Source organism: Cinclus cinclus, chromosome 2 (genome assembly GCF_963662255.1).
Source record: "Cinclus cinclus chromosome 2, bCinCin1.1, whole genome shotgun sequence".
Lineage (NCBI taxonomy): Eukaryota > Metazoa > Chordata > Aves > Passeriformes > Cinclidae > Cinclus > Cinclus cinclus.
In genome coordinates, this window is record NC_085047.1 from 83,720,677 (window position 1) to 83,864,855 (window position 144,179).

Consider the following 144,179-nt stretch of genomic DNA (forward strand, 5'->3'; position numbering starts at 1 on the left):
ATTCTTTTCTTTCTTCTATCTTGTGTTGCTGCTGTGGACCTGGCAGCTCATCCTCTTGGCCAGCACAGGCACAAAATCTGTCATTCTGTGCTCCTCTTACTGGGAAATAGTTGTCTCCACACTGAAATTTTTTAAGGCTCTAGGCTTCTCCAATTTGCACTATATTTTCTGTGGCAGAGGCCAAAAGCAAAGTAGTTAGTTTAAATTCCTGACATGCTTTCTTCAGTTATTCTTGAAAGGACATTTTTTACACTATTTAAATGTTCTGGCCAAGGACGACTCTTTGGGGCTTGGATAACGATTTTTGTACCGTTAAAAGTTGCTTTGTGAATGGCCATGTCCTCCTCCTGAGTATTGCTGCATCCATGTTTGATGTAGCTGCTTTCCTTGTCCCGGGAGATAGGTATGGAGCTGCTTAAAAAATTGGTTGGTATTCTTCTGGTACTAGTTATACTGCACTCCCTCAGCAGCTGTGATGTATGTCTTTTGATAACTATGCTATGAAGACAAAGATCTTCAAATTAAGTATATGTAAAAACATTTACAGGGACATTACATATCCTACAGCCTGCGTATTTAAGTCTTATTTCATCTGAATTCTGGTGGTCTCCACAAAATGTCTCCATATGATTGTGGTACTACTCTACTTCAAATAGAAAGGAAATTCTGGGAGGTAGAAACCTAGAGACATCAAGATATTACAGGCCTTCCAAACTGGACAGATGAGGAGGAAGGAGCATTTGGACCTGAGTTGACAAATTGATAGGGATTCTTAAAAATGGCCTATGAGAACACAGAGCTAAGCAATTAGACTGCAAAAGAAATCTGGGACATCTGCTCTGAAAGCACTCCCTGAGTGTGGAAAAATCTAGAACACCCCTTCATAAACCACAAATCTAGTTGAACATGTAAAGAAATCTTAAAATAACAAGGAGATGGAGTGCTATATGAAGCAGTAATTCTGCTCAGAAGGCTGCTAGCTAAATACAAGCTGTATATAAAAAGGCAAAAATAAAACATAGGACAGGGAATGTTAAATGACACCAAGATTTTGAACAGTTACTGAAGACTAGCTGATGAAATAGAATCCATCTGCAAACAACTAAAGATCTCTTCTCCTACAGTAACAGAAACAAGAGGTATTAATGACTTCATGAATTAGGCAGACACATTAGACTATGGCAAGGATTTTGGTGGCAGAAAAAAGTTCCTTGAAAAATGTAAGTGTGAGCTCCTTGAATTGATGAGGCTATCCTAGAAAAGTCAAGCTGCCCTGTGAAAGGTGAAATGCTCATTCCCTTCACAGCAACTTTATAGCTAAGCCCCTAGGGTTCATTAATTTCCTCACAATGGAAATGCATTGTTTCCCAAACAAGATGATTCTGTGCTTGCACAGGAGGCTCAGGCATAATAATACATCTGGGTTGAAATACATACACAATACACACAAAAGAAGGCACAAGAACTTAAGGATCACAGTGCTCTTTACATGCTTGAAGGTGTTACTCTGATGGCCACCAAGTAAATGCACAGACAGAAGAGCAGAGAAATCCAGAACAAAAATATCGATGTCTCTGCAGTTCAGAGCTTTAACTGCTGTTTTGCATCTGTTCAAAATACCTTGGATATTTGAAAAAGTCAATAGTTTCATAACCAACCTTGGACAAGCTAATCTTTGACTAGCACAGTTAGCCACAACACAAACTTTTCTGATAACTGCTGGTGTCATTGATCTTCCCCTCGGTCAGCTCGCTGCAGCCTCAGAGGTGCTGTGCCTGGCTTGTGAGGCCAACATAGAGCAGTTAACAGATCTCCATCAAACCTCTCCCAACCATGGCAGCTTATGTGATGTGGTTTAGCTCTTCTCACAGGGTTCTTTAGTTTGACATTTGGACCAGTAGAAATAACATATAAAGATCGTAAATGAAATTATGTATTTCAACAGGTCTGTGGTTTTGTGTTTTAAATAAACAACATCACCATTTGCCATGTAAGTTTAACAGAATAACAAATTTAGTAGTTGCCACTCCTTAAAAATAATTGTTCAAGAGCCACATCTCATTTTATTTCAGTAAAAACATTTCTGGAGGTCTCTGATTTTGGGCATTGTCTTTACTTTCATGGCAAATATATAGAAATGCCACATATTTCCCATTTATTAGTTTAAGTTTCAAAAATTCTGTTGTGAAAAGCAGAATTCAGTTAAGGGAAACAAATCAGGCTTGTTTTTACTCTTCAGTTAATGGGATGCCACACCTAAGACAGAGGAGTTATGTTCGGTGCCTCTCTAAAGGCTCTACAGGTGCCTAGAGACAGATCTGTCCTTGTTCCTCTCTCTCAAAACAAGCTGTCAGGAACAGGTGTTCTTTCATCTCAAGTCTTTCCTTTTTTCATACACATAGATTGGGATGGAGTCAAACTATATTGGAAGATGGAAAAGAATGAGGAAAAGAAGAAAATTCAGCCTGTTGGTTTGATATGTAAACCTTTTGCATTATCATCTTAGAAGTCTGATTTTAGTTTATCATGCTTGCTTATATTCAACACAAAGCAAGGCATAGCATAGAAACATGCCTCGGGATAAATGTGTCTCAGATTCTAGGAACACTCATACAATTGCAATTTCCCTTTCTTTGGTTAGTAATGCAGTCACATTGAAGATGTGACACACACATGATTTCTGGTGTGTGCCAGGAAATATAAGCTTCTGTTACTTGATGGGATCCTTGCCCTTTTATTCCATAAAAAATTATATTGGTATCATAAGAAAGATACTATGGTTTTCATTTCTGCAATATCTTTCAGACTGTCATTTGCAAGGAACAGTGTCACACTCCACAGCCCTGAAAAAGGAACAGTGAATTTACTCTGACAAACTCTAGGACAAGCATAGACTACTCCTTTTTCACACAGGCCCTATCTTCCTTGCTGGCTCTCCAGATATCCCAGAACTATACTCAGTATCATGCATTTGCAGAGCACAGCTGTCTGCATTCACAACTTTACTTAATATAACATTTTTATTTCTGTTTTCAATTCAGCATAATTTCCCTGGATTCTATGTATTTAGTAAATCCTTGAGAAAAAATATCTTTAGATTTTCAATTCTGCTCTCAAGTCACCATCACCGCTTTAAAAAAAATAAATAAAATCAAAGTTAAAACCTTAAATCCTGATACCTAGAATGATGTACAACCTGATGACAAATGGCTGATCCCCATGCACCATGACAGGAGGATGAGATCCAAGCCTGAAGGGAGCCCTAGCAGCACCACAAGGCCAGCAGAGTTCCCTGTCCCAGTCCCTCCAGGTGCCACAGGAGCAAGTTGTGCTACTGGGGAGGTCCACATATATGATAGGTAGGTAGGGGGATGTGTGAGCATACAAAAAAGTTTTTCATCCTGATCAGCCAGCTGGGAACAAAGAGACTCCTGGTACTGTATGTCCCTGCATGAGTGCTTAGTGTCCCTGCCTGTGCTGCCCCGTGTGGTTTTCCATGTCTCCAAGCACACATGCCATATAGTGTGTACATGTCTGCCTGCTGGCAATGGAATACACGTTCAGTCCTGCTGCTGGGGGCACCTGGGGCATGGGGCTGCAGCATCCTCACCTCCACTGAGCTGTCAGATTTGGCAACACCTAACACAAACCACAGAATCACAGAATGGGAAAGGTTGGAAGGGATCATCTGGTCCAACTTCCTTGCTCAAGCAGGGCCATCTTAGAGCACACTGGAGTAGATTGTGTCCAAATGGGTTTTGAACATCTCCAGTGTGGGAGACACCACAAACTCTCTGGGCAGCCTGTCCCAGTGCATGGTCAACCGCACTTTAAACTTCTTCCTCATACTTGGGTGAAAACTCCTGAGCATCAGTTTCTGCCGGTTGCATCTTGTCTATTGTTTGGCACCACCGAGGAGAGCCTGGCTCAACCAATGAGACACATGGTCCATGAGATAAGTGTCAAAAGATCCAAATATGCAATGCAAACTGCTGTTTAATGACTGGACATATTTTAAATGCTGGAGGATACATTTTCTTCCAAGCCAACTGAGAAAGCATGCAGCATCACACTATTTGAAAATAATCTGAGTTTTCATGTTCTTTTTCTACTAGTTTTTCTACTTTCTCACTTAAAAGGCCAAATAGAGGATTTAAAGTTTGATGAAAATGCAACAGGTGATGATGACAATAGAGTCACAGAATCATAGAATGGTCATAGAAGGGACCTCAAAGATTCTTCTGAATATCTAACCTAAATTTCCCCTCTTTCAGTTTGTAACCCTTACTTTCTCGTCCTATAACTACATGCCCTTGTGAAATGTCCCTCTTTGACTTCCATTTTTGCCCTTCAGGTACTGAAAGGTTGTTATGAGGTCTCCATGAAACCTTCACTTCTCCAGACAGAGCAGCCAACTTTCCCAGCCCGTCTTCACAGCAGAGGTTCTCCAGTCCTCTGATCAACTTCACGGCCTCCTCTGGACTTGCTCCAACACTTTCATGTCCTTCTTACGTTGGGGTTCCTTCTGAGCTAAGAAAATATGATAACACCTCTTTTCCAAATACTTAATGCCAGCATTAGTGGAGCAGAAAGGATGGTATGTTAAACATGATGTGTGTCTTGTACTCAGTACTAGTGAGGCCACTCAAGTACTGTGTCCAGTTCTGTGCCCCATCATTCAGGAAGGACAGTGAGGTGTTGGGAGTGGACCCAGAGAAGGGCAATGGAGCTTGTGAAGGGTCTGGAGCACAGATCCTAAGAGGAGCAACTGAGGGAGCTATGGCTGTTAAGCCTGGGGAAAAAAAAAAGGAGGCTCAGGAGGGACCTTATCACTCTCTAGAACCATCTGATAGCAGGCTGTAGCCAGGCAGGGATCGGCTTCTTCTCCCAGGCAACCAGCAACAGGACAGAAGGAAATGGCCTCAAAGCTGTGCCAGGGGAGGGTTAGGTTGGGCATGGGGAAGAATTTCTTCACAGACGGGGTGATTGAATAGTGGAATGGAATGCCCAGGGATGTGGTGCAGTCACCAGCCCTTGAGGTGCTTAAGAAAAAGCAGTTCGTGGCACTCAGTGCCATGGTCTGCTGACATGGTGATGTTGAGTCATAAGCTGGAGTCCATCTCAGAGATCTTTTCTGTTCTGACTGATTCTGTTTCAAGCCTGCCGTCAGCTGATGCGCAGGGAATGACCGGGACATCTGCGGCCCTTCCCCTCACGGCTGGGCGGCTGCCGAGCCACTCACCCCACACACCACAGCTCCCCCTGTTATAAGTGCGTTCCAATAATTGACAGGAACAAATTCAATTAGCTGCAATACAATTTATTGAACAAGCGGCAGTAAGCAAAACAGCGCTGGGCGGCCGGGGGGGTCTCTGCTCCACCAACGGCGCACAACCACCACCCGACAGTCCCGATTTACGCACTCTCCAATTTCCCGTGCCGCGTACATCTTCCGCTGTGTTCTGCGCATGTGCGGTGTGTTGCCAGGGGGTCTTTTTCTGCCTTCTGGTGGTCGTCAGGATGAAGGCTCATCTTCTTCGATGTCCTGTGGATGAATCTTTACATACTTGTTACACAACTTTCGGTTCCTTCTATCTTTTGTTTATTCTACCAGATGTCTGCAGTTAGACCTTGGGCAATGTACTTTTCCATTCTCTGTTAACTACGGTTCAGTGAACATATACTGATTGTACTCTGTTACAATTGTCCCTTTTTCTTTTTCTCATTTTTGTTCATTGAACCATTGTAATTCTTGATGACTTAGAACCAGAGTCTCAGCTAAGACTGGTTCTTCCTCTATTGCCTCATACTTAGCTCAGATGAGCATCAAATGCGCAGCCTCCAAGTGGCTTTTTACAATAGCAATCACCTTGTTGAAAATACATGGCCCAAATGTCAAACCCAAATATGTAATATTATTGGTCCAGCAAGAGTTGACAGGAGGGTGGTAAGCCATGGGGAATGGTTAAACCAGGATTCATACCAACTCTGTTGGGCCTCTCTTTCTCACTTTCTCCTCTCTAATCCTTCCTGGAGCTTTGTCATGGTATCCCGTACAATTCCGGTATGATCTGCATACACACAGCATTCTTCCCTAAGTGCAGCGCAAAGTCCCCCTTGTTGCAAAAACATTCAATCTAACCCCCTTCTATTTTGCAATACTACCTCAGATAGTGACCTAAGGGATTTTTCTAGAGCACTAATGGATTGTTCAATCCTTGCCAAATCCTCGTCTACTGCAATCCTTAATGAGTCAAATTCCCGATTTTGTTTTATTAGAGATGCTACTCCGGTACCCACTCCCGTGACCCCAATTACTATTAGGGTGGCTACTGTTAGTGCTGTGAAGGGCTCTCATTTTAACAGATGGTGTTTCTGTGTTGTGTGAAAATCATACATAAAATTTTTAGAATTATATAGAATTTTGGGGACTATTATTACTTGTATGCAGTAGTCAGAGGACTCATTAAATAATCTTAAGGATATGCAGGGTGTTACGCTTATTTCATTACCAACCCAATTGGTGTTTTCGGCAGGTATTAGCCAGTCAGCCGGTTTTTCAATTTTATTAGCTCGGGCTATAACTCCACACAAATGTTTCTTTGATTCAGGAACCTCCCCTATATAACTGCCTTTTCCTGTTACTTGGGTTAAAGTTATTCCTTGGGCCTCTCTTCCCCAAGCACACTGGGGAGGATTGGAACCATTAATGCATTTAGGTTATTCAACTACCCCTATAGCTTCGTAAAAAGGTGGTTTCATTTCAAAACATAGCCAACAATGCTCCGTAAAGTTGGGGTTTGTAGCATTTAACACCTGATAGGTCACCTGCATCAGCTTTCAGAGGGTATTATCTCCTTGGCTGTCCCCAAACTTATGAAACTTGTCAGGTGCAGGGTCGGTTATGCTGCCCGTGATCGTTGTATTGGCTTTGAGGGTTTGGATAATTCATTTGTCAATACTAAACTGGGAACTATGGCTTGTGGGTCATTAGGTATGACCTCCTCTTTTATAAGTATTAACCCTCCTCGGTCTGTGCCAGGTTCCCAAAACCGAATTTCCCAGGTTTTCCCAATATTCCACCCTGAATCCTGTGGAGTGGTTATGTTAAGGTAAATCATCCAACAGGTATTTCGATTTCCCCCTTGCACTGTGCCATCATAGCCATGTTTGGGTATTTTACATCCAGGTGGTCCCCACCCGACTCTAAGGTATCTGTCTTGGCCTGCCCCCGGTTCCCAATCAGAGGCAATAGTTTCGCATCCCCAATATGCACAATAGTAATGTCCAGGCCAATTGCAATAACCCCGTCCTGGATTTGAGCTTGGGCACATATAAAAAGCCTTATATTGTACTTGTCTTCTGTATGTTACCAGTCCCTGCTCGAATAATTTGTGAGAAAAAGCTCAAATGTGTTTGGAAGCTTGGAGCTGCAGTCGTAATCGTTGAGTTTATAACTATCAAGTCTTCTATTTGTATCAAAGACCATTTAAATGGCTGGTGAACAAACTGGGACGTGTTAGCCTTTTCAATTAGTCCAAAAAATGCTACCAGTACTATAACTATTATAGAGTGCCGTGAAGGGTGGAAGTTATTGCTACCTTGCCAGTAAAATATTTTTGGGTTCAATTTATCCCCTGGGTGCTTGCTGGTACCCTGGTTCCGTGTAGGGTCACTTATGCCCCTTTTCAATGGGGTTTTCCATCCTTTGTTAGCACTGAGGCAGCTCTTCCAGCATCTTGGCACAGTCCCATTCATGGGACTCTGTTCTACACCCATTTTTACCCCTCTGCCTCGTTCGCCGACTCGGGTGCTTCGAGCCGCGAGGAGTACCATCTTCTCGGCAGCAGGAGTATTTTTTAGGAGAATTGGTGCTGTTCCTAATCACTTACCTCTGCTTATAGGATTCCCAGTTTTATCTTTTATCAAAGGTGACCTGCACTGCATCCCTTTTAGGGTTTTTTGGCAACACCCCTTAAAAATTTCAGCTACAAATGGAACGGGTTCGCTGGGATGGTAACAATAGTATTTTAGTGTAATCCCTGTTGCGAATATTTCCCTCCACACACTAGACCACTTTTGGATTTCCCCTTGTAGCACTTTGGTGTCAAGGAATAGTCTAGTAAGCTCCCGCTCGCTTGTCCAACACAATTCACATACCCCTCTAGGAGGTATTCCCTTGTGGCAGTGGGACTACCACCGTTCTCAGCACACTTTACAAACAAAACAAACAAACAGGTAACAATTACAATATCTGTTATCACACTTAACGTTCCGATTATACAGGTTAGGCACGGTCAATTTTCCGCATTGGCTCACAGGCACTTCTGTTATTATTATATTCATTTACATTTTCTTGATTTTTAAGTCTCCAGGGGTACTTGCAACTTGCCAGGAGGAATCTTGTATGGGTCCTTTCATGTGGCTGGCATGGGTCCACCCTCTCTTTGCCGCCCGGATGGCAGTCTCTGTAGTAAGTAAAACAACATAGGGTCCTTCCCAACGAGGGGTCAGGGAGGACTCCTTCCAAGACTTAACTAACATTTTATCTCCTGGCTTAATTTTATGTATTGTTACATCTAGAGGGGGTCTTTGAACTACCAAACCTTTAGCCCATAATTCCTCTTTTCGGGCCATTAACTGTAGTAGATATGGTTTAATTTGTGATTCCTCAAGTTGGGGATGGTCCTGTGAAACTTCTAAGTCATATGGCATTCCATATAACATTTCAAAAGGGGAAATCCCTACATCCGTTCAGGGTTGCGTTCTGATGTTCAAGAGCGCTAAGGGGAGACACTTTACCCAGGACATTTTGGTTTCCAACATCAGCTTTGTAAGCTGCTTTTTTATTTCCCCATTCATTCGTTCGACCTTTCCAGAACTCTGTGGATGCCAGGGGGTGTGATATTGCCATTGTGTGACTAATGATAAAAGAGTCTTCTTAGCTACCTTGGATACAAAGTGAGGCCCCCTATCAGAGTCTATCACTTCTATTGCTCCGTATCTGGGGATTATTTGTTCTAATAGTATTTCTACCACTGCCTGAGCTGCAGCCTGCACTGTTGGGAATGCTTCCACAAAATGAGTCAAATGGTCTATTTTCACCAGCAAGTACTTACACCTTCCCACCTTCGGTAATTCGGTGAAGTCTACTTGTATTTTGGCAAATGGCCTATGGGCTAATTTTCTTACCCCCCATGTGTCCTGGTTTGAAAGACAGGTGTTTGCTAAGGAAAGCAGAAGCTTCCCTTTGGACTGAAAAAAAATGTGATCCTTCCTTCCTTCCTTCCTTCCTTCCTTCCTTCTGATTATTATAATTTTGGAATTAAGAGAGCTCTCAGGCAAAGATATGGGGGTAGGAATAACAGTTCTTTACTAGTATATCTAACAAGACAAACAAGAACAACAACAGCTATGAAATTACCCACAAACAGAACAGTAACTCAGTCCCAGTCCCTTTCCGGCTGCAGGCGCCTTTTCCCTGAGCTGCAGTTCCCAGTGCTGGGGGTGGGCGGGTCCCGCAGAGCTGCAGGAGGGCTGGGGGTGATGGCAGCGCTGTCCCAGGGGGAGAGAGAGATGGAGAGAGAGCTCTCCGCTCACGGTGTGGGTCCTGGTGCTCAGCAGAGTGCTGGATGGTGGTAGTTCACAGCAAGAAGACAGCAGGGCAGGATCCGACAGCAGTGAGGATGGTCCCCGACGCTGTTCCCTTCTCATCCGAACTCCACGGGGAAAATGGGGCGAGACCCTGCCTTCCGCTTCCTCTTCTGGATGTTTGAATCTCACGGGGTTTCCCTCCCCTCTCTCTCCTCCCCCACCCTTGTCACCAGGGCCCAGTCAACAGGTATCTTAGCACGACAATGGGGAAAATTCCACAGAGGGAAAAGGGAGAGAACCAACCCCCAACACCGTGGCTTCTCTCTTAGTTGGTGTTTGTTAACCTTTTGGCATATAAGGCACTCTCCCACGACCCGTTTGGCTATATTGTATATTCCAATACACATATAGTTAGTTGCAAATTGATCAAGCAATGCCTGGGCTCCCCAGTGGGTCTTTCTGTGAAATTCTTGCATTATCTTTTAGGGCTAGAGGTTTCGGAAGGACCTCTCGGCCATCCGGGAGTTCCCATTTTCCATCTTTTTCCTGAATCCCCATTTGGCTTAGTTTTGCTTTTTTTTTGAACTGTAAAACTTAAGACGTAACACCGTCTCCCGTGTAGCAGGCAATGTTTAGTTTTTGGGTCATCACACATACAGTGAATTGCCTCAATTCTAAAATCTTTCCAGCATGCATTAACATGGGAATTCGCCTAAATCATTCCCACAAGTCGTACAGTTCTCTTGGGTTCTCGTGACTGTTTTCCCATGTAGGGTCATTAAGGCAGCTCACTTGGCTTCTTGATCCGCCAAGTTATTTCCCCGTATCAGCAGGGTCAATCCTTTCTGGTGTCTTCTCAAGTGTACCACTGCTATTTTGGTTGGCCCCTGAATAGCCCGTAAAATATGAGTTATTAATTCTTGGTGTATTAATCCTTTACCCTGGGAATTAATTAACCCCCCTTCTTCCCATATTTTCCCAAAGGTGTGTACTACTCTGAAAGCATATTTTGAATCTGTATATATACTCCCTATTTCTCCTTTTAAGAGTAGCAAAGCCCTTAATACTGCATATAGTTCACATGCCTGAGCTGACCAACTGGGGCTTAAGGGTCCTGACTCTATTACACTAAAAGCTTTTCCATTGATTATGGCATACCCCCATTTCCTTTTCCCTTCCACTATCTGAGAGGACCCATCCACAAATAGTTTCTCACCCTTTTCAAGCTCTTCTTCCTGTAAATCTGGCCTAACCTTTGTCTGTCCTTCTATGTTACGGAGGCAATCATAGGTCAGGTTTTCGCCTGGTTCCCCACACAGAAACTGTGCAGGGTTTTGTAAGGTTGTTGTTTCAAGGGTTAATTTGGGGGAGGATATAAGAATGCTCTCATATTTTACAAGCCTGGCATCTGATATCCATTTGTCAGCTTTTTGTTGTAGCACACCCCAAATATTGTGTGGCAACATTATTTTTAGTTGTCCCGAGAAGGAAATTTTGTGCGCTTCTTCCACCAACAGTGCAGCGGCTACTACTGCCTGCAGACATGTGGGCCACCCCAGCTTACAGGGTCCAAAAGTTTGGAAAGATAGGCTACTGTTTTTTTATTCCCTGCCCACTCCCGGGCTAAGACCCCAAATGCCGTTCCCTCGTCGGCATTTACAAATAAAAATAATGGTTTCTGCAGGTCTGGTAGGCTTAATACTGGAGCATTTACTAATTCGGCTTTTAATTTTTCCTGTTGTTCTTCATCTTCCCCAGTCCATTTCAATAACCCTTCTTTGGTCAATTTGGTGTAAATGTATTTTACCTTTTTACTGTAATCTTCAATCCATTGTCTGCAATATCCAAATAAACCCAATACCTGCCTCACTTGTCTTTTAGTCTTTGGAGCTGGTAGTGATAATATTCCATTAACCCTTTCAGGGTCCAGCTTTTTAGTTCCTTTACTCAGCCTATGCCCCATGTATTTCACTTCTTCAACAAATTGCAACTTAGACTTTGACACTTTCAATCCTTGTAGGCTTAAAAAATTTAATAGTTTAATAGTCTCTTGCCAAACAGCCTCTTCACTTTTTCCTGCCAACAGTATATCATCCACATACTGAATAAGGGTAACTCCTTCACCTAATTCGTACTCTTGTAGGATTTGTTCCAGTGCCTGGCCAAATAAATTAGGACAGTCTGTAAACCCTTGGGGCAACACTGTCCACCTTAATTGCTGCCTTCTGTGAGTATCTGTGTCTTCCCACTCAAAGACAAAATCGTCTCTGCAATCTTCCCTTAGTGGACATGCCCAAAAGGCATCCTTTAAATCTATTATACTGTACCATTGGTCTTCAGGACCCAATTGACTTAAAAGAGTATGAAGGTTTGCTACCACAGGAAACCTGGTAACTGTTCTTTTATTGATTTCCCGCAAGTCATGCACCAATCTATACTTCCCATCTGCCTTTTTTACCGGCAGAATCGGGATGTTTAATGGGGACATACATGGTTCTAATAACCCCTGTTTAATCAGTCTCTGAATTTCGGGTTTCAACCCTTGCCTCCCCTCTTCGGGCAGTGGGTATTGCTTAATCCTAATTGGTATCTCTGGATTTTTCAGGGTAACTGCAAAGGGTTCAATGTCCAGCCTTCCTACTGTGTCCGGGGTGTACCACACTTCATGGTTTATCTTTTTCTCATCTGCAATCTGCAGGGGGCACAACCTAATTTTAAGTTTATCTTCTATTACTTCTAAACTAATTCCTAGTTCAATCATCAAATCTCGACCCAATAAATTGTAGTTTGCTTCAGGCACTAGCAGCAGCGATCCCACCCCCATTTTAAAATCTGTTTCAAATATCACATCTTTAATTACAGGTACCACAAATGGTTCCCCTTTAGCTCCAATAACTTGGACCTTTTCTGAGGCTATTCTGCATCCCCGGGGTAAATTTTGAACAGTAGATCTTTCTGCTCCTGAGTCCACAAGGAACTCAATTTCTTGTTGCTGGGGGCCCACTTGCATTTTTATCAAGGGCTCTGTTTTCTCTTGGATCCCCAACAAATAAAGCCCTTGACACCCCTAATACTCTTTAAACATCTTTTAATTCATCATCCTTTTTCTACAGTCCCTTTTAATGTGTCCCTTCTTCCTGCAATAAAAACATGCCATTGTTTCTTTCTCCTTTTCTCCCAGGGACCTCCCTGCCCTGGGTCCTTGACACTGACCTTCAAATCCTTTTCTAGGATTGAGAGTCTTCTGTCCTTCCCTGATTGCGGCTACCATCATTCTAGCTTGCCTCTTATGTGTCTCATCCTTCCTTCGTACATATACCTTCTGTGCCTCTTGCAACAGTTCATCCAGCCCATGATCTTGCCAATCCTCCAGTTTCTCCAATTTCCAGGATTTGGACACAAACTGTGTCTTTAATAAGGCTTGTCCCACTGGAGTGTCAGGGTCTAACCCTGAGTATAGTTGGAGGTTCTTTCTTAACGACTCCAACCATTCAGTGGGTGTCTCATCTTTCCTCTGATGTTCACTAAAGGCCTTATTAATATTTTGTTCTTGTGGGACTGATTCTCTTATTCCCTGGACTATAATAGTCCTTAGGTCCTGCATATGGCCCCAGTCTGCTTGATCTTGGTGTTCCAATTGGGTCTCTGCAGGGGCCACTTAATATCTGCCGCAGAACCTTGCTGGTGCTGTTGATCCCAGATCCTCATTCCAGCTCTTCTAATCATTCCCCTTTCCTCAGCTATAAACAATACACCCAATATGGCCCGTATCTCATCCCAAGTATAAATATTAGGTCCTAAAAATTGGTCTGCTCTTTCCGCAACCCCCAAGGGGTCCTCCAGTAGGTTCCCCATTTCCTTCTTAAACTCTCTAACATCTCCTGAGTTCAAGGGGACTGCTACATACCCCATACCTGGCAGTGGTCCCCCCATCGCATTTCCTATAGGGGGTACAACCCACAGCCACTCTGTTTCTTCTCCCTTGTCTGGCTCATAGTAACTCGTCACCACTCTGTGGGAGAACTAGGAGCAGAATCGGAGTCACTAGGACAACTTGGTGCAGATGGAGGGGGAGGTGGAGGACGGTAAGGGTGGTGGTGGTATATATGGGGGAGGTGAGACAGGTACCTCATCTTTGTTCCGTACCTTCTTTCTCACCTCTCCCCTTTTTCTTCCAAAGGGTATAGATTTATCCTAGTGTCAGATGGGCATACTCACTTTCTTCCGAGCTAAAGGGTTCTTTGGAGTTTACATAAATGTTAAGGGCCTGACAAGTCTAGTCCTCGAAGGACCCAAATACAGGCCAATACAAGTGGTCTCCCCGAATTTGCTTTCCACCTCAAACTTCCATGCAGCAGTGTACCATTTTTACTTTACTCTTACCCCGCCTAGAGGGGTAATCACTCCAACGTGCAATCATCAAGCCTAATGGACTACCTGGCTGTATCTGGGGGAGCTTTGCTTGGGGTCCCCCACCCACGGGATCAGAAGGCTTGCTTTTCCTCTGTCCCATCTTCCGGAGTGCCTTCACTCACACACACAGATTTCGCCTCCCTTTCGTGGCCCACTCCCTCGTGGGATATGGGAACCGCACTACCGGGGAATCCGCACTCACCTCGTCCTGTACCGGATGTCTCACAACGGCACACTCCGGGATTCCCAACCCCAACCGAACGGATACCCGGCCTATACTTACGCACTCCTGTGTTTTCGTTTGGAGCTTCGTGCACAAAGATTACGGGGTTGCCGGCTTTTCTTTTGCTCGCTGCCGAATTTAGAGTTCGTCGGTAGAGGGTCTCATCCAAGCGGGATGAAATGGGATCTCACCCAAGCGGGGGCCGTTGTACAACGGGGCGCGCCCCCCCGTATGGGAGCCCACACCAGGTTGCCTCTATCCGAGTCACGGCACCAAATTTGTTATAAGTGCGTTCCAATAATTGACAGGAACAAATTCAATTAGCTGCAATACAATTTATTGAACAAGCGGCAGTAAGCAAAACAGCGCTGGGCGGCCGGGGGGGCCTCTGCTCCACCAACGGCGCACACTCACCACCCGACAGTCCCGATTTACGCACTCTCCAATTTCCCGTGCCGCGTACATCTTCCGCTGTGTTCTGCGCATGTGCGGTGTGTTGCCAGGGGGTCTTTTTCTGCCTTCTGGTGGTCGTCAGGATGAAGGCTCCTCATCTTCTTCGATGTCCTGTGGGTGAATCTTTACATACTTGTTACACAACTTTCGGTTCCTTCTATCTTTTGTTTATTCTACCAGATGTCTGCAGTTAGACCTTGGGCAATGTACTTTTCCATTCTCTGTTAACTACGGTTCAGTGAACATATACTGATTGCACTCTGTTACACCCCGAGTCGCTCTCCCCACACACAGCGGCCCCGAGCCGCTCTCCCCCCACACACACACACACGCGCGCGCACACACACACACACACACGCGCGCGCACACACACACACACACACACACACACACACACACACACACACACACAGCGGCCCCGAGCCGCTCTCCCCACACACACAGCGGCCCCGAGCCGCCAGGGGCACAGCCCCCACTTTCTCCGCTCCCTCGGCGGCCCGGCTCCGCCCCGCCGCCACATAAGGCGGCCGCCACCGCCTCCCTACCCCCGACCAGCGCGGAGCAGAGGCTGAGGGGTGGCGGCCGCCGCCATGGTGTTGAACCCGGTGCTGGGGAAGCTGGTCAGCAAGCGGGTGGTGCTGGCCAGCGCCTCGCCGCGCCGGCAGGAGATCCTCACCAACGTGGTGAGTGCGGCTGGCGGTCGCTCGCCTCGCACGGGCCGGGCGCTGCGGGCTGCGCCGGCTGCGAGCGCCGGCCGGGCCTGCGGGGCCCGACCCCGCTCCATGAGACCTTCGGGACGGGAGCGGGGGAACGAAGGATGTCTCCTTCCTGAACTGCGCTAGTGCAGAGCGGTGGGGGCCGTAACTTGCTATTCTGACCGTGCAGCCCGTGAGGAGGAGCGTGTTGGCCTCGCTGGGCGGGCTGCGGGAGGCTTTTGAATAGCGCTTGGATATTGCCTGTCCACCTTAGGTTCAATAGTATTACCGTTCTTAATAATTCAGCCAATAAATTGAACTTAAGTGGAAGAAATAGCTTCAAAATACTGATGTGTGGAGAAGCACCGAGGCTGAGTCACGCACTAAGTTATTAGAAACACAGCATGCCTGCAAGGTGTAGTAAATGTACAAGTGTAACCTAGAGGCAGAAAACTTGGAACAATAGTTGGGTATTGTTTGATGAAACCAGTCAGAAATTGTCCGGGTTTGTTTTCTGTTTATCGTGTATAAGGACATGAAAAGTGCAGTAAAACTCCTGTAAGAATATGTTCACTGCTGTTGCATGAGTATAGTACTATGGATGGGTTCAGTTTTAAAAATCCAGTAGTATAATCCTCTGTTTATGAAGTTTGTAAGCTTATACTGGTAGTTTTCGTATGAAAAGAATAATGCAATTACTAATGTGATTAGGTTTTAATAAGGGTAAAATCAAATACGCACACCATACACATTACACACATTAGACATACACCAAACATACAGTTTCAAAGTTCTGATTGTTTTGTTTTAGATGGCTTGCAAAGGATATGTATGCACTAAACCCTGATTGAAGTACCGGGGTTTCTTCTTTTTCCTGTGTGTATTTGGGAGGGAGATGTGTTAAAGTAGAAAAAGCAGATGTCAGATTTGCTACTTGCTTAATATGTCTTGGGAGCAATGTTTAATAATGAAGTCAGATTGACTGCATCACTTTCCTGTGTTACAGGGCCTGCGGTTTGAGGTGGTTCCATCCTGGTTTAAGGAGACACTTGAAAAGTCATCTTTTACAGCCCCGTATGAGTATGCTGTGGAAACAGCAAAACAGAAAGCTCTTGAAGTAGCAAACAGAATGCATGTAGTAAGTTAATAACTGCTTCAGCAATGAGCTTTTTGTCTGAAGGCGCTGCATATTACCGTGACTTAATTTGCTTGCACTGCTTAAGTGATCCCGGAGTCTTTTTACTCCACTGAAGGCTAATGGGTGTTTCCTGTTATTTGTGAAAGAAGGTGTCTTGAAATTGCCTAATCAAAAGTCTTATGCCTGCAGTTCAGGTTTTCCACAAACTGAAGTGGCCTGTATCTTTTGTCAGCATCATACCTACTCTTGTATGGGATATATATTCCATAGTTCCTTTGAACAGTCAGGTGTATGGCTGACCTCATTCCAGGTATTTGTTGACTGTGGAAACAGACTCCATGGAAATACACTGTTGTGATTCTAATGCTTTGCTGTAGCTTTCACTGAAGGAGTGACAAGAATAGTCAAAAATTATGAGTATAGAGGCACTGGAGGAAAGCAGAAAAAGAATTGCTGTTTTGCCCAGAATGTTTTAAAACAGAATTTGTGTTTAATTTTAAGAAGGAAGAAGTTGACATGATTTCAGGTTCTGTTACACCAGGCAGCTATTTTGTATCCTAAATTTGATCAAAACTGGTGATGCAGCTTACACTGTCAGTGGTGTTTGACTTATGCCCTTGGCTGTGATCATTGTTTGAACACATAAGGCTCTTTGCTACCAGAACCTATTTAGAAGTCAAGCTGATTAAATCACACAATATGGACCATAATAATTTCTTAATAATACAGCTCTGAAAGAGAGGGGTGTTTGTGGATCTTATTCTTGTGGCAGAAAAAGAATGTTGAACACTTTAAAAGAACAGTGTTGCCAGATGTCACCATTCTTCAAAGCAAATATTGCATGATCTGCAACGTAAATAGTTACCCAGGATTCCGTCAACTACTTTCCAGACAATGGTACAGCATAGGAGAGTGGATTTTAAACTCAACCTCACTAAATGACTTACTTTGGGCTTTCATTGCAGAACACTTGTGCTGGTGGTAATGCTGGTTCAGTGGATTTCAAAATGCTTCTTCATGCAAGAATTAGTAGAACTAATTCTAGATACCATTAAACATTTAGAGCACATCACGTCTTTCTTTAGAAGAATTGACTTCCTATAAATGCTTTATTATAATGGTCACACTTACAGACAGGTTTCGTGTCAATTTGTGATACTAACTGTGGTGTACCTTAGAATATGCAGGTAAATCAAAACTTAGCTATAAGGTCAGGTACAGTTTGAAGTCAAGAAAGGTTTACAAGGAATTTTTATATATGGCTACCTCTCATATTTAAAAAAATAGACTGTCCCCTTTTAAGAGAAAAACACAAAGTGTAGCTAAAAAAGGGTTTTATTTTTCAGTAAAATTTTGCTTGGAAAAATGATCCTAGAGGACTGTATTCTCTGGCTTCCAAACACTAGGCACTTCCTTTAAAGGAATTGTTTGCCACCTTGAAGACCAGATTAATTTTTGACAATGCACTTTATTTCCTGGATGCATTTATTCATCAGTAACATATTTGGGCAAATATGTGGCTTGAGAATGGTGTGCTGAAGCCTCACTTTTATGGTGTTATAAATGATTACTATTTTGCAAACAGTGCAAAAGGAGGAGAAATATTGTCTTGTTTTCAGGTCAGTGTAGAGCCCTATTACTAAGCCTGTAAACTGCTATTTTCTTAAGTGTTAAAAGTTTTTGTTCTCTTTGCATCTTCTCACAAATGCCTTTTTTCTTATGTTTTTGCAGAAGCATCAGAGAACACCTGATGTTGTCATAGGAGCAGACACTATTGTGGTAAGAAGTCTTTAGTGATTTAGCATTATTTAAATTTATGACAAGTGTAGAAAACACTCGTATCTTTACATTTAAGTTTGAAAGCTGCCTTCACTGTGAAGTTGTATCTGCATTATGATATATATTTTTGGATTTTGCAGGTGGGGCTTTTAGGCTTTTTTCCCAATAAGGTAATTTTGGACAGCTTGAGAGCTAGAAGCTGTGCTACTGGTTTTGGGGACACTAATACCGCCATAAATATTGCCTTGGATCCTCTAATTTGTAATGAAAATTCTGTTTTCAGGTGACTTGTCTGTCAAGAAGTCCAGATTTGAACTGTTCAGTGTTGTGCCTTTAGGAGGAGGTCACTATATCTGACATCTTCACAGAGACAGTGAGCTGTTAAGGACAGAAAAAGTTGAATTATCCTTTTGTTTGAGAGGTGCAGCCATTGGAGGGTAGAGTGTGACACTCATATGCTTGACACTAAATTACCTGTTCTACCAAAGTATCTGTGCTTCTTGCTCTACTCAAAAGACTCAAGTTTGAAGTCCTGACTGAAATAATGATTTAAATATGATTTCTGAGCTTAATTTCTGAAAATTGAGAAAAAGCAGCACACTCACTCTGTCTTTCTGTTTTAGTCTGTGGATGAGCAGATCCTGGAGAAACCAGTTGATAAGCAAGATGCCTACAGGATGCTGTCAAGGTCTGTAGTTTTAAGTAAAATATGAAATTTGAAGATGCAATTTCTCTATCGCTTAGATTCTCAAAAGGGCTCTGTGGAAGGGTTACATGCAGATTTTTGGGGGGGGGGTTTGTTTAATTTGTTTTAAGTTTACTAGGTCAGTCTCTTAATTAGGGATATGAAATGCACGTAATATTTAGCTTTCTAGAATTCCAGGAAAAAAAGGCAGACAAGATGATACATCTTTGCACATATCCAAGTTGTCAAATGAAAATTTTCACACACTGTTTCATCTTACAATTCGGTGTGAAGTCTTGTGGGGGACAGAGCATATGACATGCTTCTGATCACATCCAAAACCACCCTGGCTAATCAATAGGAGACTATTCCTTTAACAATCTCTTCAAAGATTCACAGTCCCCTGCTATTATACATCTGTTGCTTACACAGCGGATAATAAAGTTCTCAGAACTAATTGGCCACTGCGTGGCACTCTGGAGCCACTACAAGAGGGAGCTGGGGTAAGGGACTCTGGGCTCTTCTCTGCACTGTGGCTTGCCATGGGATTTTTGGGGGCTAGTCTGGATGAAATGAGAACATATGCTCTAGTTCCCTATTACATGTTTAGTCTGAGTTGCATCACCTAGATACTTATTGCCAGCTTTCACTGAAGATGTCTGTAACAGTAGTGTTCATGCCAACTGGCCTTTTATAATGCATTTGGAATAGTGACCTTCCTCATGTACAGTGAATGAGCTGACACCATGGACAAGTGATATTTTGGAGACTTTAAATGACTGCAGCTTTTGATAGTGTTTTTTATGTGGGTATTTTTTTGTTTATTTTGCCAATGTCTTTTCACTGATTTTGTAATAAAATTTGTTTGTTCAGGATGCATGTCAGATCCATTGAGTGATATATTAATGTTATGGTCTGCTTCTCAGGCTGTGGCAATATAATCATGTGGAACGTTTCATAAGACTGTTGCTTAATGGACATTTTTTCCCTGACAGGTTGAATGGGAAAGAGCACAGTGTTTTCACAGGGGTGGCTATTATACACTGCCACAGTAAAGGTACGCATCATTTTATTGAAACTCAATATTTGTATTAAAAATTACTCTCATGGTAGCTTGTACAAGTAAAGACACAGGATGAAAATGTCTCATATACAGTCTGAATTGGTTTTCTACTCACGAAAAATGATGTAAAAATATAAATTAAAGACTCCCCACGAAAGCCAACCTTCTTCCTGTATTCAGTTTTCACACAGAAAGGAAAGTGGCAAGACACAATGGAGTTTAAAAATACTGTCTCTAAAAGTTATGAGACTAATTGAAAGGTTTGTGTAAGTTGTGGAATATGCTAAATTAAATTCAAGTAAGGTACTACAGACTGTGAGACTGAACTGAATGTGATCTGTATCAAATTCGTTCTGTGTTGTGCTTATACCAGTTGAGGCTTAGTGCCTCAGGCTGTTAAGAAGCTGTAGGGAGCAATACACCAATGTTCTTTATTGCATAATTTATTGAGAAAGCAAATGGTTTTTGTGGAAACTGTACCATTAATATAATTTGAGGAGTGTCTGAAGGGCATTGTCTCATCATTGTGCCAGTAGTCTTTCAGTAGGGCTTTTGCTGACATTTCACTGGACATAGTCTTTCTGTACACAAATTAACAGTTTTTAATCTTTTCTGGAATGGTTGCTTTTAACTCTTGTAAAATAGAATTAAAATTAGTGATGCAGTACTGCTAATATGCTAGTACAGTAGAGGGAGACCTGCTGTAAAAGAAATAAAACATGTTACCAAGGGTTTCCTGTGAGCAACCCAGCAATGTAAATAACACCTTTAACTGTTTACTCCAGGAAGAAAGTTAAGTGCACTCCACTGTAGTAGTGATACTATAACAGCACATCTCATTTGAAGTTTACAAATTTGAACTGCATCACAGTCAGATGAATGAAAATAGACCTTTAGTCTGCAGATTCCCCAGGAGATGCAATCAATAGAGCAGTTCTGTAGAATATATTTTTATTTACAGTTTATAGTTACAGTGTGGTTTTTAACTTGCTAAGGATGAAGTTTTTATTTTGAGCTGACTAGAGTTTTTTATCAATACTGAAAGACATGGTTATCTGTCTTCATATGCACCAATTTTCTTATTTCAACTGGGTTTCACACTATCACCATTAGAAATGGGTTAGCATTCTTTCCTTGGTCTGTACTGTAGATGTTTCTTACTTTTCCTCAAGCATTTCCACTGCTACCAGAACTGTGGTAACAGGAGATGCTGACCTTGGTGTTGAGTAGAAACAGCTAATAATCTGTAATGTGCACACTCATTTGTGCAGGGCTGTTACCTATTGAACATGTTTTGGAAAAGCTTTGTCTGCAGTGACAGCAGGGTCCATACCCAGGTGTGCAGTACTCTATTGCACCTTTCCTCAGCCACTTCCAGCTACAGAGGTCTGAAATAATCTTGTAATCTCTTCAGGGATGAAAGGAATATGACAGCAGTGGTTCTTGATGGGACTGCTGGATACCCAAGTCTGAAGTGCAGGTGCAGCTACACGTACCCACTTTTATGACAGCTGCATGTTGAACTCTGATATGTCGTTAAGAGTTCTTTGACAACAGTCATAAAGTTGGAAGGGTGGTTGTAGTCTTCTGTGTACACAGTGCAGGATGTGTGTGCCAGCATCCATAAATAGTTTTGTGTAAGCATTGCTAATTTATGAATATATTTTATACAGGAACAGCAGTCTCTTAGCCTTGAGACAGGACTGTAGAGGTTGAAAATGCAAACTCTTACTGTTTCGGGAAAGTTGAGTCCACTCTCCCTAAAGAACATGATCAGTCATTTCATACATCTATGCAATATATTAAGTTTTTCTCAAGCAAAATTGTCAAATTATTAAGAAATACAACCTAGATGTTATGCTCTCTAAACTACATTTCCTGTTTCTAGTAAGGCCTTTTCCTTTCCGTAGACAATCAGCTAGAGATGGAAATCACCGATTTCTATGAAGAGACCAAAGTAAAGTTTTCTGAGCTGTCTGAAGAGCTCTTATGGGAGTACATTCACAGTGGGGAGCCAATGTAAGTAAGACCCCGATGCCACCACACAACACTTGAGAATAGGCGTTAGGGTATATTAAGCCAGTGTAAAACATTGTCCTGTGCTCTGTGAAATTTTGCTCTGTGTGTTTGACAAATGATAGTATGGATGATGCAAGGTCACTGTTCTTTTGTTCTTGTGTCATCTTGTTCTGTCATTTCTCCTGTGAAAGTGAGCTAGTATTTTAGAACCCTAGTGAATTTGAAAAGTGAGGACTTGAAATACTCTGGATTAGAGCAAGTACTTGTGCAGTATGCAATTATCGTTCTGTTAGCAGAGGCATTCATGGATTTTCAATGCCCAAGACAATGCATACTTCATTACAAACAGGTGAAAAGAGTTAGTATTGGACAGTCAGGGCATCATGGAACTGTATTGGAAGAAAGCCAGAACTCTGTGTATTTAGTTTATCAAAATCACTACTCTGATGCAAGGGACACCAGCTTAATTTTTATTCATCCTTGTGAAAAGTGAAAACACAGTTTGTGTGTGTTGCTGTGCCAAAATTGTCCTTCAGCTTTTGTGTTTCTGCTACACTGGTAATACAGTTACTGACCTATATAAGCACATTTACAAAGACAATATACCAGACAACAGTGATTCCATGGAAGAAATAGGATGAGAACATAATGCATCATTACAACTTCTAAGATGAAGTTCACTAGATTGCTAAGAAAAAATAATTAAAAAATAAGTACTTATTTGGAGACAACAAGGGAAAGGAATTTGTCCTTCCTTTGTGTTAGCTGAATCTGCATGAAGGCATAGTTAGCTCTGTGGACTGCGTATCAGGTGAGCTGATGTGAACTTTTGTTCCTGTAGCTTCAGTTGTGACCATGTAAGAATATAAATGGTGGTGGTTTTTAAACTCGTTTGTGCTATAAGACAATAAACCCATGTTTTACTGGGGAAAGAGAAACCAGTGTAGACTTTGGATGTATTTCAGTGCTTATGTGAACTTGTAAAGTTCACAGCTTATTGAACAGACTGATGTTAAATTGGATTATGTGGAGAGAATGTTTTGGCAAGACTACAGCTTGTAATAAATTCCGACATAGGTTTTTTGGAAGGTGATGTTTATAATGATAATTAGTATGATGCTTAGATTTAGTGGGCCATAAAGTTGCTGTTTGAAGGAGAAATTACTGTGGATTTTTAGGAAGAATATGAGGTTGAAAATTGTTTTGGAATATTCTGAATATTTCCTCTGGAGGCAAGTATGCTTTAGTAGTACTTTACTGCACCAAAACAGCTCATGAGCAGTGTTGCGTTGTTCTCTTCATTCTGTTAAAAAAGGGTGTGCAACAGCAAGGGTTTCTCGGTGACCAAAGGTTCAGAGAGTGCATTTCATTACTCTGTGAGGCAGAAGCCAATTGATCTTTGTTTATATAATCCTGAGGATAGGAAGCATTTGATCTGACTTTGCAAAGGAAGGACTAACACAGTATCCTGTAAATTTTGCAAAACAGTGAGGAGAAATATCTCACAGCGCTTTTTTTTATATTTGTTCCCTCCTCCATGTCCACTCATACAGGTACACAATTATGTGCATTCAGGTTTTTCTAAACAAAAAGTAAACATTCCTTATTTAAAAAAAAATCTTACATTGCAAAATAATTTTCTGAAATAATACAAGACTTAATAGTTACATGAAAAAGGTAAAGAAAAATTACTAGTTCTGTTGAAGATTAAATTGAATTTTTTTCTAGCAAGAAGAAAATTGGCATATAGTGTTTAAGTCAATCACTGGTGACAGAGAGTAATATTCGAAATACATAACTGACCTAAAGTATGGGTAAGGAAGGAGGGAAAATTGCTGTCTCAAGGTAGTCTGTGATGAGGATATAAAAACCATCAAATTTTGGCTTCAGAAAGATGTTTTGCATTTTGTTTTATTCCTGTTCCTGTTTCTAACCAAGGATTTTCTGCTTGCAGGCACTGTCTCTTTCTTCTTTTCTGTCTATCTGTAAAAAGAAGGCTGTACCACAGTAATCCTAACTGGTTTGGGCTTGTATAATGATTAGACTTAGTTTCTGCCAGCCTCTTTGACCCGGCTTTTTATTTTGTAATCTTTCCCAACTCTCTCTGTCTCTGCTTACATCTCCTTGCATGAAAATCCTATGTGGTTTTAGTAGCTCTCCTCTGATGGCAGTGAAACCAAAGGACCCTACTGCAGTCTGGAAAGGAGGTGATGACAGAGCCTGCAGCCCTACAGTTTCACACTTTATTGTGAATGAATAAAATGTAGAATACAAATGTTCTTTTCAGGATCCAATCCCAGAACATAAAGTGTTGTAGAAAAATAAATGCATAGCCAGTTCTGTTAATGTTCTTGCTGGGAGTATGATAGCACTGCTTTTGATGGTTATAATGGTTTTTTTTGCCTACCTGTAAGCATAGACCAAAATGACAACAGCTTCACTGAAAAATGAGAAGACATTTTAGTCATTATAATATTACTAATTTAGTTGAAGTAAATAGTAAGAATGTTATAAAAGGAGTAATTTAAACAACGGCAAAGTTATAAGGTAGTGCTTGCAATGCAAGATTAAAGGAAAATCCCTATTCTGCAATTTCTAGCAATACAGAAAATCCTACTTGCTGGTATACTGATTCCTCTGGTTGTTTTAGCATGCTGTTAGAAAGGGAATCCAGAGGTAAGTACTGAAAATAAAGAGCTGTTTCTAAGATTAAAAAATCAGCAATGATTTTTTTGTGTAGTAACCTTCTTTCTCAAGGAGCTTGCATAGTTCCATGCTACCTTAAGTTTGCAGATCCAAGACTGACTGACCTTTGGTTGTTAAGCTTGCTGACATAGGCTTTCAGATTCTTTTGTTATGTAGGAAACATACTTTTAACTGCCTTGTTCCTTGTATGAGAACAGTAAAATTGTTTGGTCTCCTGCAGTTTATCTGACTTGTATATGTTTCCATTCCACTCTGTGGAATTTGCATAATTATACCTAAAGACAAATCAGATTTCCAAGATTAGTTTCTGTGCATGTACACTCCTGTGCCAAATTACCAGTATTACCATGACATCTAAGAGCACAGTGTGAGCCACAGCTCTATTCCATGGTTGCACAAGAGATGGATGGATAGGGCTAAATAGAGCAGTGGATCTTGTTTGAGTAGGTTGCTGTTTCCCATGAAAGTCCTGTCTTCCCAATCCTCATTTTAGGTACTCCTATGACTGAGATCTGCAAGATGCATTCTATAATCATTTGAGTTCTGAAAGGTCATCTTCGTTGAGCTTTTTTGGGACTTAACATTCCTAAAGGCTTTTCAGCCTCTTGTTGGAATTGGGTGAGTCACTGGTGACCCAGTGGCAGTGTTGTTTGGTGACACTGTTACCTTTTTGGTAGCCACAACTTTGTAACCTATGACAACACACTCTGACTGCAGTCACCTGCTGCTTAGGTGACTGTTGCGCTTCCACTGTCTGTAGCATCAAGACCTTTAGCTGTTCACCCTTAGTAGAAATACTGATCTTTATATTTATCTGAAGTGTTGAGCCTATCTAATAGATTTAATTTGCCTCTAACTTAGCTACACGAGTTTTCATTCCAGCCTCTGCAGTACTGGTGGGTTATTAGTGTTCTGTGATACCTCTACTTTTAACCTTAATTAAATATATGTTGTTTTTGCTTTTTCTTCCCCAGGGACAAGGCTGGTGGATATGGTATCCAAGCTCTTGGTGGAATGTTAGTTGAGTATGTCCATGGAGACTTCTTGAATGTGGTGGGGTTTCCTCTGAATCACTTCTGCAAAAAGCTAGCAGAATTGTACTATCCGCCCTCTAAACATAATGTACAGCATAAAAAGTATGACTCTATCCCTTCTGTGGACACTTCTAAAAAACTAATTGATGGAAAAAGTGAATCTTCAAATTTCACACAGCACAAAGTTTCTAGCAAATTGGACAGCAGTGGGATGCATTCCTCGGGAGCTGTTTACACTTCTGAAAACAGTTCTACTGTCAGAACTGGTTTTAGAGTACTTTTGGAAAATCAGAATGGAGTGTCACAGAATGCATCAAAACTTCCATCCAAAATTCTAGAGCTGATGGATGGTTTTAGAGCTTCAAAGGTAAGGGAAAAATAAAGCTTCTCATTACATCATTGTCTGATACCTTTGTTTCACTGGACTTCAGTATGTGCCAGGTATTGTGAAATACTTCAGCTGGGGAAGGAAAGTATTAATAAGTAGTAAAAAAGGACCATTGATGTTCTGGAGAATCCAAAGATAGCCAGAACTTTTGATGCAGCGCAAACATTGCTGGGTTTGTCTTTTTGTATTCATTTTTATGTGTTCTATGAAGTTTCAGTTACATACTGAATGATTTTATCTGTTGAGCTGAGAGGGAAAAGAAGTGTCTGGTTTTTTGGTTTTTTTTTTTGCTTTTATTTTTTACTGATCAGAAGAGCACAACCAAGCTGGAATTATATACTCTTCACAGAAAGCATTTAATGTGGTTACCTCACCTGACTTAAAGCATATATTTCCTTTGTAACTCTTAATGTCTTGCATTAGAAATCTGTGTAAGATCTTAATTTTTTTCCTCTCCAGGATGATATTTTTTAATAACTTGTTCCATGTTCTGGATGTGTTTAACTGATAATATCCATGCTGTATCTGATGGAGGCATACTCAAAACAGCTCACAAACAAGTTCACATGCTCTGTTTATCATCAGCCAGGCATGATGAGAAATGCACAGGTGGACACTTGAAATACTCCCAGATTTTCTACACAGTTCCAGTGTAGTGAAGACAATAGTGAAGAAGGGGGAAAAGAAATGAGCAGTGATCATTCTAATAGACCACTGGTCTCCATCAAGTTATTTGAGTTTTAGGAAGAGGTGAGAAAAAAAGTGCTGAAGTAGTAGTGAAATGCAAAGTTGGAAGTAAAGATCCAGCAACTTTGAGGTGAATGGAGGGAGGCACACTAGACAGTGAAAAATAGTTTTGCTGAAACAGTGGAGAGTTGTGCTCAGCTCTGAAGGAAGACTGTACTGTGATCATGTGGTGTAGTTCTGTGGGCGTGCTGCTTGCAGGCATGCAAAGCTGTCCTGAGGTTTGGAATAAAGTGGCTTTGAGGTTGCTGCATTTGTGAACTTCTTGTGTATCCACAGGGAGTGACATATTTGAATGGGTGAGATGATGCTTAGCATTTCTTCAGTTTAAGTAAAAATAAATATGGAGAATCATCAAGCATGTGGGTGTACATACACTGTTTACAGTTGTGTGGTGGTGTGATGCTGAATAGTTTTGAGCAGTGAAAAACAATGGGGGCTAGAAATAAAAGGAGGAGCTTTACTTTCCTACTACTCCAGTGTGAAGTCCATTTGCAGAATAGGTTTAAGTACACAAAAGCATTTATTTCCAACAAAACTCAAGGTTTTTTTCATCTTGATTTTTGGGTGTCACTTCAAGAATTTTATAAAGCAGAGTAAAATCTCCTGCAGGTGAAGATACTGCTGCCTAATTTCCTCTGAACTGCTCTGTTGAAGAACAGGAGGGAATTCAGGGTTAAATACTTGGAAGTTAAAAAACTTGGAAGTTAATTATGTTCAAAATTTACATAGTCTGATCTGTACTTAGATACTTGACATTTTTTCTTCTTTCTTTTTTTTTCTGGAATTGAGAATTACTAAATTAGTAGGTCAACCAAGTTTTCTGCCTTATAGTCTCATCTTCTTTTTCCTGTTCTAATAGATGTAATTGGCTCAGTATTGTGAAAACCTGAATTATAATAAACCCCAGCTATATATTCTTATTAGAATAACAAATGAAGCTGTAAAAAGAGGTGAAAGTGGTAGAATATATAGACACACACAGTGACAGACCTACCTATCAAAGTTAATCTCTTTTTCTCCCTTTGATTTTTATTAAGCATAATGTCAAGGCCCTTCTTTCCTTGATTACCTTTAGATTTAAATTTCATTATAGTTGCTTTCAGTTGTAAAGAACTGGGTTCTGTGATTGCTGCATTTGTATTCACTGTGCACTCCATAAGTTCCTTGGATTTAGGTGTTTTATCAGCTTCAGAATACAGAAAGTGTAGAATTGCAAATTAATTTTGAATGGTGATGTATATATTACCACATATCATTAATTTCACTCTCTGGTTTCTTTAGCGTATCTTTGAAAAAGTTCAGCTAAGGTTTCCCATTTAAGGCAGCCATTGCCCATGAGCTTTTCTTCACCATCAGGCACTAGCTGTTCTCTTGTCCCATTCCATGTGTACACATCCTGTTAAGGTGTGCCTGTAGTACAGTTGTCCTATGAAGTTTTATTCTTTGTTCTTATTTTTTTGGGCTTTTTCTTAAGTTTAATAAAATAAAGACCTGTATTTTAGCAACTGAAGCTATTACACTATCTTAGTGGAGTGTTTTGAGTTCCTTATGCTTTGGGTATATCGAATTTAACTTGATCTTTTGATAGTGGTTCATATGCTGAAGAATGTTCCATTAGGTCAAACAGCCATATAGATGGGGAAGTACTAAATATCTCAATAATGAAGTGAGTCTTCATACAAAATTTGTAGGCTGCATTCCAGAATACTGTGAGTTCCCTTCTCTCTCAAACACTATTGTTAAATGTTCTGCTGCTTGGCCAAGATACTAAAACCCTCTGAGAAGGAAGGGAGCAGCTTTTACGAGGTTTGTTAAATTGCCTTGCAGTAGTTTTAACAGTAGTTGTGTAGAATAATTCTAGGCAAACACTATAATTATTTCATTTTTTGATTGCAGTCTTTTAAACACAGCATAACAATTTCTTACCTACACACAGGCTCTGTTTGTAGCCTCTAAGCTGAAGATATTTGATCATCTGAAAGACAAAGGTCCAATGAAGGCTGTGGATATTGCAAATTATAATGGAACCTCTGTATGTGGAACTGAAAGACTCCTTGATGCGTGTGCTTCTCTTGGATTACTGGAGAAAACACCACAAGGTGACTAATTTATCCTCCTTGCAACTGGTACTGAAAGGCAGGACTGGAATAGATGCTTTTAAGGTCACAGGTTCTGACTTGATATTGTGGGTAAATTGGATTTGGGGTAGAGGGGAATGGATTGTTACTCCTTTGCTTTCATTACTAGTAGCTGGAATTGTTTCATGTGGGGGAAGGCTTTACGTGATGAACACATTCAAGTCTCCTTTATGGAAACTTGAGATTGCTTTTGCTCTCTGGACATAATACTGACCAAATTTCTAAGAAAAGGTTGTATGGACAGTCCCAGGGAACAGTGTAATAGCTCAACTGTGTCATCTGTACTTGAGTCACAACAACCCCATGCAGCACTACAGGCTGGGGGAAGAGTGGCTGGAAAGCTGCCCAATGGAAAAGGGGCAGGTGGTGTTCAAGAGCAGCCGAACATGAGCCAGTGTGTGCCCAGCTGGCCAAGAAGGCCAATGGCATCATGGCCTGTATCAGCAACAGTGTGACCAGCAGGACCAGGGCAGTGACTGTGCCCCTGTGCTCAGCACTGGTGAGGCCACAGCTTGAATCCTGTGGTCAGTTTTGAGCCCCTCATGACTAGAAAGAGGTGCTGCAGCATGTCCAGAGAAGGGTAATGGAGCTGATGAAGAGTCTGAAGCACAAGTCTGATAAGGAGTGGCTGAGACAGTTGAGGGTGTTAAACCTGAAGAAAAGGAGGGTCAGAATAGACCTGATTGTTCTCTACAACTACATGTAAGGATGTTGTAGCCAGGTGGGAGATGGTCTCTTTTTATAAGTAACAAACAGCAGGCTAAGAGGAAACAGCCTCAAGGTATGGCAGAGGAGATCTAGATTGAATGTTAAGGAAAATTTCTTCCTTGAAAGGATTGCCAAGCATTGGAACAGGCTTCCCAGGGAAGTGGCTGAGTGTCCCTCACTTAGAAGGTGTGTAGATGTGATGTTCGGGAACCTGGTTAAGTGGTGGACTTAACAGTACTGAGTTAAAGGTTGTACTTAAAAGCTTAGAAGGCTTTTCCATTGAAGTGATTCTATGTTTCAATCTAAAATGATTGTCAAATTCCAATTTCTGCTGCAGCAGTGCCGTCAGTCTTAGCAGAGGATCAGGCTTTTAATAGGGAGAGTTCTGCAATGTGTCCCTCTTCGTGCTCCTAACTGGAGCAGTCTTTGAAGGTGTAAATAAATGGGGAAATCAGTATTAGGATTAACTTTTTTAGTCCACACTGTGTAGGTGTAAGTTTCCATGTGCATCATTTTTATAGTAAGACTTGAAATGATTAGGTGTGAAGAAAAGAAAATAAAGTAGTCTTTTTAACTCTGTTGGAGGACATGACAAATGAAAAAGACCTAAAGACAAAACATAATAGAGAAAGCTTGAATTCAGGGAAGAAACAGCCATAATCTAAACAAAAACATACAGTCAAGAATGAGGAACTTCTAATACTGTCCCTTTGAATATTAGCTATCTAACTGAAGTACTCTGGTTTAAAATAATAATTAAAAAATCAGTATGTATCTATATTTTCCAGCATCTAAATTCTTTATTGAAACCAAGTACTCGCTCCTTTAAGAATGACAAGACTTGAAGAACTAATTACTTTTTGTGCAAAAATGTTGGTAATAGATCATAAGATCAGGATTTACTAGTTATTTATGCAGGGAAACATGCCTTCAGATTTTAAACAACAGTTTCAAAGTACTGAAACAAAGCTGGTTACAACTGTGTTCTTCCCATAAGGTTACAGTAATACAGACTCAGCAAATACCTACCTGACCTCAGATGGTAAATACTCACTTCATGGCTACATTATCCATTCTGATGATCACCTTTGGCCTCTCTTCACAAACTTGGAGTCTGCTGTCAAGGAAGGGAGCAGGCAGAATCATCGAGCCTTTGGAAAGAAAGCAGATGATCTATTTAAGGTAATATAAACTCTTACTAGTATCAAAACCAGCTGTGAGGAGCCCAGAACTGATCTAGGGGCAAATGGAGACAGAGCTGTCTGAAGAAAGTTTGTCAGTCCCAGAAATGGGAGAAACAGTGCAACTCACCAATCCCAGACTTCTGTTCTCTTCAGCTATAGTCTGTCAAGTAGTGGAGCAATCATATAATCTATTTGGAAATTTGAGTGCTGACAAAAATTCTTCAGATGAAGAATTGCTCATCCCACTGACACACTCTAAGAACAACCTCTGGGCCTGTTTAATTTATGTTTATGTCTTTTTAATAACACCAAGGTAGTATACCTTACCACACATGTACTTCTTCCATATTGGATGCCAGTCAGTTGATAGTGATGTGCATCCAGTTTAGGCTGTGCTGTGTAGTCAAAGCTGGTTTGTGTTAATGCAGTGGAGAAGGGATCTAATCTCCTTTGTGAAGTTTTGTAGTTTTGTATAAGCTTCAAGCTGATACCTATTGCTGGTAAAACTGTAATCCTTCTGCCCTGTGCTTCAATCTGTGGCATTCCTTTCCCAATGCTAGCCCAGGTGGATGTGATCAGACTGGAGAATCACTTAGGGCTGTAACTAGTCTAACTTTGTGCCTTTGTAAGCAGAGAGCTGGTAGTGTGAGCAGGAGAATGTCTTTGACAGCACTGCTGGCTTAAATTTTACTTCAGACTACATCCTGAGGTCCTTAATTTGTATTAAACTTCAAGATGGTGATGAAGACAGTCTCCTGCAGGAGATGTCTACATCACTCATGCATAGCCAATGGAATGAAATAAGGACTTGTGGAGACTTAAAAACTCTGCTAGCCTCATGGTAGCACTTAAATAACTGGAGGACAGAAACTCCACTGGAAATCATTCAAAAGTTCTTTAAAAGGGAGTTAAGATACTTTGCTGTAGGATAGCTGTCACATTATTGATGCCTAAATTTATATACAAATTAAGTCATTTAATGTATTTGAGCTGGAGCTCATCCTTTTTCAAACATCTGGGTTATTAACTTTGCTTGGGTGATGCTTGTGTCCAGTGTGGACCTGGGCTCCATATGTGTACAGGATGGCACGTCTGAGCAGAATCTATGGGCTGCCTCTGGCACTGGGCACACAACAGCCTGGAGGTACTTCCATTCCATGGCAGTTACGAAGCCAGCCATAACTGGTGAAATCAGTATAAAAGTGAAACTTAAAAGTGATCTGTGTGTTATGTGGTCTTGAAAAGGTAAGGGCATGAGGTTCTGCTACTGAATGCTTGATTCTTTGCTAATCAAAAAAAGCCGAATCACCTTTAACATTCTGATTTATGGTGTGGTCCAATTATCTAGTTATTTTCTCATCATGGGAAAATAAATGTTTGAGTGAAATGAAAGCAGTTTGTGAAGATATCAAGAAGGAGCACTAGAATTTTTCTTTCAGTCTCCTAAATCTGTCCTTTCAAGATGTCTGTGTGATCAGAATTCTTGAGGGGATGCAAAAATATGCTTATCACTACAGCAGAGGATTTGAATGAGCAAATAAGTCAGTGGCACTTTTAATGGACCTTTTCATTTTGGGGATTCTGATGTTCACCACATTCACCTGCTGCCTTGGTTGTACACAGTTTAATTAACTAATGGAAATAAACTTAAATTACACTGCTTTCCCCCCTTTTTAGGACTATTATCACAACCAGGAGGTAAAGCAGCGTTTTATGGCTGCCATGCACAGCATTGCTCACCTGACAGCAAGAGATGTGGCTACAGCGTTTGATCTTTCACAGTTTAAATCTGCTTGTGATTTAGGAGGTATTGCTTGTAACTGAACTTGTATACAAATTGAAAGGGAAAAGCTTGATTTCAGTTCTGCGTTTTATTACTTATAAGGCATACATATTTTTTGCTAGAACTGAGTAATACTATCTACTGTTATTTTTCTGATAGTGCAATGTCAGGATAAAAGACCAGTGCAGCTAATTGAAAGCAGAGTTACCTAAACGGTATATTAATAGTTTAAGATAAGTGAAGGTGTGTCTCAATCAGTTACACAATTCAAGGCAGAAATAGTTGCTCAGATTGATACAGCATTGGGCTGGGAGTCCCATTTTTAGCAGTGTTGTTGCTCTCCTTAGGCACATCCAAGATTTTCAAAAGTAATGTAAGTAATGAACCACCACTAATGGGGTGTCATACTTGAAACACTGCACTGCTAAAACAAAAGTTTTGATTAGTTTCTAATGGGTTTGTTTTGTGTATTGTTGTAGTTATGAAAAGATACCCATCAAAATGTTGAGGATAAATTATATACCTGAAGAAACTCTGCTTTTTAGTGTTCCTTTTTTTAACCCTACTCTTGGAGCTGCACAGAGAGCATGTTATTACATAGGGAAAGATCCACTGAAGGAAGAATACTTTATTTGGTGCCTGGGGAGGTAGACAGCATCTCAGAGGAATTAACTCAATACTGGTACAACCATTGCCACTTGTGCAGAGACTCTAAAACTTCACAATCTTTACTATGATGTGGAGTATTTGTCAAATTTCATGTATCACTGCTTTGTAATGCCTGCATTAAAACCTTGCTCTGTAAAAACCAGGAAGTCCTGTTGCCCATGTTAGCTGTTGAGCTGTCTACCTCTGGTTCTGATGGGATGTCTCTATTTTAATGTTATATACAGCCTTGTCTTTAAAAATGGCTGCAAATTCTGGGAGAAAATAGTTGATGTGACTTCTTTAAACTTTTAATAGGTTGCACCGGAGCTCTGGCTCATGAATTAGTACAAGTATACCCAAATCTCAAGGTCACAGTATTCGACCTTCCAGAAGTTATTGTGAACACCTCTTACTTTCAGCCTTCAGGACAACACACTGCTTCAGTGACATTTGTGTCAGGTAAATGTAGCACATGATCTTTTGTCTTATTTCTATTATCCTTGAGTACAGAATAAGCTCTTTTGCTCCTGCTCCAACCCCAAGCATCTTCATACAAGGCAATGTAGGTTCACCCATGCTAAATAGGGACATTGTCTTTTTCAAGACTGTGTGGATAAAAAATGGAGAATGTGGCTAAATAGGTATGAATTAGCAATTTTTTGAATACCACTGGAAGCAGAGGCTGCATGTGCTTCTCTGAGGTATTTCATTTCTAGACAAGATCAACATAGTGACTACAAAGAACTTTGTCTTCTTCCTTGCTTTAGATTCGCTTTTTTTTTTTTTTTGGTTAGAAAATTCTTGCCTATGATCTGCTCTTTAACTGCACTTCCCTTATCTGCAAATCAGGGCATACCTCTACCTGTTCATTCTTGTTGCTTTTGTACTCTGCTGAAGCACCTTGTTCTTTCAGTATGTACTCTGTGGTTTCTCTAGGAATGTACTAACTCTGTTTTCCAACAGGTGATTTCTTCAAGGATAATCTTCCAGAAGCAGATCTTTACATCCTTTCTCGTGTTCTTCATGACTGGCCTGATGAGAAGATACATGTGCTGTTAAGCAAGATATCAGCTGTTTGTAGACCAGGTATGTTTTTTTTTTTTAATCTTGTGAGCCTAAAGGTGCATGTTAATGTACTTTTAATGAGCACTGACTAATGCTTTTCTAGTATGAACTTAGGATATTTTTGGTTCAATCATAGTAGCCTTTGCTTGAATGTCTAGGCTTGCATCACGATAATAGCTACTAAGAAAAATAAGGAAACAAAGATGCAAATAAAACTATATATAATAGTTTTATATATATAAAACTACTTTTATTATAGTTGCAGGCTTTACATACAGCTGTATCATATCCCCAGTCTCTGTCACACCCACTCTTTCTTACTGAGCCCTGTATCATCAATTAAGTAAGCACGTGCTTATTTCTGTACATAAAATTAGCCTAACTAAAATTCCTTTGGGTTAATCAAGAAGCAGCAGTTTGTTTTGCTATCTCAGTAGTGATATGGTAAACTGGCTGAAGTTCAGTACTGCTTTATGCACACATACCATGAGAAATACACAGCCTCTTTGACTTTCTACAACATTTGAGTCATAGAATCATCAGAGTATCTCAAGCTGGAAGTCACCCATAGGGATCATCAAGTTGAATTCCTTGCTTCTTGAAGGACTAAAACTAGTTCATATGACTAAGAATGTCATCTAGATGATCCTTGAATTCTGGCAGGTTTGGTGCTGTGACCATTTTCCTGGGGAGCCTCTTCCAGTGTCTGCCGCCCTCTGGGTGAAGAATCTTTTCCAAATGTCCAGTCTGAACTTTTCCCTGGTGCTTCATTCAATTTCCTTGTGTTCTGTCACTGGTTCATCAGAGATAGATCAGCACCTTCCCCTCTACTGTTCCCTTTGAGGAAGTTGTACATAGTGGTGAAGTCACACCTCACCCTTCTGTTCTCCAGTCTGAACAGTCAGAGGACCTCAGCTGCCCCTCATGAATCTTGCCCTTCATTGCCTTTTACTATCTTGGTCACATACTGAGGCATCCAAAACTGCACACAGAATCACAGAATATGCTGGGTTGAAAGGGACCCATCCAGATCCTCAAGTCCAACCTCTAGCCCTATGCAGGACACCCCAAGGGTCACACCATGTGCCTGAGAAGATTGTCCAAACACTCCTCAAACTCAGGCAATGTTGGTACTGTGATCACTTCCCTGGGGAGCCTGTTCCAGTGCCCAGCCATCCTCTGGCTGATAAGCCTTTTCGTGATATGCAAACTAAACCTCTGCTGACCCAGCTTCATGCCATTTCTTTGAGTCCTGTCACTAGTCAAAAGAGTGAACAGATTAGTACTTGCACCTCCAATACTCCTCATAAGGATGTTGAAGACCACAGTGAGGTCTTCCCTGAGTCTCCTCCAGGCTGAACGGACCAAGTGACTTCAGCTGCTCCTTATAAGGATTCCCCTCAAGACCATTCACCATCTTTGTGGCCTTCCTTAGGATGATCTCTAATAGCCTAATATTTTTTTTAATATTGTGGTGCCGAAAACTGCGCACTGTACTCAAGGCGAAGCTGTACCAGCACAGAGTAGAACAATTCAGTCACCTGTGTGGTGATTTACTGTCCTGTGCTTGATGCACCCCAGAACATGGTTGTCTCTTTGGACTGCCAGGGCACACTGCTGACTCATATTCAGGCAGTATTAAAGATCAAAGAAGACAAAAAGCAGAAAAGCCTGACCACTAAGATCATCTGTTTCCTTAATGCAGCTGTAGGTCTGAAGCTTGTTTCAGAGGAGAAGATGCAAAATAAGACCTAGCCCATAAACTAAAATCCTGATTATAAATTATAAAATAAAATTTTGGGTGACAGTCTTAATTTTATGCAAAGTTTCAGGTATGACAGATGCTTACAGGAGTTGTTTGGTTCAAATGAAAACAAGGCTGAGTTTAAGAGCATAGGCAGGAAGTCATCTGAACTTCTAGAGACAGTGCTCTAAACTCTCCCTTATTTTTAACAATTAAATGGTTGCTTCCAAGAAGAGATCACTGAAAGTAAACTTCTTTCACTGATTTCCCCTGAAGACTATTTAAAAAAATCAGTCTGAGGGGACCTCTGTAACTGTCTCTGAAAAAACACTTTTAAGTTGAAACTAAAAATACTTACATGAAACCACTTTTGGTTGTTTTGGAAATGCAGGAAGTGCCTTGCTAGTGGCAGAAACTGTGCTTGATGAACAGAAGATGCACCCTTCTGTAGCTGTTCTACAATCCCTCAGTATGACTGAAGGCAAGCAGAGAAGCGGCTCAGAATATAAACAGCTACTGGAGAAATACGGATTCACAGACGTACAAATTAAAATCACAGGGAACTTATTAGATGCTGTTCTGTGCTTCAAGAAGAGTCTGTCACTGTAGTGTGCCCAGAAGCAATCTGGGATGCTGAATTTTCACCCCTTGCACAACCAGCTCGTATTGGCAGCTGAGGATCACTGTGGCCCTTTATCTGAAGTGTAGTTGTACAGGCCTTGGATACAAGCTGGAGTGCAGCTTCTGCCAGAGTGAATTCTGTGCATTTTAAAAAGTGTCTGGGGCAAGCTGAAACTCCTGCATGTGAAATACTTTAATGTCCTGTTCTTCTGCAGACTGTATTAAGCTTAGGCTTGGCATAGTTTTGTATAGCATGTCAAGTTAAAACTGCAAGCTTGTACTGAGCTACAATAATGCCTTAGTTTTCTTGGACCTTAAAATTCAAGAGGATTCTCCCTCTGCAGTGTATTCAGTGGTTGGTACTAATTTCTTATTAGAAATTAAAAATTAGTATTGTACCATCTGCCTGAATTTGGGGATGTTAGTCTTCTTTTTCACTGCTGTGTGGGACTTTACTCAAAAACATCTCATGTATAGTCTTTTTAAGCACTTTTTCTACAAGCAAAAGTGAAAACAGAACAAACCTTAAACATGTTCCTACAACAGCTGTAACATCACAGAGGAAGGAACTTCAGCAGCCTCTGGCCTCCAGCCACAGTATGTACCTGCACAGGCTGCTGCTGAGAGCTGTTTGTTTTGCTTACTGTCACTTCAGAGCTTTTCGGAATACGATTGAATGGCCTTTTATGCTTTCTGTCTCATTAAGTGAGAGGAGTCTTAGGATTTATGTATAAAACCTTGTATGAAAGTTTGAAAATAAAACTTTCTTCATGCTTCAGTCCTTAATTGGAGAAGTGCATGCTGTATCCAGTCTTCAATTTGTCACTAATGTCACCTCTCCTAATGTTTATTTCTTTTCCAATACTTCATTGATACTTCATTTTTTTCTTTTTAAAGTGTAGAGGAAACCTATCTGGAAATCGAAGTTACACTTTCAAACTAGCTTTCTTCTTTCTCAGTTGTGAGTTTCTTGCCTGTCACTTGTACAGCAATAGTCCCAATAAACCAGTGTGCAAGGGGCTGTGCCAATACTGAATCACCAAATCAGCAAATTAGAGAGGGTTAATGAGGAAGGTTAAGAGTTGCATTTGCCTGGATGTTACTTAATCAGGAGTTACTTTGCTCCTTGACCAATGGGTAAAGTGCCACAGTGACTCAACTCACTCAAGGAGACTCAAGGAGAAACAGGCTTCCTACAGAGCATTTCAGATGTAGAAAATGAGGGAAATGTCAGACTTTACCACATGGGGGTTTTTAATTCTTAGCAGGTTTCTATGAATTTTTCTGTGAATGGAATTTTGACTGATCTCATATGTAAAGACATTTAAAATAAATAAGGTAAGGCCAAATATTCAACAAATGAATAAATTTAAAATGCTTCTTCTCCACATTGATACGAAGCTTGCTCTTAGCTTAACAGGTTTGTATGTTGAGAGAGACTCATCCTGGCAATCGGATGTGTCTGATCTCGTAGTTATTCATGAAGTTCATAATGCTGTTCTTTAAGCTACTCTAAGCTGTTTGAGTCAGAAACAGTCAAATCCTAAAACTGGCATGCCTGTAACTGTCACAGACTTTAAAACTGTGCCCCTAAGTACTATGTCTCTGACTGTAAAATTTGAATAGAATGTGTTTGGCTACCACCCAGCCTCCATCTACTCTGTGATTAAGGCACAACACTAAGCACTAGTACCTTGGGCATGGTGTCTGTGGTTACGTACTGCAGCTTTGCACTCTCATGGATAATTAAGTGTTGGAGGAGGCAGCCCAGGGAGGTTGTGGAATGTCTGTCCTTGGAGGCTTCCATGTGTGAAGCTAACCCTGAAGAAGCTGAGTTGATTGCAGAGCTGCCCTGCTCTGAGTGGGAGGCTGGACTGGAGATCTCCTGTGGTCTGTTTCAGGCTCAGCTGTTGTACAATCACTTGATGCAGCCTGGACACCTGAGGAATTATAAGCTCACCTTACTAATGTACAAAATGAGTTTTTCAGTTTCCCTGAATATCTTTTGCTGACTGGTAGAAGGAGTGGATTGAATAGTCTAACACTGAGAAGATTTTCTAAGCAATATGCATAATTGAAGAAACCTTTCCTGACATGAAGAATGAGGGGGGTTAAGTTTTAAAACTTTTTGATGATTACTGAATGTCTGAGCTGTACAAGTTGGAATGGCTCTGAGGAGATTATCTTAAAGGTCAGAAAAGTATGACTGTTATGCTGCACTTAATAATAAAATCACTATGAACTGCTGCTGTTTTGATCTGAGTTGGTAAGGCCAAAAGGCAAGTATGTATAGCAATGCTGTTGTCAGTAGCCCTCTCTTGGCTTCCCTTTCCCCTCACAGGTCTGAATATGGAGAAGACAACTCTCTAAAGCAGATCATTTAAGTTCTGCTTTAATCCTTAGGTCAGAATTCGTGTCTTACAGAAATAATGTACAGAATGTATTGAACAGAAACATTGACTTCTCCTCTGCTTCTGTAATGCTTGCCATCCACTCTTCTCTCTGCTTGGCATCATTTCAATATGAATGTGAAGCAGCAGTACATCCCAAAGAGATACAGCTATTCCTGTCTTACTGTTTTCTATAGTCCTCATGCCAAGTCTAGAGAAGTCATCCCCTTTTCCCCTGAAAACAGAGACGTGACTTGACTTGTGAGTGTTTGATCACTCCATATTGTGAAAGGGAATTTGCTGGGGTTTGTGAGAGGAGAGGATTATTCATTTAATAGTGGATTGGTCATTTAATAGCAGAGCAAATCCATAAATGATAAAGGAAATCACCCAAGGTCTTGTAGTTTGCACCCCTCTATATGATAGCAGAAATTTTCTTTCCTGATAAGGATTAGAACTGTTGCATGTGTTTGTTTTTAAATTAGGCTGTGCAGTTTTACTCGCTGAAATGGTGTTGGATGATGAAAAGAAGAACAGGAGCACAGCTCTGCTGCAGTCTTTGAACATGCTTGTGCAGACAGAGGGAAAGGAGAGAAGTGGCTGTGAATATCAAGCCTTGCTGGAACAACATGGATTCACAGATGTCAAAATCAGAATAACAGGAAATTTGTTAGACGTCATTCTCTGTGCTAAGACCTAGAAAAAATGTCTTAAGTAGTAGTCTGGATGTCTTAAACTTGTGTTTGATGTTTTGTAATTATCCAAATACATTCTCAACTTCCCATCAATACAATAAACAAGAAATGTAATGAGAAATGTCAGTTTTGCGGTGTTACCTTTAAAAAGGGGGAGAGATTGATTACATTTATTTTAGGCTTCAATAGAATGATGCCATGAGATTCTGTGGCTGCACAACACGTGTCAGACACAAATGGTGTCATCAGCCCAATGGCAGTATTGATGCTGCTGAGAAATCACTGTTTCTTCATACTTGGTGCAATTAGAGTAACAGAATTTTTAGACCAGCACACATTGCTTTGCCCCTGTTCCAGGAAGTTAATGTTGGTATCATTTTAATGCTTCATCGCCATCCATTTTAATATAATTTTATGTTACACCCTCTGCTGTAAATAAACACTCTCTAATCAAATCTGGAAGCTACTACTGCAGTGGTGTAGGATTGGAAACAAGAACTGGAGCAGCAGCTCCCTGAGAGAGTCAAGACAGACTGCTCTGCTTTGAGAGATGCTTCCAAAAAAAGACAGTTATATAAAAGTTCAAGTTTCCTCTGTGTTTCCTCTGTGTTGTAGGTTTTGGCATTGGCTAAATCATCAGTGCAGCCACTAGAATTATTTACTCATTTCCTACTGTGAGATAGGATTAGGAGAAAGGCAAAATAGGCCCAAACTTTAAAAGGTACAAAGAAAAGCTTTATTACTAGAAACTATAAGAAAAAAGAATATGACTCAGAATAAAACTTTTTGAACACTTCTCCCCCACAACTTATTTTCCACTGACAATGTACAGAAACAGTTCAGTCAGTTTTCCACCAAAGATTGTAATTTGAGATTAATGTGAGGGCACTAAATTTGTTTCAAGAATATCATCCTACACCTTTTTAGCCCTACTTAATTTGTGAGCTCTTGCAAAAGTGGATAGCAGAATATGAGATAAGGAGGAAAAAAAGGTAAACAGAAGAAAAAGCATGGTGATAGAGTGAAATGGATTTCCCCCAGTCATATGCAGGTGAGCTTCCAAGGTGAAGAGAAGATGATGACTACAGACTGAATAGTTTCCTGTTACGTGTCTTTTACTTTCATTTTTCACACTGAAGATACTCAAGAGTCTTGGAATATAAAGTTCTGTTCAAACCAATAGAAAATTTTATGGTGAAAACAATCTCAGTCTTGCAGACAAGGTATTGTGCTAAGAGGATTAACATTCAGTTATGAACTTTTTTTAAAGGAAAAAAATGCCACACTGAGTATGGTATGAATGTTCCACCTGAATGAATGTACCACAGCATTTCATAAATTATGTTCAAAATACAGTCTTTAAACCCCTACGTGCATAACCCTTGTGAGCACAGGAATCACTTCAGTCTATCTGTATGATGATTTAGAAGAGCACACAGTTTATTTTTGATCTTCAGGTATGCAAAAAAAATTATAGTGACATATCTTGTACTAGAGGAGAGACAAAGGCTATGCCTCGCACATTTTCTTCTCACAACATGCCCTCTTGAGAGACATGTTCTCATTTTGAAATCCTACAAAGGACTTACATGTGTAAGCAGTGGTTTCTGGCACCTCAGCTACTTTAACTTTGTGGTTCACTAGTCATCTGTTTAAAAAAAAAACAAAAGGTTTTGCCTTAACTTTGGTTGGAAACATCCACTAAAAGTGAAAGCAGGTGATATGAACTAATGCCCTCCAGCTAGAAGAATTTCAATACTTTTAGAAAGAGTGGGTATAACTTCAGACAGAAGTTTGACAGGTTCAAAATATCAATTTCAGTACACAGTAAAATTAGCAAAGTTACTGATGGAAACCAGGCATGTCTTGGTAGGGCCAGAGTGCTTGCTCTGACAGCCTGCAGAGGTTTTCTCAGCATCTAACTTTGAGTGCCCATACATGAAGCTGGAACCACCCTGTGCTATTGTCCCTCTGTTGTCCCACAGAAAACTGCAGCTAAGTCCTTCAATATTCCATTGTCTTGGATCAGTTCAGTGACATACAGAAAAGCCCCATGATGTGACCCTTGGCACTGGCAGTGCTAAGGAGGAGGTGGGAACAGAACTTGGGAACAAGGATATGCCATGGATCAGCATCACTCAGCAGGTGGTGGGCATGAAGCAAAAATGACTGGTGCCCAGACAGTGCCTGAAATCTGCTCCCCTCCACCTAAGAGGTGCTGCTGCCCCACAGGGAGCTCATGCAGGAAGCTGTGTCTCCCTCCTAGACTGGCCTCCAGCAGCTGCTACAGGAGGAACCTCCCAGGTCACTTGCTTGTGCTGCTCATTGACTGCTGCCTGGGGCCACACATCCACACCCCAAAGCCAGTGCTCCACCAGCTCGTGCTCAGCGTCACAGAATCAGAATCACAGAATCAGTTACGTAGGAAAAGAAACCTCAGATCATCAAGTACCATGTCAGCAGATCACGGTATCAAGTGCCACATCCACTTTTTCCTTAGACACACCAAGGGATGTTGACTCCACGGCTTCCTTGGACACCATTCCAACGTCTCACCACCCCTCCTAATGTTCAATTCAACCCTCCCCTGGCATATCTTGCGACTGTGTCTCTTGTCCTGTTGCTGGTTGCCTGGGAGAAGAGCCTGACCCCCACCTGGCCACCGCTGCCCTTCAGGTGTCTGTAGAGAGTGACAAGGTCACTCCCGAGCCTCCCTTTCTCCCGGCTGAACAACCCCAGCTCGCTCAGCAGCTCTTCAGAGGACTCGTGTTTCAGACCCTTCACCAGCTTCATTCCACTTATCTGGATCCACACCAACACCTCAATGTCCTTCCTGGAATAAAGGCCCCAGAACTGGGCACAGTACTCGAGGAGTGGCCTCACCAGTGCCGAGTGCAGGAGCAGAATTACTGTCCTGGTCCCCATCCAGAGCCAGAATGCCATTGATTTTCCTGGCCACCTGGGCACACGCTGGCTCATTTTCCGATGCTGTCACCAGCACCCCCCGTCCCTTTTACGCTGGGCAGTTTTCCAGCCCGTCTGCCACCAGCCCGTAGCGCTGCATGGGCTTGTTGTGACCCAAGTGCATTTGGCATTCGGTCATGCTGGACCTCATACAACTAGATCCCTCTACAGAGCCTGCGTGTCGGGAGCCGCGGGCGCTACTAGCAGCGGCAGAAAGCGGAGTGCGCTCGGGAAAGCGACTGTAGTGGAGACAATTGCGCGAGCAGCCGGCCGCCCCGAGGCTGCCCCGCGGGGGCCGGGCCGGGCCGGGCCGGGCCAGAGCCGCACCGGGTGACGCGGCGCTGCGACACTGGCGCCGCAGCGGGGCGGAGTGCGAGGGGAGGGAGGGGGCGGGGCCCTCTCGCCGCAAGCCACGCCCCCGGAGCGGGATGGCCAATGGGGCGGCAGAGGGCGCGGCCAGCTCGGCCCGGCATTAAGCCCATGCGCAGGGGCCCTCCCGCCCTTTCGGCTTGAGCGGCAGCAGCGCTTCCCTCCCGGCGGCTCCGGCGCGGCGCGAACATGGCGGACCAGGCCATCTCCTTCCTCAAGGACTTTCTGGCGGGCGGCGTCGCCGCTGCCATCAGCAAGACCGCGGTGGCCCCCATCGAGCGGGTCAAGCTCTTGCTTCAGGTCAGCGGCGTGGGCGAGAAGTGTAGCGCGGGCGGTGCTCCTCTCTGTCCCCGTTCCCCCCCCCCCCCCGGGGCGAGCACAGAGGGATGGACGGACGGGGGCGGTGGCCGCGGCCAGCGCGGGACAAAGGGCGCGAGTGAGCCGGAGACGGCTGGCGGGAAGGTCACGTGGGCGGCAGCGGGGAAGTCGAAGCCGGTTCCGCCGTGCGGGGAGGGGAGGGGAGAGAGGGCCGGGCCGGGCCGAGGGGGGCGGCCGCCACCGGTGTCACTTCCTGCCGCCCCCGCTCCCGGCGCCGAGGGCACGGCGGGGAGGGGAGGGCGGCTGCTCTCCGCCGCCATCTTGGCGACCTTCACGTGATGCGCGCCCGGGCCGCGATTGGGCCGCGGGCGGGGCGGGGTCGGGCCGCGACCGGCGGGCGAGGCCCGGCGTGACCTGGTGGCGCCCCAAGGTGACTCCAGTGACCTTCGCGGCGTCTCCGGCCCCGGCCGCGGGGCTGGCGGCTCCTCCTAAGCACCCTGCCCCTGTCCCTCTGGCTGTCAGCTCTGTCGGCCTAACGCAGCTCTCTCAGGCGACTCCCGTCTCTGCCCGTAAAGGCTCTCGCCTCTTTGTAGGCCCGATGTATTTGTCGTGATGTATTTGTCTTCTGCTTACTCTTGTACATCACAGAATCAGTTAGGTTGATAATGACCTCAGCATGAAGCCCAGCCTAATGCCACCATTTAAACTGGACTGTGGCACAAAGCGCCATATCCAGTCTTAAACACCTCCAGGGACAGTTGCTTCACCATCTCCCTGGGCAGTCGAGTCAGACGTCTAATCACTTATTGCCCGAAGAAATTCCTCCCCTAATTCCCCCTAAAAGTTCCTTGATGCAGCTTGAGGCTGTTCTCTTGCCCTGTCCCTAGTTGCCTGGGAGAAGAGGCTGGCTCCCACCTTGCTATTGTCTTCCTTCAGGTATTTGTAGAGGAATTGCTTGCAGCTGCCTTTCTTGGTTTGGCAAGTCTTGATTTCTGAGAAAGCTTGGAAGCAATTTTAAGCCTTTTCCTAGTAATACCAACAGTGCTCATTCAGGATTAACAACTTCGTTTTATAGTAGATGTAGGCTTAGGCACAGCTACAACATAAATCTGTTGAGGCAAGTGATCAATATTTATATTTTTATTTGCAGGTGCAACATGCAAGTAAACAGATTGCTGCTGATAAGCAGTACAAGGGTATCATCGATTGCGTAGTGCGTATTCCAAAGGAACAAGGAGTGCTGTCTTTCTGGCGAGGAAACTTGGCAAATGTCATCAGATACTTCCCAACTCAAGCTCTTAATTTTGCCTTCAAGGATAAGTATAAGCAGGTGTTTTTGGGAGGTGTAGACAAGCACACTCAGTTCTGGAGGTATTTTGCTGGTAACCTGGCATCTGGTGGTGCAGCTGGAGCCACTTCCCTCTGCTTTGTCTACCCCTTGGATTTTGCAAGAACCCGTTTGGCTGCTGATGTTGGAAAAGCTGGCGCAGACAGAGAATTCTCTGGTCTTGGAGACTGTCTAGTCAAAATCACCAAGTCTGATGGTGTACGTGGCTTGTACCAAGGGTTCAATGTCTCTGTCCAAGGCATCATCATCTATAGAGCTGCTTACTTTGGCATCTATGATACAGCAAAAGGTAATATTTCAGAGGCAATCTGAAAAAACTGTGTTTAGAACAGTACTGTCTGGTTTTGGATAGGTGAGGGTGGATATCAGTGCCATGTTCGTGACACTGCTGTATACAAACGGGAAACTTGTGCATGAGTTGATGGCAGCAGCCTACTTGCAAGTACTGGTTTTGTACTTTAGGCAGTTGCTCCTAAGGCCAGGAGAGTGTTGGTGACCAGACACAATTGGAATAATTTGGTTTTTGCTCAGTGCATGCTGAAGTAACAGTGGTCCAGTCTGAGTGTTTTTAGCAGAATGGGATTGAGCAGTGCTTTTGCAAAGTAATTTTTAAGCTTGACATTTGGGCAAATAAGCCATTGATGCTAGTTTGTAGTGTAATGTTAACCACAGGTACAGTGACTTAATTTAGTGACATTTCTTTACTAGAAGCATAGTGAATAGCCTTCTCATGCCAGTCTAAAAATAATGCTTGTGTTTAAATTGTCACCTGTTTTGATTACTGAGAAGAAAGTCTCCTAGGTACGGTTTCAGTATGTTTAAAGTTTGTGAAGTGTTTTGCTGCAATTATATTTAGAGTAGGTTCTGCAGTGTTTCATACCAATTCATCTAGTAAAATATCTGTCATACAGTGAGTGAGCCAGAGGAGGACTTGCATGGTAAAAAGCTAATTGCCTTTTTTGTTTCATTGCAGGCATGCTCCCAGATCCCAGGAATACTCACATTGTTATCAGTTGGATGATTGCCCAGACAGTGACTGCTGTGGCTGGCGTGGTTTCCTATCCTTTTGATACGGTGCGGCGTAGAATGATGATGCAGTCAGGACGCAAAGGAGGTAGGCTGTAAATCCACCAAGCTGTTAATGCTGTTAAAAGAGCATTAACAAAATGGAGTTCTTTTTTTCTTTTTGTTAATAGCCATCCTCATAGTTAAAGTTTGTTGTTCCATAAGTCTGTTAATTACATTGTACTCAAATGACAAATGCAGTAAGACTCAATTTGAGATTGCCAGGATTTATGCTGAGGACTGTTCTTATGGAACATGAAATAAAAAAATGGACTGCATGTTTGCATTGTGAGATTAAACAAAAGTGTTAAAAAGAAGGCGTAATGCTTTAGTAAGTATTGTGTTACAGTCTTAAATTGTAGTTTGGGACATCACAAAGCAGTTAAGTGAAATAGGCCAGTTGTTAAAATTATCAAAGATAAAATAGGAATTAAGAAATTATCTCTGCTCTTTTCCTGCAGCTGATATCATGTACTCTGGAACAATTGACTGCTGGCGGAAGATTGCAAGGGATGAAGGAGGAAAGGCCTTCTTCAAGGGTGCATGGTCTAATGTTCTCAGAGGCATGGGGGGTGCTTTTGTGCTTGTGCTGTACGATGAATTCAAGAAAGTAATTTAAACAGCCTAAATAGAATTGGAAATCAAGTTGAGCAGATCATGTAGAATAACTACCATTATGGACCATTGACCTTCAAGAAATTCCTGTGAGTCTTATTTATCGGAGCCAGATGATACTTCTAGGTGGGGCTGGAAACTGACATAGAGGACTGATCCACTTCTCTCTAACATGCATGAAGACACTGAATCTGGCAGTTCAGTGTGACAACTTTCTTTACAGTAGTAAGGAATGAGTGGCATTGGTTCTGGGTCCAAAGTTGTTAGGTCCAATTTATGCAGAAAAACATTTGCCTGTGGATCAGTCTCCAGTTTCAAGTCCTATCTTCTAGGACCATAAAATTGTATTTGAAAGTATTTGCTAACAAATCATGTTCTTTTCCACTTGTACTGAAGCACTATGTACCATTTTGCACAGCTGAACATCTAGCAACTTTGTTCTTAAATTGGGGCATTCTGCTGTAAAACAATAAACATACTTACTCGGTCTGTGTTGAAATTATTACATAAAAGCTTTGGGAAAACCTCTTGTATTTGAAAACTTGTTTCAAGATAATGGGTCCTCTGATACCCTTACACTGCATTGTGTAACAAAAGCTTTTTAAAAACATTAAACGTGAGCTCTTTAGAGAGCAGGGTGGGGAAGCATGGGTTATACTAATAGAAATCACTCCCATTCTTTGTGCCTGATAGTCTATGATGGGCTGCTGCAAGTGGCTTTTTGCATGATTCTTAGGAATTGATGTAACGCTTCTATGGTTTAAAATGGGGGGAGGGAGGTGTTCAGTTGTAGTGCTAGGAAAACCCAAAGTACCAAGAACTGTCAAAAAGTAATGCTCTTGCCCTTGGTAAAACAGCCTAAATAAATACTTTCTTTTTTTTTGTTGGTATGGGAAGCATCATGGTTTTCATGCAAAAACCCAGGAACCCAGTAAATGCCTTCAACTTCTGCGTGACCTATGTATTGTATTGTTGCTGCTAGTTGGAAATGTTGATTGTGCCATTCAAGATACTGTTTGGCCTCATCTCTGTAGCAGTGGTCAGTAGCTCTGTGGAAAGTTGAATTTAATCTGAACTGAGTTGCAGTGTAATAGGTGAAGTTGAAGGGGTGTGGTGGAAGGAATGTGTGTGCTTCTATGTAGCTGTAAATTAATCAAAGTAGGTCAGCCTTCAGTATTAACTGGTTGATGTTTAGGGATGGTCAGAAGACCACATTTGAGTAATTTCTCATAACTGCTCTTTGAGATAATGTAATGCCTATGTGCTGTTCTACATGTGTATATAATCTTTTGTACTTTGTAATCTGCAAAGACATGGTAGAGGGACCGGTAGAGGGAAACAAGGTGTTTATGTTTTAGGAACTCTCCCTGTATCTTGTGAAAGGAAGTGTCATTGTGTGACTCGGTGAAGGCTGACTGAGCTGTCTTGAGTTCTTCTGTGCCTTCTGGGATTGCTATTCAAGATTAAGTATTTAAATTATCTGCTTGGCTTTGGCTGGTTATTACCTTTCACTGGAGTGTACTTTACCTTCTTCCTTTCACTGTTGCACAAGCATTGCTTTCAACATCTGTATGTGAATGTAAGGACAGCACACAACTACTTTGTACACAGGCTAATGGCAAGCTTAATATATATTTTGCAAGTGATTCTTACATCCTGTGTGGCAGTGACAAGCTCCCTGTAGTGCAGGCAGGTTACTTGGTGTAAACCCTGCCAATATATTTGCTGGCGAGCAGAAGACATTTTGTCTATATAAACACATTAATCAGGTTTCTTTCTGTATCAGTGCCTTGCAAGGGTAAAGATAATGATGGGATACCTCCCTGTGAGTGTATGGTGGTCCAAGCTTTGAGAAAGAAACCAAACATGGTAGTTAATTCAGCAGCCCCTGACAGGGACGGAACTTTTACACCCAATTTCCCCTTCAGGACAAGGTTTAACCAAAAGAAATAGGAAAAGAAACAAATGGAAGTGTAGGTGTTTTAAGTGGAACTGCAATTTCCCTATGCTGTATATTCAATATGAACTAATTTGTGATGTTCAGGTTTTTTTTTTTTTTTAATATACAGCTTCCCTTAGTCATGCAGCAGCAGTTTCCAATGTGTGATGCAGTTTAGGGATGTAAGAGGTAAACAATAAATGAGACTTTTAAAAAAAAATCCCACGTTTGTTCTCTGTCTTATTGAATCACGCTGAAATTCATTCATTTTGAAAAGTATGAACAGGAAAACATACAGCATTCGTAAAAGAAAATACTGGCATTTAAAGCCTCTTATTTTTAAAAGGCATTGGAAATAGCATTTTCACTGCTTTAAGGAAGAAATGAAAATACATTTGTGAGGAAGATTTAAGGTTTAACTCTTAAATATTAGATTTTATTTAGTTTCTCACAACTGTTAGATTTTTTTGAAGGCTTTAGATGCTATTTGTGTGCATGAGGTACATACCAAAACTGTTATAGCATCAGTGTTGCAGAGATCTATTTACAGTGGCAGTACTGAGCTCATGAAATGTCTGGCTGACAGACCGGTATTAATAGTTACAATTTACAAGTATTATTTTATTTTCTGTTGTTGTCTTGCATAAGGTTAATGGCATATATTGGGATAGTTTGGTGTTACTGGTTGGAAGATCAAAGAGCAAATTTAAACATTCTAAGTAGCTGGTTGTGAGCATATAAAAATTACAGTAAAATAACTGTGGCATTATAAAAGAAGCCTGTCAGCCTACAGGAAATCATAATGACAGGAAAGAAGCTTCATAGTAATGACAAGAAGAAACAGCTTTATTCTGGATAAGAGAGCTTGTCTCACATCGTGAAGAACCTCTTAGCAAGGTTTAAGCACTTCAAAATAAGTGCTTGCAGAAAAGCTCAGTTGCCAGGCATTATGGGTTTGAACAAAGGGAAAAGAAAAAAAATTACTGTTTTTTCTCCTTGTTTTTCTCATCTGCTCCATTTTAAGTGGATTTTAAGGGGACAAACAATTTTATAGGTGATTATATGCTCTTACAGGTTGGTTTGAAGTACTAAGCAGCAGGTTACATAATTTTCTTTCATGCTGGGGTATCAGGTGTGTTTTTTGCAAGCTGGATCACTCTTCAATTGCAGTTATTTCCTCAGTCTGAAATTCTGTTGATAGATTTACATATTCTGTCTAAAAAGAAAGAAAATTCTGTACCATGCAGTAAGATACAAGTTGCTCTTGGTATCATTCTGAACATTAGTCTCAGCAGTGCTGAAGGCATCCCATCTTGGTCCTTTAATACTTAATAAATGATTGCAAGGCAGGAGAAAACAGTTTTAAGGACAGTAAAGGAATGTTTCAGTGTCTGATCACTGCTAGCTGTCAGCAGGAGGAAGAACAGAAGCTGATTTAGACACTGGACAACCTAATCTAAGACAATAGAAGGAATTTATTCAGTCAGTATTGCCTGAATATTTCATATGTAGGCATTGGCTAGACACGTAGATAAAATATTTTGGTTACTGTCACCCATTTTTACATTGGCTAACCTGGAGTTCTAGGAGAGTGCATGCTGCTAGGTAAGTTCATAGTACTCATAGAGCACTTGGAGTTTGAAGTTTTGAGGGAAGATTAAAAAACAAAAGTGGAGGAATAGTACTGGCGGGGGAAGAAGATTAAAAAAAGTGAGCTTGCTTGTCATACTGAGGGTGTGTTGCAGAACATTAGACTAGGGTCTCCTGGGGACTTTTTCCTAGGAAAGCTGAAGAATGGGTAAAGCACTGCCTTACAAGTTCTTGGAATATATTTAAGTCCAGGCAAGAAGTGATAAAACTCAGTAATGGTGAGGGAAGCATATGGGGAGAGAATGAAAGTCATTGATCTGTAGTAAGATGAGTAAAATAAAATGGACTAGAGGAGTGCAAGTTATCTGATGCACAAATTGAATTATTTGTTTGGTAGGATCTTAAGTCAAATAAAATGGGCAGCTCTTTTACATGGGTGTTTTAAGAATGCAGTGCAGAAAGTCAGGTTTTTAAAATGAGCTTTTCCAGCAATCTAGGGAAAAGTTTAATAGGAGAAAATAATGAGAAAATGTGAAAGGTCACTGAGTAAATGGAGGCAAAATGAGGTGATGCAAGCTTTAAAAAGGTGTGATTAGGGAAGGTTATTGCCGGTTTCAAAACAGCTCAAAAATCCATTTGCACTAAATGTCAGGGAGAGTGTTTAGTATTCAGTGGAGGAAAGCTTTTGAAAATGTACTTTTTGTACTTGATCATTATTTTAATAACTTTGGAGAATTACAGCATTCAATCGGTGTTAAAGGTACTGAGTTTGGAGAGACAAGGTAAAATAAAATTAGGTTTTAAGAGTAGATCAAACTGTTCAAACACGTCAGAATCACGAGAATTATCTTCACAGCGCTGGTTGCCAAGTGTGAGGTAACAACAGGAGGGTTTCACTTAACCCTGGCAACCACTGCTGCTGCATGGCTCCCTGCATGGAAGTGTGTGCCACACTTTACAGACCTCATCCACAAAGGCCTCTGGGTTGCACTGGAGTGATTTGAATGTGTTTGGTAGTATATCCACTGGAATTTGGAAGCCACTCAAGTTTAGGAAAAGCAAGCAATCAGTATGCAATTTTCCAAAAACTGTTTGTTGTTTTCCTAGAAATTATTATTTGATATGATGGACTGAGAACTGCTGCTGCTCTGTAGCCTTCGCTCTGGCAGCCTGGTAGGAAGTGACATACCAGGTGTTTATGACTTAAGGTGTATGAGGAAACCTTTCTAAGGCACATCCTACCTGCTCTCTAAGAAAGCCAAAGGTGGTAGGACCAAATGTAAATTAATCAGGGCAAGAAGCTGGTATATAATTACCAAAACTAGAGAGTTTTAGTAGTCAGAGATTTGGGGATTCTTTGTAAACGATTGAAGAAAAATCTACGTATCACTTTTGGAATCCTCATTGGAATCCGTGGTATTGCCCACTGAATTTTAGGCAATTAATGACTAACCTGATTTTACTGACTTCCAGTATGTCTTTGCATTAGCCAGCTGAGAGAAAGCATCGCCTCACTATGCAGTCACCATACAAACCACTGTTCAAATAGATGGATTTGAGAAGCATGAATGGTTTGAGGCTTGGTTGTCATGATGAGTGCAGAAAGACAGAAGAGTTACTTGCTGTTGGCACTGTGCAGGTGTGTAAGATACTGTAGACAGGAAAGGGATAAGTGTAAAAAGCAATGAATTTAAATGCTTTAAACCAAGCTATTAAAAAGGCGTTTTGGAAGGAAGGCTAAATAAACATGCAGAATAGGCTGCACAGGGATGCTACAATATATTTATACAATTTGCACAAAACACTGAAATTGCAAATCCTGTGTTGAAGCAAGAGGAAGGTTAGTTTAACTGTTAAGTCTTTCCAGCCCTGTTGATTTGCACCAAGTGTGACTAAATTTTTTCGTGGGTATAGGTCAGGCTTATGAAATATATATTTACATTAGATTATGACCATTGATGTTTGAAAATATTAATGGAAAATGCATCCTCACTTAGGTTATTTTTAAAGTATGAACAGCAACCTTGCAAAAAAGCTGGTATACAGAGAAATTACGGGTCTCAGTAAAGGTGAAAACTCTGGTCTTAAAATACGTCGGCAAATACCTCCAGGACAATCTTCTGTTTTAGTGTTGGCATAGAGCATTTCAGGTTTCAAAGCATAGCTTGCATAATGGAAATTAGTTTGGGACCAAATGTTAATACTTATAAAATAAGTCAGTTCTAGTCTTTCTCCTGTTGTGGTTTGTAGTTAACAAATCTGGCAGAATTGAGAAGAAATCATACCTGGATATCTTCATCAGTTAACACATTAAATTTGTCTCTTGGCTGTGGTATGGGAGGAAATATGTTCTTGGAACTGCAGCACCTTTGTGTAGAAAATGGGAATGTGGATAAATTGAAAATACTGCTAACATGATTTAAACATTTTTTGTTGTAACTTAAGGACATCTTTTTACCTTCAAGTTTGAATATCTATTGCTCTACAAATTAAATGAGAAATAAAACATTTTCAGTGGGGTAACTGGTGGGTAACTATTATTTTACTTAGCATTTGGGTTATTAGAAGTTATTCTGTGATTAGAATCACAGTAAATATATTATTAATAAATTATTTTGAATAAATCATATGACATAATTTTCACCAATGAGTGAGAAGTTTTATCAAAATAACAATATGTTAATTTGGATACCCTCTTTTCTGGTACTGTATACAGCCAATGGCTTCAAAGCAACCTGGATGTTAAATGCTTAAAAGTAAGAACAAAACAGCTTTTGTAGGATCTGGTAAAATCAATCACTTAATAACTCAACATCTTTTCCACTTAGTGATTTTGCATGCCAAAGGGCCATCCACAGCAATTCTGGTGGTAATTCTTCATGACATTGCTAATCAGATTATTTAATTTTGCAGGTAGGAAAGCAGGAGGTTGGAGGAATATGTTTCATATAGATAATACTCTGTCAGTAATGTCTACAGAAAAAAGGTTGATTTACCTTTTGAAAAGACAATACAGAAGAAGTGTAATTGAGATTGTTCCAAGTGCAATCAGAAATAAAATCACAAAAATAAAGTAATCTTTCCCTTGACCTGAAACAGCCAAGAGAGAGAAATATTTTAGCATGGTAGAAAGCTACCTTTATGCCTATATCATGTAATGAATGTGAATTTCCTTAAATTTTTTTAATGTCCTAAAGGACTTCAACTGGACTTCATTACAGAATTTTGTCAAAAAATACAGATGGACTTGACACATTTTAAATATTTTCAAATATTTAAATTTTAGAAAATGAAATTTTAGACTTTTTTAATTCAGGAAAAAAGAAAATAATAAACAGAGTTACAGAGCAATTAAGAGAGAAAAATTAGTGGAAAAGGTGAAAAGAAAGGTGCAGCAGGAAGGGGATGATATTAATGGTAAAAACTTAAGAGAACTGAGAGGCAGCCTCATCACAGCAGACCAAAGACAAGAATGGGTCTGTCTCAGTCTGTTTCTGTAGCCCTGGCATCTGAGTAACTGCTGCCTTCACAGTCCCAGCTAAACAAAGGCTCTGCTGCCAGAGTACTGGAGCTACTCCTCCACGTTAATAAAATCCACCCAGTTCCTTCCATGTAATTGGGTAAAAATTAAGATTTTATTCATTTCTGTGACCATGAGGAAGAAGGGGAAGCAAACAAGGTAATGCTTAGGGGAAGAAAAAAAAAATCATAGTCTTACCAAATTCAATGGGTTCACTCCATTCCCCCCAGTTTGTGCTTACGAGACAGTTTTTCCCACGTGCTCTGATTTTCAGAATGTACCTTTTTTTCTCATTGTAATTTTGGAATTCATATCTGTCATCCCTCACCTAAAAGGAAAGTGATCAGACTCTGCATTTCACTTCATAGGCATATATTAACAAAGTTTGTGGGCAAATTTCCTGATACAATTTCTATAAAAAATAATTTGTATTTTTTTTTTAGGTATGTACTATCTTGCCAGCAAAACTCTCTGGTTCTTGAAAGTTAATTTTTTTTTAAGTTCATTATGTCTTTGATTTCTTTTATTATGCTTTATGGACTTTTTTGTTGTTGTGCGCGTATCCTTGTTTATGGACAAGGAAGAAAAATTTGAAGGAAAATTCTGAAGAAAAATCTAAAGAAATCTGAAAGACACAATGTAGAAATTGGAGAAGTACCCTGTAAACTCCCCTTACAACCTTCATGGGGATTAAACAGGCACAAATGGTGTCTGTCATTGCTTAAAGATTTAACGTTCTTGAGATAATGCAATAACAGGTATGCAATATTTGGCCTCATGATACTTTATACAACCTCTGGTGTCTGTCAAACCCTTTCAAAGCTAAAAAGATCAGTAATTTGTCGAGGGAAGATTGAAAGTATTTATTAAATTCCCCAGGTTTTGAAGATTGTTGTACTCCCTTTGCCTAGCTGTCCTGAGATATCAGTGGTATTATTCCAATGAGAAAGAGTGTTTCAGATTTTTAGTAAGCAAAATGTCACATCTGTCAGGAGCACAATCTATTTGTGCAGTAGATGGAATGTATGAAGTTTTGTGAAATGTTTGGAAAATTTTGCCTACCCCATCGGAAAGGGATTTATTAAGTTTACACTTAAAGATATCACGGGAACATATTTTTCTGAATTCTCATTGCTACATTGCTACAAAACCTGTAGTTCTAGAAGTAAGTGTATTTTCTGTAATGGTATTTATATACTTAAGTAGTAAAAAGCTCAGATTTGTATGTGACAAGAACACTCACACAAGGAAGTTCTTTCTCTTCTTTGGGCTCATCCTGCAAAACAAAGACAAATATTAAGTTTTATTATTTTTTTATCAAATATTTCTCTTTTTTACTGTCATTTTCTTGCTTTTGAAGATCACAAATTACTTTAAACAGAAAAGTCAATCGGAAATTATTCTCCAGTAATGTCCCAGAATAACAGCATTTTATTCAGAATTTTGTCATCCTACATTTCCTTTTAGAAAAGGAATGCAACATTAAGTATTTATCAGTAGATTTGAGAAGCTGTATTTGCCACTAAGGGTATTTTTATACACACTATGCATTCTCATCCATATCCAAATTACACAAGCAATCGCATCATCCTACAAACACGGCCGATCTGGAAGCTGTGATTTCACAATAGTTTGATAACCTGGGGCAGAAAATTGATAGCAAATTTACCCTCCTTCCAGTCAAAGTCTCTGTTAGACTTATCCATGATCAGGGGCTTTCTGTGAAGATCTGCTTACACATCCTATGCTACAAAAATTTAATTAACTGGAGTAAAATATTTACCTGGAACAAAGAACCTGAAAATTGTGAAGAAAAGAATAGGTTCAAAAACGAGTGAACAAATTCAAGAGCAGAGACTTTTAGCAATAATCTCAGAAAGCACTGAGAAGCCGAGGTCGTGCAAACATCTATCACATGTTATATCAAGATAGCCAGCATTATGGAAAAGTCAGAAATGTTTACTGGAAGGAATGTCTCGTTACCCAAAACGCACCCACAATGTGTCTTGCACTGAAAAGCAGACTAGAATTTCCCCATCACTCATTATCAGCTGAGTGCTTTCAGCTTAGGACATGATGGAAGTAATCAGCCTGTGCTGGGAATGAGCAGGGTGTAAACAAGTTGCTTAAACTTTAGATGTGTAGTGCTGCTTTAGCTGTCTTTCCTCTGTTGGCCCCTCCTGAAAGGTGTGGGCTCTATCTGCCATCTCTGTGTCTGTGCTTCTGGTACCTTCAGCACCTCAAGGGCTGTGAGGCACCTACTGCTCCACAGCAGGGAGCCCTAATGTCCACTGACCCTTAGGAGACATTTGTGCTCCTGGGCAGACACCTACATTAAAGTGTCTCAGTCTAGGAGATGAACTTCCTACCTGAATGTAGAAATCTGCACTGAACCCCCTCCATTTGACTGTGGTACAGGAAACAAGAGTAAACATGTATTGCTTTCAAATAAATGTTTTGACAATATTGCTGTGTTATGATTTATATCTTTATGTAAAACTTTGTAAGTATTTCACACAAGATCTTGCTGTCAAATTATACCAGCCAGCTGGAAAGCTGTAGGTACTGCAATTGCTCCCTGTACCAATAGGTACTAAGGTAGATACAGTTAATGCATGAAAGATAACAAATCCAGATAATCCAAAGAGCCTGAAAGCGGTTGGTCTTGTTTTTAATAAACAAACGAGATTTAATGATGTGTTGCTTTATTGAAGTTGTATATTTATGCTTAATCCTTAGCTGATCCTTCCCTGTAATGTTCTTGTGGCTGAGCAATTGCTACCATGGTAAGCTTCTGAGCTGCAGAAGTTCATGAGAGGTGGGATGTGAGCCCAGCAAAACTGTACCAGGAAGACACCACATCTTATGAGAGAAAAATTAACAAATAAAGATGTCAGAAATTTACCCGTTATAGATATTCATAGGATAGGTACAATACCAAAGACAAACCAAGAAATTGTTTTTACCTTATTTTGTATGCTAATTTCATACTGAAAACACTTTGCTTCTTCCACATGACTTGTAAGGGGTGGATGCCACGTAATTATGCAACCCACTGAATCTCTGGTACAATCAGCAGTGACATTTAATGGAGCCGTGAGTATTTCTAGGGAAAAAAAATGGAATAATTAATATAGACATGGTGAGTAAACAGCTACAACTCATGCCTTCACAGCAAAATGTGAGGTAGCTGATGTACAGCTGTGTGCTGCTGGTGCTAACTGATATTATCTGGTAAACAGCAGTAAAATCCCTTACCAAAACTTGAGAATATATCACTGAAGTGATACATTCAATGGAGTCAATGAAGGTCATGTAAAGAAAAGGTAGGAAAGATTCTGTGTAATTCAGTAGTGCAATTAGCAGGGTGCCATTTTCTTTTACATCTGTTTTCCAACCACATATTGACAATGCAAGTTTCCACAGGAAAAAGGAAGGAAGGTTTTGGATGTGTGGAATTTTTTATGATGCATTCAAGGCATGCGAATTGGAGTGCCTATAATATAGTTGGCTCAGTGTGACCTGGTTTCTCTTGGAGCTTAAACACCTAACTCACAGAGGTACTCACATATTTTACTAACCCAGTCCCAATTTGGGAGCTGAACCCTCACTCTGGATTTAGACATGTAGCTCTTGTGGCTCTCAGGGAGGTGGGATATTGTGGGATGGTAAAGTAAATCCTTAAGAAAAGTGGCCTTGAAAAATCTAACCATTGTGTTTCATTACTTGGAATCCATTACTATGTCCACACTTCTTCTCTCAGCAGTTTTTTATCCCAGCTGCCTCTGCCTTCGCTTGCTTTAGGCAAGTTTTGGAGCTATATTCTGTCAGCTGTTGGAAGCACAGCCCTGCAGTGCAGGGTCCTGCAACAGCTACAGACTTTGTTTTAATCTGCTTTTCAGAGAAAAATTCCCCACTTCCTGATTTTATAAAACAGTAATAAAATAAAATGCTCAATTACTTACCAATTTTATACAGGTCAGTGTACTCATCATAGAACTGGATCAGGGAGTCTTTGCTAGACCCATTCACCAGGAAGTAAGCTTTTTCAATCCCTATGCTCACATTTTGGAAGATACATCCCATATTTCTGAAATTTTCATCTTTAATGTAAAGCTCACATTCCATTTTCTCTTCATCTCTGCATACAGCAAAGTATTTTGGTTAAACATGGGCACTGCAACGTGTTGAATGAGAATTCAGAATTCCCTGGAGCAAACAGATCTACTTACCTTGACTTCTGCCAGTAGAGAAAATACTGTGTGTCTGCTGGAGCATCCCTTCCTGCCTGCCAAGTGCAGTTCATGAGGAAGATGTTATAAATCACACAGGAGAAGTTTTCAATGGCTGACCCATTCATGCCTGCAAACACAGGAATATCCATGATGAGGAAACATCATGTGACACTCCCAAGCTGGAGGATCATGGCACACACTTAGGTATGTTACATACCTGCAAGCCCAGCCAGTTATTGCTTGGGTTAGGAATGACAACTGAGAGAAAACTCTACTCTCACCCCAGTTTAACTCTGAACTGTGGAACCTGTCACTAAGTGAAGGATTCCACATGTAAAGGAAGGCACATTGCCTTTTAATACCATCCATGTTGCTACAGAGAAAAGTATTTCTCCTTTTGCAATTAATGCCCAGGAATCCACTCCTGACATGTTTACACAGAGGATTAAAAAACCTGAGACTTTTAAAATTAAGGCTGGACTTTTTCGTGCTCTCCAATCAAGCAGGCTCCTCCATAGTTCTATCCATGTTCATGTGGGTGACAGTGACTTGCTCTTTTTCTTTTCTGGAGCACACTGAAAGGGGAACCTCGTTTCTTTTGAAGGTCCCTCATGGCTGAGCAGTGCAGGCATGCTCAGCTCTCTTCTCTTTCAACCAGTTTTCTGCTTCTTTCTCTGGTATGTCCTAAACTCATTGAAAGCACGGAGGCTTCCTCTGCTACTGACTCCAGCCTTCTCCAGTGCCCAATAAAGAAAACAGCCTTAGAAGAGCAAGGGAATCCTCTGGAGAAGCTGCACACTTGGAAGGTAGGCCCATCTTGGGGGGAACACTGAAGTTTTCTGTGTCCTGGTTTGTGTTTTGAGGGTCGCCAGGAGTGTTTCCACTGTCAAGTCTACAGGAAGAGCAGAGCAGTGAGCATTTTCTCTGCCCAGAAATAAGAAAGCTGTCATGTCTGAAATACCCCAGTTACACACGGCTGCTGCAGCACTGGTGGCTGGGGAATTTAGTTGGAGAACTCTGAGCTGAGGAGGAAGGGGAAAATGGGTCACAACAAACTCACCAACAGCCCGGCAGAAAAGCATTCAATAAATAAATATTAACATCTTAATCTGTAACAGCCAGAAAAGTTATTTGAATCCACCCTTAATCCACTGTAATTTCTTGGCATTTTGGAGCCTTAGTATAAAAGAGAATTATGCAATTATGGATACATTTGTAATAATACATCTCTTGCAAAGTGGTGGAGACATTTATGACAGAGCAGAACAGATCTGAAAAAAAAATGTTTTTTAATAGAAAGTATAGCAGTTACCTACTGTGTAACTGTTTTCTAAGGCAACGTTTAGCTTTAAAAGATTGCAAATGAATAAAACCTTAGCCTGACCATACACATTACCTCCAGGGAGAAAGCTGCATCGTTTTGAGATATTTGTATTTGGCACTTCAATGTTGAAGAATAGCCCTTTGTGCAGAGGCTTCTGTAGTTCCTCTCGAAAGCTGCATAGTGGACTATCCACCTGAAAAGAGAACATGTTGATATTTTATTTCTCTGCTTTTCCTCTTCTGATGGTTTTAGATGAGTCTGGCAATGGAAGTGCAATTCAGCAATACAATTCCATGCATATGTATGTTTTTGGCTCAAGAGCTCTCTCTCTCCTTTAGCACTCAAGGGTGATATAGAATGTAACTGAGGGATCAAAAACATCACTACACAAAAAGCTTTGCAGCTCAGGAGTTGGATGCTACACTAGTGTGCAACTATTTCAGGAGACTAATGGTAGCTCAGTGGCATAAGAGAAGACAGGTAATACATAGGGGAGCCACAAAGGAATTTAGTCAAAAGATTAAGCAAAATAAAAGTCCTCATCTGACCTGCCCGGGGGTTAAAAAGTGTCTATGGTGTTATACATATAATCTTCAATAAAGATGTGATGTATTTTGTTCTATGTATTTCTAAGGCACCTGCTTTTCTGGGCTAAATAAACCATCTCTATCTCTGTCGAGCTTCCTATTTTTCTCTTTGGATAATGTGGGTTTATAACATAACCTGTGCTACAGGCATGATCCAGTTTACTGGGAAACAAGTGAAGAACCATATAACCATAATCCATGGCAGTGTTTCTGGGATTTTTTTTTTTGTTTTGGTTTCTTGTGAGGGGGCCTCTTGCTCTGTCTCTTTAAAGTCTCTAGAAATCTCACTTAATCTCACATCCCATTTTTAAGCAGCTACATCCCTACTCATGATTCAACATAGCTGCAATTCAGGCTATTACTTTCTTTCTAGTTTGGTGTCAGAATTTCAATTCTTTAGTATGCATTGGGTGCTCATCTCATAGTAAATGCACCCTGGCATTGCTGATGGCTTTCCACAGCCCCTAAGAGATCAAGCTGTAGACTGCAAACAGCCACATGTCAGATGTTATCTGCGACATTTACTTTTCTTTTTTTAAAGTAAGTGAAATGGATAAAAGGTACAATTATTTATCCCAATGAGTAGCAGATTTACCTCTATGCCTATACGTTCCACGTCTCTGCCCATGATGGTACATTTGTACTCAGAGAAATTCCTGCTGCTCTCCCAGGACAGTTCCATTTTTCTCCAGTCCACATTCACATTTATAATAGGTGATTCCTGTGTGTCTGCTGAAAGTGTTGCAGCATAAGTTCAGTAAGGATATGCTATTGCTTTTGTTGAATGTAGAGGGTAGTGTCCGTCAGGTTTAAGATAGCAATTGCCATTTTCATTGCAAGTATCTCTGATAAATGATGAGTTCAACCTTGTTTCTCAGATTATATCTGCAAAAAGATACTTACATTCCATACACTGGAAGTCAGCATGCAAGAGATGAAATAGCATCATATACCACCATATCATACAAATGAATCCAAGGGTATCAAGCATAATTCCTTCTCTGGAAAGAGATAATGGAACCTTCAGAAAGAAAAAGGAAAAGATAAGAAAAACAAAAATAAAGAAAGGAAAATCATGTTGATGTGTATTTTGGATTTGTAAAATTTAAATTTTTAAAAATATTCTTGAGAAAAGCCAAGCAGAGGGTGTGTTTCAGGATGTCTGGCAGGCACCTCTTCTTTGAAAGAACTGAATAGCCATGATACTGCCTATAACAAAGTGGTTTGAGATAAAGTGGCCACAGACTGTCATGATGATAAATACACTCACTGTATTCAGTGCAGAGACCATGACTTAGAATTACTTTTTCTCACATACGCCATCAGAAAGTCATCTTTTCGTGCTTTCTGAACCTGTGAACATCACAATATTGTGCTTTGTATTAGTAGCTAGAATGGTGCTGATCACACACCAGTGTTTTGGCTGTTGCTGAGCAGTGCTGGCACAGCATCAGGGTTGTCTCTCCAACCCCATCCCACCAGCCCTGCAGAGGTTAGTGAGACAGGGGTGAGCCAGAGGCTGAGAGGGAACATGGCCAGGACAGCTGACCCCCACTGATAGGGATATCCCATATCATATGGTGTCGTGTTCAGCAATAAAACCTGGGAGAAAGAAGGACTGGGGCGGGATGAGGCATTTCTTGTCCAGGCATTTGACTTCCAAAGCAACTGCTATGTGTATTGCAGCCCCCTGTCCCAGGGACTAGCTGGATATTTTCTGCTGAGGGGAAGTAGAAAATAAGGAAGAGGGGGAGTGAGAGAGAATCTTGGTGGGCAGCTGGTGGCCAGCCAAGGTCAGGTCACCACAGTATTTTTTCCTGTTTGCTATCACAAATTGGTCTCCACTTTTCAAACTACATAACTCCCACTGTTAGAGGTTTGCATCCATACAGAATAGTCTACCTCAAATTTTTGCTTGCTTCAGTGTCAGAAAACAAGGAGTCAGATGTTCCAGATCAATGCAGACAATTTAAATTACCAAGAAAGTGTGAGTACCTGCGAAGGGTGACTCCACATACATTCATGTGGTATGGAGGACTGAGCAAAGCTAGTCAAACACTGGCATCAGCCCTTGTCAAACATTTCTCACCTTATGTACAATCTTCCTTTTCTCCAAGGAGGTTAAAACTCTTTAGTAAAGATTTCTCTATTCCCTATTTCTTTTTTTCTTACATAAAAAAGCAACACTGGTTAAATTTTTGTTTGCTTTAGCTAGACAATGCTAAAGCAAACAAAAATTTAACCAGCATTGCTCCTTCATGTACAGGTGGTACTAAGGATAATTCTAAAACTGAATTAAATTCTTACAAGCTCAGGAAAAAAGAGAAATGTGGTACTATTTTGTTGCTAGTCAGCCCATCTATATTAATTTTTATGGTCACTTCAGAATGCTGATTTCAAACTGACTCCACTTGTGGTGAAAGCAAAAATCCACCCCGATGTTCCAAGCAATCTTGATATTTTCAGAAGGCATGTCACATTTCCTGGAAACTGGCTTAATATGACATACCCATCATGGTCCCCAGGATTCAAGCCAGGCCAGGACACTGTGCTGGGGTTTCAACAGAGACAGACTCTTCACTGTAACCTGCTTATCTCTTGCAGCATCCATGTTTGTAAATCACCATACTACAGTAAGGATGTGGCCAAGGCTGCTGGGAAGTGATACTGAAGAATTTCAAGTACAAAGAGTATGGAGGACTAGCCATAAAATGCTCTGTGAGATATTGGTCACAATAGTTATTTCCACTTTCCCAGGCCCTCAGGGACCTCCCCAGTAATGCACATGAGAACCCTGAGACATGTTGTCTTTCTAGTCAGACTCTTAATCATATTTTTAGCCATTTTGGCCCTTCTGTTCAGTCACTCAGCATTTTCTCCTTCCTTTCCTCACCTTATGTTCCTTTTCTAGGCATTTGTTTTCCTCTTCTTTGGCAATTATCTTCTCACCTTTCCTTTATTTTAATTTCATTTTTCTTGAGATGTCCCTCTCTCTGTTCTGATTACTCTTGTGCTTTCAAAATCTCCCTCAGGTTTCCTATCCATCACTGCAGCCCCATATTGCAAGTACCCTTCATGCCTTCTCATGGAAATGCTCATCTGGAACACTGCCACAGGAATCATCCACAGCCCTGTCTGCTTAGAGGAGTGTTTGCTGGCATCATTATTTCCACACTCTGGACATTTCATTGCACATGCAGTGGGAATCGCAGTGCCTGTAAGCATTCACTTTCCTCATAAGAAATGACCATTCCAAGCTGAATGCCCCAACACCTAGCCAGATCCTCTGTTTTTTCTCTGCCTGCAGGGAGGATGAGCGATAGAGGAGCTGTGGTGAGCCCTAAGCCATTTAGCTGAGCAATCCAGACCTTCTGCACATGGACAAACCAGGGGCTCCAGGACTGCATTTTCAGGAATTTTCTGCCTCCAGGACCTCCACCCTCTCCCAGACTGGTCTTCTGCAGACAGGTGTGGTAAAGATCTCTCTGTTCTGAAGACACCTGAGTACTGAAGGTGCCAGAAGGAACACTTACATCAAAATGATGTTGAGTGTCATTTCGAGGATCAGAGCAGAAGAACCATAGATATTCTGCTTTAAGCAGTATTTCCTCATATTTCATCAAAAATAGGAGGTAAAATAGAATTTATTAGGATGAGAATGCCCAAACTGGATTATTCTTCTTTGCCTTTCTTCTTTCCTCTGTCTCCCCTGGCCAGCCTCAGAGGTGTGTGTCTACCCTGCTACATATGGGAGAGCCCCAGGGAGTACTCAGGCACCTGATTTCCACATTCCTCAGCCCTTAGCTCACTCCCTAGCTGTCTCCAGGACAGTTTGTTATAAACCAAATCAATCCACCTTATCAATGTGTCAGAAGTAAAATATGCTCAGGTAGCTGACAGTGGCTTCTGCAGAAAGCATGCACTAAATACTGACTTAAGCATTACCCATTCTTATCCTTTTAGTCTATTATCCTTGCTCTTAGGCTGTGAGTGCAGAATGGTACCAGAAAATGTCACCTGCGACTAGTGACTTATTTGCTTCAGGGTCTCTGGGAAAATTACTCCTGCCCACGACACACTTCCAGAAATGAAACTTTGTATTTTACTCAGAGGGTAATGTGAGAATAGACTGATACACTGCCAGGATACAGAGAATATCATGCACTGGCTGAGCCTTCCTGGAAGCACGGAAATAAGAAGAGAAACCTCATAATCCACACCAAGCAATGAAATATTATTATCAAATCACCACCTAAATACAGCTATTTCAGTTTTAAATCAGTATTCTGACTCCTGTAGATGATACAAAACTGGGAGAAGTTGGGTGATATGTGACTATTTTGCTTCAGAGAGACCTGGAGAATCGGGAGAAATGGGATGACAAGAATCTTTTGGAATTCAGCAGAGGAAGGTGCTGAGTCCTGTGCTTGGGGAGGAGCAACCCCTGGCACCAGCAGAGGCTGAGATCCACATGGAAAGCAGTTTTGCAGAGACAGCACAGGCTGACCACGGGCCATCAGTGTGCCCTTGCAGAACAGAAGACCAAGGGCATGAGGCATGAGCACTGCCAGCGGGTCAAGGGAGGTGCTCCTTGAGTGCCAGATCTTGTTCTGGGATCCCCAGAAAAATAGAGATACGGAGCTACTGGAGGGAGTCCAGCAAAGATGATTAAGGGCTCTGACATATGAGAAGAGGCTGAGAAATCTGGGATTGTTGATCCCAAAGAAATGAAGACTCAGTGGGATTTTATCCATGTATCCACAAGGATATATCCATGGGATCCACAAATACCCAAATGATGGGAATGAGAAAGAGCCAGACTCTGCTCAGTCGTGACAAGTGACTGGACAAGAAGTAATGGGCAAAAACTGAAATAATGAAAATTCAATTTAAACACAAGAAAACACCTTTTACTGTGAGGTATCCAACTACTTGAACAGGTTTCCCAGGAAAGCTTTGAAGTCTCCAGTGTTGTAGATACTGACTGGACAAAGCCCTGAGAAATCTGCTGTAGATGACGCTGCTCTAAGCAGGATCAGGATATTGGGATAGGACAATTTCCAGAAGTGCCTTCCAGCCTCAACCATCCCGTGATTTTGTGATTTACTTTTTTTCCCCCCAAGAAATAGATATCTTCATATTTCTAGTTAGAGTAATATATAGAAAGGGTACAGAAAATAAAATTTCTTTCAGTTATCAAAAAATATATGTCAGATTAAAAATGTCAAAATAGTGCAGTAGATATAATAGACATTTCATAGTCTTTCTTGGATCATGAAGAAATCTTTAGAAATTTTGTATATACACATTTTTACTTCAAATAGGCAAAAGAATCTTCAAAATTTTCTCTTGATTTCCTTAAACTCAATGGACACTAATCCAGATTTTGTACATGTGCAAGTATGACTGTACCTAACTTAATTCCTGGCAAATATTTGTATCCTGCAAAAAATGTTTTGTGATGCAAAAAAATCAACACACAACATAGAGAGACTTACCTCCTCTTGAAAAACTCTCCTCTTTTATCTTGTTTGATTTTGGTTTGCAGCAACAAGGACACTTTAAGGTGTAGTTGTAGTCACATGCAGAAATCTGTATGTGTTTTGCTCTGACAGTTAACTTTGTTTTACTGCATGATAGTATAAAGCAAGAAATGCTACAATTTAGGAAGCTGCTCAGTTTATCATTTCCCTTGCTACTTTTGAGCTTCCTTAAGTTTCCTGATTGGTGAATGTTAACAACTTCACTGAAAAGATCATGCAACTAATTCTTCCTTCCTCTTATGTCAGATGAGCTAAGTATTAATAATCTCAATATGCAAACACATCACCGAAAAATACATAAATACTTGGTAGAATCATAGTATATCAACATGCTCATAGAAATACCACTTCTATAAATAAACAGATTTTCATAAATAATATATTCTGGAAATAACAACACTGTTGTGTGACTAGTCCATGTTTAAAATGACTGCCTATATATGTTGGTTATGGCCCCTGCACAAACCCAGGTTCTCCTTTGAGGAAGATCCATCCTTAGCAGGTATATACAAGCAGCCAAGAAAGTTCTGTCTTGCATATATGCAGGCAAAGAAATCCCAAGGAAAATACCAGACCCAAATCTCTGAACTTTCCCACTGCCCAACTATAGGTTGTTTTCATTTGGTTCATCTTAGGCTACAATATCAAGTTAGGTGAAAAAGTGTCTGACTGCAGAAGTTAAAAGAAAATTGAAAGCATTTACTGAATAATAAATGTTGCATTCAGAAAAATCTTTGCAGTCATGTAAATATGAGAGGTATAATCCATTTTGTTTGCTTTAACTTCCAGTGAGTTCAGATGTGGCTCTGACTGTTAGTCACTTCTCCATTTGTTTTAAATGACATCTGACATGCAGTTACGTAATCTGCATGTAATGGCTTCTTTTTTTTCTTTATTTCCTGCTGTTCTTGTATGCTTTCAGCAAGCAGGATTTCAGTTAACCCTTACCTTCCACTCCCAACACAGGCACAATAGAAGGAAGGTGAAGAATTTCCCAGGCTTCTAGGGAGTGAGGGAGATTCCTTAGTAGTTAGTCTGTTAAAGGAAGAACTACTCTTAACCCTGCTATCATTGAACCAAAATTGTAGGGTGGGCTTGTTTTGTTGCTAGTCTGTGTGCTGAGATCCACCTATAGCTACTTCACGGACTTTGAATTTTAAATGTCTTTGCTTTTCAGTCCACTCTGCTCAGTCTTGTCCACTTTTACCTAGTGGTTCCCACTAGAAGGACATGTTAATGTTTTCCTTTTCAAATACTTGGGTGAAAAAAACTAGGCAAGTGAAATGCAGTGAAAGTAGCAGTTTAGTCACAACATATGTGCAGGGCTCAGCTGCAGAATTTTGTCTCTAGAACCACATACTGGCATTGGCTCAGTTCTTGTCAGCTTTTTCAGTACCTTGGGAACAGGACATGGATGTTTCAAATCTTCTACTCACTAAAGGACTTAATTTACTTATTCTGTGTAGCCTAAAAGAAACACATCCAGTACATATGTAGTCACAGTTCAGTGTGATCAGAAATTGTCTATTCATCAAATATGCTCTACTTGGGTACCACCACCCACCTCAGTGACCACTGCCACCTTGAGTAACTTTTCTGAAGCATCATCCTTCTATGTCACACATATTTGCGATAGAAAGTGTGTGTCACTGTGCCTGATTAATTTTGATGAGAGGATTTGCATGCTGCTGTGGTGGCATGTCTGGTGAGGTTCTAGGTGATGAGAAGGTGGCATTTCAATATACCTGACCAGCACCTTCAGGCTGCCCAAACAGTGGCTGAATTAGTTTTAACCGATCCGTTTGTTAGCTCTATGAGGAGTGGCTCACCATCCCTGGAAGTGTTCAGGAAATGACTATATGTGGCACTGAGTTGCATGGCTTAGTGGCAATGTCGTGGTGTTAGGTCAAGAGTTGGACTCAATGATTTTTGAGGTATTTTTCAACCTTAATCATTCTGTGATTCAATGAATTTGAACTGTAACCTGGACTAATTTATCAGGTTTCTGTCTGTAACACCTTTCCTGAATCTGTTAAGTATATTATCCTTTTCCAGGAGAAAGCAGGAAACAAATGTGGAGCTTGTTTAGGTTCTATTTAACAAGACCCCAATGCCATCTCTTGAGTGTCTTGATGCTGCTTTTATTATACTTCACCATTCCTTTCCTCACATTGAACCACTGAATGATTGTTTGTAGCTCATGGCTATGTTTTGGTGGACTGGAGCCAAATTATGCCTCACTCTGGCATTTTTGGCCAAGAGGAGAGTTACTGTACAAGGTTATATAAACCAGTGAAGTCTGTTACAACCCCATCATTCTTTTAGCAAGTTATTGTGAGCATTTCTACTCTGACCACTGCTCCATACTGGGAAAAATACAAAGATGGTTTACAAGAGTGTCCAGCATGAATTCAGCCTCTTTTAGAAATTTGCTGTGTTGTTCTGACCTGGTGTAAAAAAACTTCCCAGGTGAGTCTTGGACCAAAAGGTAATCATTAACTGTGTCAGAGGCAGTAGGTGTGCCAAGAACTGTTTGTGTTCAGCTGTGGCATAAACTGGAGAAAGTACAGGACTGGAAGGCTCCCCAGCACTGGAACATGTCCAGGAACAACTGTTCCCAGCATTAGTTTGGCCAGGATTTACAAGTAATGTCCTGAACAGCTCCTGGACATAGTCCAGAGGTTAGCTCAGGCCAGGGCTAATTTCTAAAGGTAGTTTGCATGTTATTTAGGGGTTTAAGAAAGTATGTCTGAACTCTTATGTGTAAATTGGCCCCTAAGCAAGAAAATAGTCCCAGGAAAGTTTAGTCTAATGGTAAAACATCTAGTATTATAAAATTAGTCTCCTAATCAAATAGCAATGTTCAAATGTAAAACTAGTGTAAAAATCTGAGTGAATCTCATTTTTCTATTTCATTGCCCATGTGTACTTGAAGAGCTCCAAAGAAACTTTTAGTATGACTTGACCCATTTTTGGCAGTAGAACAATGGAATTCAGACATCATAATTTTAAAAACTGCACTCATATCAATAAATTAATTATTAATCTTTTTAATATGAGACAGGAAACCAATTATTTTTCCTTAAGATTAAAACATAACTAAAACTTATTGAATGAAATATTTCAATCATATTTACAAAAGTGAAGACATCCAGTAAAGACAACTTATTCAAACAGTTAAAATTAGCCAAAGCTAAAAGCAAATAAAATGCAGTACAGTGGCATTCAAAAAGATTGCATGAGAGGAATCATTCTCTCTTGACTCCATCGTTGTTTTGTGCTAGAAAAGTAAGAAAGTGAAGAAAGCCTATATATTATTCCAGGCTTTCCACAGGGATACACAGTTGTCTATGAAATGCACTTTCAGACTCCTCCATTTTTCTTGGTTATCTCACTATGTCAGCAACTAATACTACCTCTTCATTTTCAGATGCTATTGACTGAATTTTGCTCTCCATCAGCTGAAAGGGAAATAAAAACATCCATCAGTTTTGCACATAATCTTAGGTTAGCTTCTTCTTATGTACAATTCTGAGAGTATTTCACCTGTTTTTGCTGTGTGTGACTACCACAGTCTGTCCTGTTTCCTTACAAAACCCTATTTTTGAACTGTTTTCTGTGTCATGTTCTTTTCTTTCCTGCATGTGTAACTTGCTAGTGGTAAGTAGGTGAGGTGTGCACCTGGAGGGATTCAAGGGGACAGCTTGGAGGGGGGGGGGACCTGGGGGCACACAGGGCTCAGACACGGGGATCAGGTGTGAGGAACTTGATGGTGGTTGCAGATGAAGAGGAGGTAAGCTGATCTCACTGGCAAATTCAGCCCTGCTTGGCTGGAGAGTAGCAGGAGGACTGTGATGTCTGGGACCCTATTTTAGAGACTGCTGCTGGTGTTGATGAGGTGCTGGTAGAGGCAGCTGTGCTGGTTCTGTTGCTGGCTGCCTCACTGCTCTGTTGTGTCATTGTCCATGTCCTTGTGTTGAGGGGAAAGTGAGCAGCCCTTCCTGCTGCCTGGATCTGCCAATGGGAGCATCAGCCTGTGCACCCCTGAGACTGGAATGGGAGAAACACCACGGCTCTGGGAGAGCACTGCATTTGACTTCCCTTAAAGAACTCGCCTGTTGATTTTTTTTTTCTTCAGAATATGGCAAAGAAAAGAATGATCCACTGTAATAAGTTCCTTATTATTTAAAAACTCAGCCAGTCAAGTTTTGTGTATATTTCACACATTTACTATAAAAATAGAAAGAGAATATACCTCTGGATTTGTATCAGCCCATGTAAAAAGAGCAGGTTTTGGTCCTGGGATCTGTGGAAATGCTGCCTTCCAACAGCTAGTCCTGTAAATCAAAACGTATTGAATACAAAATTAAAATTTAATAACCATAATGTGGAAACACCATTGCACCCTTGAACTAGTTCTTACCTTCCTCTTCAGTCTTATGTATAAGACTCTACACAGAATGAACGTATATCAAGAAAACATTAATGATTCGGATGGTAATAGATTAATTTTTGATTTAAGATTTACTACTAGTAAATTTCCTTCTTTGGCAGAAAAAGAAATTTGTCCTGCTATGTCACTACAAATAGTGAAAAGTGGGGGTAAAAATGTTAACAAGTTGAGAGAGCCTTATCTTCTCTGAATTATTATATATTTCTATATGAAGTGCATCATAGAGCAGAATATACTTTTTCTGTCTAATTCTATTTCACTTATGTGGTTTATTTTGCCTATCTTACAGACACCTCCACTTTATTTGTTTTGAAACTTTAGGTGTTACACACACAGAAAAAATAAAATAAATGTATAAATATAGTTTACTTTTTGCAGAAAAAAGTTGTGATGATTGCCAATAAGGGTGTTGCAACCCCAAGTAAAATCCATACTGAAGAAGATATAATTTCCTCGTTTCCTGAAAGAGAAACATTCATAAATCAGTAATAGTAGTAGTAGTAGTAGTAGCAGTAATAGTAGTAGTAGTAGTAGTCATATGAGGAAGACATCAAAGAATTACAGGACATAGAATAGTTTGGGTTGGAAGTGACCTTTAGAGATCATATAATTCCATCCATTCTGCCATAAGCAGGGATGCCTTCCACTAGAACAGATTGCTTAGAGCCCCAGCCTGGCTTTGAACATTTTCAGGGATGGGGCATCACAACCTCTCTGGGAAACCTGTGCCAGTGCCTCATAGCAAAGAATTTCTTCCTGAAATCTAACATAAATCTACACTCCATCAGTTTAAAGCCATTCCCCCTTGAACTATAACTACATGTCCTTGCACAAAGTCCCTCTACAGCTCTCTTGTACCTTTAGGTACTGGTTGAGTGCATTAGGGTGACTCTGGAGCCTTCTCTTTTCTAGGTAGAACAACCCAAACTTTCTAAGACTATGAGAGGTGCTCCAGCCCTCTCATCCTTCTTGTGACACTCCTCTGGACTCACTCCAGCAGATGCACGTCCTTTTTATGCTGAGGACCCCAGAGCTGGATGCAGTACTGCAGGTGGGGTCTCACCAGAGCAGAGCAGAGGGGCAGAATCCCCTCCCTTGCCCTGCTGCCCACACTGCTCTGGATGCAGCCCAGGACACGTTTGGCTCTCTGGGCTGAGTGCTCATGGCTGGGTCATGCTCAGCCTCTCACCCACCAGCACCCCCAAGTCCTTCTCAGCAAAGCTGCTGTCAATTCCTTCATCCACCAGACAGTATGGGTACCAGAAGTTGCCTGACCCTGGTGCAGCACCTTGAATTTGGTCTTGTTGAACTTCATGCTGTGTCAAACATCTTCTGTGGTGGCTGACTGTGGTGAATGAAACCTGAAAGGTTTCACTTGGTGTAAAAATGGATTCTGTTTTTTATCACTAGCAGAAATGTCTGACAGGAAGAACTAACATTGATCCTATTTGTCCACACCCTGCAGTAATCAGGAGGTCACTACAGCTGCAAAGGTATAATTTTTAATGTTTTTTCCAGTGTTAGAATATTAAGAAGTCGATTAAATCTCTTCCTACTCTTCTCTGTAGTGTGGTGTGAAGCAAAACCTTAGCCAATACTTTGTACATCTGCGTGTCCATAGGTGTGTGACAATGTGTGAGGTAGAGAGGACATCACTGGGAGGAGTAGCCCAGGGCATGGATTTGTTCTTACCAAACTCAGCAGGTGCACTCCATTCCCCCCAGGCTGGGTTCACGAAGCAGGCACTGCCAGCTGCTCTCACTTTCAGGACATACTTTTTTCTTGTATTGGATCTTAGAAAAACATTACTATTTTCCCCTTCCTAAAAAAACCCAAAAAAAACTGAGTGGCTTTTCTTTGTTCCATGGCTATGTTGGTAATATGCATGTGCCATTTACCAGTGAAACTTTTAAGAGGCTATGAAAGCATTGCTTATTAAAGAAGACTGCTGTTACAGGGGAAAAAAAAAAATCATTGTTATTATTATTATTTATATAGTAAATATGCAAATATGAATCTCAAAAATAACCTGACACTCATCAAACTTTTTTGTATTTAGTAGCATTTAATCTTTTACACTATAAAAGCATAACCTGTGATTTCTTATGATATGGTTTGACTTACTGATAATTTCCCTAGGCACACAGAGAGGTAGAAAAACATTTCAAACCATTTCATTTTAGGACTCCTAGAACTGAGTGATTTGAGGAATAAGGTGTCTGCACATGCCTCAGTCTCTGCATTATGAATTTTCAGAAAAAGCATAACTTTCTTGCCAAACCTGTAAAATAAGTAGGTGACTACAATACTTAATGCTACCAGAATTTACTCAGTACTCTTGCTCTTGGAGACTTTTGCACAGAGGTGGGATGTGCAAGCTGCACTGATTAAAAGGATGTGCAGCATACCTGGATGACAGCCTCCATTCCAAAAGGGTTTTTGTGGTCTATGTTTTTCATAAACAAATTTGAATTCCTAGGAGATACTTTATCTTTTCCCTGTTGTCAGTGATGTGTGACTTCAAAGACTATTCCAAATATTTGAGAAGGAGAGTGGACAATATAATGAAAAATGGGATATTTTTCAAAATACTTAAAGAAAAGCAATAAAGTTCTGCCCTTGAATGCATAATAAATTACATACACCATGATGGTTTAGCAGTCTGATGCATTAATGAGATCCACAAATAAGGTTCTCATAAAGCATAGGACACTGAGCACATACTGATTTAAAGGTATTTGCATACTATTTACTTTTCAGAGTTGACAATGAAATGAACATTTATTGCTGATTAATAGAACAGACTTACTTGTATGGAAATATATATGGGTCTTCCTTTAAGATTATCCTGTAAATTGAAAGAAAAAGAAAACTATTTTTATAATTTCTTGTTTTATGTTCCAATAATAACTAATTTTTATCTACTGTCCCATTTTTCTGCATTCTCTTTCTTATGTACCTCATGGTTTGTACAGAAGACCTAGTGATTTGTCTAACAATTAGTATCTAATATTTAATTCATCTACCAAGTTTATATAGTAATTAATTCTGTTAGGGAAAGATATTTGTTTCCTTTGTCATCATAGTTGAGATATAAATTTTATTTCAGATTGAAACACAAGGCAAACCAGATCTAAATGAAAGCTATAAGTTTATTCTTACAGACACCAGGGAAAAAAAAAGAAGATAAAAATTCTGTGAAATAAACTTTTTTATTCACATCTAATGCTTTAATATTACAATAAGTGTCACTGTACGTAATTGCAAATATTATGTAAATAATATTTTGTTTCCTTTTAAGTGAAAATATTTTAGTCTGGCATGTATTCACAGGTATTTTAGGTTGTTCTCCACCTCACTTTTGACAGAGAGAATAAAATTTGCTCATCTCATTTGAATAGCCATAACTACCACATCATGTACTGACCACACACAACTAATGTCTGCAGACTATATAGTCTCCATTAAACAACTAGCTATGTATTTTTCCAATTATTTTGCAATACATCATTTTAGAACAAAACTCAATTAATCCAGACTTGTTTTGTTCAAATAATTGCATGCATGCTTATGTGGCATCTGAACATGAGGCTGTTCAGCCTGGAGAAGAAAAGGCTCTGGGGAGAGTTTACAGCACTTTCCAGCACCTAAAGGGTCCTACAGGAAAGCTGGAGAGGGATTTTTCACAAGGGTATGTATTGATAGTTCATGGGGGAAGGCCTTAAGATCAAGGAGGGTAGGTTTAGATTAGATATCAGGAAGAAATTCTTTACTGTGCTGGGGGTGAAGCACTGGGACAGACTGTCCAGAGAAGCTGTGGATGTCCCTGGAAGTGCTCAAGGACAGGCTGGATGGGGCTCTGAGTAACTTGGCCCAGTGAAAGGTGTCCCTGCCATGGCAGGGAAGTTGAATTAGATGGTCTTTGAGGTCCCTTCCAGCCCAAACCATTGTAAGATTTTATAAAGTGAGCTGCTGTCTAGGACACTTTCTAGTATCTGCAGTCAAGCTAAATTATGCACAGGGATCAATCTAGGAGCAATATCTGGCCAATGAACCCTTTGTTCTTCTTTATAGGTGCAGGGGTAACCTGAAAGTTTTCAAGGGTGATTACAGAGCACTGGGGTTATGGTGAAGGGCAGGAAGTCCTGATGGTGTCTCCTCAGCCCTTCCAGTGAGAGGGAAAGGGTTGAGCAGAATGTTGTCACAGGCAGGGCTTTGTCTTCTATGACCTTGGGATCCTTTTTGAGAAAGAGGGGCTACTGGGCAGGTATGGGATACATCTCACCAAGGAGGGTGATCGCATCCTTGCAAACAGGTTTGGTCAACTGGGTCTTCTACTGTGTGTAAAGGAGTGCCTTGTATGCACAGAGCTCTGTCTTGGGATAAATAACAAACCAGTAGGAGAACTTGTGTGTAGGCATCAGAGGGCAAACCAGCACAGTAGTTAATGTAGTAGGTGCTTGTTCCAGAACTCATATTCAAGAAAAGAAAGATGAGACCCTCTGCAGGAAACTTCATGGTCACAGGCCTTGGTACTCAAAGGAAAGTACCTTTAAAGGGCCCAGTTACTGGTTGATGTACAAGGACAACTTGCCTAGCATGGAAAAGGGTTCTAAATCAATTCTAAATCAACCATTAACCCAGCACTGCCGTGTTCACAACTAAACCATGTCTGCAAGCGCCACACTGCAGGGTTAAATGTGTAAGGATGACAAAGAGATAGGTGATGGAGGTTCAGCAATAACCAGCGTATTGCTTATAATGAAACCCTTTAGGATTTGTTAAGATTGCTATTGTACACTGCAATATATACTGTTAGTTATGTTCTCTTTGGCTGGATTTCCCCAAAACTTACTGTGTATTATGTGTTCTACCCCAATCAGCCGTGTGATTTTTGTGTGATAATTCACAAGGTTTTTCATGTAGGCATCACACTTGGTGCTACCTCATAAACTCAAGCCCATTGTCCTCTGCCACAGGCTGCTGCTCCACAGTGCCAGGGATCTCCTTGCTTGTCCTTTGACCTCACCCAGGAAACTATGGGGGAGCCCTTGCTGGGGTAATAACAGTCTTCTGACCATTGCTGTGTGCATTGTTCTGGTGTATCTGACACTGCTCGAGTCTGGGCAGGCACCACAACAGGTGGAGGCTTGTCCAGTTCTAACAGCTGGACTGAACACACAGACACGTGTTTTTTTGAGTGCTTCAAGGGATGTGATTCCATCACTTTCCTGAACAGGTTGCTCGAATGCCTGACCACCCTAATATTCCATTTAGACCACCCCTAGAGCAACTTGAGACCCTCTCCTCTTGTCCTTGGTTTGTTTCTTGGGAGAAGAGACTGACTCTCACCTGGCTACAACCTCTTTTCAGGTGGATGTAGAAAGCATTAAGGTCTCCCCTGAGCCTCTTTTCTCCAGCCTAGACAATCCCAGCTCCATCAGCCACTCCTCATAAAACTTGTGCTTGTACTCCAGACCCTTCACCAGCTTAGTTGCGCTTCTCTGGACAAACCTGAATTCTGGTGTGCAGAAATTTAGGCAAGTGTTCCAGGTGAGCATGGCACTGAAGACTGAGTCTGAACTCAGAGACTAAAGGTAATTATAAAAATGGTAGAAGAAGGGATTTGGGAGGAATACAAAGACATAATTTGCACATAGAGGAATGGAATCAGGAATGACAAAGCTTAGCTGGAGTCAAGACTAGTGAGGAAGGTGAATACAAGAAAGTTTTGTATGAGTTCATTGACAACAAGAGAGAAAGCAGGCCTGTTCCTTGCTGAATTGGGTGAACCTAGTGACAAAAGACATAAGGGAGGTAGAGGCATTTGGTGCCTTTTTAGATCAGTTTTCCCTGCTAAGTTTTTCCTTTGGTTTTCTCAACTATCCTGGTCTGTAAAGCCTTAACAAAAAACATCACTGAAGAAGAAACATTTTTTCAAACATGAAAAAATGGGATTGAAATTATGTTACTTATGGTGTTATCCTTTCTTTCAAATTTTTTTGTTTACTGCCAATGCAAGAAACTTCAATTGTGAAAAGTAAAGTTTAAAGGCTGACTGTAATGCAATATTTATTGGTCATCGTGTATTGGTAAAAACCTACAAGTTCAGACCTGTCAGTGATAAAGTAATAAATTTGGCAGAAGAAATTTTTATGGGTAAATCTTCCAATGATAAGATTATAGTTGCATCTTACAAGTGTCAAAGGAGCCTATTCTGGTCAACTGCTGGAATAATTGCTGTATCTTGACATAATTGCCTAGGTGAAAACTGCAAATTATGAAAAAAAGAAAATTCAGAAAAGGTGTGAATTTAATATTCTTTATAAAATGAGTATTACATATATTAAAAGTTTTTAAAAAGTATGTATTGCTTTACTGCAATAGACTTTTATTCCAATACCAGACAGAGCTCTCAATAGTGTTTCTTTGTTACAACAGCCAAGTGATTCAGAGGAGTAATGCTGTCTCACGGCACTTAGCTGGGCTTGCAGAAAGACTCATCTGTGAAATAGTAAGCCCAGCCCAGACTAAGAAATTCCAAATTTCAGAAACCCAGGGAGGTCGCCAAATCTGGTTGAAGTTCAGGAAGATTTTTCCTTTGTAATCTCTGCCACCCTGTGGCCATTTTATGCAATTCTGCCGCAGTGGTTTACATCTGCTCTTGCAGTGGAACACAGCAAGCTCATTCCTTCCCTATTGCTGCCAGAAGACTTGTAAAGTCAAGGTTACCCTACCACAAATCTGTCCTTAGTCACACTGCCTTTCTGCTTTCTCTCACATTTATTTTATTTATAATTATAAATCTTCAACTTTTGGACCAACAGGTGTAACGTTTATATCTGGGTAAGCTATTTGCATTTCATGTCTGGAGAAATTTCATTCATTTCTATTAACTCAAAATTGTTAAGCAAATGCACATTTCTATATTCACTCTGTAAATCCCAGCTCTGCCCTTCCACAGAGATCCAGTTTCCACTGGAAAGGTTTCAATCCAGGACAACTCCAACAAGTTCTATTGGAAGAAGTGCCTTTTCTAAGTGCTGTAACAGACAAGGCTGTGATGTGTTTGAATCTTGATTAACCATGCTTCTCCTCTGGGACTGTCCTAGACATCCTGTGTGTCTCCAGCAGTGTCTCACTCAAAGGGGCAGGGATTAAAAAATAAAAATGGGGCAGTATGGAATAGCAGGATTTAGTATGGACCTGAAAACTGTCGTCACAAAGGAATAAGGTGCTATGTAAGGGGAAGGCTACCTCATGGAAGAGATTATTCTATTTTTACTCATGTGTATTGGTAAATGCAAATATACTAATTAAAGTTTAAGTGAGGACTTTCTTACCTTATGCTTTATGTTAATTTCATATTTAAAACACTTATCTTTGTTAGAATGACTTATTTGGGGTCGTTGCCATTGAATTATGCAATCATTTTTAATTTCATCACACTTGACTGTAATATTTGATGGAGGCATGAGCTTTTCTGAAATGATATAATGAAGAATTCAAATAATTAAAATAACTTGATCTGTTTTTGATTTGATGAAAGAGAGTGAAATTGCAAGTAACACCTCTATGAAAAAGATATTAATTTGTATCTATTTTTCTTAGGACCTATTATAAATGGTTGAAAGACCAAAGTTTTCTAAATCATGTACACAGGATCAGAGGAAAAGTAAAAAAGGGACTAAGACAGGGAACATGATATAGGAGCATACAAATAAACAATCCCCTCCATTTACTTTTCTAGAGCAATAAGGTAGAACACTGTCTTCTTTTTAAAAGAATGTCTATTACTGCAGATGAACTAGCTGCTGCTATCCTTAAAGTAAGAAATCCAAAGATTTTTTTTTCTCTAAGCCTCCTCATGATGCTTCTGTGACATAAAGATGGTTTCCTCCATCTGTTGTGAACTATGCACTTTATTCCCTCCTTGCAAAAGAAAGACAAATTTAAGAAAGACACTCAATTTTTAATAGTCCAGCCGGCTTCTTCATATATTCACTTCACAGATGCAAGCAAAAGTAGGAGGGCTTTTATATTTTGATCATTGCCAATGACCTGATTATTGGAACAGCAAAAGACAGTCACTCATGGCAGAAAGGGTGACAGAAGACTGATAAAGTTTAATATCAGCTAGAATACTACTGTACATCAGTCTTTAGGGACAGGCCTGGCCTGTTTGTGATGGGCTACTTGGTCAAAAAACAATCTTGTTTTATCTGTCATGGGTGACATTACAGCTCAATTTCTTCTTACAGAACGAAGTACTTTTTTGTCAATCTTTTAGCACAGTGCCAGAACCACTGTGACATTTCTAGTGAAACTTTGCTGCAGTAACAATAACTGCACAGTATGCTTTCAGATACAGCCCCACATGTGTAAGGTGTGTTGTACATGTCTTATTTCTTTTACTCCAGGGTATGGTGTCCTGTGTGTAATCCCCACTGGTAATGAAAAGCAGAAATCAGTGCTCAAATAAATTTCTAATAAGTCTCCTCTCCCCTCTATTGAAAGGTATTTGGCCATCACTGAAAGGACAGCAGGGGCAAGTACTGTTTTAAAAGTCTTGTGGACCTTGCTTGAGAAAAACCCAAAACTCATAAGTGTAGATTGTTAAAGAATCTGAGATGGAATACAGGTGTGGAGATTTCTTGTTTAATGCCCCTCTTTGTCTTTTGCTTAGGGAATGAGTTTTCTTGAGGAAGCCACAGTCTCTTACTCTCCACTCTAGGTGAGACAGGGTACATGGTTCCTTCTCAGGGATAAATGCCCTGCTATTTTCATACAATAATTAAAATTAAGCTGAAATAAATTATTTACTTACCAATTTTATACAGGTCAATGTACTCATCATAGAACTGGATCAGGGAGTCTTTGCTAGACCCATTCACCAGGAAGTAAGCTTTCTCAGTCCCTATGCTCACGTTTTGGAAGATACATCCCATATTTCTGAAATTTTCATCTTTAATGTAAAGCTCACATTCCATTTTCTCTTCATCTCTGCATACAGCAAAGTATTTTGGTTAAACATGGGCACTGCAACGTGTTGAATGAGAATTCAGAATTCCCTGGAGCAAACAGATCTACTTACCTTGACTTCTGCCAGTAGAGAAAATACTGTGTGTCTGCTGGAGCATCCCTTCCTGCCTGCCAAGTGCAGTTCATGAGGAAGATGTTATAAATCACACAGGAGAAGTTTTCAATGGCTGACCCATTCATGCCTGCAAACACAGGAATATCCATGATGAGGAAACATCATGTGACACTCCCAAGCTGGAGGATCATGGCACACACTTAGGTATGTTACATACCTGCAAGCCCAGCCAGTTATTGCTTGGGTTAGGAATGACTTATTTCATTTTGTTTGCTAACACTGAAAGATATTTGCCCTGACAGAATCAATGAATATTTTTAATGGATAAATTCTCCAAAGATGTGGTTATAGCTACAACAAAGCAATTGTGTGACAAAAAAACCCTGGTGATCTCAGGAGCACTTAATGAACTTTATAGACATCCATTGGATGGCTGCTGTTTTAAGGTTTAAAGATTGTTTTGCTATCTGCTATATAAAAATTTAAGGATTAATAGATGTCAGGGATGTGGGTAAATAGCTGCAAGCAGAAAATATCAAAATAGGTCACAGTAATATCCACCAACTCAAGTTACCCAATGTTGAATGTGGTAAGTTTGCTGAGGGTATTAGTTCATGTGCTTTCAAGGATGTAGATCAGATACAAGGAAGAAAACCTTTACTGTGAGGGCAGTGAGGCAATGGAACAGGTTGCCCAGAAAAGCTTGGATGCACCATCCTTGGAAGTATTCAAGGCTGGGTTTGTTGGGGCATTGAGCAACCAGGTGTAGTGGAACATGTCTCTGGAGGGGTTGGAACTAAGTGATCTTCAGGGTCCTCTCCCTCTTCACATATCATTCTGTTAATATGATTCTATGATTGAGGAACAGTGTCTCAGTTCTAAAAATTCAGTTTCAAACCCAGTAATAAAATCAAAATTGAATCTAGGATCTTTCTTAGCATGCAGCAGGTACTTTATTTGTAAAAAAACCCCCTTCATTCATCTTACTTCCATGTATTCCTCTAACAGCTTTTTGGATTTTGTCTGGGACATCCAAACACCCCTCCAGCCTTGGACTTCCTAGAGACTCAGTAAATACCTCAGCAGACAAAACAGTTGGAAAGAAAAAGACAGACCTACCTTTTATTTCAAAATGTCTTTATCTCATTTATCTTTCTATTATAGTCTTCAGCTTCAGAGAAGGTGGAAAGACTGTATTTTGAAAGGCTGTATAACCACAAATAGGGCTGTCTCCCTTGCTCCTTGTATTTTGGGGAACCATCTTAGCATCGGAAGTGTTGCAAAATAAATGTTCATCACTTCCCCCCTGATTCATAGCAAATTTTGTAATTGGCCACTTTGGGATTTCCTATAACATGAACAAAAAGTTAGCTGGTTAAATTTCCCCTTTTGTTGCACCAGAGTGTGCTGGTGTTTGGGAATCCAGAAAGTACATAAAAATATTTGCTTTTACAGGTATTTCTGTCTAGCTCTAAACAATACTGAGAAGTACAAAGCATCTCTCCATACAAGCCATCTCTGGGGGATGATAGATGGGGGTTTTCCATGGAGGGCATCAGGGTAAGGCCTGGCAGCCCCAGCCCACCCCACTCCCACCCCAGACCAGGGCAGCTGTGGACCCAGGGCAGCCCCAGTCCTGAGCATCAGGCACCTCCTTGGGAACTGGGATGGGTCATGGGCCTGAGGATGAGCCTAGCTGGGCAGGGATCATGTCCAGACAGGGCTATGGGAGCCTGGAGATTGGTCCTGCTGTGGTGTCACTGGGCAGGGGCTGATGGACTCAGGAGAATGATGTGGGTCCTGGGCTCTGGGTAAGATGGGGGAAGATCCAGGGGCTGGGCAGGGATAGCCAGGTCCTGCGGGTTTCAGGGAAATGACAATGCACACCATAAATGTTCTTTAAAGCAGATGAAAAAAGGGGATTTCAAATCTTGGATATGTTTTCAGGTAAGATATATCACTATTAAAAAAATAGAATATGGGTTTGTCCTTAATCCATTTCTCCCATTGTGAAAATAGCCAAACTACAAACTGCCACTAAAACAGAAATTTCAGGTAGTAAGTATCCAACTACAAATAGCTGCTCCAGGCCCTGCTGTAGAGCATTTGTTACCTTCTTGGGTCACAGCTTTGCATTTTCTGAAGAATAAGGTTATTTTAAACAGTATAAGACATCAAAAGCTCCTTCATATCCTGAAAGGCTTTGTTTCACAGAAGACAATGTAATTTGTTTAATATGGAGATTTAAAATCCATGTAAAGTAATTTCATTTCTTCACATTGAAATTGAAGCGTCATTAGAAAATATGACATTTTTCAAACACCAAGATATGTCAACATTTCCCTCTTAAAACCAAGCAGACCTTTCTGCTTCGAGTTAAAAACTTGTAGGAAAGAGAACAGTCCATGTACTTCCCTAACACTCCCAATTCTTGGCTGCTGTATTTGGAAAAATCCACCTGCTGCCCAACAGTCTTCCAGGATCCTCCAGGATATGTCTTTATCAAAACCCTGAGGTCATTCCAATCCTATAGCTTCTTTATTGACATATGAAACTACTTAACCATGTGAGCAGTAGTTCTTATAAATCAGCTTTTCACAGATAACCTGGATATAGTTATGTCCAAGAGAGGAAGCTGAAGGTAGCACAGTGCTGTCTTTCCTTGGAGACAAAGAGGGCTTACCTTCCAGAGACCCAGAAATGCCCAGGCTCATGAGTATTTCTTCTTTCTGGATTCTGGCTAGATTGTGAGATTGGTGACTGGTGAGCTAGAAGGGCACAGTCATTTTCTGGGTTTATTATCTCATGTTGATTGTAAATATTAGTTATAGTGAGTTATCACTGAGGCCAGCCAATACTGCAAAGAGGATATCTGACATGCATTCTTTTCTTCAACTCATGTAGAATAAAGTGAACAAGTAGTGAAGCAAGTCTTCTCATCATATAGGGAATTTTTTGACTGCAAAATTATTTTATACCCCCTACTCCATCCCCCCACCCCCCCCCCCCCCCACCAAAAAGAAAAATGAAAAAGAACCTACCTCACTTCTGCTCACATAGAGAAACATTGAGTATGGCATGAAAAAAGATCCAATATATTAAGTAGCACTCTGTGGTTGTGTTCATGTATTTAATCACATCTTTTAATAACTCAGTGTTAATTGAGGAGATGAACAACTCACTTTGAGCATCCAGAATTTAAAACACTGCAGTCATCCATGGAATCAAGAACCATGAGGGAATCAACAGAGCCTTGCCTGGCCTTTTGTGGTTTCAGAGGTAAAGATCCAAGGCAACGTTGGCTCTATAAGGACCAATTCAAGGACATTCACTCTCTTCATATGATAGTAGAGAATAAAAATATGACAAAGTTTTTCTAAAGCACATCTCTGAAACAAAGGATGGGCATGACAGCCATATACATATAGGTGGATATTCTACCAAAAAGCAGATTTAGACAAATAAGTAGCTCATTTTGGTAAGAATCACTCTGACTAGAGTGTGACTCCTACCACATTACACATGTCAACAGACAAAGCAAATGAAAGCTTGGACATCAGGTCTGAGCCCATTATAGCTATTCAGAGGTAAAACCAGTTCATTTTCAGAAGTTTCATTGTACTTCCAGATCAAGTAAATTCAATACATAACAATGTACATATCTTTTTGAACACTGACTGTGCTGTAAAGACAGAAGAAAGGAGTTCTGATCACAGAAAATGTAAAACCCCACAGTTTATTTGGAAGAAAGCACTCAATTTTGTTGTGGTAACATACTGCATTTCATGGAGAAGGGTAGTGACAAGTACACAAATAATAAAATGAGAGCTGTAAGAAACGTCATGGAGAGTCAAACGGGATTTGGAAAATGAGGGAAGTCAGAATTTTTGTTTGCCTGCTTTTCCATGCTCCCACTCTGAAGATCTCTTGAGCCTGCAGAGAAAACAGCAGGGAAGCAGTGTGTTTTTGTGTGCCCTCCCAGATTATGTACCTCTGAAACACAGCATTTAAGAGTGGAGTTGGAGGTTTTGGGATTTGGCTACTTTGTTTTCAAAGTGGAATTACTACAGCAGAACAATCCAAACAGCCCAGAAGGACAGTGCTGTTTTGGCAGAAAAGGGAACTGTTCTACCCAGGGGATTTCTTTTCTTGTCTATATTTAGGTCAACTCCTTACCTAAGGCTTTCAAAAATGTAAACAAATTAAATGCATTTTAAAAATTCCCAAGCAAAGAGAGTGCTACTGAAGGTGCTACCAAAGTCTGTCATCTTTCAGAAACCAGAAAATTTTAGTGGCCTTGCTATGATCCAGGGATTGGAAACAAAATGAGAAGACAAAGAGAAAGAGGAAGAGAAAGAGAAAAAAGAATAAAAGAGAGAAGAGAAACCCAGGCAGAGACACTAGGGCTGTTTACAGACTTTTGGCTCTACAGGGAGTGAAGTCATTGCAGAAACAGTATCAAACCCAACATTTCTAGACAATCACAAAAACGTGAAGAATAATTTATTGCTCCAATAAAACCAGGAGTGCTCACAAGAACTGTATGGTGTTTTGCTGTATTGGAGTGTTGCAGCTTTTGAATACATCACAAACATACAAATGGTAGATAAGACCCCTTAATTTTTTTCTTTGCAGCAAGAACTTTATAGTTTTTAACACAGAACAGAGGAATAGCCATGGGTGATCAGAATAAAGGACTTTAGCATCCATGGCACTTAATTAAAAGCTTCTAAAGCCTGACCATTCTTTCCCATTGATTTTGGGGTCTTTGCCCAGGGATGGGAAATTGTTACCTTAATACCACACCTACTACCACCTCCAGTATTTCATGGGTATGATTTATGGTTTTCTTATTAGTGTGCTGGTAGTGAACAAGTTCTCTTAATGATTTTTATGTCTCAGCAGTTTTCACAAAGGAAGCAGTGGGGATGTAAGGGGTGCACCAATGGCCATGATCAACTGTGTGTGAAGCAGGATGGAGAGGATCCAGTAGAATGTAGGTGTTTAATTGTCCTTAGATTACAATCAGTGCTGGCTTTAGTTTCCCCATTTAATGCAGGTGATTTTATCTTTTGGAAATTATAACTTAAGAAGAAGGGTCCTTTTCTGGTTCTGTTTTAAAAAGACATTAAAATAAATTTTTATGGAAAGGTCATTTAGAAAACACAGAACCACAGAAAAATTTAGTTCCAAAGATGGTCTCTTGACAGTAACCTGATCTGAGAGGACTTTATTTTCCATTTTAGGATTTCAGCTACTTGAGATTACTTTAACAATCTTGAGACTTTACAGAATTGTAGAATCATAGAATACTCTGAGTTGGAAATGACCCACAAGGGTTATTGAGTTCAACTCTTGGCCCTGCTCAAGACACCCCCCAAGAGTCACACCATGTGCCTGACAGTGTTGCCCAAATGTTTCTTGAGCTTCGTTAGCAATCATATATTAAGTACTTTTTCCCCAACACAGATAAGAAGGGATGAAAAATGAGAGGCCACAATTAGAGTTACAGGAAAATTGTATCCTGAGCTCTATAATAGCACTCATTTTTTATGAGCAAGTGATCTTAAGAGGTTTTACCTTGGCTGGTCTTCATACAGCAGGCTTTCATACTGATGTCAAATTTTATTCTTGATCACAGTCTCAGTAGGGCTGTACCTTTTTCAAGACACTAAACCAATGGAGATGCTGAATAAACCCCTTAAGTTTGGTTGTTCTTACTTATTCTTTTGCATGGTGTTGAAAAACAGTAAAACAGTATAACTTCCAAAGCACTACTGATTTTTTTTTCTGAAATACTGCAATATTCATCATAATAAAAAACAGAATTAATTCAAACTTAAATGTTCATAGAAAATGCAACCAAATACAAAGGGGCTTTAGAGATAACATCTGGGGGAATTGTCTCTACAGTCAGTGCTCTTCTCCCTGCATCCAGGTTTGAGAGAATATGAAAAAGTCTTACTTTTTTGCCAACAAGGTATATATGCTTGAAAAAAAAATCAAGTTACTCATTTCACTTGCATCCCATCACTTCTTCAATATCTATTATTTCTTCAGTTTCTTGTTTTTTTAATTGATTCATATATTCTGTCTATTAAAGGAAGAATATAACATTTTGTTAGTGTTTCATGCATGATATAAGTCACAAGGTCCTGATTTATGAATCTCCTGTCATTCACATTTGTTATTTATTGTATAAAACCATGTAGCAGGACTGTCAATTAGAAGACCAAACTAGACATGTCTAGATCTTCCCTCCATATAGCTCCCAAAGAGGAACAAAGACTTTTCAACTAAAAAGCTGGAAAAATCATGTTTTAAAACACAGAAAAGTTAACATGACGAAGGAAGATAAAATGATAGGATTTGTAAAGGCTCATCAGTAATTCAGTATGTCCTGTCAACAAATTTTGTCTTCCAGACCTGCCCGCAGCCAACTTAAAGACTTTGCAAATTGCAGCAAACTGGAGCACGCTCTCTGGAAGGGCAGTTCCTGCAGTATTTGTCTGCTTGCTCCTTCTCATGAGTCATTCCAGCATTCCACATAAGTTAGCAACTCTCAACATTCTGCTCTACTTTGTTGCTTACCATACCCTAGGAACTTTTACCTCCTTTAGCATCATTGCCAAATACTAGAATGGCAAAACTACTGAAGATTTCTTTGTCCCTTCTCTCCCTTCCTGATTCTGCATTATTATTTTGCTGAGAAATTTTATACTCAGCATTATTTTAGTTATAGCATGTGGTTTATAGGGAGAGCAGGGTGAAACTGTATTTACTCCAATGCTCTGGGCAGACAGATGACAATTACTTGAAAATGGAAAAGGTAAAAGAGACAAATTATTTGCATATGGACTTTCTCTGCCCATATCCCAAGAAAAAGAAAGAAAATTGATTCCTGCTTATGTGCATCTTTCTGACAGTTAGGTCATACACTTGAGACTAAATTTTTAAATTTCAGGCAAATGGAAAGAAATCATACCTGGAAGTCCACTGAAGAGGGCTCACGGAATAGGTCTCTTGGCTGTGGTACTGTAGCAGATGTTTTTTTCAAATAAGCCATTCTGCAGTGACAAAAAGGTTTGGTGAAGAAAAGACATAGTTTGCAAACACACAAACACGTGCTGCAATAATAATAATAATGCTCCCAAGGTACTATCTTATTTCTCTGAGACAAAAGTAGTATTCTTCTAATTCAAAAGTTGCTAAAAATTACATAGGCTGAATACATTGTTGTAATTTTGTTGTTCAGAATTTGGATGACAATAATTTATTTTATGACTTATTTAGGCCTCTTAGGACGTTGTTTTATGAAGTATGTGAAAAGGAAATGTTGTCTAAATATGGAAAAAATTTCATGTGCCACGCATCTACATTGCATGGTCTGAAAGTAGAAAAGAGCTACTAATAAAAGGCCCTGTCTCAGTATTGGGAATCATTGTGTTATATTAATCAAGTGGATAAGAAAGTTGGGAATCAGAAGTACAGAGCACACTTGGGAAACTTTCAGCAGATGATTCCTGGTATTTTGATTTTCTCCCTCCCTTATCTCCTTTAAAAAGAAGCCAGAAATTTTCTGTTGGGGGAAGAAATGGTATTTCAACTATAGAACAAAAATTTTGCAGAAGAAATAAGGCTTACACTGTCATGCAGAGGAAAAGTGTGAGTCCTGCTGCCAGCCCTGGTATCAGAAATAGCATATATGATGAAGTGGATGGAAGTTGTTGTGTTCCTGAAAATCAAGCAATCATCAAAGTTCTGGTTAGCATCACAGGACACAAAAGATTGTACAGCTATGTGCAACCTGCTTTGTGTCAGAATATCAAACACAGTATAAAGGAATAATTTCTTTAGCTCAGCACCACACTACCATGTAGCATGCAAAGGAATTGGATGGCTGACAGCACGTGGGCTGTCCACAGGAACTTGAGACCTGAGGAACTGAGTCCTACAGAGCATTTAAATATCCAAGGTGGCAGAGAGCAACAGCAGGACAAAGGAGTTTATAAAGTCTGGAGCCAAGAAGTAAAAAAGCTGGCAACAGACCTCAAAAAGGTCTGCTTCATTCACTATCCCTGTGCAAGAAGAACTGTCTCCCAGGAATGATTGGAGAACTCCCTAGTATTGAAAGACATGGCAATTCTTCAACTCTCTCTGTCTTAAAAAAAATTAATGTGTAATTATCAATATGTTTCCATCTGTAAGCAAGAAGTAAAAAATGATTCAGACAGATAATAACTGAACAAGATCAAGTAATGGTCTTTTTTTCTTACCAAACTCCACAGGTGTACTCCACTCTCCCCAGTTTGGGCTTACTAAACAAAAGCCCGCATCTGTTGCTCTGATTTTGACGCTGTACCTTTTTTCTGAGCTGAAGCTTTCATATAGGTAGGAGGTTTTTTCAGTGATTGCTTTCTAAATGTAAAATAAGTAGAATGAGAATTTTTGTATTTTTTTATATAATTATGATAAAATTTTATATTTTACATTTATATAATCTTTCTGTGGAAAGACTTGAGTGGTTCCTCTTGTTTCAACATTTTTATTATGAGTTATAAGAAGATGGAATTTGCCATATACTTCCATGGCTCCTTAGACTCTGCTAAGCAATGGGATTTTAAGGAAAAAATTCTTTGAAGATCTGGCACTTTATTACAGTGGATATTTTCAAAACTGAAGTAGAGTTTGATAGCCAGATCATACACAAGTAAAAGGTTGATTTTTTTTCCCTGCCATCTTTATATTTGCCTAATCTTTGAGGTAACGTTTTCTTGCCACTTACATGTCAATCCTTTCCAAAGAGTATTAACAAAGAAAAAATTCTCCACATTTTTTGGTGTTGCACAGAATCATGATCCATATATATGAATCTGCTAGGAAGTAAAAAAGAATGTAAAATGGAACACTTTGTGAGGTAATATCAAACTCCACATGTGCAGGTGTTTTTGTACCAAGTTTTATAAACAGCAGTTTAAAACTTCAAATTTAGAAAACTTATCAATAATGAGCATGTGTAGTACATTGAAAGGGGCAGTGTGAAACCAAACCAAGTTGGTTGTATGATGCTCTGATGCAGAAGAGATCTCAATATAGCACAAATGTTAGATTAAAACAGACTCACTGTTTTAGATGCAGTTTTGGTGTCTTTCACAGCATCAGCCTGGCAACAAGAGAAAAGTTTAATTTTTAGGATTATTCTTTTTGTTACTATATAGTAAAGGGTCTTCTCTCGTGAATGTTTGATTTTCAGAAAGAAAAAGTGTATGTAATGTTTTAAATGCCTTCTTTTGAAGACTGAAATTTAAGCTGTTCTTCCACTAAGTGGTTTTTCCTCTCCAATGATTCTCTGAGATATTGTGTCATTTAAAACTGATTGCAGAATTGAATATCAAAGCACTAAACAAAAAACAAAACAAAAAAAAAGCTCAAGTAGGCAAAATGTTTACATTTTAATTGCTAAAAGAAAGTATCTAAAATTTACAAATAAACTCAGACAATGTTTTTTCCACTGCTTTTTTTGCCTGTGTATCTTTGCATTCTTAAACATTTAATTTAGCTATGTCTCTTTTTTTTTTTTTTTAATTTTATTTTTTGCTGTTGGAACAACAAGCTCACAAATATTCCGAAAAATATTTTGAACTTTAGTTTTGAAGGATGTGATATTACTTTCCATATTCATCCAAGCTTTCAAAAGGAGGGGATGAGAACAGGGCACTGGTTGTACAGTGTTACATGTGGAAATAGAGACAAACAAAATGCTATTGAATGCCATAATAATTCTTACCTTGTTTTCTATGAAAATTTCGTATTTGAAACAGCTACTTTTTTTCACATGAGTTGTGCGAGGTGGTTGCCACCAAATGCTACATCTATGAGAAGCTTCTGTACAGCTCACTGTTACATTTAGTGGAGGGGTGAGTTTTTCTGCAATAAAATAATCAGAAATATTACTGATTAGTAATAGCTCTTTTCAATTTGCTGTTTTAAAAATATAGGTAGATGTAGATGTTTAAGCAACTGATCTAAAAAGATGTAATGCAAATGTAGCAGAATTTCCATATTGTCCTGATATTCTGAAGCAGGACCACCTGATTTAACATTTCAGTTGAGGAGCCTGGAGCACCAGCTGCAACAATAAGGAAAACTAAAACCACAAGCCATTTATTACATTTTAATGAATTCAATTTCACCATATGATTTATGAAGGTTTTGTTTTATTTCTTGGCTTAAAGTTTGGGGGGGGGGGGGGGCTGTACTGCATTCAAATTAAACATAATTTTTTAATTAACATTCTTCCATTAAGATATAATTTTTTTCTCACAGCATTAAGGTAACCGGTTCTTTTCATTATGGGGATGAACAGCATTACGAGATAGTAAGACCAGCACCTAGATAGTCCCACTCAGGAAACCTTAGCTGGCCAATTCTAAAAGATGACACCTTTCTCTCAAAGAATAAATATTTGACTGAAATGTTCAAAATTTTCTGACTTATGATTCCAGATTGTTTCTGTACTCATTAGTTTTTGTCCATTCTTGTATTTTAGGGCTGAGAAAAAGGGGAAAGAAAACCTGTTATGGGGAGCAGTATTTTTTGACAGTATGCTTTTTCCCAGGGAAGAATTCTTCTTTTTTTTTAACGTATAACTGAAAATCAAATCAAACAAAAAATGCTTACCAATTTGGTATAGCATTATCTTATCCTCATATGACTGAATGCTTTTTTCGCTGCTGGACCCATTTACCAGGAAATAGGCATTCTTATTTTCAATTGTCATGTTTTGAAATCGACATCCTGTGTGCCTTCCACAGTTGTCTTCGATGTAATTTTGGCATTCTGTGACATCTTCTTTCCTTTACGTGAAATATTGCATCAATAAAAAATTGGCAGTGTCACACTTCCAGCTGCAAATCAAAATTCCAAATATTCAAGCAGACCTACTTACTCTGAGAGCCTCCAGTAAAGGAAATATTGGGTATCTTCTGTAGCAGTGCTGCCCACATGCCAGGTGCAGTTCATGAAGGAAACATTAAAAATGACACAGGCAAAATTTTCAATAGCTGTCCCATTCATGCCTGCAAACACAGAAAGAAAAGCCCCTGTCCACTGTGCAGAGAGACTGAATAACTGCTCATATAACACAGATCTTTGCAAGCTCATTTAGTATTTTTTTAGCTACCTGCCTGGCAAATCTGTCTGCATATCGTTTTGGTCTTGTAGTTTTGTCCTTACTTGAAGATGGCAGTGATTTTATTTGTGTTGAGCCATGAGGATTATCCATCCTTGTTCCAGAAGCCATAGAAGTGACTGGGATTTAAGTGAATCTTTAGTCAACTCAAGCACTAGGATTTAGTGGAAGTTAATAACAGAGACAGTGATGGTGATGTCCTTTGTTTAGATCCCCTGTTTAGCTGAAGTCCCAGTCTACAGTGGAATGTAAATTCTACAACCATGAGCAGGGTGGCAAAGTTTTCTCTGCTGTGCTTGTCTTAGATTATAAAGCACTAATAATTTAAATAAGATGCCCATCAGTTTCTTCTGTGTGGTTACAACCAGCTGGCTGGTTGCAATCTAACCCTGAGACTGCATCCTGAAGCAGTCTTCTCCTTGGAGATGTGTTGCAATTTTGAAGAGAGAATGACATATTTTTCATTTAGGAATTGAAACTGGCTGTTAATCTCTTCCAGTACTTTGGATTCAAGGATGGGGGAATCTTCTTAGTATTGAACTTGGTAGAAACAGGCCTGAATATCTATATAATTAGTGTAAAATCAAGACAAAGCTGAAGCAGAAGTTTATAGCTTGCTTAAGTTAACTCACAACCCGTACTGACAATCTGAATGAATTCCTTGTGTTTCTCCCCTACCAAAAGGCAAGATCTCCAAGAGGAAATGATGAACATTCAGCACCTCAACAGCTTCCATTGTGAATTGAAGGACTGAGCCACAGCTTTCCAAGACTAATCCAATCACTATTCATTGAGTTTAAGCATCACACACACAACCCTTGCATTTACCTCTCTAGTTATCCCTAAAACCCCACAGCTTTGGAAATAAAGAGAAATTTTTAGAGAGATGAGAAAGCTATAAAAGTACACCTGGATTTCTGGAAATCTTTCTCTCTTCCAAGGGGAAGGTTGAAACTTTTTCAAGAGCTTGGTTCAGCAGCATTTCTTTCAATGGCAATGCTGGTTTAAGCATGCCCTGTTTCCCCATCCTTCATCGATCCTGCCTGATTCCATCCTGGCTGTGCTAATGCCACTGCTCCTCTCAGCAGTCTTTTTTCCTTTTTTCCTTCTTTCCTTCCTCTATCAGAAATGGTGGAAAAAGCTCATCTGAGATGACAGTGTGGGCTAGCAATTAAGAGAAGCTGTAATAAATACTGACCCTTACTTAGTCACTAGAGGTATCAAAACTCTCAGCACAGAGTTGTTTGCATCCAGTTCAGGTGTGAGTTTATATATATTTAATAAACTACCTTTAAGAGTTCAGTGATTATGGTCCTGTGATGAGGTGATGGAGAGCTTGGATCAGTTCTCTGGTCTGACACTGATTCACTTTATGAACCAGAGCCAACCAAGTCTTTGCACTTCACTTCCTCATTTACAAAACAGAGAAATTGTCTTCCCATGAAGAAATTGCTGGGTAAATGCAGCAGTCTGAAATATGATCACAGGTGCTGTGCAAGGGTCTTAGAGAGATGGGCTTCCTCAAGTCTTTAGCAATGCTGTAATCTAAAGAAAAATAGATTATTCTGATTTAAAATCACTTCACAATCTGATTCCTGTGTGGGCCAACAAGCAGTTGAAATGTTCAACAACAAAGGAAATATTCAGGCATGTGCAGTGAATACATATGAGTCTCTTTATACTTTTTTCCTACTGGACATTTTTTCCAAGGTTTTAGGGCATTTATTTTTCTTTTTTTTTTCCTTTTTTTAAAAATTTATTTATTCATATTTCTGTAGTTATGCCAAAGGAAATCTAGCCAAGTATATAAATACCACTACACTTTCTGTAAGGTTTAGTTTTGAGCCTAGTCTACTCATCCAACACTGCCAGCATTACCTTTTTATTTTTAGCAACACCTGGAATAGAGCTAAGTCCTCATGAGACTTTTATCTCACATTATTTCAAAGAGGCACTGACATTTTTATGCCCCCAGTTTATACTGAGGAACTAACTAAATTTTCCTAGTGTCTTTTTACTTAACCACACTGTTTATTTCCTTAAAAAATGATAGGACCATATTCTTATTAATCTTTTCTGTGAGCTGTGATGCAAAAACCAGTTTAGTTTTTCTGTATTGTACTCATTCTTCTGAACTGCCTCCTGTATGATTTGATGATGATAGTAAAATACATATGCAGGTATGTTAATATCCTCTGAAGCATCCTTTGTTTCAGACACTAGTAACTTATTTTCACATATTTTACTGTCTTCAGATATATTTGAAATGTTTGATGTTCTTTTTATGAAAGAGGCAAGATGCTTAACTGAGATGTGATAATTTTGATTGCAAGCAACTGCATAACAATCCACTGTTCCAAGTACATAGTGGTCATATTTATTTGTTTGTTTGCTTGTTTATGTCTATTTTGTCAACTCAGATTAACTCTTGGGCAGACATCAGAAACATTGTAAGCACCTTATCTTCATAAAAATATCAGAGAGAAGAAATTCTGCAATTATAATGTTGTTACCAACATTACTAGCAGGGAAGGACAGGATCCCACCTTTCAGTCTTGAGTCCAATACGTTTTTTACTTTTATTCAGTGCTTCTTCAATTTAAAAAATGCATAAGCTGTTGACTCTTAGACATAATTGACCAGGAACTTTATAAAATATGTTAAATACCATACTTGATATTAGAAATAACAACAACAACAACAACAACAACAACAACAACAATAATAATAATAATAATAGTAGTAGCAGCAGTTAAATTACTTTAACATTTCAACTTACCTCTGAATATGTTGTTAAGTGTGAGGTGGAGTTTATCTTACCTAAACTTACTGAAAAGCTGTACAGATGCTCATAGGGGAACCAATAATTCTATGCTGCCTTAACACTGCTTGGAAAAAAAAACCAACACTTTAGACCAGTTTGTTCAATCTAGTCGAGGACAAGATGAATGAAGGCTTCACCATATTTATTTTTTTCCATTCACCAAAAAATATATCCCAGAAGAATCTCTCTAATTCTGACCTTTGTCAGCTAAATCCAAGAGGATTCGTTCCTTTCCTTTCTTACACCATCTGGAATTCACATAAAATTACTAAGCAAAAATACTGCCACTATTATTTTCTCAACTGAAAATTTATTATTGAAAATGTCTTTTTGTCCTCATTCTTATAGTGGAGCAAGTATCACGTGCTGCTTCTCTTTAGAAAAACTGTTGCAGCAGAAGAATGGTACTATTTTCCCCAGAGATGTTTCAAATTTCCTTCCACATCTCAAATAAGTCCCGTGGAGATTATTGATGAAAATCTTTAGGAAAATTAAAGTATTTCTATGTGAAGGTGTTTCCTTCCTGTAGTTTATAAAGTTTCTATGAGAATTTGCTACTTATAGACTTTGTGCTACAGGACAAGTTATTTCTCAGAGAAGCCTGAACCCTAAAACCCTTCCACAGGGGAGAGTCATATTCGGAATTCAGAAGTTGAAATGCTACTACAGTGCCTAATCCCCTCTAGGTTGATTGGAAAGGTGATTAGATGAGAATAAAAATTGTCCATAATCCTGCTGATTATGAGTAACACATTACAATCTACTTTATCATATTTTGATCCCACTATGATTTTTATAGTCAATGAAAAGGAAGGTTTGTAACTAAAAAAACAAACCAAACCAAACAAACAAAACCAAAACTTGTACTTTGTTTTTAATATGACTATGTCTTGTTAAGGGAAAGTCTGTGTTGAGTATAGTACATTAAACTAGACCTCTGAGATTTATTTCCCAGCTTTGCCTCTGGAAGAATTTGGAAGACATTTTTGTCAGTTGGAAAATATGAAATGGAATTACTGATTCCATGCTGGATGTGCTATGCGGGTAAATCATGCTTGCATTCCTGCAGCATTTTCAGGGAGCTGTGTATATGAAATCTTCTAAAGTATTAAAATCATGAAAGATAAAGGACACTGACATACTTGCATTCTACTGGTGCCTAAATACAGTACTCCTAAAAGAGTTCACTCTATTTAGTGATTTTACTCTATATAGATGCAAAGACCTAAAATCCAAACATTTCCAATTTGACTGTGTTTTCAAGAGAAAGTGATACAAACTCCCCAGCTGTGTAATTCAGGTTTACCTTAACAAACAAAATTCTGCTGTGTGGGTGAGGCCAGTAATACTGTATACTGCAAATTTTAAAATACAATTATACAATTATTTTCAGACTGTAGAAAAAATATGCCATCAAAATATTGTCTAATATATTCATCAGAGGAAAACAGGCATTTTCTATCAGGTAGTGTGTATCCACCCCTCCCAGTTATTTTAGCACTAAAACTAGCAGAAATGACAATCCTCATTATTTCTTTGCCTAGCTTCTTTGGAGTAAAAGAAAAGGAAACAAAAAAAAGAAAAACAGACAAAATTAAACCTACCTCCTCCTTGAAAGCCTGTTTCCCTGTGGTGCTTACAGCAATGGAGAACCAAAATGATAGAAAGTATGACTTTGCCTTGGTATATTTTTGCGTGCTTTGGCAATGTGATTTCATTGCCTCATTTCCCTTATCCTTACTTCCTTTAAACCATGGGGAGAAGCAGGGTCACTCTCAGCCTTGGGAGACAAGTAGGTCAGAGTACAGGGACATCCTCTGCATGACTTGATTCACATAATTTTTCAGTCATTCCTGTCACACATTTTTCCTATAGAGGTTTGTACAGGGCACCAACTGAAACGTAGATGAGCATGGTTCTTCCTTCTGGCTTGGGTGTAGGTGAGGTATCATTGCTTCAAGCCATGCCACTGTTTTCTGCTTGTTGCTTAGGGGTGCTGCCCTGTACAGGAGTATCAGACCACTGCTCTGGCTTGCAGAAGAGCTGCTCCCAGCTTTGCACTAGCCAGCCTCATTCCCTGCAGGTGGGTAACAAACCATGTCGCCAGTCTCAATAATCTCTCTGCTTTGTGTACACATTTTTCTGGGTTGGGTAAATTCAATGCACAGGTCAGGAAAGGTTTCTGTATGTTTGAAATGTCCTGAGTCTACCAAATCAACAGTTTTGTCTATGCTGATCTCCCGGAGCGGAAAAACACAGAACCTGCTTTTTCATGTGTCCCAGAGTACAGCCTGAGTACAGAGCCTCCATATTCTTATTCTTTAAATAATTTTAACAGGAAAATGAAGTCGTTAAAGTAGACAACAACATTTAAATCTGATTATTTATAGTGTTCAATGAGTGTACTACTCTTTGGTGTTATATCTCACAGGAAGAATTGTAAATCATATAAGATCTGTCCTCCTTCTGTTTGTCTGTATCTTGTACATCTTCATTCCCATCAGTCTTTGTTCTTGTTGGTCTTCTGGGCAGAGGAGGGATAGATAGGGGATGGTTCTTGAGATATTTCCTCTTCTTTAGGTCTCAATTCCTCAATTTTATTCATACAGTAAACAGCACGACGCTGTTTGTACCCTGCTATGACATTTCATTTCAGGACCTGAAGAAATAAAGACTTCTGATTGCTGCTCTGTAGAGGAATTGAAAGAGGTCTGCTGGAAGACTGTGATAACGCTGAGACTTTTGTAACTACTCAGTTTCTGTAATTCTTGAAACTGGACCCTGTTCTGTTCTCAGAACAGAATTATTCTTGGAACCCTGACTCCCAGCACTAGAGAAGTTGAGTGATGGTGTAGCTGCTACAGTGAGTTAGGTTACTGGAAACTGAGCTGGAATAAAAGTCTTAATTAATTTTCAACTAATTTTTCTTAATAAAATTTTTCATATAGATTGGAAAAATTTGAATCATCAATATTTATGCAGAGTAAATGATATTATATCTGTTTAAGTATAGGCAATTTTATTAATTGTATGAATGTAAGATGTCATGATTATACCCAAGACCACCTCTGCAGTGGATTTCAGGTACTACACAAGCATGCCAGTCTTGTCAGTCAGTGTCTCATAATCAGTGTTTGCCCTAGACATGGATGTTTTCACCAAGCCAGACAACCTGATGATGAAGTTCTCCTTAGCAGCTATGCACTCTAAAGGATGATTTGATTTGCTTAATGAATTGAGGGAAGCATGCCAGGCATGCTTTTCAAGACCAGCACATTTTGCCACATATCTTTGGAGTCAATCTGTATTCTTCTTAAAACCAGAATAATTTTATAACTTTTATATGAATAGCTTTGTAGCCTTTTATTTAAAACAGAAGAATTCTACAGTTTGCGTTTAGTCTTCTTCATAGCTAAAGCCAAGAGTGAACATTGCAGTTACAGTAATCAAGAGGCTAATAATCAAAAGAGAATCTTTCATTAATTTCTGATTTTCTTGCTCTAGTTTAATCTACTTTAAACCAGTGACCTTTTATGTGAGATATCAAGAAACAGGAAGGAAAGCATAAGCAAAAGTTTGCTAGATATGAGTTTGTCTGTAAGAGGGCAGAACTCCAAACACATCATGTCTCAGTACAGGGCTATCCAGTAGGTAACTTGGTAGTTGTGTTCTGGATATTACAATACCTGAAAGCTGAGATACGGCTCAGGTCCTCACTGTGTGGCGATGACTCATCCAGACATTTATTTCAGTTTACAAGTATTAATTTTCCTCCTTATTTCCTTTACTAGCATGATTTTGCTTGTTTGTACCTGATCCTAGGCTACCATCATGTGGCCACTTTGAGAATCTTCCCAAGTTACATCAACAAAGGCTGATTACTCACTGAACCTGGAAAGCAGCAAGGCATTGCCTGCACACAAGATGAAGGCCACTTGGAGATTTCTGAGGGTATAATTTTGCTTTTTGATGGCACTCACTCATCCCTTATTTAGACATTCTGTTCTTTGGTTTGTGTCTGTTTTATTCTGCTTTTAATATCCCCCCCCCTTTTAAATACTGTAAAAACACAACTTCAGAAGGAAAATTTTTCTGTAAGTAGCAGCCTTGGCTCACTCCATGCATTCAACTCCAAACCACATTTCTACCCACATATTTCAAACTCAGTTTCATATCATCCCCATGTAAGTCCTCTGATATTGTCCTCCTCAACAGTCTTGCCTCTAGGTTGGAGAGATGCCAGTTTGACAGATGGACAGATGACAGATGGAAGGCTGGACATGCTCAACCAAAGACTGAGTGTCAGTGCCTCAATGCCCGTGGAAATCAGTAACAAGTGGTGTCCCACTAAGGTCCATGCTTGGTTGAGCACAGTTTTACCTCTTCAGCAGTGCCATGGCCAGTGGGATCACGGGCACCCTTGTGGATGACACCAGGCTGAGTGGTGCAGTTGTTGCATGAGAGGGAGGTGGTGTCATCCAGAGGGAGGCTTGAGGCTTGACAGCCTTGAGGAATGGGCTCATGTAAACTTCATGGAATTAAAACAATCTTTCTCACAGCTTGGGGCAATCCCCATTCTCTGTGAACAGGTTGCTCAGAGAAGCTGTGGATGCTCCTTCACTGGAAGTGTTCAAGATCAGGCTGGGGGCAGAGTAGGACTAGACACTGTTTGAATATCCCTTCTAACCCAAACCTTTCTTTGATTTTGCTATTCTATAAAATGTGATTGCAGTAAACACTCTCCAAAGCTCATGCACCTGAGCTATTATTTCAGACTGTGACTCAGATATGGAAACATCTATTTGCAGCTGTCTGAGTAGTAACAGAGATTTCCAGGTCACACAAGGCTATACGGTGAAGGAAAATTTGCACCAAATAAAGGTACTTATATTAGACTCATTTTTATTCATACAGTTATAGAAATAGTAATTTAAAAGAAACTACATGGTTAATATATTCATTGCAGAACCAAACTTGTTTATTTCTCAGAGAACTTTATCAGGAAATAATCCACACTGGAGTTGGAGTCTATCACAATTTGAAACCTAAATCGAGTCTCCAACCAAAGTGGGTATTTATTGTGATGTTAACATTTCACCTTAGCCTTTTTCTTGATGTACAACAAATTGTTTGAAAAGTGGAAAATTTGAAATAGTTTTGATAAGGACAGTAGTGCAGAACAGTAGTTTCCTCACTTGATAAGGAGCGTAGAACAGAACATCATGTTACTCTTATCAAGGACAGTAGAACAGAACAACACAGCCTTTCAGAAATAGATAAAGGATGTTACTTAGGCAGACAGAAATCATGCAACATGCAAGCAGGATGCCAGCTCAGCTCTGCAAGGCTGACAAAGCAGAAGTTGTGCAGAGCAATGATACTGTGCTTACTCAAACACATGGATTGAGGAACAGCCGCCTAAAAAGGACATCAGGGATTTAAGACAGAGCCCAAAGAACTGTTGTAGGGCTTCCAGTAAGAGGTGTGATTATGTAAAATAAAATCAAGGAGGTGGGGCTACCTAATGAATATGTTATCAGTGTGTATGATACAATCTCTGCTCACCTGATGCTCAGCATGCTAGATTAGAGGAAATATCCTTGGGGTGACCAGCATGCTGCAATAAAGAATGCCTGCTTTCTAATGCTCAAAACTGTGTTAGAAGGTTTCTATCCAGTTGATTTCTGTATCAGATTAAGTAAAGGTTTTTAGCTACAGATATTGTTAGTTCCTGGTCCTAGATTTTATTTTAATAATTTGTTTTAATATTTAATATTTTTTTTTCCAGAATAAAAGCACCATACAGTGGATGTAAAACAAAGATGGGATTAATTTCTAAAGCATGGATTAAAACTGCATATTGGATTCACCTATTCTGTGCTAATTTTAAACTCTGTGAACAGGAACGGTTTCTTTCTGGATGAAAATGAACAGGATGAGGAGGGTGCTGTTTTATCAGAGTGTATTTATGTTCATTGCAAATAATGATAGCTGAATTTGATTTGTGTAGATAAAAATCTCTTGACAGAAAAGACTGAAAATTCTTTTTTAAGAATTCCTTTGCCTTTCAGGTTACAGTGACATTTACCTGATTATTCCTATAAAGGTGATATGCATCAGTCTGAAATTGTGGTTCTACAGCACATTAGTACTTGCATTTCTTTCCCACCCAGTACTGTACCCTCTCTCATAGAGAATTGTGTTAAAGTCACTTCCTGTGAAGACTACTCTAAGTTTTGTGTGAGAAAATATTAAGGAAGTAAATCAATTATGTGCTTCCTCCGCCTTTCTGTATTTCGTAGAAGTCATGGGCTTATCATGTTCTAATACTGAAGTTTTGTATTTGAGCTATTTTATTCTTATATGTACTGCATTCATTGATTAATTGTCAGAGTTCATGAGATCCAATCAAATTCTGCTTTTCTTCTTTTTCCCAAGCCTTTAAAACAACTATTTGCCCAGTATTTTTCAAGTTGTAATTTTTCCTATGAGATATTTAGAAAAACCCTAAATATTGAATAGCTCTTAGTGTGTTTTCCACCCATATTGAGGGCAGTTACTTTATTAAAGCAGCTCTGGTTTTAGCTGTAAAGGAAGCAGACAAGATCCCAAGTCTGACTGAAGTCCATCTTTTGCCACATTGACCTGTCCTTTTCAGGTTTAGCAGCTTTCTTTATTGATGTGTTGACCACAAAATTTCCTGATTTGGTTAAACTTTTTGTTCAAAGGACATATCCAAAACTCAGGTCTGATCTAATAGGAGATGATCAATGTTACTATTTCACCCAGCAGAAGGGATGGTTTTGAGAAAAAAACACCTGTTTAGTAAGTTCTCCTGAAGACATTGATAAATCTACGTGAGATAAGGCAATAGCTTTAAACTGAAAGACAGTAGATAGGATATAGTTGAAGAAATTCTTTCCTGAGAAGGTGGTGAATCACTGGAACAGGTTGTCCATAGAGGTTGTGGACTCACCACTCCAAAGTGTTCAAGGCCAGTTCAGTTGGAGACTGGAGCAACCTGGTCTAGGGGAAGGTGTCCCTGCCCAGGGCGGGTTGGAACGTGATGATCTTTGAGGTCCCTTCCAACCCAAACCATCCTATGATTCTATGGTTCCTCAGAAACAAAACCTTGTTGAACTAAAGAAAAATGGTTTAAAAGGAAGATAAACATTTAGCCACACACACTTGCCAGATAAAAATGAAGTGGAAGTGGCTAAATTAGTGTGATTCAGCCTAACGTAGGGAACAGTTTGAAAGAGTGATGTCAATCCTAAATCAGCTGGGCAAACGTGCAAACTCTCACGTCAGTAAAGCTGGTAGTAGTACTTGCATGATTAATTGCATGGGTAAGGGTTGGGGGAAGAAAAGTAAGGTCTGCAACTGAAAGGGCAGAGATCTGACTGATTCACCAGTTAGCTGATCTGACTGTGCACAGGGAGGTGAGTAAATTGGTCTTTGGGAAAAGGGAAGTAACATTGGACAGAATGCGGGAAAGGATTTGAAAATGTTAAGGCAAACTTGATCCCTAGTGGAAGCTAGAGTTTTGAGAAATCACCTCGGAATGAAGAGTATGTCTCATTGGGACTCCCCAGAAGACTAAATGGGGAATTATATAAGCTTCACAGTTGAAATACCATCATAGAGGGCTGTATTCTCTCACCTTTTCCATCAGAAAAGCATGTGTCTTTCTTGGGGCACTGACAACCATGGATGGACTGAAACTGCTGTGAACCTCTGCCAAAGGTAAGTCCTAACAAGGTCCCTTTTTAAAACATCGGGAAAATTCACTCCCTTCTCTCAAGTTTCCAGAGGCAGGAACCCTCCCTCCGTCCTCTGTGCTGGAGCAGCCTTCCTCTGTCTAACAGATTTAAATCCAGCTCTTTTTCCACCTTCATTATTTTTTATCAATTCTCTAAGCAAAAAATTATATTTTATTCAGAAAAATAAAGTACCCTCCTGGGATACTAAAAATAACCTGCATTCTGCACTCTCAGATTGTTTTCAAGCAAAGACATATATTTCAGATGGCTCTTCTTACAAATCTTTTCAAAATTTAGAAAAAAACCAGATTTATTAACTATCTAACTTGTTAGGATTTAATCAAAATATTTCCTGGCTATTTTTTTCTTAACTGATGACAAACAACAGTGTCTGCATATAGGTCAACCTTTTGGGTGAGAATATAGTTGTTTCAAAGCTCATTGCTATTACAACCCACTCCAGAAGGTAAGGGTAAACCAGGTTCTTGCTAATATATCTCTTTGGGGCAGGTTACAGGGAAATGACACTGACTGATTAGTGTTTATAAATATAAATATATATAGATAGGGTTTATTTTAGAATAATTTGGTTGCAATGGAAAGCAGGTATACACATGTTTTGGTATTATTGGTATTATTATTATTGGTATTATTGTTATTTGTATTATTATATTTGTATTATTTGATATTATTGGTATTATTACTCATAGTAATATAAAAGCATAAAAACTACACTTAAGAAAAAGTATAAGGGAAAAAGAAAGAAAGGATAAGAATAGAAAGATATCACCACCTGTGGATCCCAAAACAAGATTTGATTGTTGCAATTTTGATATCCTTGATGCCCACTGGTCACAGTCTTGATCCGCTGGGGATAGGGGAAACCCAAAAACCACAAAGTTCAATGGATTAATATAAGATCAGACTCTGTGGGAATGCTGAGATACCACTCATGGGGCAGGGAGTCTTGCACTGTCTGATGCAAGACTGGATCACAGGGCAGTAAGGGGTCTTTGATGGTTTATGACACCTTCTAAGACATTACAGCTGCCTCTCTCTTCACTATAGTTTAGCCAATTATAGCCCATCAGAAGGAATGAATATTTTCTGGCCACATCTGAATACCCCAGTACATCCCTGGAAGGGAGTTTTTGCTCCTGAGTAATTTACATAAGGTAGAGATTTACCACGTGATGTCTGCTCATGACAGGGCAACAGCACAGTCCCACCTCACACAATCTGATTCTTATAGGCCTCTTCCCTTACCTGGCTCAAACCACAGCTCATAGCCTCTACTTTGAGCATGGTCAGTAAAGTACCTGAAGCTTTTGCAAACAGCCAGTTGTTTTGAGTCACTAACAAGTTTAACATCCCAGTCTCTCACAACTGCATTTGGGCAGAGGGCTTTCTTTCTCAGTGTATTGACCTTGAGCAGAGACTGAGACACCACAAGACCTCAATGGAAGAATTTGTATTAATGAGCTCCAGGTTAGTAATAAGGAGTTTGAACAAGCACAATCATCAGTGTTGACCACAAATTAAGACTGATGAGGAGAGTACTGAGAAATGTATCTTTCTCTAATACAGAATGAATTTCTGAATATCTCTCTGGGTTAAGTGACCAAGAGCAAATATTTTCTTAGATGGTTCAGTTGTGAAGAAGGTGACATGTTTTGAAACTGTGAGCAAAAGCTGTTCCACAAACAAGTAATTTATTTACTTTCACTTGGCAGATGGATGGACATTTTCTCTCTGCCTGTCTCTGATGAATTTTATATCACCAGACTGTTTGGCTAAGAGTCAGTTTTCTTTCAACTAAGTGTTAATGCTGCTCTTCACTATTGTGCTCTTGGGCAGACAGAGTTTGGTAGGGAGGAGTGTTAAAAGGGTAAGAAAATTTTTCCTAGAATGATAGCTAGAGCAGGTGGATAGACTTTTTTCTTCTCCATATTTGGTTCCATAATGAATACTGACATGCTTGTCTTCCCTGAGAATGTCATCTGCACATATATGTTGTCATATTTGGTTAGGCCATGAGCACCCTATACAAGCATTAGAAGACTCCTTACTTAATATCAGAAATCTAGACAGGAAGCAGATTTTAAATAATTACTTTTTCCAGTCCTAGCTCTTGATGTTGGTATTATGAAAATTAGGACTTGAAGTTTAAAATTATTTCAGGGAGTGTTTTTGAGTACCTGAAATGTTTCAGCAAACCAACCGGGGAAGAAAATAGAAATAATCATTCTGAAGGACATTCTTATATTAATTGTATAGAAGCAGCATGGAGATAATTTAACAATGCTCCATAAAAGAAGTAGAATAGAGTAAATTTTTCTTGTTTAGAATCTCTTGTTTTTTAAAATCTGCTTGGTTTTAAAGCTTTTATCCTAACATGGGGAGCAGACATTAACCATTGTGAATAACTTGAGTATCTGATCAGGAATAGTTGTACAAATTAATAATCAGGTGATGATATATATGCTCTGAAGTACCTAGGAATTTTCTCTGTATTAAGTATGTCTTACCCGTTGCCTTGAAACAATACAGAAAGATCTCTTCCTAGAAATATTCAGGATGCATAGCTTTTGTTTTAAAGATAAATCATTCTTTCAAGGCTTATTCTCTTAGGCTGCTTGTATTCACAACTATTGTGATTCATCCGTGGTCTGACCATCACCCAGAGGAAACTTGTGTGCATAATGAGACACTAGCTTCTGACCAGTGTTAGGAGGTTTTTTACGTAGTTCATTAAATTAAAAATGGAAATAACAGAATAGTAGCAATTAGCTATTTCAGATATATCTGGTGTGATTTGGAAAACTTGTATAATCTCTCTGTGTCTCAGTTCCTCACTCAGGAATGATTAGGGTTCTGTTTTTATGTATTCATGCCCTCCCCCATTTCTCCCATTAAATGCTGTGCATATCCTAAGGCAGGTCTTAAATGGCTCTGATTTAGTCTAGTGGTTTTGTAATCACAATGCTAGTAGCACTATGCTTATAATTGAACTCTTTCACTGATTCCTCTTGATTAGCTAAGGCCAAACATGGCTATATGGTGTTGCACTCCTTTATAGGACTCTTTCTCACCCCTGATCCAAAGTCACTGTACCCTACAGTGTACCCCAAACCTGCACATTGCTATCTTATAAATCTCTGCACGTAGGATTTGAGAGAAACTGGAACAGAGGGGCTGTATCTAAGGTTGACTTTCTCTGTCAACAGCTGGCTATTTGTTGCACCTGATAATTTTCAGAAAACAAAGAGATGTCTCCTCCAGGAAATTACTTTCTCAGGCCTTGCACTGGTGTATGGACATCAACATAGTTTGAAAAGCATTACAAAATAATCCATGACAAAAGAAATGTTACATGTTGAGACTGCAGATGCAGAGTAGAAGGCTGCATGGACAACTGCCATCCTTGTTATATGAAACAGAAACATGAGGTCAGATTTAAAACAGAATTAAGAGACCCAGATGGTGGAAATTTAGTCACTGCAGTAGAAAGCTGCGATTTCAAAATTCCCATCTGTTAACAAGCACATATCACTTTCAGGACACTCCCTTTGCCTTACTGCTATCTTTTATGTCTGCCTCACTACTTCTTTGCAGTGAAACACATCACTAACAGCCCAGATTTCTGAAACTTGACTTTCACTTCAGTACAAAGCAAAATATGAGTTTTCCCCTTCCTTCTCTCTTGGTGTGAACAGAGGTGGAACTCAAGAGCCCCCCAAATATCCTCAGCAAGTGATTGCTAACAGTAGCTGTGTCGACACAACAAACCAGGGACTGTGAGAAGGAAAAGACTTGTCCTTTAGTCACATGTGTGGGACTTCACTGGCTCCACACAGGGTTCAGAGGACTGAGGCAGAAATGGCTGTCAAGTCCTAAACACTGCTTAGAACACAGGCTTAAAGGAGTGTGAGCAGTCATTCCTTTCCACAGGCACTTAAACCCTGGTGAAGTAACTGCAGCGTTCACTGCCTTTATGGATATTTTTAATTGCATTAAAATGTTTTGATCTGCCCAAATCCACATGTGGTTCTGATGCATCACTTAGATGGACTGAAACTGTTGCGCAACTCAGTGTGAGAGTGTATTACGGATGGGAAAAAACGTGTTGAATTCCTATGGTTCCTGCTTTCCTGAATAAATTACCAACATATGAAAATTTAAAAAACAAAATTAAAGTATTTAATGATCTAAAATTTTAAGAGAACTCCAGAAAATATGTGTAAAGTAATTAACTCCTTTTCTTTGAAGTCCGTAATGGCAGTGAGTTATGGTGTAAGAGAAGGGGAAGAAACATACTGCAATTGTTGAGGTGCTACCATTAATTCAAAGTACAAACCACACCTTAACCAGACCAAATTTACATGTTTTCCTAATAAACAGAAGACACAAGGGGAAATTAAGTTTTCTACATTTTAAAAATTGAGTGGGGGCTTGGGGTTGGGGTCAGGTTTGCCACTATTACAATTGGATTTGAGATTCCAAGTCACACTCTACTCACTTAAATAAAAAATACTTCTAAATATAGTCAAAATTCTCCAGAAGCATTTACCTTCCTTTATCCTAGTTCATCATTAGAAAAATGTGGGTTTTGTACATCCCCACCATAAGATCATGTCTGATTAACACCAGAACAAGCAAGTAATTGGATTCAAGCACTTGAGGTTTAGCTTGTTGGTTTAGCCTTAATTTAAATAATAGTATTATCTAGCTTTAGACAAAAAAAACCCAAAAAACAAAACAAAACAAAACATAAACAACCCCCCTCCCCCCCACACACACAAAAATCACACACATGGACCTAAATATATCCTTTTCTAATCTAAGATGAAGATTATTTTATTGAATCTATGTATCAGGAAAATCTAGAAATGTCTGTCAGAATAGTCACTGTCAAAAATATTTTATTGAAAGAAAGAGGCACACAAAAGACAAAACAGCAATTTTTAAGACTACTATTAACAGGCCAAAACATTCCATTGATCTTCTTTATGATGTTTCTATAGTTGGAGTTTTTGTTTGTTTGTTCATTTTTTTTGTGTGTTGTCTTTGAAACATGTATTTTTAACACACATACTGAAAGAATAAAATTATTTCCATACATAACTGTAACAGCTTCTGCCTGGGATGACAGTGAAGATCTTTAGGTTTCTAGCACTTCATTGAATAAGCATCAAAGGTGTTTTATGGGATTCTTCCTTTTTCAGCATTTCTCTTCTGTGTGTCCAGTATCTAAAGATGGGGAAAAGCAAAGAAGAGACAATTCCTATTCTCTGGAAAGGATCACACCAGCTAGCAAATGATAAAAACTATATTACTTGATATCTTCAGCCCTTTAGAGATGGGATTTTGAAATGTTTTGTCCAAATTTGGCAATTTTTGAAAAGGCAATAAGTAAAGCAGTCATGACACATTAAATTAATTTTTGCACCAAAACCTGGGGTCATATCCTTAATGAATAAATTTTTTAATGTGAAAAATGAGGCATATCAATTCCAAACCAAAATTAAAAAAAGAAAAAGAAAAAAAAAGAACAATTTAACAATTTTTATCCATTATTGCTCTCTAAATCCAGTTTAACATGGAAAGCTGGAATGTAAAATATCAGTGTGTATGAATAAAGTGGTTGATTTCAAACTCACTTATTAACAAGTCAGTCAACTCCCCCCAGAATGTCATTCATATGTTGTCAGTGTGTCTTGCAATTGCATTTTTAATTTGCATAATTGCAAATTAGCTTACTTTATAAAGCAAACCAGTTAAAAGGACAATTTCAGAGACTAGGCTGGGCAAATCTTCAGATACGAAGAGTTAAACATACAGTCCTACCTGTTCAAGATGAAAGATTTATTTGCTCTTTTTCCTTATTAGTTCTGTGACTTTTTTTTTTTTTAAATTTGGTGCACAATGAAAGATGTTTATTAGCTCCTAAAATCTAGAAGAACAATGGCAAGTAGGGTAGGATCTTTCTGGGATTTTAATTTCATAGGCCACACTTGAACTGTGTGACTTAATTTCTTCTTTAATCTGACTTCTTCTTATAATATTAAACCTTATTAAAATGCATAAAAAATTTTGAAACCTTTCTCTTCCATATGCAAAAAGGCAAAAATAGTAAGAGCTCTGAGTCAGTCATACAGACATGTGTCTCCTTAGAGGTCCAAAGACCTTGGGTATGGTTCCAGTCACTTTTGATTGCTCAGAGGTGTGCTACAGCCCCTCAGTGGGAAGTGGCTCTGGCAATGGGCTTTGCTGAGGGAGTGCCTTGTGAAAAGGGAAGTCTCTAGAATCAATTTCTCATTGTAGTCCTAAATCAAGACATTCTCCAGTGCTGATCTGTCCCACTTCTCAGCCCAAATGATGCATAGGTACCCAGGTTTCAACAAACATTAAAATTAAGGTAAGTTTTGGAAAAAAAAGAATGTAAATGGTACTCCTCTTTTTACGCTTGAGCTACCAAGAATTTATTTTATTTAAATTTTATTAGACCTATACTGTTTGTTTCATCATTTATTGATCGATTTCTACACTGTCTACTATCAAACATGGCATGGGGTGGGGATTGTTTAAAAGTATGACTTGACAACCTTAAATGAAGTCTAAGATTTAAGTAGTCTTTATCAGAAAAACAGTCCCAGTGATTACCTTCATCTTAGACTGTGAATTAGAACAATGAATAAAAGATTTAATTGTTTAATGGTTGAACTTTCTTTCTAAATTAGGCACAATATAATTTTCAAGACCACCCGAAATTGTCTTTTTTTGACAATTTTAGTATTTTTTTCAAAGAAAATATATGTATATAAAAACTGTTTCTTTAAAAATTAACTTTTCTATTTAGGAGCATAGAATAATCAGCCCCAGAAACTTTTCAAAAATAGCTTTATTCAAACACATGTATAGTGTGGATTTCAAATAAAACAGTTTATTTTCCTGCCACTTGAACTAACAGCTCTTAAGTTTTATGAAACTTGTTTTAGCTATTTTCATTTTTCTTTCTCTGTCTACTTCCCAAATTCACCAGGTGGGCTTTGTGCAAACAACCCCTATAGCTGTAGTGGTAGATGGGCTGGCAGCTCCTGTCAGCTCTGTTCCCTTCCTCCAACAACCCACTACTGTAAACCACACATTACTGGGCAACAACCAACAAGTATTAGCTGTAGTTGAAACTCAGAAATAAAAGAAAGGGGATAAATAAAATAAAATAAAGTGGTAAAATATGTATAGTATTTTTCAAATTTTTTTTAAACCAACATCTAGTTGGGTTGTTGGAGGAAGGGAACAGAGCTGACAGGAGCTGCCAGCCCATCTACCACTACAGCTATAGGGGTTGTTTGCACAAAGCCCACCTGGTGAATTTGGGAAGTAGACAGAGAAAGAAAAATGAAAATAGCTAAAACAAGTTTCATAAAACTTAAGAGCTGTTAGTTCAAGTGGCAGGAAAATAAACTGTTTTATTTGAAATCCACACTATACATGTGTTTGAATAAAGCTATTTTTGAAAAGTTTCTGGGGCTGATTATTCTATGCTCCTAAATAGAAAAGTTAATTTTTAAAGAAACAGTTTTTATATACATATATTTTCTTTGAAAAAAATACTAAAATTGTCAAAAAAAGACAATTTCGGGTGGTCTTGAAAATTATATTGTGCCTAATTTAGAAAGAAAGTTCAACCATTAAACAATTAAATCTTTTATTCATTGTTGACAGGACACTGCTTGGAAAGAATTTGGGGTTGGGGGGGATTTTTTTGCATTATAGTTATCTTTTATATGGTTTAGATAGTTGGGATAATTTCCATCCCACTAGATTAACTGGACTGTCTGCAAGTATATTTGGCTGGTACGTATTTTTCAGAGACAAAAGAGACAGAGTCTTCTCAGAAAAAAATTATCAGGCAATGAATTTTATTTCGCACATCACTGACTGAATTTCAGCCTCTTCAAACCTCTTTGTAGCACAAGATGAGGGATGCAAAGTCCTCTCTGCATATGTCTGAGAAGAAATGTTCTGTCTTTCAGCTCATCTATGCTGGCATAAATGAAAATACGTGTTCTTTGACAAGTTGTGAATCAGAAACCTTTTATGTATGGACAGGTTTTGTTCCCTCCTGGTCACTTTGGATGTAATTATGTTGCACTGCTTTCACTTTATTGTTTTTTGTGGGATAATTAATTGTATATAAACATAAGCAGTACCCTGTGGGGTCAGCCCAGCTGTCCTTTTACTGTTCTGCCTTGCACAGTGAGAACAGGAGGTGTTACCCAGAAATAACCCACAACTCTGGCCACCTCCTGCAGCCCATTCCATAAGTACTCCCCCAGCACCTACAGCTGCAGAATTAGGGATGTGAGCTTGTGCATCCACCTCTAATACTTTTTGGTAGCTTTCCATGCACCTGCTTTCTGTGCACTTGCTTGCTCCCATTTGCAGCCTGCTCACACTGCCCACCATCACAGCACAGGTGGGAGAAGGTGGAGAAGTGCCTCTCAGTCCCCTACCAAAGGTACTCCTAGGAGCAGCTCACCTTGGGGAAACAGCACTGCCATCACCTGAAATGTCTTTCTTTGACTCAGGTTGGTTGGCTTTTTTCTAAGCTTGTTCAGGCTTTACTTTAAAATCTTCCTTTTCTACCTCTGTGTCTCCTCTCTTCAACTAGATGCATTTATATTGCTGCACAAATTATGTCCATTTTTATTTCTAACACTAAAAGCTGTTGCTACTGTAAGATTTATTTTGTTCCTTTTCCTGTTCCACATCCTCTTTTGACTTGTGTTTTCCAAAAAAAATCACGTTAATATTAGCCACAAGTATTTTAACTGCCTTAGTGTCTTCCAACCTCATTTTCCCCTTTCTACTAATTTAAACAAAGTACTTACATGTTCCTAGGATTGTTTTTGATTGCTCCATTCCATGGAGAGGGATGAGCCACAAAGTGCTGAATAGTAAGCCATCAAAATTTCCTTGTTTTTATTTTATATTTTCCCTGACTTTTTCCTCTTGCCACACACTATACTGTTTTAGGAGCACAATTAATGGCACAGCTCAACCCTTCCCTCTCCAGACAATTGGAATTGGATTCTTACCAGGGCACACCAAGCAGGACAATTTACTCTTTTTTTGGCTGGCCATGTGCATAGTGTGACTTGCATACCATAGCTGCTGCTGGTGCTACAGCTGAGATCACTCCAGAATTACCCAGATGGGGAAACCTCTGCCTTACAGCTTTCTGTAAAATTATTTTTTCACATCACTTCATAAACAAAGGCAGCATTCCTTAAGTGGTCTCTTTTTCACTTGATTGTGATAAAGTAGCATTATAAATTAATCTGTATATGTATGCAATTTTAAGTGTATGTGTATTTCTTTTTTTCAGGAAACCTTATTGCAGGTTGTTTTTTTGATGTGCTGAACATTCACACATTTTCTTCTACATGACCAGTGCCACTTATTAGCCAATGGACTGTGAACCCTTTGATATGGCTCCAGGTGCTGAGCCCTGGATACAATACGTCTGAGAATTTAAAAGTGAAAACCATCAGAGCCAAGATAAATCAGTTAGTGGGTGAAAGTCTCTGAACATGGAGGCATATGAACACAGAAGGAATCAAATGTTGTTTTACATTAAAGCAACCTCTGCATGAGACCCTTCAGAGAAATAGCAATGCTGTCTTGCTAAAACCACCTTTGATCAGTCTGTTTGCTCACTGTATTCCAAATGTAGCAAATTCTCTTGCTGATGCTTATTCAAACGGCAGGAATCATCTCTTCTTATGGTTCATATCCTCCTAAACCAGGTAACACAAGTCACAGTCTAGAAATGACAGTTCTCTATGGTCACAAAAGGCCAAATAACACATACAAGTAGAGCTACTAGGCTAAAAACTAGTCGTGGATATGTCAGGGGGCCCTCCACAAACTGCTTGCAGTGTCAGTAGTGTCATGTCTGTGGTGCTGGCTCGCAATCAAAGCTGTGCTGTCAAAACCAGGGCTCTATGGCTCTCTGGCCCTGGCACCCAGTTAAAGAGTGGGCTTGAAAACAAACATCCTGGGAACAGCAGGCACCAGTCAAAAAGACCTGTCAAACATGTAATTTCATATTTACTTTTTGTACTTTCAACACCTTTTAAGCTTCTAGGTGATCTTTTTCTAATATTTCACAGATGCAAAATGAAAATCTCATGATCTAACTACTTTTTCAACCAAACTTGGAACTAAGGAGTCTCAGTTTCTCAGACCTGTGGCCCAAAACATTTGCTATGGCACATGTTACAGTCATTCCTGTCCTGCTGATATTTAGCTTTTTCCAGCATAAGACACTGTTTTCCACAATCCTGGCAAGTGGACAAGAAGACATAAAGGGTAAGTAAAGTATCAACAGTTCACCCTATGCTAACCATCCCAGATGTCTCATCTGAACAATCTAATTGCCAAGGCACTTTCTATGGCCCATAGAGAGAAACAGAGACTTACAGTAAGAGAGGTGTCCAAGACAGGCAAAAGTGAATAAATTAATTTTGAGAGCTGCAAAAAGCAGTATGATTCCTCCTGCTGAAAGTCATATTTAGCAAAGCTCAGAAATTCCTGCTCCATGCAAGAATAGAGGTACTTGTAGAGTTACTGGGCATGCAAGCCTTGCTGCATTGGGACAATTCCTTTGTGTACACAGTGGAAGATCCTCTCTCCATGTAATATCATTGTAATTGCAGATGCACGTAGGCTGCATAATGTTCTGTGGACCACCAGGGATGATTCAAGAGTTATTTTGTCCTGGAAAAATAACTTGACAAAAGAAGAAACCAAGAACTTCACTGTGAAGTATATTTTGATTTATAAGTTCTTCAATACCACTAAGGAAAGGAAAGTAAGTTCTTCAGAAGTTGCACATAGTGTAAAGTGAAATAATATATTGTATCATTCAGGAGATGAGTTTGCATAATTTCATTTTCAATACTTAGAACTATCTACTTTCATGGAGTGTCTTCTTCCTCCTTTTAGGAAAGACTGCAGGAGAAGGAAAAGATAATACATCTTAAATTATACTCTGGTTTTAATGCTAAAGTTAAGACACAACTTTTTGCAAAAGAAACAGAAGACATAATTAAGGAGAGTGACTGGACAGAATTTACTTACAAGGCACCTCCAGGTCAGCTATTTCCTACCCATTGCTAGGAAATCCAAGCATTTATGATAATTTCCTGTCTTACTTGGAGATTTTCTGAAATCTCATTATTATCTTCTACTAGTATTTCTTTTTTTCTACAGATATGTTAAGAATATGGTTCATAACACCTTGAGATACTGCAGAATTATTTCCTTTATTAGATTAGTTCAGATTCAGAAAACTGCAGCTCCGCTGAGCAGGATGTCAGTATGGCCCAAACAATCTTCATTTTCCCTGCCAACCCATGTCTCATGAAGATTGCCTTCTGTATCACATGATTTCAGCAATTCTCAAAAGATCAGAGATTTTAATTCATTTTTAAGTGGGTTAGTAAGGCTTTGGTGTTAGTAGCAGATGTGCTTCCCAGTTTTCACTATCTAAAAAGTAAAAAGACCTATTTTTTCCTCACATAATATTTTTTCTCACTTCTAGAAATCAGCCAATATAATGGGTTTGTAAAGGTAGCCATCATGTTATTAGGAAATCAATATAAAATAAACACAATTTTTTCTTTTTATCATTTCTTTGTTGCAGTCTACATTCAGAATCTTTCATGCATCATATATAACATTTCTTTTTTCAACTGCACCTGGCACATCAAAGCAGAAGCTCCTGAAGATATCCAGATTTTTACCTCATACAGGTAAGGCTGTTCAGCAAAATAAGTATGAAACCATGATTTTGGACCTGAGTCTTTGATTTAAAAAACTTGTATTTCCTTCTCACAGACATATAGGAAAAGTTTTTGTATGCCAGCAATATATAAAAAATACAAGGAAGAAAAATATTGGATGCCATATGAAAGAAATACATTTCCAGCCATCAAGGAAAATAAGTTTAAATATAACTGTGAGAAATTTGAGAAACAGTTCAAGTGAACTGTCTTATTACCAAGCTTTCACACCTCAGACAATTGGTAAGTATTATTTATTATTGTATATTATGAAAAGTTTATTTATTGGTTACTTCATGGAAAGCAAAAAAGGAAATAGGTGTGACAACGTCATAATATTAATTCTAATTGTTTAGGTATTCATCTCACTGTGAAGGTTACACAAAGATTAAACATAATGGATTAGGGCTGAAGGGTTTTTTAATTTTTTTTTGTTGGATTTAGCAACATTGTTTATAATTTTAATTAGAAGAAAAGATAGGCTAATGTGAGAAAAATATTTAATTATTTATTTTTATTTTAAATATTTAATTTATTTTTATACCCTTATTTCTCCACTTTTTTTTCCTTTTCTAGCCTTTTTTTTATAGTGCTGAGCAAGTGTGATTAAGAAAAAGAGCATAAATAGTCACACGTCTCATTTATAATCTGAATTTAATGTTCTCAAACATTAGCAGCATTTTTATTTATTTTTTAAGTTAAAAATATCTTGGCAGTTATTTTTAATTATCAACAGTTTTGAATGATCATATAAAATTACTACTTCTAACTTCTCTGGGAAGTTTGAATTAATCTCATGGGTAAGAAATTCACCTGAATTTTAGCAAAGACTGCAGATTCAAATTACTTTTAAGTCATTAACAAGTTAATCATCTTCCATACCAGTAACCTGAGAATCAGTCATAGCTCAAGGAACAGCAAAAATATTATTCAAAACTCTAAAAATTTATTCTGAGTTAGATCTCACCTAACGTTTTCTAAGACATTAGAATTGTTTGCTTCACCTAAAGTTTCACTCTGCAATCAGAACCAGCTATAATCTGACACATGACATAAGGATGAAAAGAAATTGCTGCCTATTCTTGACATCCTTACAAAAGGGAGAATGGTCTGGCAGCAGTACTTCAGAGACTAAACAAAAAAACCCCCAACAACAACAAAACAAACAAATAAACAAAAACCCCCCAAAACCTGCATCTTATTCTTCTCATGGCTCATGAGTCTTCCCAGGTCATGGTGTGCCCCCAGCCTCGAGGGCTGCTGGAGCAAGCACAGCAGCTGCATGGACCAGTCATGCTGCACTCATCCTCTCTGCCTCTCTCTGGCTTTTCTCACTGGCTCCACATTGCAGCCCTGTCATCCCCAGACCTCGCTGACCCTGCCTGCAGAAACTTGCCATGCACTTCTGCCTCTGCTGGGAGGGCTTTTTCAGAAAACTCCAGCTGGAGTTCTTCCTTCCGTAGAAATGTAGCAGCTAAGAAGGGCTGAGGATGCCTGAGTACTGAGCACACACTCAGGATCAGTGCCCTAACACTTGCCCTGCTAAAAAACAATGTAGATTTGCTTATATGAATCCACGGCTGAAATCCTGGGGAGCCAAATATCCCTTGTTTCCTATCCTTTATTTCCTCTATAGCAAGTGCTTGCTATCTCCTTTACAGGAGAGAGAGATAGATATTTCTTCAGAAATCTTCATGTATTGAATCAGACAAATTCTCTGGGCAAGAGGTTGTTCTGAGAAATTGTGGATGCCCCATCCCTGGATGTGTTCAAGGGCGGGTTTGATGGAGATTTGAGTAACCTGGTCTAGTGGGAGGTAGCCCTGCCCATGGAAGAGGATTTGGAAATAGGACCTTAAGGTCCCTTTCAACCCAAACCCTTCTAAGATTCTATGAAGACTTTCTAAGTGCTCCTTCTGTAACCCCTCTGTGAGAGATGAAATTCCATTTTTTAAAGTAATAACACCAAGCCTGTGGGTAGACAAAATTCATGTATCCTACATGACGTGGAGCCAGTAGCAGACTCAAGGTCTCCTCAACACCAACACAGACTATCGAGAGTGCCTTCTTCTCCTGCCTATTCTTTCTGCCTTTCCTAGAAAAATATGTCAAAACCCCCAACTATGACACTTTATTTTGAGACAGTTACTGAACAGCAACTTCAAAGAAAATGAGTCACTCACTAGAATGTCTCCTTTGGGTGTGGCAAACTCCCAAACACTCAGCTGTGTGTTTTAAGGACTAATGTACTTTCATTTGTTTTACATCAGTTTAAATACAAGAAAGAGCATGAGGTACAGAAGGTCTCTCTGTGCTCTTTATTTTTCAGAGAAGCTGAACCCACCAATCAATGTCTCAGTTTCCCTTGAAAACAGAAGTATTGAAATTCACTGGAAACCTCCACCCACTATTGGTTCAGCAAAGAAAAAATGTTTTTTGTACCAAGTGAAAATAACAGACCGTAAGGTAATCAGTTTCCCTGGTAGGATACTTAGTCTGTGTAACATAACTTCCATAAAATCAAGGAATCCCTCAAACTTAACAGAATTTAATCTCAAATAAGCGTTAAGGAAATTCCATTGCCTTTAATGTATGAACTCTTTCAGAGTCAGGCTTGCATTGAAGTTAATTGGAAGTTTTTGTCTCCTATATTTGAATTGCATATTAGTATCATATAGACCATATTGACTATTTTGTTATAGAAAAAAAAGTATTGTCTGAAAGTTAGGAAAGGCTGTCAGGTACCATGGGAAACAAGACTAGAATTTGAAATGTTGGTTAGGTCTGAAATCAACAAGGTGAAAGTCATTAATAAGAAAAATCCTATGATTAGGAAATACCGTTCAAATGTGTCAACACAAAATAAGGAATTGAAATATAGGAGTCAACACAGAAGAAAAAAGGTCTGTGGATTACATTGAACCACAAACTGAGTCAACCATTCTGTGTTCTTAGGCAAAGGTCAAATGTTATTTGAGTATATATGACCAGCATGTCACATGCAAGATACAGGTTGTGACTAATTTGCCCATCTAGATGCTGAGTTTCACCTGAAGTTTCATGTTGTGCTAATTGGGCAGCACAAAATATTAACAGACACCAAAACTGGAAAAGTCGTGAAGGGAAGAGAAGGAAGAGACATCATGCACAGGGTCAAATCCACACCACGTCAGTCACTGAGGAGAAGAGACCATGCTTTCCTAACACCAAAAAAGCAAAGATTCCATCTTCTCCATGTGTGAGATTCCTACTTTCTTCTTCTTTGTAGCCTTCTAACATCACTTCTAATTGCTACAAACAAGAGTTTTCTCTCTTATTTTTTTTACTTCCTAATTTTTTTAACATTTTTTATTTACAGAAGTTTGCTTCAGTATTTAAAAGTGGTGGATGATTTTGAGATCCCTCTTGTTTAAACTCCATCATTCCGTGTTCGGGCTTGATCTTTTCAAGTGATGTGCTTTTTTCATAGGCACAATTAGAGGTGTTTCAGGATAGTCACAAAAATAGTGGACATCTTTCACCTGAAAAATGCAAGATTTTATTGTACCTGAGAAGCAAGTGTAGCACACTACCCACATCAAAATCTTGAAACCTGCATTTCTATAGTTACTGTGTTCATGCTGTATGTGGTGTGATAAAAAGTGAAAGGCCAATCAGTGCCTTCAAATTCCTTATGTCCTGCCATAAAAGATACCTCCTTCCATCTTATCAGTTCCAGTCTCCCTTCATATTCAAGTTCTGAGTTTTAATACACATCTGATGAGAGTCAAATTGTATCTGGACATAAAAGCTTGTTCCGAAAATCTCCTACTAGTTAGAGATGTAAATAGTAATATTTGACACTCCTAGTTTATATATGTTTGAACTGTAATGCAAAATATCTTAAAATAATCCCTTAAATCTCTCTTGATAGATTGTAAATGTCACTGAAGAGAACTATAAGTATCCATTTCATAAGTCAGCAAAAAAATATGCAGTACAAGTGAGAGTAAAGAAAGAGATTTGCATAGCAAACAAGATCTGGAGTGAATGGAGTGAACCAGTATTTATTCACGATGGTAAGTTATGCTACTCATAATTGTTATCATGGGTTGTGTTATTACCATTCAATGTGTTTACTTCACAATTGTCCCTCTTCTTCTCCAGGCTGTTATTGGGTCATAACTGTACCTAGGGGTCCAGGGCACACATCAGGCTCACATGGCTCTGCTGAAGGGAAGGAGAGTCCTTAGTCTGAGTTCTACTTCCCTGGTTTTTACAGAGCTGCTGTCCTGAGTTAAGTTACACCTGACTCTTGACAACCTTTAGCAAATAATAATGGTCAGCAGCCGACAAGAGTGCTAACACCACCATCCCTCCACCCTGCTGCCTTGTCCCACAAAGGACAGCCCACACATCTCTAAAAATACTCTCAACTGGAATCAGTAAGCCAAGAAATCCAAAAAAGTCATAACATTCATCAAAACACATAGTCTTTAAGGACCAAGTCCAAAATGTCCCTTATTAAACTGGTGGAATAATTTCTTATCTGAAAGAGGTAGGAAATGGTTTAGCTGTCATTTAAATATATGTTCTCTGGCCCCAACAGCTCACTTGAGCATAAAGTAAACAAGAGCCTTTTCCTTCAACCTCTATGAAGAAAACACCTAGCATTGGTGTGCTTACAAAGGAAACTTGTGCTTTCCATGATGAGAAAAATGCCTCCACGTGCAGAAGCTTCCTGACGTCAGGTTAGGCCGAGGGGAAGTAGCACAGTGGTGTGATGCTGTATTTATGGAGAGAAACTTGCGTCTGTGTGTCAACAGGCTATATTTTGGAATATGTCTTTTTGATCTTTGACCTTCAAATACATATTTTTCTGAGGACAGGAAATTCCAGGAAAGACATTATTATTTTTGAAATGGATTGAAAGTAATTTCAGTTATAGAGTTTACTGGATACTGGCTGCCTGCTCTATCAGATGCCTCATTGTATCCCACTGGCCTGCTGAAACCTTTTTTGCCCTAAATTAATTCACTCAACTTCAAAAGCATTGCACTTGTGAAATGCATGGAGAGAGAAACCTAATTGCCCTTCATGTTCATTGTGGTGAAGGAGACAACTTTACAGGCCATAGGAGTCTTGAATTCCACTTTAAAGGTCCCCCTTTCTTCTCACTAAAGACAGAGTCTGGGACCCCTGCATGGTCTAGGAGGGTCTGCCTGGTCTGTCTGCCTAGCATCAGGCCAGACACATCTGATGTGTAGATAGGGGAAATCAGAAGAGGTGCTCTGGGTGGAGGCATGTAGATTTCCCTGCCTTCACCAGAAGAAGGAAATGGAGTTGAGTCATCACCATTCTGGTTCCAGCCTACCAAACCTTGCTCTCAGCATCTGCCAGTCTCCTTTAGCTGTTTTCAACATTGCTGCTTTCCCAGCTGCCTCTACAGCTGTTGCTGAGGTTCAATAATCACAGCATGTTTCCTCCACTTCAGGAAAGTTTATGGCGGACAAGACCACCATGGCACATAAGCTGTAATATCTGCATGTGCTCAGTGCAGCATGATGGGTTGTCCTGGAATGTACTGCACATGTGGTGCAGCAATTCCCCTCCTTCCTACTCAGGAAGGATCAGTGCTTTCTATAAAATGGATCTATGGAGATACTCCATGGGAGGGTCAGGTGCTAAGCCAAATCTCTTTACATACTTCCTTTGATGCTGAGACATCATTTTTCTGTCCATTTTACTTTGTATTCTGTGGAAATTATTCTATTTGGTTCTAATTGGGAACATGTATAAATGGATATTATGCAAGTAACCTGAAAAGAAAAACATCCATTACATATTTTTGTTTTGAAATGTGTCGATTTTTCTGATGTTACAGGACCTCCTTCTACTGAAAATCTTGAAGAAGCATGGCATGACCTGCTTTCTGCTTGCTTCTCCATTACATTCTACTGTTTCATCTAGGAAATGTGCAACATTTCTTTAAGAATGCATTTTAAAAAGGCATTTTAGCCTTCATTTAAAAAAAGCTGAAACATCAAAATGAAATAACATAATTCAAAACATAACTAAAATATTTGTTCTGAAATGTTCCTTTGACATGAAAAGAATTTGCTAATTTTCTCATGAGGAAAACATTAATTCTCCTTTGGAATTAGCATATGTCCTTGAAAAAAACCCTCACAATTTAACCTGAACTGAGCTGTTTACTATAGAAACTTTCTGCTAAAAAAAGAAGTGTTTAATCAGCTTTATTCACATGTAAGAAACTTGAAATAATTGGTCTAATTTTTAGAGCTGATGAGCATTCATAGATCACTTTGAAGTTTGTAGTAATTCAGAAGTGTTCTGCATTTTTGCAAACCAAGCCACTTGTTTTGGTTTCAAAGTTCTGTTATGTCTGTCAAACTTAAAGCATTTGCATCTGAAAAATACCCCACCATGACATGGTCTACCCAAAAGAATATACGCACTTCTTTTATTGCTGCTTTCCAAAATGCAAGAAGAAAGCAGGAGAAGCAAACCTCTTTGTGGTTCAGCTGATAATAAGAACAGGGCTTCCTCTTCTCCTGGGTGTGTGCATGATACAGGGTTAGCAGAATGATGCAGAGCAATTACCACAAACTAAAAAAAATTTCTACTACACAGTCCAGATGTTGTTCAGAATAAGTTTTCTGAGCCCTCATCTCAGAAAACAAGAAGAAAATAACTTCCTTTTCATCTTAAAGCAAATAGTTTAGTACTTTAAAGAAGGTAAGGCATGTTCTTATAAGTTCTGCCCACAATTTTCTTGGGGTTTTTTCTTGGTTTCATATTAAATTCGTGGAAATAAATGGGTTCAAACTCTGAACTTTTGTTCCATTATTTTATACTTTGATTTTTAATCTAGATTGATCCTAAAACCACTGTTTAACTGGCCTCAGACTATAAACATTTTAAGAGCTGTCCTTGCCCGTTTTTCTTCAAAGTACTTAGTTAAAACCAATCTAAACTAGTTGTGGCTCTAAAGCTAGATATCAAACAAAAAATAAAATTTCCCAGAAAACATTTCTGAGTCAACCAAATACATTGCTATTTTGGTATTTTGGGTATTTGGGAGGAAGAAATGCAAGGTAGAGAGCAGTAGCATTTGTTGAACAGTATAAATATGTATTGATGTGATTTCTTTAGGACTATGCCAGGCTGGGTTAAAAAGGTAAGTGTAATAGAAACCAAATGCTGCTTCTTGAATCAAAGAGAATATTTTGTTTGACAAAATGTTTTTATTTTCATTTTGCCTTAAATCAGTTACAGCTGTGAAGTGGTGAGGAGGCAGGAGTGGGGGACTTGTGTGTGGAGATGGGAGGTAGCAGCAGCAGGAGCTCAGGAGCTGGAGCAGCAGCAGAAGGACCAATAGCAGATGGACAGAGGGTTTGATGTCCAGAGGAATCAAGGCTATGTGGAAATATCCAGTGGCAGGACAGGCCATGCCCAGGATATGAGAGCAGAATTCCAGGAAAAGGAGGGAATGGAATGAAGCAAGAGGAAGTGCTGGACAAAGACAGCAACAAGGTTGAGGGCTAAAAGGAAGGAGAGGAAGGAACAGTGCTGAAGACAGAAGCACTTTTCCCCCGAAAAACCTCCAAGAAATGTTTCTTTATAAGTGTGTCTGTGACAGTTCATGAATATAGCAATATTTATGAGTCCATATGCAATTCATCCATTTAACAACTACTCTGGCCTCTCCTATATAACTAATGTTACTTTTCCTTTTTTTTTTCTTTTCCTTTTTCTTTTTTTCTTTTTTTTTTAAAAAAAAGAAAAGACAGTGGATATCCTCCTGCTAAGCCTCACATTGTTTTGTCCTCTGGTTTTCCTTGGAGGTTTGCTGATATATGCATGTAGAAGGTAGTGTACATTTCTGGATGGCTGTATCAATTTTTGGTGGAAGAGGGGTCAGGGTGAGAGTAAAAACCACAATTGATAAAAGTCAAACACAGATTTTGTCAGATAAATTATATTTACAAGAAGCAGTTAATGGTGCACTTCCAGCTATTGTTCTAACAAAGTAGTGCTTGATGTTATGACCTGTAAGTGTAAGACACTGACACATAATTCCCCTCTTGCAGCTCCTACCACAGTCCCCTGCAGATCCAGTCTCACACCTTACTGTCTGGTGTATTTCTGCCACTATAAATGACGTTTCAAAATCTAACTCTGGCAGCTGCCTCTCTATCTTCAGTGTGACTTTGCCCCATGCTTTCACAGGCTCAGCACTGAAGGCCACCCTTATTAATCAGGCCAGAGATGCATGCTTTGCTGTTCAATTTCACTTCATAAACCATGGGTGTTATGAAAGCAGTCTTTCACTCTAAGATGGAGAGTTTGCAAGAAATAAATAAAAAAGGGGAGTCAGGCTGATGGAATTAATTTCTTTTGCTGTACTATTAATACCATTAGTAGAGCAAAGTAATAGTAGTGGCCCTATACCCCCCAACAGTTAATGCTGCTAACTCTCTTTATGCCACTACTTTTCTGCCTGCCAACATAGCTATCCTATTGACAGCTGCCTATGGCAGCAAAGGCTCTCTTGAACTGAGAAATAAACCTGTCCAGGATAGGATAATAACTCAAGATATCTTAATATTTGGAAGGTGCAGTATGTAAGTGGAGCCTCTATTAAAAGTAAACATTATTTAATTAATGACTTATCATTTTTCCTGATTTGTATAATAGGAGTTATCGATTTTTAATTATGGAAAGAACACATAGGAATAATTTTTTAAGCTATGGACACAGTAGCATGCCATAAGTACTCACTTTGCTTGGAAATAATATTTGTGTAGAAATCATAGGGTTTTTTATACCCATCCAATCCTTTTAAAACTTGCAGGTTAGAAACCAGTCAGATGAAAGAAGAGCTTGAGAAAATATTGAGAAAAGTGTCTACAGTGAAAAGAAAGAAAAAAACATTTAAATGGCTTTAGAAATAGCCTGCAATGGCTGTCTTGGAGTATATATTACAAAGCATTAATGTCTGTTCTGTTCCTGCAGTCAAGAATGGTTGCATGCCTGTATCACTGTCTTGCAGGTATAGATGCCTAGAAGCTATAACCACACCTGTTCCACGTCCTTCAGATAAGATCACAACGTGGTTAGCAGATGAGATTTACCACCAGGTAGTGTGACTGTCTTGCTGTCTTTTTTCTTTCACCACATTGACACGCACAATGTTACTTGCCATCAGAATGGTACAACATTGCATTTGGAGCAGCATGTATTTAAAAAAAAAAAAAAAGGAGAAGATATGTACAGCATTTGTAGTGAAGCCAGAAGAGAACAGAAAACTTTTGGAGATTACAGGAAAATTATGTCCGCAGACAGGATGGAGGACAATCCTCATGGGACTAAAATGTCCAGTGTGCTCCAGCATATCCACACTCTGTGGGCCAACATTTTAAGGAGTGACCACCCTGAGTCCCTGAAGAATAGACAGTTATGGGATGTTATATCTGTAAGCATGTAGGTCAGTTATCAGGGGGAATCTTTTGTGGTCATCTGCAAGTCATTGGCTATGGAGTAGTAAATGTGCACATTCTTATAGCAGGAAGGAGGAGGCTGCACAGTGCATGCAATATAACCTACCCCAGCTGTGCCCCTGCTCCAGGAGAAATCTCTATGCAGAGGTGTTTACTTTGGAAGAGCTGATAAATTTAGATGCTTGCTTATCTCATGCCAGATTACAAGTCCTTAGTCAACTTGGCAAAACAAAGACTAAATATTTATAATATTTTTGTGACTGTCATTAATAGAGTTTCTTGGCTTGCACATTCAGTGTTTCATATTGCTGCCATTGTGTGAGTTGCAGGAAGAAATGTGTTAGGCAGAAGTTTAGATCTGTGAAACTCCAGAGAAGCTACAAAGTGAACTGTGTGCTAGAAGGCACAATAAGATTGCTTCTCACCTAGTTATGCAACACATGAGAAGAAGGCACAGGTGCACCCAAATTATGGTTTTTTTGGTGCAAAACACCATTGAAATAGAAAACTGTAATGGGGATTTTCTCTGTTCTATGTGCTCAAAATATTTCTTCAGAGTGTCTGCAGGATTTCTGTTAATTTTACTCTATCCCACCATATTATTGTACTTACACTGCAATATCAAAGTATCTTCTAGTAGCACATTCAGTATTTTAACTAGCAATTCCCAGTGTTCTCCCTTATGCTGTTTCCTTTCCCCAGATGTATGCCTTCTAATATTATGTTTTGTTTTTTTAATAACATATTTTTGTGATTGCAAACTCTGACAGAAACCACAGATCATCTCAATCCAAGAATCATGATTTGAGTTGTAAGGCAAGAAGAATGGGTTGTTTTGTTTAATTTTATCTTTTCAAAATAAAATTTATGGAGAAAATGATGTGCATATTCTACATAATCAAATGAAAAATTAAAAGATTGAAGTGTTTTGAACTTCTACCTGGAGTTCATTCCACAAACCTTGGGCTAGCTCCCAGAGCAGACTGTGCTCCTCTTCTTCAATACACTCATCTTCTCAGTAAAGCTCAAGAGTTCCAGAACTGGCCTGAGGCCAAGTCTCTTCAGAGATTCAGAATAATTCAAGTCTCAAGATTCAGAATAATTTCTATGACACTTTTGGTCAATATAATTTGACCAAATTTGATGCTAAAGGTGCCATATTGACCCTGAGCTCAGCTGGTTAAAGAGTATCTTTATCACCTCTTCTGTGTAAGGTCCCTTTTTACCAGTAATTGTAAGAAAATTAACTGATAATATCCATTGTGGCTATGAACATGGGCTGGCAGAATACAGAATCGTCACCATCAGGTTTATATTCTACATCTCCCTTCACATTAGAACTGTTTAAGTTGCTATGTATTCAATATATAATGACAACAAAACCTACATTTAATGTTACTGACAGAGAAAGAAGTGATTTCTGTCGCCAGACCATTACAAACACTGAATAAACCTTTGACAGAAGACTTCAGCGTAGCTGGGTAGTTATTGTCTACATGGCAGCAAGAAATTATTGAGAGGACACTGTGATCTTTTGATTCAAGTGGTTGTTGATGGCACAATGGTCATATCATCCTGGAGAATGCCAAGCAATAAAATTAAGGCTGAGAACAAGTGAGCAAATTTGTCTGTGAGCAACCTGTCGATTTAGAGAGTAATTCATATCATCTTTGTGTGTTGTGATATAGTAATTAATCTGTACTAATCCCAGATATATGCCAAATAAACTGATTGCCTGTAGAAATATACAGAATTTTTAATACCAGTGAATGCAGATTTTGCGCATAATGTAATTTTTATCCCACAGGAACATATGTCAATGCAAATGGAGATGCACTCAGAGGTTACTTTGGGAACAACAGAAGAGAACAGAGATGAGAACATTCAACTACAGAAATGTTTGAAGGAATTAGTGTTAGAAGACCTATAGAGATGATATGCCTTTTTTATCTGCAGGCAAGTGTACCTTTCCACGAGGTAGACGATATTCAAACAAATCAAAGAACATCTGATGTGGGAGCTTGTCTTAGCGCAATAACTTGAAGTCCTTTGTGCTCTGACAACACGCAACCCTTAAAATTAGCTTTGGATCACAAACACAAAGCAGTATCTTGCAGTTTGTCTCTAAAAAACTGATCATCAGCCCAGTAAAATTAGAGCATCCCAGAAAATATCAGCTAATATTGAGTTCCCCTTGGGTTAAAATGAAATTAGACTCAGTGTTTCATAATGCTACAATAGCTTCTAAGTATTGTGTGATAGATCAAGACCTGTTGAAGATTGGCTGCTCTTACAAATCTCACAGTAGCTACTCAATATCTGACTTAAGTGGTCATGAGAAATGGTGGAAGCAGTAAATGTTTTTTGAAACAGCATGAGAATCTCACAAGTATTCTCTAAAGCTCAAAAAGCCCCAAATCCCTTTCTGAGTCACTGCATTGTGTAAGCATACATCAACCAGAAAGAAGAGATATTTGTGAAGACAAGGTCTTTTAATGTTGTGGACTTTGCAGTTGGTAAAATAAGCAAAAATGAGAAAATTTTAGATGAGGTAAAGAAAACAAAAGGTTTCTGCTGTACTGTGATCGTTTAAATAAATTTAACTCAGAGAAGTTAAAGTTCATAACTGACCAATTTTGCTATTTATTTTCCCCTGTCCTTTCAAATAATCTTGTCTGCTGATTCTGTGAGCTATGCTAGTCCATAGTACACAATCAGGGCAGATTATTCGAACTCTTAGTTGGGACAGTGTTTATTTGACTGGAAGATAATGAATTGATTTTGCAAAGAAGACATTTCTTTTTTGAAGGTGGGAAATACAAATCAGTGATGGACATAATTTTCTGGAAGGTTTGGAAGGTACCTAAAATTTACATGCTTTCATTACTGGTAATGTTTTTCCATGTCAGAATAATATTGACTGGAAGAAATAACAATAATAAAAATTTTGTTTGTGCTTTTGAAACATAAAAGTTTCTAAGATATGCTTTGGTGCTGAGTCTTGATTCACCTAAATGTGCTTTTTGTTTTGGTAAAAGGTCCACAATGGAGAAGATTGCACTATTTCTCCTTTATTGTTAGGAATGGCTGGTGACAAGCTGAAAGCTCAATCTAGAAATGTCTGAACAGCAAGAGGACTATAAATGACTTTGTTTCCTGTAAGATCAGGTTAATGACCTCAAAAGGACAAGCAATTTTAGTAGGTAATGTTACACTTCCTCTTGCATTTTACTTTTCACAGAAGGTAAGGTGGCCTTACCTTTGAACATCTGTACCTGTCAGTCTGATGCCCAACAAACCATCAGGCAGAAGGTAAATTGTAGGTATCAGGTACTGAGTCAAGTTTCAGTGAGACAACTCCTGCAATATCTCCTCTATCTTGAGTGCTGAGGGGAAAACCCTCAGTCAGCGTAATAACTTTTCTTTTGGATGATCAGACGCCATCTCTGTGGGTAGACTGTACAATTTATCCCATCTCCAACGTTCAGAAATGTTCTCTCAAGACGGGGGAAAGAACTCCTAATTTCTGATAAAAATCATTAGAGGAGGCATTTAGAAAGCAACGTGAACTTATAGATTCCTTTCTTGGTGAGGATATAGAATGGATAAAATGAAAAAATCACAATATAAGTGAGGTAAGAGGGGTAGAGGAGAACTACACTGGCCACTCATATCTGGAACACAGACTACACAGAGTGAATATTATATTGTTCCTTAAAATATATATTTTATACATATATTTTATATAGTTTTGGCTTACAGTGCTCGAAGCCCTAAAGCAGTGCCAGGAATTTAAAATAAGACAGAGAATATACAGATTAAAGGAATTTTATTGTTTTATCTGAAAATAGAAGAATTAAATATAATTCTTTCAAATTAAAATTGCTTTTCTTACAAGAGGCCTTGCTCAATACAAAGAGCTTGCCTGGATGAACAAGAAAGCCTCCAGAGACACATCACATAAAACATTATGATAATATCACTTGTATTGAAAATTAATCCCAAAGTACAAATTTGATAAAACAAAATACAGTATCTGGAACCTTCCAATAAATACTTGACCAGTGTATTCACAAAATGGTATAGCTTTTCCTTAAAATAAAATATTATTCTAAACCTATCCAACACCTCCAGTAGTGGATTAATCTGCAATACATACATAAAAGTAATGATCTGAGAGCAAAATTATTCCACGCTCAGTATGGCATTAAACACCTCAGCCTATACAAAATACTCAGCAATTTTGCTGATGACACTAAGAGAAGTAGTATGGTTGACACATCTGAGGGACAGGATATCAACCAGAATGTCTTGGTCAAGCTCTAACACCTGTGGGAATGTCATGAGGCTTAAGAAGGCCAGCTACAATGTGCTACACCTGTAGCAACACAGGCTGGGGAATGAACAGACAGAGCAGCTGAGAAGGGCTTGGGGGTGCTGGTGGGTGAGTCTGGACACCATCCATCAACCTGCACTTACAGCCAAAGGTGTCTCGAGCGGCATCCAAACCAGCACGAACAGCAGAACAAGAGAGGGGATTTTTACCCTCTGCTCCTGTGAGACCCTATCTGAAGTCCTGTGTCCACTTCTGGAGCCCTCAGCACAGAAAGACACGGTCCTGCTGGAGCAGGCCCAGAGGACAGCCACCAAAATGACCAAGCAGCTGAAGAATCTGTCCAAAGAAGACAAGCTGAGTTAGTTTGAGTTGTTCAGCCTGGAGAAGATATTATTTCAGGGAGACCTTGTGGCACTTTCTAATACCTAAAGGGGGCTGACCAGAGAGCTGAGGAGGGACTTTTTGCAAGAGCATGTAGTGACAGGACAAGGGGAAATAGAGGTAGAATTAGATTAGCTAATAGGAAGACATATTTTACTGTGAGCATGGTGGGGCAGTGGAACAGGTTGCCCAGAGATTTTGTGGATGCCTTATCCCTAGTGGTGTCCAAGTCCAGGTGGGATGGGGCATTGAACAACCTGATCTAGAGGGATGTGTCCTTGTCCATGGCATGGGAAGTAGGTGGTCTTTAAGGGTCCCTTCCAATCCAAATGATTCTATGATTCTCTGAAAATCCTGCTCAGCTTGGCTTGCTTTCTCTTGTCAATGAAGCTCTTGCCTTTGCCTTACTGGTGAATGACACTCCTGTGTATAAGATTTCACCTTCTGGTACTGAAGTGGGACCTGAGGAGACACTGGGCAGTGCACTGCACATAGTCTGCTCTTCATCTCCACTTATGAATACACAGTCAAAATCCCTTTGCTAAGGTCATAAAACCTGGTGATGTGTCATGGCTGTCCAGTTTTACGCTTTCAACGCCAAATCCCCACTTCAGTCAAGGACATTTAGCTCACAGGAACTCAGGGCTAGGAGCATTGCTTAGTGTTTGTGTTTCTTCCTGAACATCAGCGACTATGTAAGTATCAGAGTTACATTACTGAAGGTCCTGAAGGAAAAATAGCCCCTTCTCTTTGCTTTTAAAGGAGAATAGTTTCAAGAGGATGATGGGAGTCAGCAAAGCAACCTTCAGCCCTGGGACTCAGCACAAAGGCTGGTCTGGTTGCCCAACACTGTAATCTGCTGTACAAACAACTTACTTCCAGTCAGAAATGTTCCTCAAGTTTTCAAACTGGTTTAATTTAGAGCAAATCTATTGCTTTAACTTCGCTGAGATAATTAAAGAAATACATCTCCTGCTCTAACTTGAAGACCTGGCCTTTATTAGAGACAAGATACACTACAAGATTCTAATTTTTGCTTCCTCGAGTTTGGGTATCTAATGAAACAGAACTGGTCACAGCCCTGGGATATTGAGAGAAGATCTCCAGTAATCTCAGTCTAGAACAGGTGTCCAAGACAGGATGACCACCTCTTTCTTATTTCTTATCACTATCAAGTAGAGAAACTGGAGGATGCAATACTTAAATGTACATAAAGATCACATGAATGTGCAGGTATATGTATATGGATACACTTGCATGGCCAAGGAAATGCTGTTTGTATGGAAAACAGCACCAATATTCCTTAGGGCTAAGTGAATGGTGCATGTGATGTTCTTAGCATACTGCCCTGTATTTCTCCATTGCAGATGTGCAAGTTATTTCTGGCATCTGATTAGCCAGTGCCAGCTGACTGATACAACTGGGTCTACTCATATTGAAAGGAACCAGATGGCTCCTACAAAGTAACTCTAAAGACAAAGGTGTCATTGGGAGATAAAAATGCTTTGGTGCCTGATGCAGCACAGGATTGTGCTTAGAGTTACATTACAGCCTCTTATTAGAACATATACAAATATATGCCTATTTTTGGTAACCTCAGAAAAAAAAATTCAGGTCACAGTCGAATGCCAATTGCATATAAAGCCTGTCACCATACTCTGGTTCTTCTGAAACTTGGCAGGTGATCAAACCCCTACCCACTGGATAAATAGTTAGAGAACATGATTTTGGTATTTAGCTCAGAAAGACACTTGAAGCGACACAGAACCAGCAAAGCAATTGACATCTTTCAGTAAAAAACTACCATAGCTTTACTCAACTTTCCTCTTAATATTCCCCAATTTTGTAAAAGTTTTAAAGAAACCATGATTGTATGCATCTGGCTCCAGTGAAATCAAAACATGAAAGGATTAAAAAATGCAAAGTGTAATAGATAGGGAAAGCAAGACATTGACAAAGAAGGAAAGAATAGATGAAATTGGGAGGGAAGAATGAAAATAATTACTATTCCAGACCATACAACACTATTATTATGTTCTCATTAACTCACAAAATTAGTTTGGATTCAGCAAGCTGTCACTTTGAATTCATATAGATGAAAAATAATTGCATTTTAAAGCCTGTTTTGGCTTCTGGCTGTTATTTGGTTTTTTAACCAATGACAAAAAAAGAGAAATAGGGCGATTATGTAAATATTCTAGACCACAAGAGCTAACAAATATTCATTTCATCCTTGATTTTGTGCAAAAGGCTACTATGCATGAAAACCTTTTCCCATCTTTTAAACCACTTGCTATAGGATGCTGAAAATCTACATGAACTCAAAAGGAAACGTGACAAAACCATGAAAAAATATCTATCAAAGATTTGTTAGATACAATGTCAACTCCTCTGACTCATGTGGTCACTAGTTCAAAAATTACAAGACACAGGGAGAATACTGCTGTCCTCTTGTTGCTTTCTCCCTGGACTCCTGCTATGGGCACTACTTGAGAGAAAATGGACCACTGGTCAAGGTCAGATGTATCTTTGGAGCAGCTGGAGGAATGGCTGAGGCACTGTATGTGTTTCCAGACTGAGGGATTAATGAGCTCACTACTAGTGTTGAAACCAAGTGTGCATGCTCTTTATTCAGGAGAATAGCAAAACTAGCTGCTCAGCTAACACCTAAACGCAAAAACCAGCAGAACTGTGTGGCTTTGTAAAGTCTCCCAGTTTGTCTTCACTAATGAACTTCATCTTCCACACAAACTTTATTTGTCCAGACTTTCAGTGATACTATGGCAAGTGTCTTTATCCACTTGCATAATTTCAGTAGCATCTTGATTCACAAGGTGTTTTTTATGGGAAAAAAAAAAAATTTAAACACACAGGATGGAAAAGCTTTATCCCTGATCCCTTTTGGACATATAATAAAAGGAAACAGTGATGTATATGTCATGGTCTGTTTCAACATCTGGAAACAATAGCAAAAGATGGACACAAGCAAAATTGTGCCCACTTTCTGCAGGCTGGGGAGAATTTACAGTAACACATACTCATTATATTGTTAATATAGTCAGCTTTGATTCATTGTAAACCTGCCCTGCATGACTGACAGTCAAAATATGAGGTCTTCAGGGTTATATAGAAATTGTAAATTATTTGCATTCTTACATCTTTCAATTTTTTTTTTTTTTTTTTTTTTTTTTTTTTTTTTTTTTTTTGTGAAAACCAATAAAAACAACAGACTACCTGTCTTGTACATAACACACATTTTGGGTTACTTGAAATTGAAGAGAGTGCCTGTTATAGGAAAGGGCTGTGCTTGGTGAGAAGGCTAGTGGTGGTAATTTGAAACTAAGAGGCTTCAAGATACCTTATTTGGGGATTTTTTTTCTTGTTCATCTCCTGCCCTATTTCTATCCCAGGGACTTGTAATAGAAGTGTTGATGAAACCACTTCCTTGCAGTGGGAAGTAGGGCACTGCTGGGCTTTGTGGGAGCACAGAGTTTCCAGGGCCACTCCACTAGTGAATGATAGGCTGCTTCCCTCCCAGTTCTAGAGCAATTGCTTAGATGTACCAGCACAGGGAGGTTTGGGGTAGAGACAGCACAGTTCAGATGATTCAATTAGTGGAAACATGATGATTATCAGACCATGGTGATTATTGACTTAGCAAGACAGTATGTCATGTGGTCTCTTTAAATGCTCTTTTAATGGGGAATCTCAGCCCTTGACTTGGAGTAAGGCTGATGAGGTGGTACTTTCAAACAAACAGGAGCTCTTCTTGCTAGAAATAACCCCTTTTTTGTGTTTGGTTTTTTTTTTGTTTTTGTGTGTGTGTGTGTGTGTGTGTGTGTGTGTGTGTACCTGTCTTTACTTTTTTTAAGTATGACTGGATTTTAGACACTAGGTGTCAGTCAGTCACCTTTCAAAGGCATGCTCTCAAGCACTAGCACATTCGTCTTTGGCAGCAAAAAAGAGCTAATGTACAATAATACACACATTAAATAATAACTACAATCATGCCAAAGTCAGGTGAGGCAATAATTCCATAGGGCTGTTTAGCAGCCACACAGATCCCAGAGCCTGGAAATGTCAAGAAAACCCTTTTGTAGAAGGAGCCTTGCACACTCTGTGGTGAGCATTCACACTTTCATGGTAAAATATTGGTTATCTGTTGTCTAATGCTACAGGTGACCAATAAAGTTCCCCTTCTTTCACCCATTCTACTTCAGCTTCTGTACCATTTCTAAAAAACATATGTTTCAAAAAGAAAGCACGTGCATCCTGCTCCCCACAAGGCATCATTGGCATGTACGAACTTATGTCTGCAACAAAGCTGTTGTGATAGACGAAGGCTGTTTATGAAAAATGCTTATTTTGGCAATAGTTTGAGCTCCTTTTGCCAGTTCTCCAAACATGGCATTTTCACAGTGTCAAGCTGCAGCAAGAGACACTAGACTTAGTAGATGAGGCCTCTAGGGCACCTCCACACTGAAGACCTCCAGTTTTGTGGATCTGGGTTTTAGTGTTTGGGTACCTCAAGAGGTGCTGACAACAGAGCTGTCTCTGTAGAATAATGATATAGAAAAGGAACAGTTTGCTTAAGTATTGCTGTGTGACTGCAGACATACTGCCTCAGGACTCAAACCCATATGTCCTCACTCAGCTCCCAGCATGGATATCTAGGATATCTCTGCTGTGTGACTTGGGCACACGGCTTTGGCTTTCCCTTTGGATTGCATCATGGACCTGTCCCAAATGCTCACAGCTCCACTAGATGTCAGGACATATATATCCTCTAGGTCATTTAAACAGTTTATGTAATTTGACTCTGTAGGTATTGAGTTTTTTTATAAATCTCTTCAGCTACAATTTGATTCAGTAATCTCAAAAGTCCACCAAAAATCTATTACCTATTCTAGAAACACATTCAGACCTTCTTTCCTGGAATCATATATGTGTGTGATTTCAAACACTGAACTAATAAGAAAATTATACTGTGTAGCTTGAATTTACTCTGGAGTGCATGAAGAAATGTATGTTACAATTAAGATCATTATTCTTTTACACATATATTTAAGATTTCTGCATCTCTGCTGTGAAGGTCTGAAGAGAGATGTCTTTTATGATACACTGACTTCATAATACACTTTTTATTCACCCAATCTGTGATATCTCACATTGCTAGGCTTATACTGCTCTTGAACATGTGACCTTGGAGTACTACAGGTTGGATTAGTGTAGCTCTTTCCATGTGCTCTTTCCATGTTTCCAGTCCACAGATTCAAGGACCACTGAGGGCATTACATCAGAGAAGGCAGGTAACAACTTCAAGGCTAAAAGAACAGAGCTGGATTTTTCAGTGCTCTGTATTTTGTGAGAGAATACATCCACGTGCAGGGCTCCCCCACGAGAGCAGTTGCCTTTCAGCGCACTCTTCTCTCATCCTGGTTGAGCACAGGTCACTGCAGAAGGTGAGGGGACTAGAGAACCAGCCCCTTTGATGTCTAGATCATCACTGTGTTGGGTCTTTTTTATTTTATTTAGTTTGTTTGATCTCACATCAGGGCTTTAGTAATATTTTTTTCCTGGTGATAGAAAGAAACAGCAATGAATTAGTTCCTCATCTATGCTCCTCTCTTCCTAATATAATCACTTTCTTGTTCCCTTTACTTCAGGGTACTTTTGCAGCTGCATAGCATCATTATGGCCATTCAAATCAGTAAAAATTAGACGTGTTTTTATGACAACTTTCTACCAAGATAAGTTGCCCTGTGTGGAGTAAAAAGCAAACACCAATAGCCAGATTCATTCCATTTAAACAAGGTGCATCTGTCAGAAAACCAGATCCCATGGAGAAAGACAGACACCACCAAAGGACAGCTCATGCTAAATGAGGATAGCTGTTTTCTTCTACTTTTCTCGCTGGATTTGCATGACCTCCCTCCTGCTCCCACTCTTATTGCAAGGACTCTAGTTCAGCACATAAACTTAGTTGAAAATAAATAAGGGAAAAGCACTAGTTGTAATATCAAACAGCAAAAACAGAAAACATAGTTAAAGCACAGAAAATACAAAGATGGAAGAAACATGATAGTCATGAAGAAGAAAATGGGTCTCAAGTGTCCTCTGTTTTCAGACTCATCTCCTTACCATATATATGCACTAGTTTTCAAGTTCCGTTATTTTTATAATTCTTTTGTGGACTTGCAAGACTGATAACCATCACCAAAAATATCCTTCTGAGTGCTTGAAAAGGCCATTAATGATTTTGTCTAAAGTAATCCCAGAAAAATGGATAAATTTTGAACTCATTTTCAGCTTGAAGCCTAAGACTGATCTGGTGTCACAAATGTTGCCCTTGCCTCACTTGGAAACAGAGCATGTGCTAATAAGCTGATCTGACCTATGAGATGCAGTGATAAGCAAAAATTATATCTTTCCAAATTATCATGTGTATCTTTTGTTCCAAAATGGCTGTACAAACCTCAATTTAGTGTTTTACTGCAAAAGTAGAGCAAAAGAACTCTACTGTAGCAAAAGAACTCTGCATTCTTTGCCTATGGGAACCCTTTCATGGCTATGAAGGTTGAATGAATTGGCCTGATGGAGTCTGCCCTAACCCTTCATGAATACTTCTTTAATGTTTGTAAACAATGAATATTTATCAGTCTTTTACTTTCCCTCAAACTGTAGCTGAATCTGGTGAATAGGATTAAGAAAAATGAGGTGACTAAGAGATGTAGCTCTGTACACACACACAGCAGGATCAATCCAATTTCATTTACCTAATAACTCAGGCTCAAAGGTCTTGAAGGCACACTACAATTCTCAAAAATGAAATTACTGAAATATTGAACACATGCATATGATCCAATGTGTAAATAGGTTGGTTATATTTATTTAACTCAGATCAGTCTCATGCATACTAAGCAATCTTCAGCTAATGAGCTGATTGGTATGTTTTGTACTTCATAGCTTTGAAGACTAAATTTTATTTTAGTAATCAGAAGAGAATAAAAAAATTCACTGACTTTTATTTCTCCATATGAGGTCTTTCCTTAAATTACACTGAGTGAAAGGGCTCTCTGAAAAACAAAATCAATTGTTTTACAAGGCATCTAAAAATCAGAACATTCTCAAGGAAACCAAATGAGATAAACACTGAGCTGCTTGGAAACAATGGGTTTGTTAAATATCTGCTTTAAAAGTATGTAACTCATTACTATGGTTGCACACATCCTAAAGATGTGTTCAGCTCTGCATTAAAATATAATTTTTGCACCTGTGCTGAATGTAAATCGAACAATTATGAAATCTTTATGAGGGCACACCAACCTTGCTCTCTAAGAAATTTATAGCAAAGCTCTCACCGAGTACATGGAATTTCTTTATTGCACTGAAACACTGGGAAGTACATACAGTTCTTGCAGAAATCCTGGCTGTTCAGCACAGCAAGGTAGAAATCAGTGTTAAAGTCCAGTCTCATCTGCCTCCCATGCAGAAGGAAGGAAAGGTAGGTGCCATCTGAGCATGACATCAGAGTGAAGATATATTTTTCTTGGCTTAAAAAGCCAGTATAATTGTGCAAGCAGGAACTATTTCAAAACAAATCTGAATCTCTTGGAACAAATTATACTCAAATAATGCAGAATTACATAGTAGAAAAGGATTAAAGTATATTAGTTTTGGTTATCTCGCTGGGGCTGGTTGTTTGGGACTTTGTTTCTGTTTTGTTGATTTTTCCCCCCTTTTTTTTCCAAAGTCAGATGACAAGACAAATGGATGGCCTCTCTACCCTCTTCTGATGTAGTTGTATGAGTGTGCTTTATTTTCTAGCTTTGAAGAATTCTTGGAATTATTGAGGTAAAAAAGAGAAAACCAGAATATATTATAATAACATTGTAAAACTTCAAGGTGTAACAGTGGCTCAAAAACTGCCTGCAGGTTTGTTTGTCCAGCCTAGAAGCATAAAATACATCAAGAAAGTGAAAGGCAACATAGGAAAAAGGTGTGAAGCAGCTTACACCTGAGAAAAAATAATGTGGCTCAGGATCCCTTGGACTAGAGTAGAGTAACTGGAAGGATGGTTATACTGGTTATAAATTAAACAACTGGCTACAAACTAAGCAAATCAGACACTTCTCTTTCAACAACATGTTAATCATTGTTAATCATTAGAAACCTCTTCTAAGGAGTGCTATGAATGTTTACGAACATGGGTTCAAAAGGTGATTCAAAAATCTCATGCAGTAAGCCTTAATTCATCAAGAACTGTCCAACACACTTCTGTAACCCAACAAGCCACTGAGCTACTGCCCTGGTTTTGGCTAGGATAGATTTGTTTTTCTTCTTAGCCAACCAGAGAGGAGGAGGTTGCATGCTACTCCTCTTACATCTTTCCTTTGGCCTTTCCAGGTATTCCAGCTGGAGGATGGGCTGGTTTGGCAGTTCCACGTGTCCTCCTCACCTATACTGGGACCTCAGCTTTGGCATGCAGTTTTCCAGACTGCATATGGAGGGGCTAAGGATCTGCTCCGTCTGAGTGGGGAGGAGTGGGCTTTTGGGAGACCAAGCCGTGCTCTCCCTAGGAGGGAATAGAGAGATTTGGAACAAAGATCCTACTTCTTTTTGCTTGTACACCTCTTGGCAAGGGGAAGAAACTATACAGTCTTTGAAATGTAGATAAGCTTACCACTTTTGATAGGAGTTTGAGTAGGTGTGGCCCATACCTTCTTCCTGGAATCTGTTCACTGAAAGGCCCTAAAAATTGTGATCATTAAAGTATAACCTGGCACAGTAACGATTTCATACAGAACAGTCATCCATGATTTTGGCAGGGACACAACCTTCTGAGGCCCTTTTTAATGGACACACAGGCAGGTCTATCACTGCTGAGCTGTGGGTGCAAGCACATCACTGGCTACAGCAGCTTCCAGCTCTGCATGTGTATTCAAAGGAGCATCAAACAGAACTGGTGGGCATATTTCATTTTTTGACTCCCTCCTCAACCTTCTTCCTTTCCCCTTGTAAAGCAAACTGGTGCCTGAGCATGAATGTAGAACAGAGAGAATCCCTTTTGTTCAAAACAAAACTTTAAACTTGCTCAATGTGTTCTGCTTTCTCTGTTTGGCTGATTGATAAAGGAGATGATAAAATTGGAGATGAGAGAAAAAAAAGAGTTCTGTCTTGATCTGTTTGTTTTTTTCCCTGAAAGTAGTTTGTGCTACATGTCACTGAACTTCGCTTCTCTTTCTTAACGTGACACTGATTTCAGCAGAATTTATTAATTTAATTTCTTAGTGTCCAGTTTATCATACCTAATAATCTGAATGTGTTCTTCCTTAATTTTTGGTTGTATTTCAACACAGAACAGAGATAGATCATGAGCCTGACTGACAATATGTTTGCTATCCATGGTAATAGGGGTAGCAGAGATGGGTTACAGCCACTCATAGCTCTCCTTGCAGCATAAGGTGGGCTTCTTTAATCAGCAAAAGAGTAATGAAAATACTGTCTTTTGCAGTTTCTTGGTTGATAACTGAAGGATGCGGAGAAAACCAGAAAAATTCCACTTCCAGGCTGGCACCAAAAGCCACAGTTTACACCAGGGTAATGTAAGACAAAAGTGAAGCACTTCCATTATAGAATTGTTTTCCACTCATGCAGAAGAGCAGGGAACCAATGCCTGTGCTGAAACACCCTGAGCATTCAGCCTGACCCTTCCTTACATGTGAGCTTTGGTCCTCTTGTCATGTAAGTGAACCAAGGAAGCCTCTGCTCTGAAATCCACCCAGTTAAAGCAACATAAATGGCTTTATATGGGAGAGGGCCAGAGGAGCAGTAGAGGTGGGAAGCCTGTATTTATTGCTTCTGAATCTCTCCAAGAGAAAATTTAGAAGTGCTTCTTAGCTAGCCTTAGATGTGCTTTTAACTGGTGATGCAAACTGATAAGACACGCGACATTCCAGCCTTTTGTGAGTGTGCAATCCCAGGAAGGCCTTTTTAGAATCTCCACAACTAGCTTTTATGACTATTCCACTGAAGCACCTTCTACAGAAAGGGACTGGGATTGGGCAAAGGGTTGGGTCAAACATTATTTCCTTTCAGTTATCCATGGATTCATTAAATTCGCTGTAGTTGACTGGGTTTCAGAGAAGAAAATAATGAAATATAACAATTTAATTATGAAATATCAATGTGACATAGAAACTATGCTTTCACGTGTGCAGGGAACTCTGTCAGACCCAAACACCAAGTCAAAAGAGAAAATTTACAGGAAAAATATATACAAATTTTCAGCCTGATTTTCCGTACCAATACCACATTTTAAATGGAAGTAAATAGAAAATATAATCTTGAAAATATGTCCATTAACAAAGTAGTGTCCTTCTTTCCAGCCCCCCCAAAAAATGATCTTTCCATGAGCCCTCCCAGCCTCTACTTGCCCTTTCCAGATTTCCTTCTAAAAAATACTAAGGGGAAAAAAAAGAACCTAAATACATGTTCTTCCTCTTTAGATCTAATTTGATAAAGACTGCTACCCTCCACTCTCCATATGCCTGCTGGTCATGGCCATCAGAAAGTTAATATTGTTACCAGAAATGAGCTCAACTAACTCAAAACATGTGTTTGCCTGTACAAGAGTATTTTAGAAAACTTTGCTTATATCTCCCCATCCTCAACTTTTCTATGGTTTGTTTGCTTGAAAAAAACATTTGAAATTCAATTATATTTACTAGAATTCTGAGCAGGGCCCCTGCTTCCTTTTTAAAGCAACTCATAGAGAAAATAAAATGGAGCTGTTGAGAAAAAAAAAGCTGCTACTAGTGCAAAAGACTGTAGAGACAGGCTTTCTCCTTCCTTCCTTAAGCAGATGTACCCATTTAAAAGATACTGTTTCATACTAATTTCCAGTTAGTTTTGTACTGAAGTTTCTTTCTCAGCAGTCATTAGACACTGAAGCTGGATCAGAGGATAACAAAGCAAGAAAATTTCCAGGCTGAAGAGTCCTCTTTCAGCCTCAAAAGAAGTGGCTTTTGTGAAGAAATGGATAAAGACTCTACCTAGACACAGTGGCCCAAGATGCAGCCTTACTTTTGAGTATTTTTCTACCCTTGCTCTTCAATATTCAGTCAATCTTCAGTGTAGTCAGTCATTAAAAGGCACAAGAACATTTTGTTGTTATTAACTCAGATAACAAAAGATGAACACCATGGACCTCATTTCTGTATGCAAAATTATCTTCCCCGAAGGCAGAGGACAGCCAGTTCTCCAGAGAGATGGATGGCACCTCCATCCTCTTTACTGCAGGATCACCTATGGAGTATATAAACAGTTCACTTGACTCATGCCTCCACACCCGAGCAGCTCTTCCCTCCAGACCTACTTTAAATCTTCAGAACTACTTGGAGCACAAATAAACAAAGAGTAGCTGAAAAAGCACCTTCTGAAATTTGAGATTCTAAGACAATTTTTCATAACTACAGGCAAACTGGGACCTGAGGTAGTACAAACATATTTAGCTAGTTGAAGATGGGTAACCATCTGTTCAGTGACAGGGAGTATCAGTAAATGTCCACTTGCCACCCTGCCTTCTTTGCCACTACAAAGTCTTCCACATTTGCAAAGAACCCCAACTCCCCCCAGGCCATTATATCCCACTCTGCTATATATTGGACTAAGATAATGGTAGGCAGGACAGAAATCTTTCACAAAGTGTCCAGCACCATCTGTTAAGTATTGAGACAGAATCATTTTTAGGGGGACACCAAACTTGGGATGGATATGACATGGGACTTCTTAGAAGGTTTTGGCAAGTAGATGTGAGGACTTCCCTCTATACTACAATTCACCTCTAACCAACAGAAAGAAAGCAAAGAAACAGAATCTTATTAAATGAAACATACACATTAAAAAATTATAATTAGACCCACAGTCATAAAATACAAATATTGAATTCCAGTAGAGACTTTAAAAAAATATATAGGATTACCATTACTCCTTTTCATGACAATGCAAGAAAAAGTATGCATAAAAAAGTTCTGGTGCTGAATTTTCATCACAATTCTAATCTTCTGAAAAAGTTGTGCTTTGATACCATGGACTGAAAGGTAAACAGTTCAGCTTACAGTTGGTTGGGATTTCTTAGTTCAAAATACAAACCAGAGGTAAAATGAAGTTAACTTTCCTCTCCAATCTTATGTCCATAAACTTTTACATATATGGGTTCATGCGAGAAGAGATGAAAGAAGTTGTAAAACACCACAAGACTTGCATGGATCAACACAATTCTGCATCAGCCAAGAGTACATAAAACAGAAGTCTGGGGTTTTTGAAACTTTATGACACTGAGACTGTTTCACTAGGAATTTCAATTGTTGCTGGTCTATTGCACTAAACTGTATTTTCTAGAAATATAGAGCTAATTAAAATATATGACATAGATAAAACCAACACTAATCATAGCACTTCAGCAATGGAGACACAGATGTATACATGTTATTGTTACATATTTTTATGAAGGCGGCACTGCTGGATAAACATAGATGCCTGAACTTCACCAGCCAAAACCCAGCCTGGAAAAGCTGCCAAAAAACAAACCCAAACACTATATACTGTATTTACACACTTAACCAGAGTGGCACTTTACAAGTATTCACAAAGTTTACCTGAAATCAGATCTTTCTTATTTGAAACATTTCTGTCTATGTGAAAACCACAACAATGCAAAGCACTTAAAAAAAAAATAGATTTCATAATTTACAAGAAATTAAGAAAATGGCAGTTACCCATAAAGAAAATTTCTGTCATATTCCCATTTTTAACTGAGGATTTTTATACTAAAAAGCTTTTTTTTTTTTAAGTCTATGCAGGAATATGTAAGGACAAAAAGTTTGTCAGGAAAGGCAAACTCACAGACCTGGAAAAAATCACAGAGAAGTTTTTATGCACTGAAACCGTTTACAAACTTGAAGTGGACACAGGAATACTGAGGCTTCACAGAGGCTGCAAAAAATTGCTGTGGGTTTATCGTAAGTATGTTCATTAGGATGTTGTAGTGAACAGACAGAAGGGAGTGATAAGATCTTAAATTTTGCCACACAGAGACACAACTGATTTTAAATATGAACTTGAATGAATAAAATAGACTGACTCCTGGAGAAACTCCAACCAAATGATTAGCATTTTCTGAACCAACTGTAGGACAGGGTGACTTCTCAGCATACAAATGAAATTAGAATTTAGGTTGATCACACCCACCATGTTTTCCTTAGGGAACAGGGGAAGGGAGATGAGGGAAAGGAAGAGGGGATGATAGGGAGTTTAAGGATTTTGTTTTGCTTTGCTTTCTTTTGTTTAAAAGAGAGAACTAGATTGTTTCCGTATCTTTGCAAGCCCACCAGTAATAAAAATGTAATTACACAACATGAATCTCAGGTGCTGCAATACTGGTGTCAACACCAGGGGCCAACAGAAGGACAGCTTAGGTGATAACACTGCATGTTTCTGCTGAGCTTTCCATGCAGGGTTAAAGAGTTCATCCCAAATCCATACATTCTCAGGTATTCCATGGACTTGGTTTTTACCAACACACTCTCTTGGTTTTACAAACACAAAAACTAGAAACTTCCAATAGCTGAAATAATTCATCTGGACCTCCAAGCAACTTCTTAAATAGTTGGTTTAGCCTCATGACTGGCACACATAGTTTTACATGTGCAAACAGTCCAATTGAATGGAACAATATATCCTCAACGGGGAAAAAATTTGTGAAATTTGGTCTGGAAGAGATATTTTGCCAGTTCTGTGGCCTTCATTTGAGAGATCTTTAAAGAGCACTAAGTTATTGATTTTATCACTTAGAATACATATAAAGGCTTATAAATTATCTTGTTTGTAATTTGAAAAGAAACACCCATTTTAAAAAATTATCTAGAAATAAACCATAAAGTATAAAATATGTTTTTCTGAATTTCCTCTTTATATTGATATCTTTGTATTATAATAATCAACACCTAATTGGAACTTGAGACTACACAAAACAACAAAACACCACCAGGAACAATTAAATACAAGTTTTTGCTTTTCAAGCTGACAAATGCATATTATGGCTTCGTTTGCAACAAGTGCTGTAAGAGAACTGAGGATTTTAGATATGTGTGACATTTTGAGTCTTAGAAATCACTGATGAGTTTATCTGGAACAGCCAATGGCCAAATAATTTGGAAATACTGGATTATCCAGGAGCTATCACCACTCTGTGAGTGACGTTGTGGGGTGGTCTGACACCACATCTCACATCGGGCATAAAAATGGCAACTTAAGGATACCAAGCATCCAGAGGTAAAAAGCATCAGGTATTGCTCTGGCTAAAAATTTGGTTGCAGTTAGTGTGTTGGCTCTTCACTTCCCTCCTCTGCTGGGCAGTATGTGGGACCGTTTAATCTGCCAGTGGTGCAACCACAGTTCAGCAGAAGATTAAAAGCTCTTCACAGGTAACTCTGCTTCCACAACATTTGCATGAAAATTTGAGGAGCACCAAGGTAATCGGAATGACCATTCATATGCTTAGCTAGGCATTGTGTCTAATTTTACTGAGATTATTTACTTTCTAAATCACTTTGACACATAGACTGGTATAACTGGAAGAAATTAATATAATGAAACTAAAATTTTATGCCTAGGAAAAATGCCAAGATTCATAATCATTCCCCCAGCTAAATTCTACTTTGCCTGATTTTCTAAATTAAGTGGTGGTAATTTTGTGCCTAATATGCATTCCTTGTTAACATGCTTGTCTCTATAAATTCTGTAATTGCTTATTTAAACAAGGCAACAGGCATATTACACATAATTGGCATGCACAATTACCACATTTGCATCAGCAGTCACTGTAATTTCATGTCACACCAATTAGGCATGAAATCATGAGTATATTTTGGAAGACATTTGAAACCCAAATGCAAAACAGAAGCACAACATGAGTTTCTAAATCAATAATTTTTTTCTTTCACCTTTAAAAATGTTTTCCTTCCACGGTGCTATTCTGCATTCTTGTGCATTTACTTCTGTCTATTTATTTTTGCTTTCATTAGCCCACTGTCCTGTAATCAGGTCTGTAGAAGATTGATAATTATTCCCGTGAATAATTCCTGCAGTCCTCCTGTAGCTAAATGGTGCATGTGTACTTCCTCAGCTAAATGGTGCATGTGTACTTCCATGTGTGTTCATAGAAGCCTAGCATTTTTAATAAGCAAATGCTGCAGTGTTTTCATCCAGGCATGGATACCTTCTACAGAGGAAAGTTTTCTCTAAACACAGTCGATACTTTTGAGCACTGTGTTTGGCCCTCTCAACTACTGGCACTCTTATTTCTATCTCTTTTAATAAAAAACATTTAAATCTGTCACTGCCATTATAATTTAATTTTTTTTCATTTCATGAAATCAAAACTTCAGAGAAATTAACATTTTAACTTTTGAAATCTTTACAGGTGGTGATTTAAATGCTTTACAATTTAATATGTATAAGTTTAAATAATGTTTTATGTATTAATTTTGTTTGCTAATTAAATATATACAATAAAATTTAAAAAAAAATATTGAATCCCTTATTGATGGAATGAGTTAAAGGAAGCTGTGCCTCATTTCATTCTGAAATAAAATACAGAACAAAACCAGAGCACTAGAGTAATATAACAAGGTGAAATGCAGATAACTGTGGCTTTGCTGGGGCTGCTAAAATGGGAGAACAGGAGCCGATTCTGCTTTTTCAATGTGTGTGCCTGGCTGTATCACACTTTTCAGTTCAGCTCTGCATGAAATCAAATGCTAATTTTAAAAATTATCTGGTTTTCAACTTTTCACTACTCAGGCATTCGAAGCCATCTTATTTCCCTGTATCCCCCAGAGTATCCACACTTGAGATCCATTAAGCTGCTACTCATTAGTCTAACATCTTAAGCAGTCACAGCAGAATATTAACTTAAGTAGATTCTGTGCTCTCTTGAGGAGTCTGTGGAGGACTTTACCCTCACACAGTTCAACCCCATTCTCACACTCGAAAATGTGTGTTCACATGGCTGTGTCCTCCCGTGGGAGAGGCTGAGTTTGAAGCCTGAATGCAGAGCTGGAGCTGTCACCCTCGCAGAGCTGCTCCTGACCCACACCGGCTGTGGTCCCAAGGAACACTGGACAGAGCTTGTGTCAGTGGTCAGCACTGCCTCCCTGAGACCTCCCTGGCACAGTCAGCAAGTCAGGACTCTTTCAGCTGGTGCTTCACATCTGGTCAAACCCAAGAAAAAAAACAGGTTTGGGTCCAGTCTGTGATGCTTATGATATAAGGTCCATCATCTGAAGGCATCTGAGCATAGATAGTGACTCCACCTGCTATGAGAGTTCTTTCACTTGCTGTGTGTGTGCATAATTTACAAATGAAAACCAACACATTTGGCTGTGTTCAACACGCCCACATCACAAGTGGGAGTAAGCCAGAAAAGCAGACTAACTGCCATATCAGACTTTCAGGACGGTGGAGGGTATTAATTATACAATATTCTGAGGGGTGCACTGAAATCACTTTTGAAATCTGATTTCGCTGTGTCCAGAAATATGAACTATAAGTGTCTCATTCATCCCAGGGTAAAATAGTAAGATATGTGAGTATGTTCATATGTCTGCATAGCAATAATCTGTCATAGAATGTGGTTACACATGTATTTATGCATCTATTTATATAGAAGCTGTACATACAGATGTGTGTGTGAGTTCACACACAGACAGACATAACCAAGAACATAAAAACACTAAGAAAGAACTCATTCTCAGAACTAAGTTCAGGAAACAACTCAGTAAGACATAAGGATAACCTGAGCTGAAAGACAGAAAGACTGCAAAGAATGAAGCCCCCAAAACCCATCAAGAAATGGTCAGTAGGAATACAGCCCAAAGCCAGGTGACCACAGTTGGCTTGTCTTCTGTTGTCTTCTTCTGTTGTCTGCAAGACACAAATAAATTTATTATGTGTGTTTGTAAATGAAAAACTAGCTTGACCTTGATACAATGTGGAGAGACATATGTGTAGTTCAGGATGCCTTAAAAGATCCTGTTTTTAACAGATAGGGGACAATTTCTTGGGTATGTTATAAAAAGTGGTCATTTCACGTTTCTTTTGTGAATATCAGGAAAACCTCACTTTTGGTATTTTAGTTAATTTATACAAAACTTGGCAAATTTCCAGTACTTCTCATTTACTAAAGCCTCACTGAGACCAGTCAGAGTCCAAACCTGCTTACATTAACTCGCCAGATGCTGGAGGCTTTCCCAGCCATTGCTCGTTGGAAGATGTGATTTCCCTTGATCCCCCCAGCAGTGACAGCTCTCACGCCAGCCTGCTGCTACAGAAGAAGCTCTGCTCCTTCCTGGACAGCCTCAAGCAATGCTTCAGAGAGCTGGGCA

General features: G+C 39.4%; 5 protein-coding genes across 10 annotated transcripts; 3 read left to right on the plus strand and 2 right to left on the minus strand.

Annotated features, from left to right (window-relative positions):
* Positions 1-15,261: 15,261 nt before the first annotated feature.
* On the plus strand, positions 15,262-40,004 carry ASMTL (acetylserotonin O-methyltransferase like). 2 transcript variants are annotated; one of them, XM_062514998.1, is made up of 13 exons: positions 15,262-15,366; positions 16,385-16,516; positions 18,248-18,295; positions 18,919-18,983; positions 19,976-20,037; positions 21,954-22,062; positions 25,743-26,169; positions 28,874-29,036; positions 30,781-30,965; positions 32,645-32,774; positions 33,714-33,857; positions 34,362-34,484; positions 39,704-40,004. In XM_062514998.1, the coding sequence occupies exons 1-13, from the start codon at positions 15,274-15,276 to the stop codon at positions 39,916-39,918; spliced, it is 1,896 nt and encodes a 631-aa protein (XP_062370982.1). In that variant the 5' UTR covers positions 15,262-15,273; the 3' UTR covers positions 39,919-40,004. The 2 variants fall into 2 exon arrangements, with proteins under 2 accessions (XP_062370982.1, XP_062370984.1); XM_062515000.1 differs by lacking the exon at positions 18,248-18,295.
* A 3,387-nt stretch (positions 40,005-43,391) lies between these two features.
* SLC25A6 (solute carrier family 25 member 6) lies at positions 43,392-47,079 on the plus strand. Its single transcript, XM_062487845.1, has 4 exons — positions 43,392-43,546; positions 44,715-45,201; positions 45,886-46,026; positions 46,439-47,079. The coding sequence occupies exons 1-4, from the start codon at positions 43,436-43,438 to the stop codon at positions 46,594-46,596; spliced, it is 897 nt and encodes a 298-aa protein (XP_062343829.1). The 5' UTR covers positions 43,392-43,435; the 3' UTR covers positions 46,597-47,079.
* On the minus strand, positions 46,030-65,411 carry LOC134041298 (granulocyte-macrophage colony-stimulating factor receptor subunit alpha-like). Of its 5 annotated transcripts, XR_009932979.1 has the most exons (13): positions 65,286-65,411; positions 60,691-60,808; positions 60,383-60,519; positions 59,273-59,393; positions 57,874-58,003; positions 57,607-57,782; positions 56,608-56,747; positions 54,885-54,917; positions 53,840-53,969; positions 53,118-53,211; positions 52,407-52,488; positions 49,604-49,747; positions 46,030-46,056 (listed from the first exon to the last, which is right to left on the minus strand). XR_009932979.1 is itself a non-coding variant. In XM_062487841.1 (12 exons), the coding sequence occupies exons 2-12, from the start codon at positions 60,776-60,778 to the stop codon at positions 49,685-49,687; spliced, it is 1,194 nt and encodes a 397-aa protein (XP_062343825.1). In that variant the 5' UTR covers positions 60,779-60,808; positions 65,286-65,411; the 3' UTR covers positions 47,206-49,684. The 5 variants fall into 5 exon arrangements, 4 of the variants coding, with proteins under 4 accessions (XP_062343825.1, XP_062343828.1, XP_062343827.1 ...); XM_062487841.1 differs by lacking the exon at positions 46,030-46,056 and having other exon boundaries at positions 47,206-49,747; XM_062487844.1 differs by lacking the exons at positions 46,030-46,056; positions 53,118-53,211 and having other exon boundaries at positions 47,206-49,747.
* Positions 65,412-68,659: 3,248 nt separating this feature from the next.
* On the minus strand, positions 68,660-89,956 carry LOC134057957 (granulocyte-macrophage colony-stimulating factor receptor subunit alpha-like). Its single transcript, XM_062515001.1, has 13 exons — positions 89,829-89,956; positions 89,561-89,736; positions 88,668-88,807; positions 88,005-88,043; positions 87,157-87,298; positions 78,878-79,007; positions 78,611-78,786; positions 77,127-77,266; positions 72,593-72,631; positions 71,476-71,605; positions 70,153-70,243; positions 69,586-69,667; positions 68,660-68,791 (listed from the first exon to the last, which is right to left on the minus strand). Exons 1-13 carry the CDS (start codon positions 89,954-89,956, stop codon positions 68,717-68,719), a joined length of 1,488 nt encoding a protein of 495 aa, XP_062370985.1. The 3' UTR covers positions 68,660-68,716.
* A 20,979-nt stretch (positions 89,957-110,935) lies between these two features.
* LOC134057958 (interleukin-5 receptor subunit alpha-like) lies at positions 110,936-123,945 on the plus strand. The gene is made up of 10 exons (XM_062515002.1): positions 110,936-111,038; positions 111,386-111,540; positions 111,675-111,822; positions 112,375-112,483; positions 112,569-112,756; positions 114,842-114,978; positions 116,426-116,570; positions 120,297-120,384; positions 121,568-121,655; positions 123,823-123,945. The coding sequence occupies exons 1-10, from the start codon at positions 110,936-110,938 to the stop codon at positions 123,943-123,945; spliced, it is 1,284 nt and encodes a 427-aa protein (XP_062370986.1).
* The last annotated feature ends 20,234 nt before the right edge of the window (positions 123,946-144,179 follow it).

Bases quoted from the DNA above. Each gene is read 5' to 3' on its own strand.
- LOC134057957 (XM_062515001.1), bottom strand. From the start codon at position 89,956: ATGAATGGGACAGCTATTGAAAATTTTGCCTGTGTCATTTTTAATGTT. The intron at 88,808-89,560 runs GTAAGCATTTTT...ATTTTATTGCAG, and splicing joins GATAATGCTATACCAAATTG to AAAAACTCACCCCTCCACTA. The intron at 72,632-77,126 runs GTAAGAAAGTCC...TTCAATTTACAG, and splicing joins AAATTAACATAAAGCATAAG to GATAATCTTAAAGGAAGACC.
- SLC25A6 (XM_062487845.1), top strand. From the start codon at position 43,436: ATGGCGGACCAGGCCATCTCCTTCCTCAAGGACTTTCTGGCGGGCGGC. The intron at 43,547-44,714 runs GTCAGCGGCGTG...TTTTATTTGCAG, and splicing joins GGGTCAAGCTCTTGCTTCAG to GTGCAACATGCAAGTAAACA. The intron at 45,202-45,885 runs GTAATATTTCAG...GTTTCATTGCAG, and splicing joins CATCTATGATACAGCAAAAG to GCATGCTCCCAGATCCCAGG.
- ASMTL (XM_062514998.1), top strand. From the start codon at position 15,274: ATGGTGTTGAACCCGGTGCTGGGGAAGCTGGTCAGCAAGCGGGTGGTG. The intron at 20,038-21,953 runs GTACGCATCATT...TCCTTTCCGTAG, and splicing joins TATACACTGCCACAGTAAAG to ACAATCAGCTAGAGATGGAA. The intron at 32,775-33,713 runs GTATTGCTTGTA...AACTTTTAATAG, and splicing joins ATCTGCTTGTGATTTAGGAG to GTTGCACCGGAGCTCTGGCT.
- LOC134041298 (XM_062487841.1), bottom strand. From the start codon at position 60,778: ATGCTTGATACCCTTGGATTCATTTGTATGATATGGTGGTATATGATG. The intron at 59,394-60,382 runs GTAAATCTGCTA...TTCTCTTTTCAG, and splicing joins TGGAACGTATAGGCATAGAG to GTGGATAGTCCACTATGCAG. The intron at 57,783-57,873 runs GTAAGTAGATCT...TGCTGTATGCAG, and splicing joins CTCTACTGGCAGAAGTCAAG to AGATGAAGAGAAAATGGAAT.
- LOC134057958 (XM_062515002.1), top strand. From the start codon at position 110,936: ATGGCACATGTTACAGTCATTCCTGTCCTGCTGATATTTAGCTTTTTC. The intron at 116,571-120,296 runs GTAAGTTATGCT...TTTAAAAAAAAG, and splicing joins ACCAGTATTTATTCACGATG to AAAAGACAGTGGATATCCTC. The intron at 120,385-121,567 runs GTAGTGTACATT...ACTGTCTTGCAG, and splicing joins CTGATATATGCATGTAGAAG to GTATAGATGCCTAGAAGCTA.